The sequence below is a fragment of the Adiantum capillus-veneris genome, chromosome 15 (assembly GCF_014529385.1).
Source record: "Adiantum capillus-veneris isolate H3 chromosome 15, ASM1452938v2, whole genome shotgun sequence".
Taxonomy (NCBI): Eukaryota; Viridiplantae; Streptophyta; class Polypodiopsida; order Polypodiales; family Pteridaceae; genus Adiantum; species Adiantum capillus-veneris.
The window spans coordinates 70765615-70909793 of NC_140945.1; the positions used below are offsets into that span (position 1 = coordinate 70765615).

General features: G+C 43.1%; 1 protein-coding gene and 1 pseudogene across 1 annotated transcript; one reads left to right on the plus strand and one right to left on the minus strand.

Annotated features, from left to right (window-relative positions):
* Window positions 1-47285: 47285 nt before the first annotated feature.
* On the minus strand, window positions 47286-110655 carry LOC147440863 (uncharacterized). Its single transcript, XM_086482667.1, has 3 exons — window positions 110448-110655; window positions 109744-110008; window positions 47286-47934 (listed from the first exon to the last, which is right to left on the minus strand). Exons 1-3 carry the CDS (start codon window positions 110560-110562, stop codon window positions 47724-47726), a joined length of 591 nt encoding a protein of 196 aa, XP_086338793.1. The 5' UTR covers window positions 110563-110655; the 3' UTR covers window positions 47286-47723.
* Window positions 85682-88616, plus strand: LOC147440864 (uncharacterized; annotated as a pseudogene).
* Window positions 110656-144179: the final 33524 nt, after the last annotated feature.

Sequence of the window (144179 nt, forward strand, 5' to 3'; positions counted from 1 at the left end):
TGGTGATTACCTTGATTGGAACAATCGGTTCACTCTCAGAAGAGCTACTAGGTATCACTTGGACTATGTTCACTACTATTTTACCCTTGTTTAAAGGATTTTTTGGACAATCTTTAGGGAAGTGTCCTCCTTTTTTACAACATTATATGTAGTAAGCTTCAACAGGCTTGACGTTCTTGTCAAGCTCTGGGCATTCGTTTTTCCAATGATCATCTGCACCAGAGTTGTGACAGTTTCCAATTCGTGGTTTAATCATGGTTCTTACCATTGGAGGTTTAACACCTTGATTAGCTACATAGTACATTGGTGCAAGCTCTGGTGTAGTATAAGTCCCAGGTTCCTCCATTGGTGGTGGATGTGAATTATACCAATCTCCTTCTACCATTACTGTAGATGGACTAGGCTCAGCATAGGATGTAACAGGCACTAGTGATTGTTCATCTATAGATCCCTCTTAATGCATGTACTTTACAGGCACTGCATTATGTCTTGGATATCGAGGTTGTTGACCCAACACGGGTTTAGGTCTTTCCATACCCATCGGTGGTCTTTGAGTTTGGGCCATATTAGACTTATATATGTACAAGGGTTGTCCTTGTGGCCTCATAGGCATGTACTGAACATTCCCATCATACTTTGGTCAGTAATAACACTCATTGGTCTCATGGTTGGTCCATTTACCCTCGATTCCATGCCATTTTTGCGGCCTAATTGGTTCTCCCTGTTGAGGTATCCCTTGCCTAGGTCCCCTCATAGGTGCTTTTTGCATGTTATTCATCATGTCATTCATCCTTTTTGCATGTTATTCATCATGTCATTCATCCTTTTGAGCATGTCTTCTATGGCTAAAAGTGGTGCTGCAGCAGCTGTTCCCACTTGTGCTGGTTTGGTGGATGTTGTTTTCTCGCTTTGGTTATCCTTAGGGACGTCTTTTTCATTGAAAATATCACAATTGTCTACTAAGTCAATAGCATCTGGCACACACTCTTCTAGGGTCGTATGCTTCTTGCTATACAGTTTAGCGTGAAGTTCTTTGTTTAGCAGTCCCTTTAGAAACAATGATACTAGTCTTTCTTCTGCGGGTATCTCTAGCTCTGGAAATCTTGCAATGTATTGTTTCATTGGAGTTGCACAATCCCTAAGAGACTCACCTTATTTCTTTTAAAACTATAGATTTGAGCTACCGTATTGTGTTTGATCCTTGTTTTGGAACAAGCAGCTACAAATCCTTGAGCTAATGTATTCAAGTCCATGATTGACCTTGGTGGAATGTTTTGGAACCATGTCAATGCTTTTCCTTCTAATGTCATTCCAAACCCCTCGAATTGAGTATAAAAATTGAATATGCGTTGTGCTGTTAGCACTTGGTCTCCTAGCAGTTGGTGGTCCTATTTCGAGTCCTTCAAACCAGCCTATTGGAAATAGTGACTCATGTAGCCCTGGACTCGCTTTAGTGTCACCCGGTTTTCTTCGTGATGAGGTGGTTTCTTGTTTCTTTACATTACTCTTAAAAGTCCTCTTGTGGAGTTCTTTTCGTGGAATAGTTTCTAGTCCTTGGCCCAATATCCAATCCCTTATCGAGTACCCTTGATATTTGGTTTGTTTCACCTCCTCAAGAGTCATCATAACAAAGTTGTTGTTATAACAATCCCTAAACAGGTAGGTTGGTAGATCTGTTGAACCCTTATCTTTGATTTTGAAGATATAGATGATCTTCATGGGTGTCAATTGTCCTAATTTGACATGAGAAGTCCATAGAAGATCTTTGACGCTTCTATCCTCCCAACAATAGACTCCGATCCTAGGATTATCCGTACTAAGCCATTTCAAAGGCTTCAAGTCAACTTGATTGTATCTCTCAAATTCTAAATTCGGTGATCCTTCTTTTTCTACCATATCTGGAATTATGGTATTTACCTCTAACCCCCGTTTGTCTATCACGTTGGGGTTTTCAACTTGTAAATACCGAGTTCCGTTTCTGTCCATGTACATTTTTCCTTGTTTGTTTGCCTTGATTTCCTCTTTAAACTCAATATCATGGTCATCAATGCGAATAGCATACTCTTCATTAGGATCCAAGTAAACCTGAGCTCCATGGCGATTAGTCTTATAAAAAGAAAGTATATGCTTATAGCGCACTGTCGTTCCGGTTACTGAGTGAGTCGAATAGAAAGACATTTCATATGTTGATTCTGAAAAAGAGAGAGACCTTGATTAATCCTCTCTTCGGTGGATACTCTACCAGCGGTCTCTCCAAATAAGCCTTTCTGTCCTAGTATACAACTAGATCTAAAATGTTCATATAGACTTGTGAAGCCCTGGATAGAGTACTTACCGTCGGATTGACTTGTTGTCAATTTCTTCCACTTGATGTGATTGCAACTTCTGTCAAGCTGTCAATTCCTTGTCTGCAACCTGATTTTTGTATCAATTTTAATCAAGTTAGCTATTCTTTCACAAAGATTGTACACTTTTTGCTAACTATTGTGGCTAATCTATGTGTATCACTTCAAATCGAGCTAAGTGAGTCAGCAGTTGAGACTTTCAGATTTTACTTTTTCAAAAATCCAAACGACTAATCTACAACTTGGAAACTGAGTGAACATGTGCCAATTTGGATCCGATTGAACCCAAAATTGCTCAGTGGCGTTGTATTATGTTGGTTTAACACTATACAAGTTCAAAAGTCAAAAATGGTGTCTCTGTGTAACAGTAGTAAATAATCGCAATTATTTACTTTTCTCGATTTTATGCTGAAACTCGCTTGTCGGAATGTCCAACATGCGCAGGAGAAGTATGCTCATGAGAAACGTCGGCAAGTTACCTTCAAGGAAGGGGAGGAAGTATTTTTACGTGTGCCAGAACATTCAAAAAGTCTGAAAACTGGGCCAACACCTAAATTATCTCCCCGATATTGTGGGCCTTTCAAAATACTCAAGCAAGTAGGTGGTCGTTCCTACAAATTACTGCTACCTACACATTCTCGTATTTATCCGGTGTTTCATGTAAGCCGTTTACAAAAGCGGTTACATGGGGACAACAATGTCGTTGACCAACAAATTTTGGTTGATTTCGCTGAACCTCCTACCTTACCGCATGAGCCTAAACGTGTTCTTGATTATCATGAGTTATGTACACGTCATCATGTACGTCAACAAGCCTTAATCCAGTGGAAAGATAAACCTGAGGAAGGTTCCACTTGGGAAAACATTAGTGTTCTTAAGAATTTGTTTTTGAGCATGAAAACTCTTCTTGAAGGGGAGAGTAATGTCGGGACAACGGCAAGGCCGGACTAGACAAAGGCAAGACCGGGCTAGGCAGTGTGGAAAGGGAGTCCAACTAGGGCAAAGGGCTAGGAGCCATGCTATATAGTGGGTGGTTGGGAGGTGGACTCCTAGGTTCTAGTTCCCCTTGTCTAACACTGCTCTCCTCTTCTCTACCCTTTTCACAAAAGCTACCCTACTTTTCCATCACTCAATAGAATGATGATAACTCCCACCCCCAAGAATACCACACTCCCCAAGAAATGCAAGGAGCCCTTTCAAGATTCAGAGTCTGTTTAACATACCCCATCATACATGCCAGAACTGGAGCATGTTGAAGCTTCTTGGTCTAAATGTGTCCCCCCAACAACAAAGTCTTCTTGAAAAGGTGCTATGGTATTCTTTTCTTGTTTGAGCAATGCATGCATCTCACTATTGGAAGCAAACTAACTTCTCTTGATCTTATGGACAGCATCGTCGGAGTAGCCAAAACTATCCCAATTTTTCTACTCATCATTGGAGTTGCATCAAGAGTATGGGTTGAGCATGGAGGGTAAGCTACCCAAGGAGATCACCAATGAGGACTTTCCAACTAATCATTGGCTCATTGTCTTCAAGGTGCTTGAGAAGAAGAAGACCAAGGTCTTCCTCCACATGGTGCACGACCACCTCTATGATGCTTGTCTCCTCCTCTATCAAAAGGTATACCAAGATGCCCCCTCCAACGGTGAACTCATGACCAAGTTTGCAAGGGGCTTTGCCTATGAAAATTTTGAAGCAGCCTAAGCAAAACCTGAAAGCCACAGGATTGCATGGGCAGTGGTCGGTGGCATATTCTTGGAGAATGTCACGTCACAAAAGGGGGGTTTGAATAGGAAAGTGATGAAGTCATGAAGGATTATGGTGTGCACATTTTACTAGGACATAAGGATTTTGTTATGGAATCCTACGGCCCTGTTGCGTCCAATCTCCCTTACAAATTGAGACTGCATCCAAGTCCTTTGTACACATAGTGGGTGGATCAAATTGTAGATGAACTTGATCACCAAGCCCATAAAGTTGAAGAGAAGGTTTCTTTTGCTATATTTGTCTTAGCAAAAAAGCGTGATTTATGGTTGTGCAATGAAGACATCTACTTAGCTTGTGCTCTAGTTATTGCAAAGATGGAGAGGCTCATAGTAGAACTGCACATATTTTAATCATCTCTACCACATATAATGAAGGTCTTATTGTCCAAAAGGAAGCTGGGATTGAAGTGCTGACGAGGGTACTTTTAATTGGTGGTGCGTTGACTAATGCTTCAAATATGAAGGATGTAAGACTAGGGGAGACTAGTGCCTGGAATCCACCTCCCAACCTCCCACTATACAGGCCAAGCTCCTAGCCCCTTTGCCCTAGCTTAATTCCCTTTCCACATTGCCTAGTCCGGCCCTTGGCCCGCCATCCATGACTCCCTGGTCTTGCCATTGTCCTGACAAAGGAGGAGGTTTCTATAATGCAAGTACTAAACTCTTTACATTTCTAAATTGTTGTTAACTTTTAGGTGCTTAGACCACTTCAAAGTGCCTTGACATCACTTGAGAGATCAGAGTGCTTGTACTTTAAAATGCTAGGACCACTACGAAGCACATGAGGCTTGATAATGCTTATAAAATTTTGAGACACTTTATACCACTTAAAAGTGCTTGTAAGTACTTGGTAGTGCTCCAAAGTTTTTCAAAGTGCCTCAAAGTATGTGGAGTGCTTCATAACATCAAAGTGCTGTAAAGTACTACAATGTGCTTCAAAGTACTTCAAAGTGCTTCCAAGTGCTTGATATTTCTTGTTTTTGCTTCACCTTATGGGAACTTCTAAGCTCTCTATACCACTTTGAAGTGCTGTAGGTACTCTAAAGTGCTTCAAATTGCTTCCAAGTGCTGATTACTTGAAAATGCTTCTTCTTCAAAGTATCTTCAAGCACTTGAAACCATTTTGAAGTACTTGTAAGCATTCCCCAGTGCTTCAAAACACTCTAAAGTGCTCAAATTTCTTTGAAAGTGCTTCATTGTGCTTCCAAGTGCTCTGGATAGTGCTTGAAATTGATAATGCGTGATAAACATTCAAGCTTCATGGTTGCTTGGGTAATTTATAATTTTCTTTTTTTTTCATTTTGTGTAGACAACAATTCAGGAAATGGAGAGGGTGCTACGTGAGGTTAGAAGGTAGGCCTCCTTCATGAAGGAATCTTGCAAATTCCTAAAGAGAGAGGGCAGGGCCCTTCTCATGCCTACTCCACCTTCCTAGTCTATCTTAAGTGATGATATCGTTATACTTGGTGGAAATTATGAGGCTTGTGGAAAAGTGCTGTTGGAAAAACATGCAGCCGGGATTTTTTATATGCCATCATGTGTCCACAAGTACCATCCCTTTTCTGCTTTTCTTTAATTTGTGCGACTGAGCCCAATTGCATTGTACCAAACTGTCAATGGGAGATCCCTATGATAGCAAGATGTTGGGCCCTTGGGAATGTGTATGAGGATCCTATATGTAAGCTGGCAATTTCATAGAACATGAATCATGCTACTTTGCTATGTATACTAAATGTGTGCTATGTTTTAGGTGATCCAGCTGACACGGGATGTGATCCATGTGCTTCCACATCGTTCACGAACGATGTGGACAAGCTCTTTGACATGGGCGCCATGGTAAGGAAGTACAAGAAGTTTGAGGGTGGAAACACTGATGAGGTTGGTGACAAGGAGATGCTCAAGGAGACACCTTATTTTGCAAGCAACAAAGATAATGTTGGTTCTGTCTACTTGTTATCCTCCTATCTCTCGCTCATATTCAGAGTGCTCATTGTGATCACCATTTACTACACTCACTCCCAACTTGCCTTACTATTGCATACCCAGGTATTGATATTGGTAAGGATGACTATGTTGCTCAGCCTGCTGGATCCAAAAATGGAACCCTACAATATGTTGCAAGGGAGTTGTGGAAGAAAAGAAAAAATCAGGTGAAGGATGGGCTGGCCTGCAACCCCAAAAAAGTACTCACATACTTCCCACCAAAACGAGAGCATGCAAGAAGCTTTAGCTTCTTGTAGCTTTGTATTTTTTTAATGCTATCATATTGTCTCCAGACAATATAATATACAAGTGTTTTCTCTCAAATTTTGTTCATGCGTTCTGTAGTTAAATTCATGTCGTTGGCTCAAAATTCCCACCATCCACTGATGAGGTACAACACATTGATCGCAAAGCTCCTCCTAGCATCATCGGTCGCTTCAATGTCAATAGGGGTTTGGCAGTCATTGTTGACTTCAATAGTGTACGTGCGTATGTGCACAATAAGCACAAAACAAGGCTACCCCTAGATGTACCAATGCTCTACTTTGCCAAAATAACAGGGAATGAGAACATTACCTACTACTTATAGCAAGACACAAAGATTTTCTTACTTGCACTAAGTTCGGTAGCACAGGTGTTTTTGTGGACCTCTTGCACTCAATGAAAGTTGGAACATGCTATTAAACAAGTTTCTGACTCATGCCAAGTGTTGCTTGAGCAACTGGCTGTGCTAGAACATCTGTCATGTTAGCAGTTGGTTTTTTGAGAACCCTCCAAAGCCAATGTTCTTCAAAAAGCTAGAAATTTTTTGATATCTTTTCCTTAAGTTCAATAAGTCAAACACATTAGTGCTAGATGACTCCTTGTATAAGATTTACTTCAATGATCCTTCTTGCTATGTGATTCAACTTGGGTTAAATCAGCAAAATGCGAGGCAGTGGGAACATTTCCTGAAACAAGATGTAGCCGAATTTGTGTTACAATGGGCTGAGAGTGCTAACAAAGAAAAAACCATTAGTGAGTGTCCATTTGATGCCAGGAAGGAGGCTCTTGCACAATGGAACTGGGATATTGTGGATTAAGGTACTATCCCAACATAAAATTACCTCTCCATCCCTCCCAAAAGTGCCTCCCAACCATACTCCAAAAGCCCCATACAAGAGCCCAACAATAGGAGTCTTTCCATAGTCTTTATATGTTAGCATTGGTTCATACCAAATATAATGAATCAAGACTTATATAGGAATTCTTTTGTGTTGGTGTCTACTTTATTCTTGTCAGCTAGTCAAGTGTGAACGTATTTTCAAGTAGTACAAAGTGCATAGCTAACACTTTCAAGTGGTTATCAAACAAAACGTGCTCTTAAGTGCTAGAATGTGTATGTTATTAGTGATGATAACTGCTATCAAGTGGTGATAAGTGGTGGTAATGTGATGGAAACGTGTTGTCAAGTGTGGGACCGTTGTCTAACCTCACTCCTATCTTATTGCAGATGTAGTGAGAACCACAATTAAATTGTTAGTCGATGGGACAAAACTGACTCGACTAGTGCATAGAGGCTACAAGAGGTTGCCAATCTCTTGGAAAACAACAAACAACTCGCATCTAACTCAAGCTACACTCAAGTGACTGAAATCACCAAAAGCCAATCGCTCATCGGCAAACAAATCACATCCGTTACAATATCAAAGGACATACAAACGTAACAAGACTTCTAGGACATGTTTATAAGACCTAAGCACTCCTGCTTATGGTCTCAAATCTCACTTTAGGTCAAGTGAAAAAATCGCATTATTAACAGCAGTGGATTTTTGACCTAGTCGTTTTCGACCCAGAATGCATTTAACACTAGAATGGTAACCTAACAGGACATAAAAGCGTCCTTTCAGGGTTTTGGGAAAAAATTTCAAAATCATAGTAGATCCACTCGTTTTGAAAAATCCTTTCATGAACTTATAGTTCAATAACTACTACATACGGAAAAAATGAGAAACTTGTAATTTTTCTCATCCCTTGGTCACTACAAGCCTCCAAAGTTGATGGACCAGTGTATTTTGCCCAAAACAGCAATTTCTTACGGTTGATTGCATATAAATAAGAGTGGAGATTTTTGTAGGACATGAGATAAAATGCCCCGTTAACTTCAATGGGTTGGTGACCAAAACATATGGTTGCTTTTACCTCACTAATTTTTTCTGGGCAAAAACAATAGGTACAAAAAAGTTGCATTTTTGCCATTCTGCGGACCTATCATCAAAGTTTCTATAGTCACGCTCAATACAGATACTATATACATGTTTTCTTAGTTCCCTTTGGGCCTTTGGATTAAAAAGGAGCCATGGAGCATGTGAAAAGGATAATGGATCTCTTACAATTGGAACCTTGGGGGCAATGATAAAGTGCTAAATACAGCAAACATGAAAAAATTGGGTTTAGCAGTATGACCTCTAGAAACCCATAGAAACTAATTAATATCTAGCCAAGTTTGTAGTTTATGATTAGATATGGTCACTACCTACAAAATACACACAATTGGCCTAAGAAACTAGCAATATTGAGAAAGTTATACTTGCTACTCTAAAATGTATCGTATTCTTCAGCAATCAAAAAACTTAACTATCATCATATACTATTCTATATAGCATATTAGGTCCCCCAAAACTGAAGGAAGATTATCTTTATGTTATACATTACACTTACACAATCAAAATTGAATTTGGATATCAAGAAAGCCACCAAAAAAATCATAAAAGTGCTAATTTTGGCCAAAAAACAGGATTATGCAATTCTTGTAAATTGGTCATAACTTTCAATTTTAACACTTAGCTCTCCCTACAAGCATCAAAACATGTTGAAAACTATGAAGGCCTAACCTCTAGCCATCTAAACCTCACAAACATGAAGTTTAGCGTGGTATAGTTGCCAAAAATTGAAAAAAAAACAAAAACAGGACCCGTTTTTTCACACAGTTTAGGTTCAAAAATGTTGTGCAAGAGTAAGGTTAATGGTGAGATCGATACTAAAAAAAAATGCTAAGTTTTTTTCAGCTCATAAGGCAACTTTGTGGATATATAGCACCTAGAAATTCATTTTCATACTCTTCAAATAATTCAAGCAAAATGGTCACTTAACAGGACACAAAAGTTTCCAAGGACATAAAAGTGTCATGTTACCATTCTAGTGTTAAATGCTTAGCAATAATGCCCCAATACCCCGCCTATGCTTAGTTTTTTATTTTGAAGTGTAAATTCCTACTTATGATGAAATTAGGCCGCGGGTCAGCAAGGCCAAAAGCTACAAAATACTGTGAAATGCTTACGTCAATGCGTAGAGCTCTTACCTGTGGTGGTTGCAACGCAACAAACGCAACTGCAATGTGACAACAGGGGACGGAGTAGGAAGCGCGAGAAGGAGAGAAGTGAGCGTCGTTAGCTCACGCTGTGTATTATCCAAAACTTAAAAATAACTTACAAAAATTGGCTTTTATAACTTAGCCAAGGTTTTTGGTGGTCAAAACTAATAATCTGGGAGCTCTAACTAAAGACAGGTAAATACAGGTTGATACAATCTGGAAGCTTGTAGCCCTAGCTCATCAATTACAAATTTTATCCAAAAAATAGGAGTTACAATATTCTCGATTCATCAAATTAATAAATGTTTTTACAATGAGAGCTCCAAAAAATGGTATTCGAGTTAGTTTGCTGCTAACATTTCCCCCTCCTCGCCTGTGTCGTCCCTTGGGCTGAAATAATCTTCGGGTTGACGGATGGTAAGACGGTCTTTAAGTGCATGTAACGCTTTCTCATATATGATCTTTCTTTCTTTGTCTGGAACCTACAAAAATTGTATAAAGACTCTGTTCTTTAGCTCAATGGCTGAATAGCCTACAAATTTGGAAGTTAGGTTACTGATCACTGGCCCAAAAAAATTCGCTCACCAAGTGAAAAACCCTATGTAGAAGGCTTCCTCAAATGCCAACATATTATGAGATGGCAAGAACATGAAGCGGGCGTAGAAGCCATAAAGGACTTCTTCAGAAGGTTGGTTGCTAAGGTCGTAGCATAGATCCTTATTGCCCTCAAGAAAGGACATCCACGGTGATCCTGCTTGCTCTGGCTCGTGAAAGGTTTCAATGCATGTGCGCAATATTCGGCCAATTTTGTAGAGCATAGCACATGAGAGATTAGGGAGACTTTTGAAGAATGCCATGGTGCTCGTTAAGGTTTTCACCATGTATTCCTCTGTCGGTGTTCCCTTTGTTGGAGCTGGCAATCTCGGATAATTCAACCATGTAGTCCGCTTCTTTGTCATTGCCTCATGTGCTTGCCACGTCCTTACCTTTGGTACAGGACAAAAAGTTGGGTCTCTCTAAAGTGCTGCAGGTGCTCTCGTGAACAGAATCAAGTATCTGGGATTCTTATTCAGCCAGCTCGTTCTCCACTTGGGGTGGACTTCATCTGTGCCTTTTGCTTGTATGTCTTTATATAGTCATTCCTTGACCTGTAGCAGCTCTATCTTGATCAAGGGATATTGCAGTGATTGTTGATGTTATTGTGCATTGATTTGGTTGGGAGTGAGTTGAGTAACATTGACAGAATGAAGAACTCTCAACTCCCAATCCATCGCTGCTTTCCATTGCTCATTGGTCTACTGGGCAACCTTCTCCTTAAGTGAATTTTCTTTAGCTTTTGACAGCTGGACCATTGGCACTTCATCGGCTTTTGTTATTGGTACCTGAAAGTTGTCTTCTCCACCTAGCCCTTCTGCCGGCTGTGTTTCCATCTCAGCAAAAGAGACTAAGGGAATTTCAATGTGGGGTTGTTCTGATGTACCTGCTTCTTCCTGTGTCTCTTGTTGTCCATCTCGCAGTAGTTGATTAACTCTCTTGAGCTTTGCTATCTCCTTGAGCAGCTCTTCTTCTCTTTGTACCCGCATTAATGCAAGGTCTCTGCATTGTGACTGCTCTAGCTTTAGCTCTAGCTCGAGATCTTTATTCTTTTTCTCCAGTGCTTTATACACTTTGTCTGTACATTTGATCAAGGAAACTGCGGGATTTTCTCTTATCTGTCGCAATAAGGTTGCCTGATCGTTGATCCTCTGCTCTGAATATTGTAGTGAAGCATTCGCCACGTCGAGCTGTACTTGGATCTTTTGAACTGACAGAGTTGTAGTTAAGAGTTCATTGGTAACCTCTGTCCATTGTTCATCTTTTTTCTTGCAGGCATCTGATAACTTCGTGAGAAGTTTACCTAGTTCTTCCATTTCCTTTTGTTGCTTTTCTCTAGCCAGCTAGTGTTTTTCAGCTTCAGCTTTCAACTCTTGGATTTGTTTCTTGTGTACGTCTATCGCACGTGTTAATGCAAGGAACTTGTCAATACACTGTGTGCGAGCCACAAATGGCTCCAAGCACGTAACTAGCCTAAACTAGTAAGCTCAAAGATGGCGATGGTATGTCACTCATCGCTATACGCTTGCTGTCGTGGAGGATTCCTTGCCACGAAGAAGAAGGAGCCGCCGCTGCGCCGCACTCAACCATTTCATTGTTGCCATGCCGTTGTTGCAATGCTCGATCGCACTCTCTCTCTCTCTCTCTCTCTCTCTCTCTCTCTCTCTCTCTCTCTCTCTCTCTCTCTCTCTCTCTCTCTCTCTCTCACGCATACACACACACACACACACACACACACAAGGAGATGAAGAAGAAGAAGATGGAGATGGAGCAAGAGCACTCTTCAATTGCACAAATGAGAGAATGAGTGAATTTTAGGTTTAGTTGACTTTTATATGAGCTTGCCCCATTCACACTTGGGCGCCCATGCTTAGCCAACTAATCCCTTAAATGTTCCAGTTAGAGTGTGCCTCTCATCGGCAATCACTCTTACCCTTTTCCTATTGGACCAACAAGCCCGGTACCTGACTCTACCAAATAAATAATATGGCGTTCGTCTTAGGTGATAGGAATGTGTGTGAGGGTTAACATGCCCCCCTTGCTAATGTAGACTCCGTCCTCGGAAGGTATTGAGTTGAAGCTCGTTTGTTGAGGTGGAAGAGCATTTGAGATGAATGTCCTTAGCCTTCTTTAGTCACTGCAAAATCAAACAACATTGGCACAGTAATTGCATTCTCATATACAATTAAAAAGCATATGCAGTTGTAGGCAGACAATTTGATTGGTAACAGAATTTTAAACCATTTGTCAGCAATAAACATTAAATTGCAATACAATCATTGTAAAGGTAAAAAATTAAACAAGTCCGGGGTCGCTAATTTAACGATCGAAAGGCACTAAAGATCGACTATTAATACCATGGGAAAGCTTCTCAATTTTCTTTGGTCAATTAAGTTGTTTAATCGCGAGAGCCAAGTATTTCATGTTCGAGGGCTGACTAGAGGCTATACCTAAAAGACCTTGTAGCTACGATAAGATGAAATCATTGCCTGCCTTATTTCCTTTTCTTTGACCCCCCAAAGTCTTTTCACATTGTTTCAATTTTGATGTGTGTGCTTATTTTGTATGCCTTGGGTTTTTTGGTTTTCAAGGAAAAGCGCCCACACTGGGAACATCTAGGGCTCTAGTACCATAGGTGATACGTGTGAGTGAAGTACCAAATCAAGGTGAGATTTCTCTTCCAGCTTAAGGTTTTACATTGTGGCACTTTGATTTTTGTTTGTTCATTTTCAACATTTTAATTTTGTAACTTTGGGGGGTCATATAACATTGTTACCCTCCCCAGGCTCATCACACTAGTAAACTCCCTTTATAATACTTAAGCTAAAGGTCAATAGGGACTAAGCCCACTAGAAAGCCCTATTACATTTCACATAATGTTGCCTAAATCGGATTAAGAACCTAAGTAACCATTGATTATTAGGAAGGCATTCCCCATGGTATTAAGAAAAGATCTCTAACACCTAGCTTGGTCAAACTAGCTTAGTCGGACTGCTTGATTTTTAAACCTAGACAAGTGCTTATGACAAAAAGTTACATTGAATTTAATGTTTGGTACTAAGCAGATGCGATGAATATTGTGCTACCAATCACAATTAAAGCAGACAAACATGGATGCAAAAAAGATAAGGGGCCATGCTAATGGACAAGAAACACCTGTTTGTGTTGATGATCGCGCTTGATTTGAAAAGTGGATGAGAGAAAGATTCCATGAAGGTCCAAATCCTTACCACAGCAACACGTTCCTGTACACACGAGGAAACACAAAGAATACCTCTAGGAGGCACATCAATGGGAAGAAAGAACTTTGCTAATCACTAAACTCTAAAATAGAAACACTCTTATCGTACTAATCCTACCTACCCTCCATCACTTGAGTGTTGAGGATCAAAGGTGTTTTATGACATAGGTTTCTGTTTCAATGTATCGGATGTGAATGTGTAGGTCTGGGTCAATGTTTTGACTTTTATTGTCCATACTCGTTTGCTAATTGCTCTTGCTCTTTATTATTTTTGTTTTTTGTGAGTATAAGGCTTTATATATACATTCCCTAAGATTGGGAGATGGAGAGATCAGGGAGGAAGGTTGAGAGGGGAGTGAGTGAATGATGACTGTCAGCAAACACTCCCCCCTTCCTTGGGTAGATCATACCGTTTGAAATCATTGCTCGTCACCCTTTGAAACCAATTCTTCCAGTTGGTAATAGGTGTGATTTTTTCCAGTAGTTTTCTATTACCTTAGGTGCCTCGTCGAGTTGCAAGGGTGGTAAGGTACTCTCCCAAGATCAAACTTGAAGTGGTTCATCAGGTGATTCTTGAACATTGGGAGGTGTGGATTCATGGAGGTCCACTATTGTAGGTGGAGGCTGTGGAGAATCTTTTACCTCTATGGATGCATTACATGAGGAGCTAGAAGCTTCATTGGACTCCCCCCTTCTTGAGCTAGGTGGAACAAATCGTTCTTTCTTCGGTACCCAGACTAGCTCTGGAGCGGGTGTGTAGCATTCTGTGATTTTTTTCTTTCCGCAATCGTTGATTCGTTTTGGAGCTATGAGATTGGACTCACATGGGTTAGGTGACAAGTAAGAACAAAATCTACGTTTTGGCACCCAGATTTTATCATTTCCTTGATAGTAGCCTTGGGCTTCCAATAGACGTTTAGGAATCCACCGCCACGTTTCCTTACATTTCTTGGAGCGAGTGGGACGTTTCTTACAAGGCTTCTGTTTTTTAGCACTACCTATGGTCGCTAAAGAAGATTTAGGGACCCACTTGTATGTTTTCTTTGTTATATGAGGATGAGTCTTGTCAGAAGCTATGTGCATTGCTTGTAGCATATTTAAGAGTACGGGCATTTCATCCCCCTTAGGTGTTATCCAGGTAGTTCCCCTATTTCCCCAAGTGTCTATGGTTGCTGCTAGGTGGACCCAATCCACATTGTCGGACTCAATCATACCAGGTAGTACATCCATATAAGGAGAATCTTCCCCAACATCAGTGTCCGCTTTACACGTTAACAATACTGCAATGGGGCCGAGTGAACTGTGGTGTTGATCTATGAGCAATTATAAATATGTTTCCTAGGGGATGTGCTCGACCAATTACAAGATCCACTCGAATGACAGAATCTCGGAACTGCAAGTAGACATGGTTTTTAGACCAGTCATGCACCATTTTTGCTTCCCTCATGAAAGGACGTCCTAAGATCATCTCCGATGCCATAGTGTGTTTGGAGAAATCCATAACAATGAAGATAATCCTTATTTTATGTCCAAAGACCTTGATCTTGAGATCTTCTAGCATCCCAATAGGTTTAACAATAGACCCATTGGCCATCTTCACCACTATGGTTGTGGTCGCAAGGTGAGGTCTTCCCATAGTTTCCCAGAAATTTTTAGTCACAATGCTAACCCCAACGCCACCATCAAGGATTCCCTTCACAGTTAATCCCTTAGTAGTGATTGATATGGTCGCATTGGATTCATCACCCTCAAAGTATTGTCCCAACTTGTTAACAGATATTTCTACCAGAAGGTTCTCATCTAGATTGGGTTGTGGATCTAAGTGTTCCTCCTCTATTGGCATCTCTCCAGCTCCATCCATCTATGCAAATTGTGGTAGCCCAAACTTTAGTTCTCCATTGAGGAAGGCTCGAGGAGCTGAGAATAGCTCAGGGTCTTTATATAGTTTGGACATGATGGTGGTTTTAACTTCTGAAGACATGAAATCCATCAATTTGGCAATGTTTAACGGCATCTTTTGGGCTTCAATCCCTTGACGTGGGGAAGATGGGATCTCCATTTCTTTGATAGGATCAAGTAGTCCCTTTGTAAACATTCTTTCCATCAAGAAGTGAGTACGCCCACTTTCCCATGACTTTAAGTCACTTTCTTCTTGGATGACACTAGGTATGGCTAAGGATCTATGGACTTGGTGAGGTTGTTGTTGCGTAGGGAACACAGTGTCTATAATCTGGATCTGCCTAGGTGTTGGTTCTAGATCCCTTTGGGTATCTTCTACCAAACTCCTTAATTGCTTGACTCGCTCGATCTCCTCTGTAGGGTTTGGATAAGTTCATATCTTCTTCTTGGATCCTGGCCATTGTGGCTCATGAAGATCTTCCTTGTTGGTTTCTATCTTAGTGGTCGTTTTGGTCTCCATTGTTTCACCTGAATCAGAATCCTCTTCAACGTCATTCATATATATAGGGTCGTCACCAGTCCCTATGTTGGTCTTTAAACTGGGGTGTGACTTCCTTGCTTTTTGCGATCTCTTCCTTCGTGTTTTCTTCTTTTTCTGAGATTGGGAAATTGATGCCGTGTCTCTTTACTCAAGAATATAATTTTGTTTTTGGAGCATCGATCGTGTGAGTATGTTTACTGGTACCACAGGTGTACTTTGTGATGGCTCCTCGGTAACCTCAATCAAGTTTAATGGCGTGATCTTCGGTGCATTTGGATTATTTGGACATTGGGCAATCAAATGATCTATGCCACATCGATTACACATGAGTATCGGCATTGTAGATGTGCTCGCTTGATTGGTTGCATTAGTGTGGTGTTCTTTTGTAGCCTAATAGGACACTCGGATACACGATGTGGACCTCCACACTCATAGCATTGAAGAGGTGGTCTCTTAGCAGTGTAATTGATATTTTGGCCTCTTGCAGCAAGAGTAGCTACTTGATAAACAGGTTTGACTTGTCCCCAATAATCTTCCATGTAGTATTGTGGACTTTCTTCAAGCACAAATATCCCATAGGCAATACTAGGATCTATATCTTCCTCACAGCCTTCCAAACAAGCAATAGATGACTCACAACCCACTTGATTCATAGAAGTGATTCTTGGATGTGGTGGTTGTGGTCCTAGCACTGGAGGTGGTAAGGGTGTTGTTTGAACAACATTTTGGTCCCTAGGGACCATGTGTTGTGTTGTTTGGTCAAGAGGTGGGGCCGGCATCAATGCAAGCACTCGAGGTGTGTATGTCCATGCTAAGGTTGGTGTATTGGCCATCGCGCACTTAACTACTATGCAATCCTTAGCTTGATGATCATACCTCCCACAGGCATTGCAGTTGTTACCATATACATATGGTAGTGATGTGTGTGAACACACTAGGACCACCGGGGCATTTTTTCCCTCTTTAGGAGGTTTTTTCCCCCCGAGCATTGTATATATGCCCATCACTCTAGGGCTATCTATCTTTCCATTGCATACTAAGTAACACACTCTTTATTGTGTGCCTTGAGCTTCCAAAATCTTCTCCAAACTGTGTGTGTTTCTCTGCAACCCTAATTCCAACAATTGGTATCAGAGCAGGTTGCACCCTCCCGAGCTTAGTCACCAGTTACTCCAGCACACGCCTGCTCACTTTCTTCGATTTCAGTGAGCTTTGGCAAGTGTTCGCAAGTCGACAAAAATTTCGGGTGAGCTCGTAGACTTCAGTCTGCTCAGATTTTTGATTCGGGCTCATTTCGGAATCCGTTTCCACTACAGGCAGTACTGCATAGGCTATTTTGTCATTTTGTGCAGAATTTTTGTCAGTGCCATTTTTTGCATAACAGGTGTCTTATAGTCTTCTACGGTTTGTGCTATATAGCATGTGTTGTTGCCGCTCCATTTCTCCTATTTTTGGGTAGTTTTTACATCAGCTGCACCATTTACCATGGCTGACAACAACACAGATGTGTTCAAGATGTTTGCTCTGCTGAGGACAGGTTGGATGGGGACAACTACCCTATGTGGGCTTATATGATACAGCATGTTCTTGTGTCAAAGGGCATGTGGGACATTGTGCAGGGCATTGATGTACGTCCTGGTTCTAAGGATGTAGGCGATGTTGAGGATGTTGCAAGTCTTGTTGCAAGGATTGCTACTATTAGAGTGGTTTTGCCTACGGTAGAACAAGCTCGTTGGGATGTAAAGGATGCGCAGGCTCATGCATTGACTGCGTTGTCTGTGAAGCGCACCATTGTTCCTCACATTCGTTCAGCAAAATCTGCAAAACAGTCTTGGAATATTCAAGCAGGTCTTTATGCAAGTCGTAATGAGGCTAAAATTGCTTTGCTGCGTAAAGAGTTGGAGTCGAAGATAATGCATGAGGAAGATGATATGGACACTTTTCTTGCTCGTGTCAAGGATATCAATGAGCAACTTATTTCAACAGGTGAAGTCATTTCAGACAGTTCCCTTGTGCAGACTGTTCTTGATGCCTTACCAGATTCTTACTAGACTTTTGCTAGTACTTGGAGACTTATGACCCAAGGAAATCCTGAATTTGTCAAGTTTGATGCATTAATCACATTGCTATTGCAAGAGTCACTTTCCAAAAAAAACAAGACTAGGCGGCGTGCAATTGAACAAGCTTTTATTGCTTCTCAAAGAAAGGGTGGTAACAGCAATGCAGCCACTTCTTATGGTCCTGATGCGAGTGGCAAAAATTATGTTCCTAATGCTTTTGCTGGCAGCAATTCGTCTGTAAATTCTAGTGATAAGGCCAAAAAGAAGATGCGTTTCCATTATTGTAAAGCTAACGACTACTTGATCAAGTCGTGTCCTAAGTTGAAGGCCAAAGAGACTAATAAGAAAGAGGGTGGTTCCACTGCAAATGTTGGTTCCACTACAAATGCAGCCATTGTTGAGTCTTCTATGAAAGGAGACTGTGATGCTGATGTTGATGCAGAATGGGCTTTTAGCGCATAGTGCACTTACAATCCTGTTGTCCATGATGTATGCTTGTCAGTTGCTACAGATTCACATGTGTGGTATTTCGATAGTGGTGCTACAAAGCACATTATCTCACATCGTGAATTGTTTACCTCTCTCTAGTCCCTCATGGGAATTCAGTCACTTGTGCCAACAATGCCTCTTATCCGATTCAGGGAGTTGGAAACATTGTGCTTACTGCTGCAAATGGAAGTTCCTTCACACTTGTTGATGCACTTTATGTACCTGGGATCAAGAAGAATCTCTTGTCTGTATCCACACTTGCTAGACTTGGACTTGTAGTCAAATTTGTGGATGACAGATGTACAGTTCATAATCTCAGTTTTGGTGATGAAATTGTTGCATCTGGCCTTTTGTGCCGTGGATTGTATAAGCTCACTTTGTATGACAAGTGTGGACAAAATTTTGCAAATGTTGTTGCAGATTCAAGGGCTATTTTAGATGCAAAACTTTGGCATGCATGTTTTGGTCATCTGAATTTTGCCAGTTTGCTGCGTTTGCAAAAATCTGATATGGTTGCTTCTTTGCCGCCTCTTGAAGCACCTGTCAAACATGTTTGTGAAGGCTTTATTTTAGGTAAGATGCAGCGTTCTAAGTTTCCAAAGGATGGTTCAGTTCGGGCCACATGCAGGTTGCAGCTTGTGCATAGTGATGTTTGTGGGCCCATGCAAACTCCGTCCTTGGGCAATTACCTGTACTTCGCAACTTTCATTGATGATTACTCCAGGCATGCATGGGTATTTCCGCTTAAAGCAAAGTCCAAAATTTTTATGTGCTTCAAACAATATATGGCTATGGATGAACATGTCTCAAAATGTACTATGGGCACCCTCTGTTCTGATCGAGGGGGGGAGTATATGTCTCATGAATTTAATGCATTTCTGGCCTTATACACCTCAGCAAAATGGTGTTGCTGAGAGGAAAAACAGGTCACTGACGAAAATGGCACGATGTATGGTCAAAAGTCAAGCTTTGCCACATTCTTTTTGGCTTGAGGCCACCATGTGTGCCACTTGTGTACTTAACAGGTGTCCTATGAAAGCTTTGCAGTCTATTATTCCATATGAAGCATGTCATGATATAAAGCCTTCTATTGAGCACATGCGTGTTTTTAGCTATTTGGCATATGCTTTGGTGCCACAAACACAGCGCAGAAAATTGGATGATAAGGCTGTCAAATGTATTTTTGTTGGTTATAGTGCTGAAAGCAAAGGTTACAGGGTTTATATCATCCACAAACAAAGCGTATTCTTGTTTCACGTAATGTAGTGTTTGTGGAAGATTATGTTCAACCCTTGTTGTCATGTACTAGAGACAGTAATGTAAGCTCACAGAACATTTATGACACTTTGTTGCCCCTTTTCAGTGGTGGAAATACCAATGTAAGTTCCAATGAGGCAAATGTACAGCCTATGGGGGTTTTTGAAAATGTTACAGATCAGTCTATTACTGATGCAGATGTACATGATGAGGAAAGGGCTGAAAATGAGCAGGCTAGAGGTATGCCAAAATGGCCGGTGCACACTTTACATGACAGTAAATCGGATGCACCTTTGTCTAGTCGTACTCGTTCAGGCTCTCGCCATGCATCTTATGCATCAGATTGTTATGCTTTGGCTGTGTCTAGCTTACATGATGTTGAGGAGCCTTTGTCTTTTGATGAAGCACAGAATTTAGAAAATTGGATGGCTACCATGCAATCAGAATATGATGCACTTATAGAAAATGACACATGGACTTTATGTGATTTGTCTCCTGGAAAAAAGGCATTGGTACGAAGTGGGTTTACAAGTTGAAACGCAAGCCGGATGGTGAGATCGATCGCCATAAGGCTTGATTTGTTGCAAGGGGTTATGCACAACAAAAAGGCATAGATTATAAAGAGACTTTTGCTCCCACTTGTCGTATGACTACTGTGCGTTTTCTATGTGCATTGGCAGCTCATTTTGGTCGGGATGTACATCAATCAGACATTGTTACTGCTTTCTTGAATGGTGACATATTTGAGGAAGTTTATGTAACGCAGCCTCGCGGTTTTGTCATAAAAGGACAAGAGGACAAAGTGTGCAGATGTAAGAAGGCTTTGTATGGGTTGAAGAAATCTCCACGTGCTTGGTATGAGAAAGCTGACACTCATGTGGTAGTGATGTGTGTGAACACACTAGGACCGCCAGGGCATTTTTTCCCTCTTTAGGAGGTTTTTTCCTCCAAGAATTGTATATACGCCCATCACTCTAGGGCTATCTATCTTTCCATGACATACTAAGTAACACTCTCTATTGTGTGCCTTGAGCTTCCTTCGTCTTCTCCAAGCTGTGTGCGTTTCTCCGCAACCCTAATTCCAACAGCAGTTCCCATTGAATTTTACTCTAAAAGTAGGGCATTCACTGGTGCTATGCGGTCCATAGCATACTAAGCACCATTGTTGCTCCCTTCTTGGATACATATGATTGTTTTGCGGAGCACGATTGTCTCTAAGACTCTCTTGAATAGCCTTGGTGAAATCTGCTAAAGTCATCTCAGATATCTTTGGCTCCTTAGCAATAGGCTTTAGGGTCATTGATTGATGCCCTGATGCTTGCGAGCTAATAGATTTAGGCTCAACAGACACTCTTTCTCCTTGAATCATTAAATTATCCTCCAATTGGATCGCATTGGTGGTGACTACTTCCCAAGTGGTGATACCTCTAATGATTAGGCCATTGTAGATATCCTCATGTCGTAATCCCCTAATGAATCTATCAAGAAATTTATTATTATTGAAGTGCTCATTTGGATTACAACAAGAATTCAAATGCTTTAAGAGACTAATAAAGTCTCTCACTGACTCTCCTTCCTCTCGTTGGGCTTTTTGGAGCTGAGAGGCTACACCCCAAAGCACTCCCTCTCGTATTTATCCTTTCAAGAACTATCTCCTAAGAGTAGGTTAAATTGTTTTTTCTTCCACCCTTAGGGTTCTATACCAATCCCCAGCCTTCCCACTGAAGGTTAGGCTTAAAGCATTACTCTTATGCAGGTCATTGTGTTCTCCTAGAGAATCGCCTATTTGTTCAAACACTTCGATTTGCTTTCTCACATCCTCGTCTCCACTAAATTTTTTTGTGAGCTTGGCTATTTGTATTGCCTTACTTCTAGGTTCTCTATCAGGCGTGTTACGCATATTCTCATCAGCAATAGATCGACCAATAGCTTGAGCAAATGTTGCCAAGTCACCTAAGTGAGCAGGCACCGTGGGTGAAGGTGCTCCAGAGACTACATGTGGAGTAGGTATTGGCATTGGGCTTGGCGCATAGAAAGCCCTTGGGTTCCATGTTGGGTACAATGTTGTGACATGTGGGGGCCCAAAGTTCATATGTGTGGCCCTAGGCATAGCAGACATCGGATGTGACATGCTAATGCTAGCTGGTATAGTCCCATGGAAATAATAACTTGGGTGTTGTGGTTGTGAAGCATAGGTTTTTGAAACAATGGGAGGGGTAGGGACTACATGAGTACAAGGATCCATGGGTGTATACGATTGGTACACACTTGTAGGTACTGTTGCAGGCATTGAGCTACCATGTAGTGGTGCTTTACTAACAAATGAGATCCATGGCGTTGGTACAGCCAAATGCTGTCGATGGTAGAAATGGGCCCAAGCGGGGCTATGTGATCGAGCAGGTGCAGGCTCAAGTGATAATGCAGTTGTGAAGGGCGGCTGCAGCTAGGTGGAAGTGGAGATGAATGCTTGATGCGGTTTTTTAGGTCAACGGTATGCTGTAGATGGCCAAACAGGGAGATGGCCCTATATACCCGAAGTGATAGTGTTGTGTGCCGAAATGCGTTGCTCGATGCGCTTTCCGAGCAGGTCTAGACGGCTCGTCAAACGGAGCCCAGACGTGAGAGATATGGCAATTGGAAGTGGGATGCATTGTAGATTCTGCTGCGGTTTCGCAAGGTCGTGTTGGTGGAAGAAGTGGATGCCAGGATCAAAGGCCTGCGGCAAGATGTGAGTGCTAATTTTGAGGTTTTTTTGGCCGATTTCGAAGCTCGTTGGAAGCAATTGGTGGCTATCACCAATGTGGTCAATGGCGATTGCTTCAAGCTGGAAAAGTTTTTGGCTTGTTTGCATCCAGTGGTTTGAGAAAAAGTGGATGACGAAGAGCTTAAGTGCTATTCTGAAGCAGTTCAAGTGGCCAGGGTTAAGAGCCACAAAGTGAAAAGGAAAATGGAGCTTGGCTTGCTAAAGCCGGTAGAGTGTGCACCTGTTGTGGCAGCAAGATGTTCTTTGGACAGGTTGAGGATAGTGCCAGTGATGCGAGCTGTGGAGCCTGTTGAGGTAAGACCAATGGTCGATTTTTCTTGTGTGGAAGTGCCTGTTTGCAGAGGGCCAGTGCCAATGGTGGATGCGCTTGCCAACGAGGGCGAGCCATGTGTTGAGGAGAGACTGTGTGTGGAAAAGATGGCAGATACCAAGTGCCAAGTGCAGCTTGAGGAGATGGTAGAGCATGTTCTTGTGGAGGGTTTTCTTGAGAAAGTGGTAGATTGTGGCCGAGATGCCAAGAGTTTGGATTTTGATGAGGAGAGTGTGCAGGGCCAAGTTGGCAGTAGCCAAGCTTTTTTGAAGCCGCTAAAGGATAAGGATACAGGTGCCGAGTCAGCCTATGGCAGTCATATGATGGGAGTTTGAGCTCGATTTTGTGGGATACAGGTGAAGAGGGCGAGTCCACGTCCTATAATGAGGAGACGGACTCCAATGAGCCTGAGATGGTACAAGTAAGCTGCCTGGTTTGGTATATAAAGATGTGATGGTTGCCACTATGGCTGAAGAGCAGGTGGAAGTGCCCAAGCTTGGGGTTGGGGATATGCATGCAAAGGTTTTGTGTGGCACCATGCTTATGGTGATGTTGGTTAAAGTGGCCGTGCAGTGGGCTTTGATAGTGAGACAGGTTCGGAGCTTGGCCGGGAAAGAAAAAGCTGCCATGGATATGGAAGGAGAGCAGGTTGAGGAGGATGGTCTACAAGAGGCATTGGTTGAGCCATGTGGCTCTATTTGTGTGAATGAGCATGAGGATCCAGTGTTTGAAGCCGCATATATGGAATGCAGTGAGGAGCTGGTGCCAGTAGAGAGGCCGTTGGGTGATGGACAAGTGCCTTTGGCCATGGATAGCGAGGAAGAACAGGCTATGGATGAGGCTAGGCCATCGAGCGAGATGTCCCATTGGGTCTTGAAGGCTATGCTTGTCAGTGCAGGGGTGCAGTGGGCATGCCGCCAGTTGCAGGAGTCTGTGGAGGAGTCCTCCACTTTACATGGTTGGGTGGGAGGGTCAGGTTTATTAGGTTTGTCCGTCGATACAGGTTTTTCTGTTGGTGTGGCTGTTAAGCCGAGTGGTGAGCACGGTGGTGCTCTTTTGGATGCTTGGATGCCAGTAGCTGCGTGGAGCAGTGAGGAGATGTTGGGTGCATTTTATATGCACTATTGGGTTGGTGTTTGGGAGCAGTTCTACAGGGAGCTCCAGCAAGTGGATGGTGATGGCCAATGCCAGGTGTTTGACCCTGGAGGGTGATAGCAGATAATGCAAGGGGTTGGGCAACCCGCCTAATGAGCAGCAACCAGGAGCTATGTATATGGTGTACATACAGTTTGTGGTGTGGTTTGTGGTTTTGCTCAGTGTAGGCCAGGCTATGCCGTTGTGGTGTGTAGTGTGCATGCTTTTGGTTGAACATAAATGTTCAACGAGGGGGTGAGCAATGATGGTACAGGCAAATGCTGTCGATGGTAGAAATGGGCCCAAGGGGGGCTATGTGATCGAGCAGGTGCAGGCTCGGGTGATAATGCAGTTGTGAAGGGCGGCTGCAGCTAGCGGCTACAGCTAGGTGGAAGTGGAGATGTATGCTTGATGCGGTTTTTTAGGCCAACGGTATGCTGCAGATGGCCAAACAGGGAGATGGCCCTATATACCCGAAGTGATAGTGTTGTGTGCCGAAATGTGGTGCTCGATGCGCTTTTCGAGTAGGTCTAGATGGCTCGTCAAACGGAACCCAGACGTGAGAGATATGGCAATTGGAAGTGGGATGCATTGCAGATCCTTACCGGAGGGGGCAGGAGCAAGTGGATGGCGAGAGATGATGTGAGTTGATATGCTTGAAGTGCTCGAGTTGTGGAGCACGCCGGTCTTTTCGGATTGAGAATCGTGCTCACAGATAGCAAGTTATGGGCCGTCGAAGTTTTGACGGGGGCCACTTTCGAGGCGGCGGGTCCGCGTTGGGAAATGCACCAGCTGGTGTTTTTTTGGGCTCGCCAGGTGTCTAGTGGGTAGTGTGCACTATGTGGAGCTAGTCGGAGTCGACGGCACTTGAATCGGAGCCCGAGGCATGGAGATATGCTTGGTCGAAGTCAGCAGTTCGTAGCGTACGTAGAAAGCCAGATGCTTTTTTCTCATTTTTGAGTGCTTTGTTCGAGGTCAGTATACGGACGGAAGGCGCCACTGGCATGTGAAGTTGAAGATGGGAACGCCGGGTTCGACGGCCGGCACATAGGCCAAGTGGGCAGTGAGTAGCTAGCATTCCAAAGAGGACCAGAAAGTGGAAGTTTTTTGGTGGGAAGATGGGTTTTCTTGAGGCTCAAAGACCCAAGTCTATGAGAGTCCGCCACGTGGCAAAGGATCACCCCACATGCGCACAATGGTGCGATAACACTGCTCTATAAAGGCCACAAGTGGGCGTCCCAAAGAGTATCGAAAGGAGTGGGAGCTCCTAGAGCTCGTGGGCTATGGCGGAAGGCGCCATCGGCGCTGCGCAGGCGGCGCGTGGTAGTTTATGGCGGTTTTGGGCGGCCGCCGGCAGTGCTCGGTGGCGCGCCCGCATGTGCAAATCTTATGGCCAGTGATGACGTGGCATGATTGCATTGCTAGCCCGGTTTCACACGGGCAGTGGCCCTCGTTGCAAAAGTCTTTTGAGAAGGAGGTTTTTTACCCGCCTAGAAGCAACGACGGCGCCGTCGTTGCTCCCTAGGGGCTCATATGAGATAGAGAGGGTCTTCGGATAGTCAAAGTGGGGGACTTCGAAATGCCAAGTGTCGATGAGAAGAGAAAAATGCTAAAATCAAGAGGAGGCCCTCACAAAAATGTTTTTTTGCAAGAAGAAAGGGGTCTTTTTTTAGCTTTTTGTCTGCTCGCTCATTTGGAGCCATGGAGAGCTCACGAGGACCAGGAAGACCATGGAAACTTTGTACCTGGGCTTGAGCGGGGCTCGCCCTTTCATGTGTTTTGGTCCACGCCAGTTGCGGTGATGAGGATTGTACAGTTTTTTTGGTGTGCCTATGAAAGAGAAAGCCCCCATTGCAGTGGATTTTTTTTGCGTCGTCTCGCCCCTCTTTTCTTCTGCTCTCGTGTGTGTGTGTGCGGGCGTATCGGCAGGTGTGTGCCGCCCCGACGGAGTGTTGCAGAGAGAGACAGAGAGAGTGTGTGGTGTGTTTTGAGCGTGTGGGAGAGTGCAAAGCTGGTGCATTGAGGTGTGCGGGTTGTGTGAGTTCGTGTGCGTCTATGTGAGCGCGTGTGCGTGCGTGGTCTGGTGAAAAGAGCGAGTCGAAGGTGCTCGCAAAGTGGATTGGGGTGCAGTGTGTGCCCTGGGCTATAGGAGGTAACCGTGTTGGCGTGCTGGGCGTGCTCCCCATTCCCCCTCTCCAACGTGTTTCTTGGCATGCTCATCATTGGGGTAGGCATGGTATCTGTGGTGTCATCAAGGGAAAGATGAGCTAGACTTGGAAAAGTAAAGCTAATACTTGTAGGCTCAGATTGCATTGAGACCCCTGGCAAAACAAAATATGGAGGATCCATCGAACTTACCGAGGGAGTCTCCATTTGCGATAAGGTCGGTTGTTTAGCCCTCCCTGTATCCAAGAATCTCATGAGACCCGTTGAAGGCATGTGGATCCCCTTGCTCTATCTCTCTAGCTCAATAACCCTATGGATGACCTCACAAAATCTTTGTTGTTGATCCTCCACACTAGTAGCACACGTTGTGGATTGTAGGACATCTAACCAACCCACGTGATAGGTGTGAACTGTGTATAGGTCGGGTAGAGTTTCCGTTTGTATTTCATACTCCTAGTTCTCATTTAAGAACGCTCCATCTAGACTTGAGGTTTTAGGGGTATCCTTTGAACTAGATGCAATGTGGATCTCTATGGGAAATTGCACCACAAAGAATTCCCCGGCAATGGCGCCAAAAATATGCATGTATGTCGCACGTGTCAATGCAAGGAACTTGCCGATACACTGTGTGCAAGCCACAAATGGCTCCGAGCATGCAACTAACCTAAACTAATAAGCTCAAAGATGGCGATGGTGTGTCACTCACTGCTCTAAGCTTGCTGTCGTGGAGGATTCCTTGCCGCAAAGAAGAAGGAGCCACCGTTGTGCCGCGCTCAACCGCTTTGCTGCTTCCGTGTCATCGTTGCAATGCTCGATCGCACTCTCTCTCTCTCTCTCTCTCTCTCTCTCTCTCTCTCTCTCTCTCTCTCTCTCTCTCTCTCTCTCTCTCTCATGCATACACACACACACAAGGATATGAAGACTTGAAGAAGATGGAGATGGAGCAAGAGCACTCTTCAATTGCACAAATGAGAGAATGAGTGAATTTTAGGTTTAGTTGACTTTTATATGAGCTCGCTCCATTCACACTTGGGCACCCATGCTTAGCCAACTAATCCCTTGAATGTTCCAGTTAGAGTGCGCCTCTCATCGGCGATCACTCTTACACTTTTCCTATTGGACCGACAAGCCCGGTACCTGACTCTACCAAATAAATAATATGGCATCTGTCTTAGGTGATAGGAATGTGCATGAGGGTTAACATTTTTGCAGATCAATGATGACATTTAATATTTCCTCCAGCTCTCCTTGGAGAGCGTCTATCACCATCTCCAACTCTCTAGCCCAAGCACTGCGGCTAAGTGTTGCTAATCGTATTTTTCTATCATTTCCTGCATCGGCATGTTTAATGGGTTGCCTGGTTGTCAACTTTAACACTTGTGTGAATGTAGTAGCAACTGCATGATTGGGTGTTGTGTACCTTGGCGGTCTCTTTGCTAGAAAGTGGAAGTATTGGTGATATAACCTTGCTAGTTCTTCCACTTGCTTCTAGATGAGATCAGCAAAGGTTTCCGCAGCGGTTTCTTTGGTGAAGGTACCTACTGTCTTTCTGTCTCTAGCTCTCATCGTCATCCTTTTTGTCGGCAACTTGAGAGCCTCAGCCACAATCTCTTTTGTTATCACCACTTCTACCTTCAGCCCTTTCTGGGGTTGTTCCATCTTCTTTGATTGTAGAAGAAAACTCATAGGCTTTCTGGAAGTCTACATCACATGGCTCTTGGTCGTAGAATTCTCTAAGTCCAAGCCTTCTATTATCTTCTTTGTTTTAGGCTTTGCCGCGAAATCATAGACCTCTTTCGGTGGCAATTGTAGCTCTACCTGATGTCCTTCTTCACTTTTAAGTCTGCCTGTGAAAACCGTTGTGTTGTTCTCCTCAAGATGTTTTTTGGACAGATATGTTGCCTTGGCTGTCTTTACTGAACTGGGGTCCAGTTTGTATGGTGGCAGGTCTTGCAGCTTCTCTTTTTGAGTGACCCTCTTCTTGGCCTTCTCTACAGCTTGCATTGCGCCTGTTAAGTGAATAGAGTGACAAAGTTAGAAAATTTTGACAGATTCCACTGTGAAATGTCCTTCAGTCTTTGTTGCTGACAAATTGAGTCCAATTTTCTTCAAATCAAATTTTGAACATGCATAGATGCATAAAAACATGTAGAGATCAAAATGATAAAGTCCAGGCAAAAATTTGCAACAAAAGTAAGTGATCGTGATTATTTACAGCTGATGAATTTTTTTAACTTTTTGCAATTTTGGCATCATAGGCTTGAAATACATATCAATTAGATACTCTGAGTGAAGTGTAGGCTCATTTGAGTGAACAGGGTAAAAATGGTGTCAGATTCCTTTATAGTAGATATAAAGGAATTTTGAGATTTTGAGCTCCAAAGTTGTTCGAACTTGGTTAGTGGGCTTAGGACATCATGTGCTTTGGTCCCATGAAGGCAAATTTGCATTTTCCCCCCATCTTGGTAAAAAAGTAAATAATCGTGATTATTAACTTTTTCATCAAAATGAACAATTTTTGGTGCAATTTGGATTTAGGCATGATGTAGACCTTGTGTATGTGATATGAGGTGATTTGGATCAAAAAATGTGACTGATAACTTAGAAATTGGTTTGAAGGACTTCTTTGCGTTTTTTGACAATTTTCCAAGTTATCATTAATCATTTCGGCTCACACTTGAAATGTGGCATGTAAAAGGTGTGCACAAGTGATAGGTGAGGTGATGGTATCATTTTCAAGCCAAAAAATTACAAAAGTAAATAATCGTGATTATTTACAGCAGTCAACATTTTCTCGCAAAACTTGAAAATTTTGACCTAAACATATTCTATACACCTAAAACAAGTCCTAAATTGAATTTGGTAAAGTTTCGTCTTGCCGGCATCACTTTGTGCTTTGTCAACTCTAAAATCACCGATTTTTGTTACTACATGGCTTGTGGAGTTGGTTAGTCACTTTTGAGGCTATGAACTTGTCTGCTACATAGTCTTAAAGCAACTCATCCAATTTTGGGCCATTTGGAGTCAGTTTGATTTCATATGTCAACTTTGATGCTTTGTAGCCTTCGAGCTGTTTTTTGCTTTTTGAGGGCTTGACTTGATTGATTTTATGAAACCAACCATATACATTGTATATATACCCAGTATATAAGCTGTCTATGGAGTGAGAATCCCGTTTTATACTAAAACTTACAAGTTTTTGTCTAAAATCAATTTAAAAACCCATTTTGTTAATATAATCCTATCAAAATGTTAAATTTTGGCAATTAAAAAAACTGTTCATTTGAACTCATGCGGTAACTTACATGTCTAAGAGGTAAACCCCTCGAGATGGAATGCTACATTAGTCAAAGAAGATGAAAATCCAATGTATACTTCTATGTAAATAATTGTTTTCCTTCATGTTGGTAGTGCATAGATGAAGAGTTTCATGTGTATGTACCAACACTTGGATTTGATTTGTCATAGTCTATGATGATAAGTTCATTCCTCATCCTCGTGGATGAGGCAAGGGAGATTTGGGAAAGAATTCCTCCCTTGGACAATACTTGGAGAATTTGAGTGCCCCAAAATTCCTTTACTTTCATTCTAGATCCTCCAAGGACAAGGCTGAATTTCCTCTTTTTGTATCGAAGACACTCTCAAGATATCTAGGAGGTGCAGCTATCAGATGGAGCGTAGACAAGGTCATGCTCCAAGAGAAGCAAGTAGTGATTTCAATGTTTGGTGTTGGATCTGGCATCTATGGACTGCACAGTTGCTACTTTTTGACATATGATGTGTATGGTCTAGCTTCTCGAATCACAAACCCACGCCACTTGGAAAAATACAAAAAACATGATCTACTCAAACATAAGCAGCCAGTCTTTCAACTTATAGAAGAGGCCTTGTAGTGTGAGAAAAATGAGGAGACCAGATTGCTTGACCTGAACATGCTCGCAACAGATGCTAATGGGAACAAAACACATTGCACAAAAAGACCAAGGCACGAGGAGGAGGGACCTTTAGATAAGGACAAGAGGCCGTATTATTTTGTATCATTTCTTGATGAATTTAAACAATCAAAATGTATTTGTTTCATGTATCAAATTCAGATTGATTTTGTACCAAAATCTTGCAAAGTATTTTATTTTGTTGCAATTATCATTCACATTATGGAAAGTTGCAATTACACAGTCATTTAGATACATTAAGGTTTGTGTATAGAGTTATGGCACAACTTGCAACGACGTTGCTCAAACCCTTCCCTAGCGTTGTTTCTGTAGTTGCTAATCTACACGTTATCTTGTCGCAAAGGATAGCTCCCATATCTCTCTCCTTCATCGTTTTCCCCTCTAAGCTGTTGTCTTTGCCTACACCACCTCCATGATGAGTGTGGCTAAAATATCCAGTACAACATTGGAAGTGGGTTTTATCTATGCCCTATGTAGTCCAGATACCCAAGCTAACATATTCCCTTGCAAACCAAGGCATGTGATTATAGATAATGTGTGGCACACAAAACAAGCGCAAACATTAGAAGGATACATATTTGCAATTTGAAAGATTAGCATATCATCAAACCAATTACATTACCATATAGTGAGTGATATGTTGATTTTTCCATGCACTTATGAATACTAATTTGTAGCAAGTACTTGTTGCACCATTGTTTGCATGATCAACTACAGCATTGTACAAAATTTTTCCGCATGTTGTATCTTGATGCTTTTATTTCTTGTGCACTATGGCTTTTGAGTGAAGACAACGAAGGCATTGATAGGAAGATTCAGGCTTTCACACCACCAATAGACAACTTCTTTGGAATATCCCGGCCATTCTTAGACCTCTTTTCATCATGCTCTATCTTAACATGTCCTCCGTGCAAACCCATCCCTGAGAAGACTGTCTCCAAAGCTGAGATTCTAAGATTGCCCTTTGCTTTGGAGGGAGAGGTCAAGTGGTCCAAGAAAAATAGATGTACAGAAACATTATTTTTTCTATTATCCTACAAAGTATATGATGACAAACTTTAGGACACCATTTCACTCTTGGAATAACATCAAACAACTACACAATGTATGTTTGCAAAGCAATTAAATCATTAAAAAATATTGTTATACTTGTCATATACCATTTCCTCCCCTTTTGGCGATCTATATGTTGAATCGATGTGAAAAGGACTACCCAGAGTTTGAAGCACCTCCTTGTTAACTTCTTGTCTTGTTTTCTAAATAGAGAAAGGGTTTGGACGTAGGGTGTGCTTGATATGAAAAATATTAACTTGTGTTTGCACAAACCTGAGTACAAGGAGTTAAGATGCTAAACCCTTTCCCAATAAAATGAAAACTACAAATGATGTTGCATACTTGTAAACTATAGTACAATATCCCTTATTGAATATTCCAGCTTCATCCAAAATTGATTGAACATCCCATGCATGAAGTTGGTTCTCCTTTAAAATATTGTCAAGCTACTTAGAAATGATCTTACCATAGCTCTTGTCATCCAAGAGGCCAATGACATATTTGCGATTCAATACAAGGTCATAAGGTGCCAAGGAGGTTGGTGTGTTGCGCTCCACTTCCTTGTGAGGGTGAAGCAAAGATTTGGGCATGCATATAAAACGTAAGAGATATGTATGAGAGTTTAGGAATATAAACCTAGTAAGGATAGATGCATAGATGCATTTCTTGATGGCTTGCACTCTTTTCTTGATTCCTCCCAAGCCAACCTTCAAGTCCTCGATGTCCCATAGTCTTATTTCTCTTTGGCAAAGACCTAGTGCTGTTTTTTTTTCCTCTGAGTTGTTGAGTAAGATTCTCATGGTCTCCTTGTTGTCTTCAACGTGCTAAATACATTGCATGACTTTTCGGTGTAAGCACACATTTTCCTTAAATGCAATGTCTCTTGTTGCAGAACATCATTTCTTGCAGCACCCTTCTTGGTGTAGCCATACAAGCCATTGAGTCCATCTCCGACATAGTTCACCAAGGTAGTTATATAGTTGAAAGGCCGAGTGGCGTTTGAGATGGGATGCTTGGGATACATTATGTCATCCAGTCAAAGGTCCACATTTTTCATGCCCTATGATCTGAAGTTCTCCTTCAAATATTTTGAAATGGTGTTTCAATTGTTTTTCTTGCTAAGGGGCTCAAATTCTCATGAGAGTTGTATGATATACATCTCTCTGATTCCTCATAGAAGTTCTTCGTGAAGAAGCTATAAGAGTGGACTTAAACCTGACTAATTAAAACTATCTGCACAAGGATGTCATGGCAATGGAGGAAAGAAATTTCAATATTTGTGCTTGAGAGCACGCATGGGGGGAATGGGGGGGAGAATGAGCTGAGAAAGTAGAGTCTAGTTTTCAAAAATGCAAAAGATTGAGATATTCAGCATTGAATTCTTAGCGGCCATAAACAGTTAAGTGTTATGATGACTAGATTACTTTTTTAGTATTTCAATAAATGTACCTTTTAATAGAAAAGATATTCAATTTTCAGAAAACGTGTATAAAAAAAGAAAAAATGAATTTTCCATTATCTCTCTCTCTCTCTCTACACTGACATGGCATTTCTTACAAGGCCCAAATTTGAGTCCAAACTTTTCCTAATGCCCTTGAGTATATAGACATGCACACATCCCTTGTACTAGATCTCCATCCCCCCCCCCCCCCCCCCCCCCCCCCCATAGATCTCATCATGCACCAAGGTTTTCTCTTTATTTTGTACCAATTTGGATTTGTCTTTTTTGATAGATGGAAGAGATAAACACATGCATACTTGATTTGTCTCATGGGATGACTTCAGCCTCACATAGACTTCGGTCTCTCTCTCTCTCTCTCTCTCTCTCTCTCTCTCTCTCTCTCTCTCTCTCTCTCTCTATCTATCTCTATCTACATATATATATATATATATATATATATATGAATATCTTTATGCATCCATAGACACTCACACCCCTAGGCTTTTTGGTCATCACGTTGTATATGGTAGAAAATTCCTTAATTTTTTATTTATTTTCAAATAAATTTTCGCGATCATGTGACGAGTATCTTTTTATCTTTGTGAATTTCTAAGCATAAAACCTTCATAATTTTGTTTTTTACCTTTGTAAATGGTTAGAAAAGGCTTATTTTGCACTAGAAAAACTTGGCCTCCTTTTGGGCCCTTTGATAAATAATTTTGTAGGAATTGGCCAATGAGAGGAGTGTTTGGTTATTACTCAATACCTATGGAAGAGTAGGGATGCCATAGCTTGTCTCCTATCTTCACTAGTTTTGCATGGTCAAAACCACAAAATGGATGGGCATACCATTGTTTTTTTTTAAAGAGAGAGAATAGCAGTTAGCACATTAAAGTCCTAAAATTTTGAAAGGTCCAAGTGAGACTTTTGATTAAAAATTCACAAAAATTAAGTTTTAGAGTTTATAGCTAGCTCGAAACATTGAACTTCCTCTTTCAAGTATTAAATCTATGATAATCAAAAGGTTTTCTAGATGATGAGAAGGGGGTTTTAGTGAACAATATCATGGTATGATCCATTTACTCATGATGCTTTCATTGAAGAATTTGTGGATCATATGTGGTACATTGACAATGATGCAGCAAAGCACATTACACCTCATCATAATTTTTTCAATTCTCTCAAACTATTACTAGTTGGAACATTGTCATAAGTGCCAACAATGCCTCTTATCTAGTTAAGGTAGTTAGAGAGATTGTGTTTATTGCTATGAGTGGTAGTTCTTTCACACATTTTGATACTTTGTATATATTTGGAATCAAGAAGAATTTTTTGTATGTATCTACAGTTGGATAGCTTGGTCTTGTAGTCAACAATGCCTCTTATCTAGTTAAGGGAGTTAGAGAGATTGTGCTTATAATATAAGTGGTAGTTCTTTCACACATTTTGATACTTTGTATATATTTGGAATCAAGAAGAACCTTTTGTATGTATCTACACTTGGATAGCTTGGTCTTGTAGTCAAGTTTGTGGACGACACATGTATCGTACATGATATCAATTCCAATGATACTACTTTGGTATTTGGCACTTTGTCTCATGGAATGTATAAGCTCAATGCTTTTAAGAAATGTATGGAAGATATGACATGTGTAGTTTCTGCTTCTAATACTATTTCAGCTGCACAATTTTGGTATGCACATTTTGGCCACCAACAGTTTTGCTAGTTTGCTACATTTGCAAAGTTTTGATATGGTTGCTTTATTATATTTTTTGATGCACGTTGATGGGGATAAAATTGAGAATGAACAATTTAGAGGTATGTCAAGATGGAAAGTGCAAACCTTGTGTGATAGTAAATTGGGTGCACCTTTGTCTAGTTGTATTCATTCACGTTCTCTAATAAGTCTAGTTTTTTTGCAAAAGGATATGATCAATAGAAAGTAATTTATTTTTATGATAATTTTTTTGAGACTTTCCATATGAGTACAACCATAGGATTTGTGCATTGATAGCATTTGTGTATTGACAACTCATAATGGCGGACTATGTTTTTTAATAGTGATTTGCATGAAGAAGTGTATGTAGTAGCCTCATGGCTTTGTTCAAAAAGGGTAAGAAAAAAAGATGTGCAGGCCTATGGAGGATTCATATATTTGAAGTAGCCTCCACGTGCTCGGTATGAAAAAAAAAAGTGTTTACTTGACTCCACATGATTTTTTAGAATAGTCCAATCGAGAGCACTTTGTATGTCAAGCATGTAGATTATGTATTTTGTTTATCATTGTGCTTTGCATTGATGACATGTTTCTCACTAGGCCAAAAACAAGACATATTGCTCATTTTAAGGCTGATTTGTATATCTCTTTTCAAATAGCAAATTACGAGCTTTTGGATCATTTTTAGGGCATATAATTTGAGCAGGTTGATTGAGGTATTTCTTTTAGTTAGACAAAATACATTGATAAAAGTCCTTGCTACATCTGTTCTAAACTGTTACCATATACATGTGGTAGTGATGTGTGTGAACACACTGACCGCCGGGGCATTTTTTCCCTCTTTAGGAGGTTTTTTCCCCCGAGCATTGTATATACGCCACTCTAGGGCTATCGATCTTTCCATTGCATACTAAGTAACATACTCTCTATTCTGTGCCTTGAGCTTCCTTCATCTTGTCCAAGCTGTGTGTGTTTCTCTACAACCCTAATTCCAACAATTGGTATCAGAGCAGGTTGCGTCCTCCCGGGCTTAGTTGTCGGCTACTCCAGCACACGCCTGCTCACTTTCTCGATTTCAATGAGCTTTGGCAAGTGTTTGCACGTCGACAAAAATTTCAAGTAAGCTCGTAGAGCTTAGTCTGCTCAGATTTTTGAGTTGGGCTCATTTCGGCCTCCATTTCCACTATAGGCAGTACTGCACATGCAATTTTGTCATTTTGTGCAAAAAAAATTTCAGTGCCATTTTTTGCATAACAGGTGCCTTACAGTCTTCTACGGTTTGTGCTATACATCACGTGTAGTTCTCGCTCTGTTTCTCCTATTTTCGAGTAGTTTTCACATCATGTGCAGCATTTACCATGGCTGACAACAACACAGATGTGTTCAAAATGTTCGTTGTTGAGGACAGGTTGGATGGGGACAATTACCTTATGTGGGCTTATATGATGCAACACGTTCTTGTGTCAAAGGGCATCTGGAATATTGTGCAGAGCATTGATGTACGTCCTGGTTCTGAGGATGTAGGCGATGTTGAGGATGTTGCAAGTCTTGTTGCAAGGATTGCTACTATTAGAGTTGTTTTGCCTACGACAGAACAAGCTCGTTGGAATGTAAAGGATGCGCAGGCTCATGCATTGATTACATTGTCTGTGAAGCGCACCGTTGTTCCTCACATCCGTTCAGCAAAATCTGCAAAACAAGCTTGGGATATTCTAACAGGCCTTTATGCAAGCCACAATGAGGCTAAAATTTCTTTGCTGCGTAAAGAGTTGGAGTCGAAGATAATGCATGAGGAAGATGATATGGACACTTTTCTTGCTCGTGTCAAGGATATCAAGGAGCAACTTATTTCTGCAGGTGAAGTCATTTTAGACAATTCCCTTGTGCAAATTGTTCTTGATGCCTTACCATATTCCTACCAGACTTTTGCTAGTACTTGGAGACTGATGACCCAAGGAAATCCTGAAGTTGTCAAGTTTGATGCATTATGCACATTGCCGTTGCAAGAGTCACTTTCCAAAAAAAAATAGAACTAGGCAGCGTGCAGTTCCCGTGCAGTTGAACGGGCTTTTATTGCTTCTCAAAGAAAGGGTGGTAACAGCAATGCGGCCACTTCTTATGGTTCTGCTGCAAGTGGCAAAACTTATGTTCCTAATGCTTCTACTGGCAGCAATTCGTCTAGAAATTCTGGTGATAAGGGCAAAAAGAAGATGCGTTGCCATTATTGTAAAGCTAATGATCACTTTATCAAGTCGTGTCCTAAGTTGAAGGCCAAAGAGACTAAGAAGAAAGAGGGTGGTTCCACTGCAAATGCTGGTTCCACTACAAATACAGCCATTGTTGAGTCTTCTGTGAAAGGAGACTGTGTTGTTGATGTTGATGCAGAATTGGCTTTTAGCGCAGAGTGCACTTACAATCCTGTTGTCCATGATGCATGCTTGTCAGTTGCTGCAGATTCACATGTGTGGTATTTCGACAGTGGTGCTACAAAGCACATTACCTCACATCGTGAATTGTTTACCTCTCTCGAGTATGTCCCTCATGGGACTTTAGTCACTTGTGCCAACAATGAGTCTTATCCGGTTCCTGGAGTTGGAAAGATTGTCCTTACTGCTGCAAATGGCAGTTCCTTTACACTTGTTGATGCACTTTATGTACCTGGGATCAAGAAGAATCTCTTGTTTGTATCCAGACTTGCTAGACTTGGACTTGTAGTCAAATTTGTGGATGACAGATGTCCAGTTCATGATCTCAATTTTGGTGATGAAATTGTTGCATCTGGCCTTTTGTGTTGTGGGCTGTATAAGCTCACTTTGTATGACAAGTGTGGACAAAATTTTGCAAATGTTGTTGCAGATTCAAGGGCTATTTGAGATGCAAAACTTTGGCATGCACGTTTTGGTCATCTGAATTTTGCCAGTTTGCTGCGTTTGCAGAAATCTGGTATGGTTGCTTCTTTGCCGCCTCTTGAAGCACCTGTCAAACATGTTTGTGAAGGCTGTATTTTGGGTAAGATGCAACATTCTAAGTTTCCAAAGGATGGTTTAGTTCGGGCCACATGCAGGTTGCAGCTTGTGCATGGTGATGTTTGTGGGCCCATGCAAACTCCGTCCTTGGGCAATTACCTTTACTTCGTGACTTTCATTGATGATTACTCCAGGCATGCATGGGTATTTCCGCTTAAAGCGAAGTCCAAAGTGACTTAATGTACTATGGGCACCCACTGTTCCGATCGAGGGGGGGAGTATATGTCTTATGAATTCAATGCATTTTTTGGCTAGTCGTGGGATAAAACACCAATGTACAGTGCCTTATACACCTCAGCAAAATGGTGTTGTTGAGAGGAAAAACAGGTCACTTACGGAAATGGCACAATGTATGGTCAAAAGTCAAGCTTTGCCGCATTCTTTTTGGCTTGAGGCCATCATGTGTGCCACTTATGTACTAAACAGGTGTCCTACGAAAGCCTTGCAGTCTACTACTCCATATGAAGCATGGCATGATAGAAAGCCTTCTATTGAGCACATGCGTGTTTTTGGCTGTTTGGCATATGCTTTGGTGCCACAAACACAGCGCAGAAAATTGGATGATAAGGCTGTCAAATGTATTTTTGTTGGTTATAGTGCTGAAAGCAAAGGTTACAGGTTGTATTATCCGCAAACAAAACGTATTCTGGTTTCACGAGATGTATGTTTGTGGAAGATTCTGTTCAGCCCTTGCTGTCATGTACTAGAGACAGTAATGTAAGCTCACATGACATTTATGACACTTTGTTTCCTCTTTTCAGTGGTGGAAATACGAATGTAAGTTCCAATGAGGCAAATGTACAACCTATGGGGGTTTCTGAAAATGTTACAGATCAGCCTATTACTAATGCAGATGTACATGATGTACTTGATGAGGAAAGGGCTGAAAATGAGCAGGCTAGAGGTATGCCAAAATGGCTGGTGCACACTTTGCGTGACAGTAAATTGGATGCACCTTTGTCTAGTCGTACTCGTTCAGGCTCTCGCCATGCATCTTATGTATCAGATTGTTATGCTTTGGTTGTGTCTAGCTTACATGATGTTGAGGAGCCTCTGTCTTTTGATGAAGCACAGAATTCAAAAAATTGGATGGCTGCCATGCAATCAGAATATGATGCACTTATAGAAAATGACACATGGACTTTATGTGATTTTCCTCCTGGTAAAAAGGCCATTGGTACAAAATGGGTTTACAAGTTGAAACGCAAGCCGGATGGTGAGATCGATCGCCATAAGGCTCGACTTGTTGCAAAGGGTTATGCACAGCAAAAAGGCATAGATTATGAAGAGACTTTGGTTCCCACTTGTCGTATGACTACTGTGTGTTTTCTATGTGCATTGGCAGCTCATTTTGGTTGGGATGTACATCAATCAGATATTGTTACTGCTTTCTTGAATGGTGACATATTTATGAGGAAGTTTATGTAACGCAGCCTCGCGGTTTTGTCATAAAAGGACAAGAGGACAAAGTGTGCAAATGTAAGAAGGCTTCATATGGGTTGAAGCAATCTCCTCGTGCTTGGTATGAGAAAGCTGACACTCATTTGGTCAAACGAGTCTTTCATAACAGTCCAACAGAAAGAACATTGTATGTAAAGCGTGAGGGTGATGTACTTCTCATTGTGGTTCTTTATGTCGATGATTTGCTGATCACTGGACCAAATGAGAGACATATTGCTGAATTTAAGGCTGATTTGAATGCTACTTTCAAGATGAAAGATTTGGGATTGTTGCATCATTACTTGGGTATACAGTTTAAGCAGTGTGATGGTGGTATTGCCTTGTGTCAGAAAAGTTACATAGAGACATTGCTATGTAAGTTTCGACTTGAGGATTGCAAACCTATTGCCACTCCCATGGAAACAGGTTTGAAGTTGAGTCTACATGATGCTGGTGATCCTGTTGATGTCACTCTTTACCAAACTGTTGTTGGCTGCCTCATTTATGTATGCAACACGAGGCTAGATATTCAGTTTGCAGTCTCACAGGTCAGCAGATTTATGCATAGCCCAGGGTCTAAGCATTGGCAGGCTATCAAGAGGATTTTCCGCTACCTTAGTGGCACTTTACATCTTGGCTTGTTTTATCCCAAGGGGGAATCTTTGCCGCCAGACTTACATGCTTTTTCGGACTCAGATTGGGCTGGTTGTTTTTACACGCGAGTGTCCACAAGTGGTTTTTGTTTCATGCTTGGCAGTTCATGTATATCATGGTTGAGCAAGAAGCAATCTACTGTGGCCACTTCGAATTGTGAGGCTGAGTACAGGGCAGTCTTCACAACTACGGTTGAGTGTGTATGGCTCAGACACCTTATGGTTGATTTGGGTGTTGGACAGGACATTGCCAATACTATCTACACTGACAGTCAGAGCGCATTGGCAGTTGCGAGGAACCCAGTTTTTCATGCTCGCACAAAGCACATTGAGGTGCATTACCACTATGTCAGGGAGAGGCTCTCAGCAGGAGAGATCAGCTTGGCTTATGTGCTAACACAGGGGAACCTTCCAGATCTTTTCACAAAGGCATTGTCTCATGAGAAGCTTGAAGCTTTCCGCAAAGCTTTTGGCTTACTCCCCTTTGTGGACTGATCCTGTCCTCAGGGAATGGCACTTCCCTTTACTCATGTGCCAGCTCTCGTTCACCGCATCACTCTAGGGGGGATTTGTTACCATATACATGTGGTAGTGATGTGTGTGAAGACACTAGGACCGCCGGGGCATTTTTTCCCTCTTTAGGAGGTTTTTTCCCCCGAGCATTGTATATATGCCCATCACTCTAGGGCTATCGATCTTTCCATTGCATACTAAGTAACATACTCTCTATTGTGTGCCTTGAGCTTCCTTCGTCTTCTCCAAGATGTGTGCGTTTCTTTGCAACCCTAATTCCAACATAAACAATATCCATTAGAGTTACATTTTCAACAATGATGGTGTCGATGGTGTCAAGGTCACAAACAATGGTTAGGAGGTTCATAATTTCTTGCATAGATTTGGCCTTGAAGAGTTCAGGCCTATTGCTACTCTTATGGATACAAGTTTTAATCTCAAGACTACTTTGATGTCACTAGCTATCAGGAAGCTATCAATTGCCTTATTTATATATGCATTACATGGTGAGATAAAAATATGCACTCTTGCAGGTGATCAAATTTATGCATAGCAAGGACTATGCATTCAAAGGCAATTAAGTAGGTCTTTTTCTACTAGAGTGGCATTGTACATCTTGGGTTGTTTTATTCTAAAAAAGGATCGTTGTCACCAGATTTATGTGCCTTTCAAACTCAAATTGGAGTGATTACAATGTCTGTCCATTAGTGATTCTTGTTTCATGCTTGGGAGCTCACACATATCTTGGTTGAGCAAGAAGTATCTTAGAATGGCCACTTCTAGTTGTGAGGTTGAGTACAAAGAAACTTGGGTGTTGAAACACCACAATCGTCACTGACAATCAAAGTGCTTTGGCCATTGAGAAGAACCTAACGTTCCATGATTACACAAAGAAAATCAAGGTTCCTTATCATTGTGACAGGGAGAGATTATCTGTAAGAGAGGTCACTTGGCGTATATGCCTATGCAAGACAACCCTGTTCACCATAAGAAGTTTGAAGTTTTTCAAAAATCTTTGGGCTTACTCTCCTTTGTGGACTAATCATATAGGGTATGACACTTCCCTATACATGAGTGTGTTGTGTGTGAACACACTTTGGAACACCATGGCACTCTAAGGCATGTGTATTCTTAGAGCCGTGATCCAATGATAAGTAAACATAGGTGTTAAAAAGAAGACATTAGAGAAGTCAACAGGTATTAGAGCACATTCTCATATTTTCACACTTCCAAGTAAGCTTAGGTACAACAAGAATATTATACGTAGTGGTGCTAGAGCAACTATGTTTAATATCTTTTCTAAGAAATTGTCATCAAAAAATTATTTATCTACATTTGAGTGGATCTACCCTCTCAAATGTAGATAATTCAATATTTATGTGTCTTTAGAAGAAGTGATAGAACACAATGCTCACACATGATGATGAATACATAAAAGAGGTTGTCCTGGACCAGAATCAAAATTTAGTTCCCCATTTCCTCCCCCTATATCCATTCTAGTCAAGCCTCTATGCATTTGGTCTCTCATCAGAGCATGGCTACCAACGTCGCTTGTAGGCAGACCACTCGGTGGTGTATATGTGTGCAAGTGCATAGATCTCCCACTTGAGGTTGGAGTGCAACCTAGGATAGGTATTGCTTTCCATGTGAGGTGGCAAAGGTTATCATAGGGCGTCATATGATATTATTCTTCCCACTCATCAAACACTAGAATCTGAGAGTTTTCTCTAGATTGTCATTAAGAAAAAAGCTTGGAAGCTTTTTGCTTAACCATTTTGAGTAACATTCCTTTACAATACCCATAAATCAATTACCATCTTAAGTACCATTCCATTGTCTTAATTTTTCCCTTCTCTCTAGGTATGTAAAGTTGTTGGTTCCGAAGGCATCAAAGTTTCTATTGGTATTGTTCGATCATGAGAGTCTATTGAAGCCACATAAAACATTGAGAATTGAGGTCTTGTCTCCCCCTAGACCTCAGAAGTCACAATCACTACACTTGGAGTTGGGGTTGCATACCATTGAGGTGTAGGATTTGTAAAAGGATTCCAAGCAATAGCAAACCTTTGAGTCATCCAACGAGTTTCTTAAAGGTGGCTCTTTGTGAATAAAGCTTAGTATGTGCTTTGAAATTGGACAGCTGGTGACTTTTCTTATTGAATTTTTACATAGTTTTTGGCATAAAAGCCCACAAAATGGTCACCACAATCATGGGGTTGAATCACAAGAGTCACCTTGAGCACGTACTTTAACTACACACAAACATTCAAGGGCTTTCATACATTCTAGGCTCATAGATATTGGTAGACAAATTTAACAAGTACACAAGCATTTCCTCATAAGACTTTTATGGCTCTTTTATATTAAGATCTTCTCTAGTGAGAGTAGCCATGATGCAAGGGTCTACTTTCCCAGACATTCTCAAATTTATTGACTCCAAAGAGATATCATTACAAGCCAAGGAGTTGAGCCTATACGAGTATAATTAGTAGATGCTTTAGTAGGAGCTATGGATATTGACACAATGGTTGCTACAAACCACAAAAAAATGGACCTCTTGAGCACCAACCACTTTTTGTGATGACAAGAGTCAATCATGTAAGGAATGCTAGGGAACTTCTTGGTCAATGTCTCTTTTAAAGGATTTTTGGATAGTTTTTCATAATTCGTTTGTTGTTTTTGTTGGGTGTTTTTGTTGCAACTCTTAAAAATGTTATTAATGTTGAATTGGGTTGTTGTTTGCAGGTCAGGAGGTCACCTTTAGGAATTCTTTTATATCAAAGGGTATTGAAAGAACCCCTATGCTTGCATGCTTTAAGGTAATTATATGACCCATTTTTGGACAAAACTTGCATGCTATAAGGTAATTATATGACCCCTTATTTGAGCTCACATAGTATGCTTAAAATATTTTGAGGTGCACCTCTTGATTGCAAGTCTTGGGAGGATGGATACGTCTACACTACTACCGATTCCAACTTTCAAATAGTTCGGGTCTCCATTTGATGGATTGACAATTTGAATGGATCAACAATTGTATAGAAAATGCAAACTATTGATCTACAAAATTCTTGTGGATTTTGACTTGTCACAGTCCTTTTTGAGGTTGTCAATTGTAAGTTGTCCCCTAATTATGCCATTTAGGACCCAAACCGGTGGATTGACTGGTGACAGTTAGTTTTTTTCCTTTTTTTAAGAGAACTAGAGCATTCTAGACAATTGTGTCAAGCTTAATTGATTCTAAGAGAGCCACCTATGCATGGATCAACTATTTGCATTACCTTTTGATCTATGAATCAGAGATTTTTTTTTTGCATAAAAATGCTAGAATTGGGCAGAAAAAAGATAGGTCTTGGCAAATCAAGTGCTGATGTAGGAAAAATCCCACTTGCACATTGCAATAACCACACCAAATCACTGACTTAGGTCTAATTTTTGCACTTTTTCCACAAACTTGCGAGAATTAAAGCATGCACATACGCACTCAAAAATTGAATTTTTTGACATGATTTCTATTCCTAATCCTGATCCTATGCTAAAGATAAGCATGAATAAGCTTCCACTCAGCCCATGGGTATAGGTGAGACCATCCAAATTAGGGTTACACAATTTTTTTGCAAAAGGATAAACAAGCACTTGGAATTACCGTCACCATTATGTACAACAATTTTGGTTATCACTTGGATGATGCCATGATCTGGCGATGCTATGTTCTTCAACTTGCTCAAAGGAAGAGCTCCTACAAACATTGCACTTCGTTCATAGTCTCCAAAAGCTCTTACAATATAACCAAAAGGTAGTTGAAAGCACGTGGCAAAAACCCCACCCAAAGCCCAAAAATATTGAATATGTTGATCAAGGGCACCTTGTATGCACATCTGATGTAGCAAAATCTACACTTGTTTTGGTGTCATAAAAAGTGGATGGATGGCAAGATCTTTAGCGACATGCACTGACAAGTGGTAGAGGCATGCACAAGGGCATGTTTGTGTCCCTCCTGAATGTCATGGCTCATGATAATGTCCTTAATGATGCCATGAAGGTGTTGAAATAACGAATGGACACACCCACAACCCGACTTTGTATGCCGTCGCTTGTTTGCACCTCTTTTCTTGTCTATGTTGCCAACTCAATGGCATATATATTACTATATCCATTGACCAATCCATGCCTCTTTGTTGGCCAAACAAGCAATGAGCCTTGTATAATGGTTGATCATAATGGCAGCAGGTGTTTCTCTATGAGGGATTAGGATCTATTGATCAATATTCTTGAAGCAATCTTGCAGTGGTCAAAGAGCTTCTCTTTAAGCATGCAACCACAAGCAATAAACCTAGTCATTATGTAGTCAAGAGAGATGTTATGATTTCACTTGTTAGTGCACCATTTAGCCTTGATTGCATTGATCATGACAACCACCCCAAAGTAGTTTTCATAATTGGAAGGACAATGGGTTGCACACACTTAATGCTCCCAATCGTCAATCTATGGAATCTTCTAGGTCAATGGTTTCAAACACAAGCATTGTCTCGAGCCTATATACTAGCATAGGCAAAGGTCTTCTGGTATTTTGTTCCAATTCTGTAAGTCTATTAAATCTCTCACATCAAACACAAAAATTGACCTCAAGAAACATGAAAGACAAGAAAACATTACCAAATCCTCTCATATTTGGCCATAAGATAAAGATTGTGTTAATGTTACAATCATCTTTGATTGCGAGCCAATGATTAGGTAAGTAGGGTGGCGTAAGATGGAGAACTATTCTTTTGTCTTTTAAGTTATCACCCACCATAATTACTACAACCTACCAACTACCTTGTATCATAGTACTCATAAAATCCCTAGGAAGTGCCCAGAAAGCAACCACACGCCCTCCGTCCCCGTGACACGTTCCCTGAACACCGGGCCGTCACCCGTGACCCGCGCCGGCCCCGATCCGAGCCGGACACCTCCAAACACAAAAAGCAAAGATGCGAGCCAGACAGGGCTCTCCACATGAAGAAAAGGCAGATGCGAGCCAGAGGGCTCTTTATGACAAAAACAGAGAACCACCAAAAACGCGACGAACCAAGCCAACGGTGTTCGTCGCGCCCCGGCCACGTTTTGTGGCCCATGCTGAGCTGAAGATCCAAACGACGTCCAAACAGGGACCAACTCGCAAGTGCTGCATTGCGACGGAACGCTATTTCAGATTCGGCTTTCAAGAAGCCTCCGCGCGGGCCAACGCAGCAGGTGGCTCCGCGCACACTGGGTTACCTATTCGGGGAATGCTCAAGTACGGGGAATTCTACTTGGGTGTTCAAAGCATACATTTTTCAGCCTTCTGCCAAAACCCCAAAAATACACACACTCACTTTATTCTCAAAAGTACAAAAACAAAGCATGCCGAATTACTTGCATTTTGGGAACAGTTTTGATCACTTGCACTTATATGCACCCCTTTGTCCCCACGGCCTCATGCATAGCCAAGCACTCTTTTCCCACGTTCGACGCGGTCGTCGAACTCTCTTCAAACGGAGGTGTATATAAGGGGTATGAGCCTCCCGAGACCGGCCACGGGAGGGGACCCCCCACCTAGACACTGTAGCCTCACTCCACGCACTCGCGCACCGTGGGGACTCCACGCAAAGTTCCCCGGGGCACGCTATGACCCTCCGTCAGTGCGACAGAGCCTGAGGCTACGTGGGGCTAGGGACCCGGAACGCAAGACCCGCGAAGACCCGCGAAACGCAAACGGCCGTCGACCCATGGAACGCAACCACGCCCGAGCCGGTCCCGTCCGAGCCGGGCCCTCCTGAGCCGGTGTCGTCCGCGCCAGGACCCCTTGAAGCAACACCTCGACCCGAGCCGGGCCCTCCTGAGCCGATGCCGTCCGCGCCAGGACCCCTTGAAGAAACACCCCGACCCGAGCCGGTCCCATCCGAGCCGGGCCCCAAAGGTCCCCTCCCCGACGCGCCCAGATTCTGGGGCGTCACACTTGGAAGTGCCCACCACAATGCCACATGATTCTTGATTTAAGTTCACCCACACCACAGAAATGAATGCAATGTTTGCAAACCATTGCAAAGGTGAAAGGGCAAAAAAACTTTTATTACATATAATAAGCCATTGCTAGAACTTGTTTAAGAGGGGTTAAAGATTAAACATTTCCTCTAATTTGAGTTCACTACTACTCTATATATATATTCTTTCAATGCATGTGACAAACCCGAAAAAGAAAAACAATTTCAGTAGCCTTTAATCTTCTCTTAATATCCTCACCTCATTGTTGCCAAGTTATGCAATCGACCAAACAAAGTTCGACATTAACTTAAATATGTTACTTTTACTTTGAGAACTTATAAGGTCCAAAAACAGTGAAGTTAAGGCATGGAAACCTCCATCTTCCCAATTAGCGTTGGTATGCTTGAGGATTCAATACCCATCCTTACATGAAAAGCTTCTGAAGTAACAATTGTTTAGCATTTGATCAGATAGTTAATTGCCTAGTTTTTCCAATCCTTTTTTAGTTCAAGAATAGGACCAAGTTAAATGAATATTAAGGCAAGACGCTACTTTTGGCGTAGAGCTGGAGTCAAGGAATGAATCAAAAGAGAAATTTGTTGTGTGAGATGGTTATCAGATAAGTTGTGGAGCTATTACCAGCAAAGGGATGTACTAATGATTCCACCAAAATAAAAAAGATTCAAGATATTGTGACGTACACGTCACGTGAGGCTAGAGAGAGAGCTATACTGCAAACTAGGTCTGCCTCCTCAATAGTCGGCAACCTATCTTTATAGGAACGATACCAGTTACATGCCAAGAACTTGCCTACATGTCCGCCCACACCAGGTGGTCGGACACCCACACCACAATATAAACACAAATTTGTGTCTAATGGTCAGGTCCAACATCATTGTGTGTGCACACGCATGGGCATGTGCAGCGCATCCACACGTCGTATTTACTCACAATCGAAAAATGCACTCAACTACAACCAACCACCCTAGTGCACCCCGCAATCAGCTTGTCTATGTACAAAGAGTGTTGGTAAATAATAAGAATCTGCAAGGCTGACTAGGAAGTCATGGTGGCACTTGGCATGTGCGTGAAGTCATCTGTGACTATCCGTACATATTGAAGCAATATTACCTGCTTCTGAAAACGGCTACCTGCCATCAAGTCTAAACCTTTAGCAGGAAAATGAAACACAAAATAGAACTAAAACCTCTTCACATCAGCCTTGCTCTAATAGTGCAATAGCTTGTCTTATGTGTAGACAAAAAACTCCATGGATATCACGATTCTGCAAGGCCGACTAGGAAGCTTCAGTAAATGCATTTCCATAATCTGATCATCAGCTCCATTATGCAAAGTTTTAAACACTACACAGCCCCACTAAGCTACCAACCTAAGATAAAACCCGGGATGAAACAAACTAATTTTTCCTGCTCAAAAACAAAAACCGTCGTTGCATGAATTTACAGACTCGATACACCACTATGATAGAGAAGCAACGATGAAGGGAAGAATTCCCCTGTTTTCGTCTACTCTTCTGTGGACATAATATAGAATCTGTCAAAAAAACAGTAGCCATGAATATCAAATCCAAGGTAAAACAGTGATTCATTTCACATAGTAAAAGAGGTTGCCAGCTTGCTCAAAATGACCGTTCTAATAATGAGCTGTTGAAAAGCCATAGCTTGTACCAGTCCATTTGGATTGATAAGCAAATAGAGGTATGACTTCCAAACCATAGCTTGTACATGAGTCCCTTCCATAATTGGGATGACCACCAGAACTCCTACCTGCTTTTGTAGAAAGAGAGTCACTTAGCTTGCATTCCATGGGTTCCTTTGGTTACAAGGAGGTGCTGGAGAGGCATATAACCTTAGACGTACAACGCTTTTTGTAAGCTTACACGTACAAATTCTGTTTGCTCTTTCACGTCACGGAAGGCCCGATTCTTCTACTCAAAATCCTCCTAAACACCTTACATAAAATCATCTTTTAAAATATAACACAATAGAATCTCGATCTTCAAGAAGCCCAATTGACTGAATGGCGAGGACCCCCACCAGAAACGCCATATGCACCGAGAGGATCTGAATCCACCCAGTAATCCATCAAGGGTCTGTGTTCAAGTTCCTTATCATGCTCAAGCACAAACTCCGGCACATGTAAGTGCCCCTTCTTAATGTAATCCCAAGCAAACTCCACACGGCTTACGTAAATTAACTTGTGGTATAGCCTGATTCAATGAGCGCGCTTGTTAGCTATTATCCACCTCGGACTTCAGAAAACTAATTCGCTAAGAGGAAAGCCAATACAATGTGCTATAATGCAAAGAAAATAAAGAGTCATCGGAAGTTGGAACATACTTGTACCCAGGCCAATTGTTGCCAAACTAGCAAAAGAGGTCTCAGACAGTAGAACAATACAAAGTGGCATGCTCACACCAGTCAAACGATGGATTAGTAAGAATCTTTGCAGCATGTATGTATGTTTTCAGTCCAGGCCATAAAGGGATTGGCACGTTGAAGAGAGAGAGAGAGAGAGAGAGAGAGAGAGAGAGAGAGGAGATTAACATCTCTTCAGAGACCAATGCGGTTTACAAGACCAAACTAGTTCATACAATGGAACATTGAAATGTTTTCCTTCAAAAAACCTAGAAGAAGCCTAAAGCTACAGGCTAAAAAATGCATGTATAAAAGTACATCCATGGTCACAAATATACAAGTGTCACGGGTTCTCTTTCAACAAAGTATCTCTCTCCACGAAAGATGTATCTCTATATGATGAAAATGCCTTGTCATCTTCCTTCTTTGACGCTGAATCATAGCTCTGATTGTCTGCAGTGATGGTCTCTCAGTCTCCTCCCAAGTGGGCATGGCATCTCCATTCAGTGTGACTGTAGGTGGTGGGAAGAGGCCTTAGCCACGCGCTTGTTCACAGTCAGATTACATAGTCGGATCTGGCATTTACCAGCTATAATTACCACAGTAACTGTAACAGTGTACAGTCAATCAAAATCCAGTCCGGGTATTTATAAATAGGACCCGCTACTTCATTTTGAGGGGCTATCACCCCGTAGTTTACAGCGAGTCCTTGGAATCATTGAGTTGTTGTCATTTGGCTATGTTGCATTAACACCTGGTGCCCAGTTCCAATTCTTGTGTCGAGCTTCTGTCTTTGAAATTTCATTTCAGTCTGTATCTGATTTTCGTACTTGTCTAAAGTCTGAATCTGATTCTCCATCTGATCTGATATCTAACTCTAAATCTTCAACCTGGAATAGCTGTCAGCAGTGACCAACTCATTCCATTTTGGCAATCACGATGGTGAGCTCAAGCTCTTGACAGGAACCTATCTCCCAGTTGGAATTTGGAGTTATCTGAACATTCGCAATGGCGCACGAACGTGCAGGAAGAGGCAGGAGACCTACTACAGTTTTCGCAGAGGAACAGGACCATATCAACATAGTGGTTGAAGAATCGGAGCACGGCTTTGATGGGGAGCCCAATTTCAAGAATGAGGAGACGGACGCCAACCTTGACCGGAGAGATACTGATGGGCTTGGGGGCTCCCAGCATTCTGCTCAGTCAAGGAGAAGGCATTCAGAGAGGGCTGAAAGACACTCTCGATCCCAGGGGTCTCGCAAGGCAGACAAAAGGGCAAAGCAAAGGTTCAGACGGATGGTAGTGATGGTAGGAGACGAAGCAGGAAATCGGTACATCGGAAGTCAGATAAGAAGAATGATGTGGACACCGTCAATACAACAACAAATGGGATGCTGACACGAATCACTGAAGTAAACACAGGCACAGAGAGAAGAAGTATAATCGTAAAGAAAGTCCAGACACATAGAGCGAGAATCAAATTATCACAAGTCCAGACATGGGGAATGCTCCAATGATGAATTGCCTTTCTGATATTCAAGGGTGGGAAGAAGGACGAACCAGATGTTCATATACAAGCATTTGAGCAGTATGCAAAATTGAAAAACATTGATGAGGATGAATGGGAGAATACTTCCCATAGACACTGAAGGATGCAGCAAGTAGTACTACCACTATCCAGCTTGCAATTTGTGGACATAAAGCAAATTGATAAAGGCATTCCGTCTGGAATACACTGACAACAGGGGAGGAAGATATGCTATGTGAACTGAACGAAATCAAACAAGGCAAGCTTTCGGTCAATGTTACAGGCTTGACACTCCAAGCGAGAAATCAATAGCAACACACGAACGGAAACTTCAAAATCACTGAACTTTAAGAGAGAGAGAGAGAGAGAGAGAGAGAGAGAGAGAGAGAGAGAGAGAGAAGAAGAAGAAGAAGATTGTTTTAACGGATTAGGAAACTATCCCAAGAGACCTTAAAAATCTATCCGACGAGAAGAGTTGAACTCAAGACCTGTTATTCAAGAGGGAAATGGCATAACCAATCTACCACACTTGGTGATAAAAAGGTTATAGCATTTTCCTCTTTTATTAGCGCTCACACACAGCACTTTAACATTGTAGGAAACTAGAGAGAGAGAGAGAGAGAGAGAGAGAGAGAGAGAGAGAGAGAGAGAGAGTCGACAAGACACGGCGGAGTTGCACGCCCAGAAGCACTAGCCCCAAAGATTGGTGCCCCTTTCGGTATTTCTTTATTATTGCTCACAGCAAAGTACAACTCCCAAGGGTCCTCTACTCTCAGACTCTGCATCCAAATACTTTGCAGAGTGAGAGGCCCAAGGGCTCTTTTAGACTTACAAGGGATGCCCAAAAGCAGAGCCCCAAAAGCATCAGGTTCAAAAGCACTTCACCCAAAAGCAACTGCTCTCAAAAGCATCTCATAACGGAAAGAGCAAGAGGACGAGAGAGCTTGAATGAGAGTGCGCTCAAGCTCTCTGCCAAAACGATGGTGTTCCAATTCTCTGCGCACCTTCTTCCTCGTTGCAAAGATTTCTTATCTCCTTAGCTCCACAAAAACTCATCGACTTATCCACCACTCCAAATAATTAAAAAAATTGAAGACCAAGCCCGCTTCATGCAACCGGTCTCCTAAAAATCAAGACCTTGCTCTGATACCAATGTTACACGGACATAATGCCGCTACAGGCAGGAGAGGGTCCGGTCTGTTGTTCACCACCCAGCCATGAGAAGAATAAGGCTTGCCTCTCATTCCCGGACCTTTTATAGTGTGGCTTGCCTGTCCACATAGGTCCGGCCGCCTGGGCACTACGACCGCGCGGTCTATCCCTGAGCCTCCCCTTCCCGACTCTTCGTCGGAAGGCGGTCGACCAGGATGCAACCGTTACAAGCTACGTGACAAGAAGCTTGTGGTCAGAGGACTTCTTCCAAGAGAGGAGCCCTCAAAGGAGCTGTTGCTTCACCGGATTCGGACCAAGGTCCCACAGACAGGCGGCCCATGGAGCCCTTCCGCCCGTTGGATTTTCACAAAGCTGCGCAGAGTAGGCCTGAGCAAGATATGGGAGGATCGCTTTGCTGCGAGCTTGCTTCGATCTTGGAAGCAACTACGGGGTGGCCTTGAGCAACATCAACCCACATGCATAGAGGAGCGTTTGAGGTAGCCACTTGTTTGGAACCCTTTGATTAGCACACAGCAAGGCCACATGGTTGGTAGTCCCAGGCCTCATGTCTCTTTGGGTCCCATGGCAGAGGGTCCAGCCTGCTCATTTGGGACTGGCTACAGTTTAAAGTACTTTCTGAGGAGACTCAGAGGATTCAAATGCGAGACATGAGGGGTGTACAGAGATGTGTTAGGATATTATAGAGGCCATACCTGCAGAGTGGTACACCCCTATGGAGATGCCGACAGCTTCGTGTTGGATGGGGGCTTTCACGTGTATGGAGATCCTCATCTCAATTAGGGCTTCTCAGACACAGGATCCTACACGTTCTTCGAGGTTTAGAGGAATGGTCGTCTCCACAGTCACTGTTGAGACACATGAGGTGACCGAGTGCTACTTCCGGTGAATCAGAGTTGTGGGCATTAGCGGGAGAACTTGTGTCATAGACCCCGACCTGTCAGATCTTGAGTCAAGACATTGGCGGCTCTGTGCTTGGGACAGCCCGCCCCTAGGCGAGTACAGCGGGAATAAGGGAGTGCTTTTGGCAAGATCCCTTTACTCCAGCAGATCACCTGGGAGTTTCCTATTGACCGGCAAGGCGTACAAGTGGTGGATAAGGCGTACAAGTGGTGGATGATTTGACCACTCGTCCTGCCACTTGGGTAGAGTTTGAAACAATGTTTTCGAAAAGAGTTCTTGCCAAGCAATGAGGAAGAGCAAAACTAGGAGTTATGGGACAAGTTCTCGATGCAGAACAAGTCCCTAACTCAATATATTTCGGACCACAGAGAGATAGTGCTCAAGCTTAAAGGAATCTGATGCATTCCAGACTTTGCGGGGCGTCAAGAGGGGCCTCACAAATGATTACCTTGAGTACGTTGAGCCTCTTCAACTAAAGGGCTTATCTGGGGGGATCAAGTACGCATAGATATACGATGACATCAAGCGTCGAGGTACGCGAGATGGAGCAGGTAGGGCTGGGAAAAAAGAGAAAAAAGGGTCAAGGTTTATAGGAAAGGGGTTCCGTAGTAAGAGGCAGGGGAAGAGGACTGAACCATAGTTACCAGGGAACGCCCCCTAGCCCCCGTTCCGGCGTTCCGGGGGGTAGTTCCCTTCCCGAACGTTCCGGAACGTCCCAGAATGTCTGACGTTCCGGGTGGCCAATGCAAACCGGAAAGGCCGTTCCGAAACGTTCCGAAACGCCCCCGGACCATTCCGGAATGCCCCTGGAACGGCCAACGGCTACAAACAAATTTGGCAAAAATTGAAAAAATTGAAGTAAATGTTTGGGCTTCTTTTGAAAGTGTGCAAGGCCTCAAGGACTCATAAAATGCACCCCCCTCCCCCTTTCTCTTCACAAGCTAATCCTCAAGGCTCAAGCTCTCTCCCTCTCACTCTCAAGATCTCTCCCTCTCAAGACTCACTCTCTCAAGGCTCAAGGCTTCAAGCCTTCAAGCTCTCTTCCTCTCCCTCCCACTCTCTCAAATCTCTCCCTCTCCATCTCACTCTCTCTCTCTCTCTCTCTCTCTCTCTCTCTCTCTCTCTCTCTCTCTCTCTCTCATCATCTAGTCATAGCAAGGTTGAATGGTCTTCAAAACGAGTTTTTTGTGAGTATTAGAGTGAAAGCACTCTAATACTCCTTGTATTTAAACACAAGGAGCTAAAAATTGCACTATTTGGGTGTTTTTATACCTCTCGTTCCGCGACGTTCCCGTTCCGGACCCCTAGCCGTTCCCCCGTTCCGCGGGGATCCCGTTGCCGTTCCCGTTCCGCGTTCCGGGTAACTATGGACTGAACACGGCGGTCAAGGTGGTCGTTGGACTAAAAAACCGTAGCCATTTTGAAAAAAAACAAGAGTCTGAATTGCAGAAAAAAGAGAGCTATGTTAAAACACGAAAGGAAAATCGTTGCTTTAGCTGCAATGAAGTAGGACACTCCAAAGCCGAATGCCCAAAGCTCAAAGCTAGCACAAGTGGCAATGAGCCTAAAAGAGATGATAAATCCTCTAGGCAGTTGCACACGGTACAGACGCTTCTTCTCAGTTCCGGAGAGTTCAGAAAGGTGACAATGTGCCACTGTGACGAGCGCCATGCTTATTGGTGACACGGTTGTGGCAGCCTAGCGTAGGTCCGCATGACATGGTGCGCATGTATGATACCATAGGTGGCCGTAAAGTCACCGTTTCATAGATGATGGAGCTAGCCATAACTTCTTAAACTACTCGTTGATTAATAAGTTAAGGTTGCCAGAGACAGTGAGTGATCATGAGTACATTGTTGGCTTGGCCAATGGTTATGATAAAGAAGGTATGGAATACCATAGTCTTGGGGGTTCCATTAGCCATGCAGGACTACAAGGCTACGCTTAACTTTCCCGTTATGCATTTGGCTAGCGCAGACGTGTGCCTAGACAGGGAGTGGCTGTATAGCCTGGACCCTAGTCTAGTGAGGAGCTATTTGCACAACACGCTACAATTTGAGCATGGTGGTAGGATCATCACCCTACAGGGTGACCGTAGACTGTAGTGTTCTCTCTACCCCTCTCATCTCTTCCATGGAGCTTCACAGATTAGCCCGCAAAGGCCAGATAGCAAAGGTATATGCTTGTTATCTGTAATGAAAATGGAAAATGATTTATGTATTGCAGGTGACAAGTGGAAAAGTCTAAGGGTGATGTAATGAAAATGGCCTATGAACTTTGAGAGTAGCGGAATTAGGAAATTAGGTGAAGCACTTTTGAGAGATTACTTTGTGAGCATAGCGGGTGAACTTAATTGATAGTAGCAACATAAACATGGTACTTAGTTAACTTGGCATGAACAATACTTTTGCAAGAGAGAGAGAGAGTTTAGAGAACATGACAATAGTTGAGGACCGGATTCATATGGAGCCGGTCCCCCCTCCAATAGGCATTTGTATAATAGTTTCTTCCATCAAGAGAGACTTGGTACAATACAATCTTTGTGTTCCTTGTGACCTACGTAATGCAATGAAGATGGAAAGCTTCATGCATCACAAGCATAACATAAACTTGTAGAAAGCATTAACTATCCCAAGCCTTAGTCCCAAGGCCTCAAACACCTTCGAAGGTGGAGAGAGCTAGCGGGGAATGAGGGTAGGGAAGAGAAAGAAGAAATATTCCATAGGAGAAAGAACTAGTTCCTCACGTATCATCACTCTTCTTGCTAGCATACATAATAGCATAGTAATGAAGATGGAGAAGATGGCAAGCTTACACATTGAAGAGTGGCTCTTGGTTGGATTTGCATTCCATAGCCAAGAGTGTTGGTGTAGGCTCTTACTTCTCACAAGCTTGGAGAAGGAGGTGAAGTTCCTCAACTTTCACCAAGTGAGAATGCCGTTGCAAATGAGTGTGTGTGTGGAGTATATCCCCCTAGCACCCCCCCCCCCCCCTCCTTGCTTTGGGCAAGTGGTGACTTTTCTACACGTTGCAAGCTCATTGGACCCCTCTCCCCCTAGCCAATCACATGTAACATGCAGTCAAGTACATGGGTAGTCTTTTGACAAGTGTCCTCCTTACCCCTTAGAGAGAGAGAGCTTGAAAATATCTAGATATTTGTTGGATGGAAGTAGAAGCTCATTGGACCCCTCTTCAGCCCAACCAATAGCATTCAAGCACACCATGTGGTTAAGCTTAGTGAGTTTGACATGTGTCTCATGTGCCCCTTTAGAAAAGGGATGCCCTTTGGGTGAGTGGAAGGTTAGGTCAAAGATTCCCCTAACTTTGGGACTTTTATGCATAGGAAGCTTCTCAAGCAACTTCCTCATTAAGTGTGTAGGGTCTCTTTTTGACTCAAGCATCTTACCCCCATGCATAGGAAGCTTCTCAAGCAACTTCCTCATTAAGTGTGTAGGTCTCTTTTTGACTCAAGCATCTTACCCCCCATGCATAGGAAGCTTCTCAAGCAACTTCCTCATTAAGTGTGACAAGTACCTCAAGTACCTTAGTCATCAAGCATGACAAACACCTTAGGTGGAGTTCCCACCTCAAGCTCAGCCCTAGCTTGCCTAAGATCAAAGGCAAGTTTAGGTCGGATTCCCACCTCAAGCACAGTCCTAGTTTGCTTAAGGTCAAAGACAAGTTTAGATTGGGTTCCAACCTCAAGCTCAGCCCTAGCTTGCTTAAGGTCAAAGGACTTTTAACACTAACCATTGGAGGTCTTTAATGAAGCTAACCCTAAGGTCTTTTAAGCTCTATTAGTTAACCTTGCTCTTTGACAAACCATCTCTCATTTGGGCCCCTTTACCATTGGCCCCATATTGAGATAGATCCGTAAGCACATGTCTATATTGAACCCTTGTTCCCGTTCATTATCCCACATTAAAGATCAGTTTAATATGAGAAAATCATTTGGGTTGGTTAGATATTAGATATTTAATGAAAGGTGATGCAAAAGGATGGCATTATTTAAATGCTCTTTATGAGCTAAGGCCATTTAAGTCCGGCCGGCCAATGTGTAATCATTTTTTAGTATTGAAAGAATCGATAAATAAATACGTGCAAGAGGGAAATGCTCACTCTTGCACGGGGGGAGATTGCACCCAGTGCTTGTGTCTTTCTCCTCTCCTCTCCTCTTTTCTCTCTCTCGCCGTGCCGGTGTAGCACTCCACTCTAGGAGGTGCACCTGCATGTGCTCTCTCGCTCTCTGTTCGTTTATAGCTTTGATTACGTGCTTGTGGACATGTCAGGTATGCAGATCTGTCAATTTATGGATTGTATTATGTTATTCTTGATATTTGTAGGGCTCTCTGCGCCTCCGCTTGTAGCAGTGGTATCAAAGCGCAGGTCATTGCTCTTGGTCAGTTGTGGATCATAGCAACAAAGGCCTCTATGTATGACAGAATATGAAGTTAGGTTGTGCTTTTCACGGTTCTTGCAATTTTTCTTTTGTTTAGGCTCTATCGGCGAGATCCAACGGTAAGCTAGAGTGATAAGAGGTATATCTTACATCCAAAAGGAATGGGAATTGGAAACTAATTCTGGAGTCGAAGGCAAGAGCTCAAACAATGTACTAGTATTTCCCAACCATGGGGCGAGTGAAACCCAATATTAGGAGAGAGATCTTGTTATTGAGAAATCTTAACGCATGTATTAAACAGTTCGTACATGTTTCTTTTCTAGAGTATGTACTTATCCCTTAAATCAATAGGCTAAATAATCTCTTGTTAAAGATGGGAATATAAATGACCCAACTGCTATGGTCGAAGCTACCGGAGAGTTTGCTTAGCTTCAACCACAATATGCATTAGAGCTTTGGATGTATTTTAAGAGGAAGAAGAAGCTAAAATAATAATAATAATAAATTATTTAGTGAGATTAATATGTAGACTTAGCAGTGGGAGAGTGAAAGGAGGAGATAGGGATGATGTAGCATATTAATTAAAAGAAAACAGAATTCTAGCATCATACAAACATCTCCTTGACAACCTCGAGGATTTTTCGGATTAATCTTGAACTCAAGACTTGATACTCGAGCGGTACTCAAACAACCAACTTACCATACTTGGGTAATTCATTATCCTTGGAACAATCTTAGGAGACCTCAAGGAATCTGTAAGGTGCAACGGAATGAACGTTAAACTTTGCTCAAGATGAGTGCTGCGAACTATGCTAAAGGTTCCTTTTACTTACGAAAGGGAGAGCCTTCCGTTCCTTTAGTGAGAGAGTGCAATGGACACAAACAAAGTGATGAACACTATGAATAAAGGTACTGAGACTGAGAGATAGAGAGAGAAGAATACAACACAAGAAAAGCCATCAAACCCTCCTCCGAAGGCCCCACTCTCTATGGCGAGAGCGGTCTACTTATGATTGCACAAATCTCTACAATGCTTGGACTTGCCGACAATGTCGACGACGATGAGACGGGCTGAAATCTAAAAACTGTAAGGACTGAAATCTGCAAATCTTTATCTGCTGAATTCTGACTCTATGTCGGTGACGATGTCGATCGCGACGATGCAACGACGATGCGCAGAAAACGCAAATGCTGAAATCTGCATTTTTCGGGCTAAATCTGTAAACTTCATCGGCTCTGACCCTGCGGCGAGACCCTCACTGCTAAAACTAAAAACGCTGATGCTTCTTGGTGTTCCGTCGCGGTGAATCTGCAAAACGCTATGCTGATGCAAAAACGCTAGGGCTGAAATCTGTCTTATTGCTACTGCCGGTTGTCCTGCAAATGCAAAACACTAGGCTTCTTGATTTGTCTTGTTGCTGCCGGGGCAAATCTGCTTTGCAACAAACGCCAAGCTACCTGTAGATGAAAACGCTAGGTCCTTGCAGATGCAAAAACGCTAGCCCTGCTGATGTGGGGGGTCTTGCCAAGAAGGTGCATGTTGAACACATTGGTTCCTGCTGCCTCTTCTAACAGAAAGTGCTAGCTTTGGTTTGCTTATATACGAACTTAGCAAAATTGCCCTACCTACTTTTCAACAAAAGTCACTTAAAAATAATAAGTGAAAAATGTCAAAAATAGGGAAAATAGGTTTAATGCACTATAAAAATGCTCGTGATGGGTTCTGATGGAAATCTGATGATCATGCTGTGTGCAACCAGAGGATATGCATCTACTCTAAGTGACTAGTCATGCACGGTCTGGGAACAGACTCACAAAAGTGCCAGATCACTTCTTATTCTAGACTGACTTGACTGACTGAACCCTGGTCATGCTGTAGCTTGTCCACGGACACATAGGGTTGGATGTGTCACGTGACATCCCCTCCTTTTCAAAGTGAAGTACTGGTACCGAACTGTATGGCGTCGAGGGAGATCGCCAACAATTGCCGGAATCCTAGAAAGGACTCTTTGCCGGCCCACTTTGATGCGTGGGTCATGCGATACTTGAACTTCATAAAGGTCTGCAAAGCTTGCTTCTTTGGGCCGCGCCGAAAGCGACACAAAGTCTTTTGTGGCTCCTTCGATGCTTCAACTTCGTCTAGAGTCATGCTTCCTCCTCCTTCCAGAATCTCCATGGCTGAAAATTCCTGAAACCACTTCCAACACAAAAACATGAACATACTTATTCCATGTAAAGTGACTGAAAAAAATCTTGTCTTCCTCAAAGACTGTGCATGGAATGTAGATAAACAAAGAGATGGAGTGCCAAACCGTTCACCATACACACGCAAACAATGAGATCTAATCTTGTCGTGCTGATCTAAATCAATCAACTGTGGCAAAACACAAGGGAAATGCCCATGCTTGGTGCTCATACTTTCATGTGCTCTCTCTACAACTGTGTCATACCAAGGAAGAGACATGGAATGTGACTTCCTTGAATGCATACTTTTCAGCTTTTCATGAATAATCCGCATACATCCGTGCTCATTCATGAGTGAAACGTGCTCAACGTACACTATGTCATGCCTAGGAAAAGGGATCACATAAAGACGCTGACTAAAATACAGGAAACGATCATGAATGAAACACTCGATCATTGTGTGCTGACGAATCATTCGAACACATAGTACTTCCTGTAAGGGGTCTTTGGACCTAGGCTCAAGAGCCAAGATCGCTTCTTCATGATTGATCGAATCTTCCTGTGGGGGTTCTGTGGACCTCGACTCGAAAGCCAAAATCGGTTCTTCGTGATTGATCGTCTCTGCAATGAGGTTAGCTTCACTAGAGAAAGTATCAACTAAACCATGATTTTTGTGAACAATCACATCATCTTCATGCAAATCATCATGCTTGTGAGAAATCACATCTTGATCATCATGCAAATCATCATGCTTATTATCATGCAAATCTTGTGTGTCATGCTTGGGAGAAGAAGAGACTAAGAGAGTCTCCTTTTCTCGAATCTCTTCAATCTTTGCCTGCACACTAGAAATGAGAGAGGAAGAATGAACAACATTCTTTCGATCCAAGTCTGTTTTTCTTTCTACGTCCTTGTGATCAAATTCTTTGGCCTCCAAGCGTGATTGCTCGCGCTCACGCTCCATGGCTTCCATTCTTGCTTCGTGCCACGTTGTCATCATGTCCATCATCATCTTGCACCAAGCCTCCATAGGATCTGGTACAATCCTTGGCGTAGATGGGGAAGGGAGAGAGTCAGAAAAACCTCCTGGTGGGGAAAATTCTTCTTCACCTCTCTCATGCTCATCACCTCCAAGCGAAGTATCCATTCTGCTTCGAGTGATGACCATCCGCTGAAGTCGTGGGTTCCGAACTTCACGAGGAACTTGGGTTCTTGGGGGTCTTGGTGCTTGGGGTTCTTGAGGGTCTTGAGGTTCTTGAGGTTCTTCTTTCGCTTGCAATCTCTCTTAGAGAAGGATCTTCTCTTCACCCGAGTTCTGCTCTTTTCCGTGGGCGCACCCCTTGGCGGCCTTCCGCTCACACCAAGGTTGCTTTTTTCCACCTCGAGTCGATAGGCCGGCCGCTAAGTGCACGGTCCGCTCTCAAAGAGTGAAAAGAGACACAAGGAGAGGCTGGACAAGCCCTTCTTTCTTGGGATTCCTATCACTCTTCAAAAACACGATTACGCCCTAGAAGTCTTGAGTTACGTGCAACCGCAACAAGCAAAAAAATTCTTGTGGTTCTTTCCTTGAGTGATACGGAACACTGCCAAAGCTCTGATACCAATGTAAGGTGGAGCGGAATGAATGTTGAACTTTGCTCAAGATGAGTGCTCCGAACTGTGCTCAAGGTTCCTTTTACTTACAATAGGAAGAGCCTTCCATTCCTTTAGTAAGAGAGTGCAATGGACACAAACAAAGTCATGAACACTGTGAATGAAGGTACTGAGACTGAGAGAGAGAGAGAGAAGAATACGACACCAGAAAAGCTATCAAACCCTCCTCTGAAGGCCCCACTCTCTATGGCGAGAGCGGTCTACTTATGATTGCACAAATCTCTACAATGCTTGGACTTGCCGACGATGAGGACGACGACAAGACGGGCTGAAATCTGAAAACTCTAAGGGCTGAACTCTACAAATCTTTATCTGCTGAATTCTGACTCTATGTCGATGACGATGTCGATCGCAACGATGCGACGACAATGCGTTGAAAATGCAGATGCTGAAATCTGCGTTTTCCGGGCTGAATCTGTAAACTTTGCCGGATCTGATCGTGCAGTGAGGATCTGCTGCGGGAAGGTGAGATCTGCGAGGTTCGGGGGTTCTACTGCGATGTCTGACTGCTGAAAACTGAAAACGCTGATGCTTCTTGTGTTCCGTCGCGGTGAATCTGCAAAACGCTATGCTGATGCAAAAACGCTAGGGCTGAAATCTGTCTTATTGCTGCCGGTTGTCATGCAAATGCAAAACGCTAGGCTTCTTGATTTTTCTTGCTGTTGTCGAGGCGGATCTGCTATGCAACAAACGCCAGGCTTCCTGTAGATGAAAACGCTAGGTCCTTGCAGATGCAAAAACGCTAGCCCTGCTGATGTGGGGGGTCTTGCCAAGAAGGTGCCTGTTGAACACACTGGTTCCTGCTGCCTCTTCTAACAAAAAGTGCTAGCTTTGGTTTGCTTATATACAAACTTAGCAAAATTGCCCTACCTACTTTCCAACAAAAGTCACTTAAAAATAATAAGTGAAAAATGTCAAAAAAAGGAAAAATAGGTTTAGTGCACTGTAAAAATGCTCCTGATGGGTTCTGATAGAAATCTGATGATCATGCTGTGTGCAACCAAAGGATATGCATCTACTCTAAGTGACTGGTCATGCACGGTCTGCGAACAGACTCACAAAAGTGCCAGATCACTTCCTATTCTAGATTGACTTGACTGACTAAACCCTGGTCATGTTGTAGCTTGTCCACGGACACATAGGGTTGGATGTGTCACGTGAAAGAATCATCGGAAGAGTGTAGGCTAGACCCAATTCTAGAGATAATCGAAAAAAAAAAATCACGTGCGATACCACCGTGCGAAACTCCAAAGGTGAAGGATGTCTTTGAAAAAGGGGGGGGGAGGGAGGTAACATTTGCAGACGAGTCAACGGCGCTATTTGTTGGTGATCGGCTCTGGCGGTGGGAGGCGGAGCATGCTTAATAACAATAGTGGTCGCCGTTGCCTCAGGCTCTTGAGCTCTCTTATCACATGGGCCACGTGACAAATGTCGCGACTCAATTTCCCTAGCATGCAGCGGCGACTCAAAAGAAGACATCAACACACAACGACATGGTAGGACAACACACGATGGCAACTCGATTTGCTACAGCTACACACTCCCAACCACCACTACCACTGTTCGTGGCGACCAGACTGGACCCTTCCTACTCATTGTTGACGAACGCCTGCCATGAACTCCATAATCTTTCTCCTAGCCGACTTTTTGGGGTACTTTCCAGCTAAGCAGTGTTAGGGGCTCACGACCCTAACAAGTATTAATACGAGAAACAGGCAGTCTGAAGGAAAACGAAGCAGAAGACTGCACATATAATCACAGAACTACAGAGTAGATGAAAAAGAAACACCATAATGAAGGTAAGAAAGTAATGCATTCACTGTATATTCATCATCACCATTGAACTACAGAGCAAGAACAGCAATACGACTACAGGAAACTGCCAAAACTACATGTCGGTTACATTCGAAAAACTGTTACACGCCATATGACCATTCAAATGTTTAAAAACTACCTAGGCATAAAGTCCTTGTGGAAACAAACCCCTAAGGCTTAAAGCTAAGACCTTAGTTACAATCAAAAAGTAAGTGCCCTGACATGTCAGACACTCGTGGACAAGCTACAGCATAACAGGGTTCGGTCAATTCAGTCAATCTAGATTAGAAGTGATCTGGCACTTTTGTGAGTCTATTCATAGACTGTGCATGCCCAGACACTTAGATTAGATGCGTATCCTCTAGTTGCACACAGCATGATCATAAGCATTCCCATCAGAATCCTTCAGGGAAATTTTTCAGTGCATTTAGCCTATTTTACCTATTTTTGACATTTTTCACTTATTATTTTTAAGTGACTTTGTTGGAAAGTAGGTAGGGCAAATTGAGTAAGTTTGTATATAAGCAAACCTAGACTAGCACTAAATGGCAGAAGAGGCAACAAGAGCCAAGCTCAACAGGCAACTTCTCAAGCAAGACCTTGGCGGTTCTCCCCTCAAAGCAAGACTCGGCATTAGCGTTTTCTTCATCAGCATCCAACGTAGCGTTTCTGCATCAAGGAATCATCACCAAGCAAGTCCCAGCCCTTGGCGTTTTTGCAACAAGTAGTCACCGCATCAGATCCTTATGCACAACGTTTTCAGCATTAGTATCATCGCCGGCAAATCTGTAATATCAGCGTTTTCAGCCTTTGCCGTCGCCAACAGTACCCCATGCCTAGCGTTTTTTATCATAGCAAGAGCAGCCTCTGTTTTCAGCTTTTGGACAATTTCAGCAAGTGATTTTCAGCCGCTTTTCATAGCCGATTCGACCCCGACACAGCAGCAGATTTTCAGCCTTAAAAGACAGCAAGATCAGCGTTTTTCCTAGCGTTTTCAAGCAAGGCAGAATTCAGCCATCACCGTTTTTGGACAGCAGATAAAAGATTGCAGATTTCAGCCCTTAGGTCGGTCTCGTCGTCCCCGTCGTCATCGCCGACATAGCCTAGACTTGCATCATTCACATGCATTCCAATTGTACCAGTTTGTGCAATCATAAGTAGACCACTCTCGCCGACGAGAGTGGGGCCTTCGGAGGAGGGTTTTACAAACGTCTCTGGTCTCGTATCTCTCTTCTCTCTCTATCTCTTAGTCTCATACACTTGCACGCACAGTGTCCATTCACTTTGTTTGTGATCATAGCACACTCTCATTAAGAACGGAAGGCTCTACCTTCCGTAAGAACAAAAGGAACCTTGAGCACAGTTCGGAGCACTCATCTTGAGCAACGCGCAAACATTCATTCCGCTGCACCTAACATTGGTATCAAAGCTTTGGCAGTGTTCTATATCACTCAAGGAAAGAACCACAGGATTTTTTTTGCTTGTTGAGGTCGCACAAACCCAAGTTCACTTGGGCGTGTCGATTCCTAATCGTGTTTTTGAAGAGTGACAGGAATCCCAAGAAAGAAGGGCTTGTCCAGCATCCCCTTGTGCCTCTTTTCACTCATTGAGAGCGGACCGTGCACTTAGCGGCCGGCCAATCGACGTGAGGTGGAAAAAAGCAACCTTGGTGTGAGCGCAAGGCCGCCAAGGGGTGCGTCCGCGAAAAAGAGCAGAACTCGGGTGAAGAGAAGATCCTTCTCTAGCACAGATTGCAAGCGAAAGAAGAACCTCAAGAACTCAAGAACCTCAAGAACTCGAGACCCCCAAGAAGCCAAGTTCCTCGTGAACTTAAGAAGCCAAGACCACAAGAACCCACGACTTCAGTGGATGGTCATCACTCAAAGCGGAATGGATACTTCGCTTGGAGGTGATGAGCATGACAGAGGCGAAGAAGAATTTTTCCCACCGGGAGGTTTTTCCGACCCTCCCCCTTCCCCATCTACGTCAAGGATTGCACTAACTCCTATGGAGGAGTTGAATCAGATGTTTATGAAAAGGAAGTTAGAACGCGAAGCAAGACATGCAGAAAGAATGGCAGAAATGGAACGCAGACACGCAGAAAGAAGAGCAGAAAGAAGAGCCGAAAGAAAGGCAGCCAAAGCAAGACAAGAACAGAGCAACTGACACAACAAAGAGTTCTAGCGACTCTTTTCTCAAGTTCAGACACAGATGCAAGAGATTTGGGGAAAAGAGACTCTCTCAGTCTCTTCTTCTCCAAAGCATGACATACATGATTTGCATGATAATTTGAATGACAATGATTTGCATGATGATTTGCATGATGAGCATGATGATTTGCATGATCAAGATGTGATTTCTCACGAGCATGATGATTTGCATGATCAAGATGTGATTTCTCACAAGCATGATGATTTGCATGAAGAAGATATGGTTGTTCACAAGAAGGATGAGTTAGTGAATGCTTTTTCTAGCGAAGCTAATATCGTTGCAGATTCGATCAATCACGAAGGATCGATCTTGGCTCTCGAGCCTCGGTCCAAAGAACCCCTTTAGAAAGAACCGATCTTGGCTCACGAGCCTAGGTCCAAAGAACCCGTACAGGAAGTACTATGTGTTCGCATGATTGATACGTACGCATTGTTCGAGTGTTTCATTCGTGATCGTTTCCTGTATTTTAGTCAGCGTCTTTATGTGATCCCTTTACCTATGCATGACATATTGTACGTTGAGCACGTTTCACTCATGAATGAGCACGAATGAAGGCGGATTGTTCATGAAAAGCTGAAAAGTATGCATTCAAGGAAGTCACAATCCATGTCTCTTCCTTGGCACGACACAGTTGTAGAAAGAGCACATGAAAGTATGAGCACCAAGCATGGGCATTTCCGTTGTGAATTGCCACAGTTGATTGCTTTAGATCATCAAGACAAGATTCGATCTCATTGTTTACGTGTGTGTGGTGAACGGTTTGGCACTCCGTCTCTTTGTTCATCTACATTGCATGCACAGTCTTTGAGGAAGACAGAGATTTTTTCCACTCACTTTACATGGAATAGGTATGTTCATGGTTTTGTGTTGGAAATGGTTTCAGGAATTTTCAGCCATGGAGATTCTTGAAGAAGAAAGAAGCATGACTCTAGACGAAGTTGAAGCATCGAAGGAGCCACAGAAGAATTTGTGTCGCTTTCGGCGCGGCCCAAAGAAGCAAGCGTTGCAGACCTTTATGAAGTTCAAGTATCGCACGACGCACACATCAGAGTGGGCCGGCAAAGAGTACCTTCCAAGATTCCGGATGCTATTCGCTATCTCCCTCGACGCCATACAGTTCGGTACCAGTACCTCACTTTGAAAAGGAGGGGATCTCACGTGACACATCCAACCCTATGTGTCCGTGGACAAGCTACAGCATAACAGGGTTCAGTCAGTCCAGTCAGTCTAGATTAGAAGTGATCTGGCACTTTTGTGAGTCTATTCGTAGACCGTGCATGCCCAGACACTTAGATTAGATGCATATCCTCTGGTTGCACATAGCATGATCATAAGCATTCCCATCAAAATCCATCACAATCCTTCAAGGGAATTTTTCAGTGCATTTAGCCTATTTTACTTATTTTTGACATTTTTCACTTATTGTTTTTAAGTGACTTTGTTAAAAAGTAGGTAGGGCAAATTGAGTAAGTTTGTATATAAGCAAACCTAAACTAGCACTAAATGGAAGAAGAGGCAACAGGAGCCAAGCTCAACAGGCAACTTCTCAAGCAAGACCTTGGCGGTTCTCCCCTCCAAGCAAGACTCAACATTAGCGTTTTCTTCATCAGCATCCAACCTAGAGTTTCTGCAACAAGGCATCATCACCAAGCAAGTCCCAGGCCTAGGCGTTTCTGCAACAAGTAGTCACCGTAGCAGATCCTTATGCACAGCATTTTCAGCATTAGTATCATCGCCGGCAAATCTGCAACATCAGCGTTTTCAGCCTTTGCCATCGCCAACAGTCCCCCATGCCTAGCGTTTTTTATCATAGCAAGAGCAGCCTCTGTTTTCAGCTTTTGGACAATTTCAGCAAGTGATTTTCAGCCGCTTTTCATAGCCGATTCGACCCCGACATAGCAGCAGATTTTCAGCCTTAAAAGACAGCAAGATCACGTTTTTCCTAGCGTTTTCAAGCAGGGCAGAATTCAGCCATCAGCATTTTTGGACAGCAGATAAAAGATTGCAAATTTCAGCCCATAGGTCGGTCTCGTCGTCCCCGTCGTCATCGCCGACATAGCCTAGACTTGCATCATTCACATGCATTCCAATTGTACCAGTTTGTGCAATCATAAGTAGACCACTCTCGCCAACGAGAGTGGGGCCTTCGGAGGAGGGTTTTACAAACATCTTTGGTCTCGTATCTCTCTTCTCTCTCTAACTCTCAGTCTCATACACTTGCACGCACAGTGTCCATTCACTTTGTTTGTGATCATAGCACACTCATTAAGAACGGAAGGCTCTACCTTCCATAAGAACAAAAGGAACCTTGAGCACAGTTCGGAGCACTCATCTTGAGCAAAGCGCAAACATTCATTCCGCTGCACCTAACATGGCACTCCGGTGGGCAATGTTTCTCAAACATTGTGAGAACCCATCCCTTGATCAAAAACTTCATCTTCAAGATGATCTTTATCTTTAAGCTCCTTAGAACTTTCCCCTTTTAATGCCGTTTTCTTACCATCTTTACCAAAAGCTGCATCCACTTCAGCTTCAAGTTCTCTCATTGCAACCTCAGCATCTTCCCCAGTAAGTATGTCATCCACAATAGACAATACTGGATCTTCTAACAAGCAGCGTCCACCTTCTGGAAGGGAGTGCATGGCGTCGCACGGCCACCCACTGTCACGTGCACATCTAACCCTATGTGCATGTGGACAAGCTACTTCATGACAAGGGTTCAATTAGCTTAGGAAGTGTTCTGGCACCTTTGTGAGTCTGTTCGCAGACTGTGCATGTCCAGACACTTAGAGTAGTTGCATTTCCTCTGGTTGCACATAGCATGATCATCAAATTACGGTCAGATTCTATCAGGAGCATTTTACAGTGCACAAAACCTATTTTCCCTATTTTAGCCATTTTTCACTTATTATTAATAAGTGACTTTGTTGGGAAACTGGGTAGGGAAAATTGACTAAGGCAATATATAAGAAAACCTAGCGCTGGCAGAAGAGGCAACAGGTTCCAAGCATCTGGCAGTGCACCTTCTCAGCAAGACTCCCAGCAGGACAACCTAGCGTTTCCAGCCATCAAGAACAGCCCAGCATTTTCAGCATTTGCAGATCCGCCCCAACGTTTTGCAAGTTGCAGATCAGCCTGGTGACAGCAAATTCTCTAGCGTTTTTCGACATCAGCCCTAGCGTTTTTGGAACCGCAAATCAGCCTAATGTTTTGCAGTTCCTTGGCAACAGTTCAGGCCACAGCATCAACGTTTTGCATTTTCAGCGATTAGACTCCGTACTGCAGCCTCCAAACCTCGCAAATCTCACCTTCTTCCAGCATATCCTCGCCGCACGGTCAAATCAGCCAGTGTTTGCAAATTTAGCCCGCTATTTACGAATTTCAGCATCTGCGATTTCAACGCATCATCGTCGCGTTGTCGTCACCGACATAGAGTCACTATTCAGCAGATACAAGATTTACAAATTTCAACCCCTAGCGTTTTCAGTTTTCAGCCCGTCTCGTCGTTCTCGTCACCATCATCGGCAAGTCCATTGCATTTAGACCATTGTACGAGATTTGTGCAATCAATAGCATAGACCTCTCTTGCCATAGAGAATGGGACCCTTGGAGGAGGGTTTAACAACATTCTGGTGTCGTATTCTCTTCTCTCTCTCTCAGTCTCAGCACCTTCATTCACAGTGTCTTTCCACTTTGTTTATTTCCATAGGTAAAAGGAACCCTTGACCACAGCTCGGAGCACTCATCTTGAGCAAAGTTCAACATTCACTTCCGCTGCACCTTACATTGGCATCAAAGCTTTGGCAGTGTTCTGTATCACTCAAGGAAAGAACCACAAGAATTTTTTTTTGCTTGTTGCGATCGCACGTAACCCAAGTCCTCTTGGGCATGTCGATTCCTAATCGTGTTTTGAAGAGTGACAGAAAACCCAAGAAAGAAGGGCTTGTCCAGCCTCCCCTTGTTTCTATTTTCATTCATTGAGGACGGATCGTGCACTTAGCGGTCAGCCAATCAATGTGAGGTGGTAAAAAGCAACCTTGGTGTGAGCGCAAGGCCGCCAAGGAGTGCGCCCGTAGAAAAGAGAAGAGCTCAGGTAAGAGAAGATCCTTATCTAACACAGATGGCAAGCTAAAGAAAGACCTCAAGAACCTCAAGGACTCGAGAACCCAAGAACCTCAAGACCCCAAGATCCTTCTCTAACACAGATGGCAAGCTAAAGAAAGACCTCAAGAACCTCAAGGACTCAAGAACCCAAGAACCAAAGAACCTCAAGACCCCAAGTTCCCCGTGAACTTAAGAACCCAAGATCTCAATGTATGGTCATCACCCGAAGCAGAATGGATACTTTGCATGAAGGTGATGAGCATGAAGGTGGTGAAGAAGAATTTTCCCCACCATGAGGTTTTTTCGACCCTTCCCCTTCCCCATCTACGCCACGGTTTGCACCAAATCCGATGGAGGCTTTGGTTAAGTCGATGATGGACATGTTGCTACAACAAGAGGCGCAATACGCTACCTTTGATAGCGAGCGTGAGCGAGCGCGCTTGGTGGTCGAAGAAAGACGGTTAGCCTTGGAGCGTGAGCACGAGCAAGCACGTTTGGCGGCTGAAGAGAAAAGGGTAGCCTTGGAGCGTGAGCGTGAGCAAGCGTGCTTGGCGAGCGAAGAAAGAAAGGCAGCTATTGAGCTTGAGCATGAGCAAACACGCGAAGCCCAACAGGTAGCGGTCGAAGACAAACGAGCGGCCTTGGAGTTAGAGCGTGAGACGCAAAGAGACCAATGCATGCAAGAGTTGGCCCTACATGTACTCACCTCAAAACCCGAGCCAGCCAAAGATGTTGGTGGTTCATCAAGTGGCACAAGCCGAGATTCGGACTCCAACAACCCCGTCACTGAGAAGTTGACATTCAGTAAGTATGACGGTAAGATGGATGCCAGTGTTATTCGTTCTTGGTTACATCAATTTAATGCTTATTTTGCGACAACTAAGAAGACAGGGAATAGCAAGGTTTTAACGGCAGCCATGTACCTTGCCGGTGATGCCATTGATTGGTACCACGCATGGGCAAGAGGCACAATTGGCCGCGCACCTAGAGAAAGCCAACGGAGACACGCCCCTTTCCTTCAATTGGGCGGACTTCCAAGACAAGCTCAAGGCGCGGTTTATGCCTCCTCAGTACCTAGCGCGGTTGAAAGAAGATTGGAGCAATCTCAAGCAGAATGGTATGCCAGTCATGTCTTTTTCTAACCGTACTTTGCAGCTCAGCACCCAATTACGCAAATCGGATGATGAGCGCAAAGAGGCTTTCCTTTTTGGGTTGGACAAATATATCAAGTTTGATGTAGAAGTCTTCGACCCCGTGGATCTCAACAAGGGGGTAGCAATTGCTCTCTCCCAAGAGATGAAGCACAACAAGGGAAAGACTAAGGAGAACAAGTCGTCTCAAAGTGCCTCTCAGACTTCTCAAAACCCTCAGAATGGTAAGAACGATAGCCAATCTTCCTCTAATCCTTCGGAAAAGAACTCACAAAATGAATCTAAGGGTAAAGCTAACACAATTGCTAAACCTAAGCTCACCCCATATGAAAAAGCAGCACAAAGAATTTTAGGACAATACATCAAGTCAGAAGAACAAGGCATTTATTCTAAGGAGGTCGATGTTATCATTGTCACATCAAGGATCATCTAAAGAAAAGATTGAATCTAACGAACCTAAAGAACCCACAGAACCCACATCCTCTGTTAATGCCATAAATAAGAACACTCGTGTGTCCCAAGTTTCTCATGATCCTATCATTGATGAGTCTCTCATGAAGTGTTATGGTCATGTCAATGGTCAACACATGGTGGTCTTGTTTGATTCTGGTAGTATGCATAATGTGATTAGTGCCTCTATTGTCGAAAGAGCCCGCTTGGAGGTTCGCAGGACATCTCCTTTCGAGGTGTTGGGCTTTGCTCCCGGTATGGACTCTCTCATTACAAGAGAATGCCTTGGTGTGTTATTCACGGTTCAACAAGTGTCCTTCTGCAGAAAATTTGTAGTATCTCCTCTTTCAGGATGTGATATGCTTTTAGGCATTCGATGGTTTCGTAAGCATAACCCTCTCATTGATTGGGCAACTAATACTTTCACTTTCAATGCCAAAAGTGACTCTCCCATTGTCATTCGTGGGGAGGAAGTTGTTCATTCTTCATCTCTCATTTCTAATGTGCATGCGAAGATTGAAAAGAATCAAGAGGAGACTCTCAGTCTTTTCTTCTCTAAAACACGACACATATGATTTGCATGATAAAGATGTGATTATTCACAAGCATGATGATTTGCAAGATAAAGATGTGATTGTTCACAAGGATGATGGTTTAGTTGATGCTTTTTCTAGTGAAGCTAACCTCATTGCAAATTCGATCAATCACGAAGAACCGATCTTGGATCTCGAGTCAAGATCTAAGGAACCCCATAGGAAGTATTGTGTATGCGCATGATTAATCAATATGCATTGTTCAAGTGTTTCATTCGTGGCGGTTTCCTATATTTTAGTCACCGTCTTTATGTTCCCTTTCTATAGGCACGCCATATTGTACGATGAACTTGATTCACTCATGAATGAGCACCGATGTATGCGGATTACTCATGAAAAGATGAAATGTTTGCATTCAAGGAATTCACATTCCATGTCTATTCCTTGGCATGACACAGTATCCGAAAGAGCACAAGAAGGATTGAGCATCAAGCATCGGCATTTCCATTGTGATTTGCCATAGTTGATAGAATTAGATCAGAAAGACAAGTTTCGATTCCAATTTTTGTGCGTGTTTGATGAACGGTTTGGCACTCCGTCTCTTTGTTCATCTACATTGCATGCACAGTCTTGAAAGAAGACTAGAATTTTTCCAGTCACTTTACATGGAATGGGTATGTTCATGTTCTTGTGTTGGAAGTGGTTTCAAGAATTTTCCTCCTCGGAGATTCTTAAAGAAGGAAGATCCATGACTATAGCCGAAGTTGGAGCTTTGACGCAGCCACAGATGACTTTGTCGCTTTCGGCGCGGCCCAAAGAAGCAAGCATTGCAGACCTTTAGGAAGTTCAAGTATCACACGACCCACACATCAAAGTCGGCCGGCAAAGAGTCCTTCCCAGGATTCATCCAGACGTTGTTGGCGATCTCCCTCGACGCCATACAGTTCGGTACCAGTACCTCACTTTAAAAAGGAGGGGATGTCATGTGCACATCTAACCCTATGTGCATGTGGACAAGCTACTTCATGACAAGGGTTCATTTAGCTTAGGAAGTGTTCTGGCACCTTTGTGAGTATGTTCGCAGACCGTGCATGTCCAAACACTTAAGAGTAGTTGCATTTCCTCTGGTTGCACACAACATGATCATCAAATTATAGTCAAATTCCATCAAGAGCATTTTACAGTGCACAGAACCTATTTTCCCTTATTATTAATAAGTGACGGTTGGGAAACTGGGTAGGGCAAATTGACTAAGGCAATATATAAGAAAACCTAGCGCTAGCACTTTCTGGCAGAAGAGGCAACAGGTTCCAAGCATCTAGCAGTGCACCTTCTCAGCAAGACTCCCAGCAGGACACCCTAGCGTTTCCAGCCATCAAGAACAGCCCAGTGTTTTCAGCATTTGCAGATCCGCCCCAACGTTTTGTAAGTTGCAAATCAGCCTGGCGACAGCAGATTCTCTAGCGTTTTTCGACATCAGCCCTAGCGTTTTTGGAACAACAAATCAGCCTAGTGTTTTGGAGTTCCTTGGCAACTGTTCAGCCCACAGCATCAGCATTTTGCATTTTCAGCGATTAGACTCCGTACCGCAGCCCCCAAACCTTGCAGATCTCACCTTCCTACAACAGATCCTCGCCGCACGGTCAAATGAGCCAACGTTTGCAAATTCAGCCTGCTATTTGCAGATTTCAGCATCTGTGTTTTCAGCACATCATCGTCGCGTCGTCGTCACCGACATAGAGTCAGAATTCAACAGATACAAGATTTGCACATTTCAGCCCCTAGCATTTTCAGTTTTCAGCCCGTCTCGTCGTCGTCATCATCATCGTCGACATCGTCGCAATCAATAGCATAGACCTCTCTCGCCATAGAGAGTGGGGCCCTTGGAGGAGGGTTTAACAACATTCTGGTGTCGTATTCTCTTCTCTCTCTCTCAGTTTCAGCACCTTCATTCACAGTGTCTTTCCACTTTGTTTATGATCATTTGCACTCTCTCACTAAAGAAACGGAAGGCTCTCCCTTCCTTAAGTAAGGGGAACACTTGAGCACAGTTCGGAGCACTCATCTTGAGCAAAGTTCAACATTCACTTCCGCTGCACCTTACACCCACACACATACACCCTCGTAACCTACAGATGCCCGTCAATGCGCACACAGTGTCTCTCTCTCTCTCACTTCTGTAGCCACTCTTTTCGAACACATCCTCCCTATCTAACCACTACTCTACATGCAAAGGCCATGGCCCATCCCCCGCAAATCTTTTATATTTATATATATATAAATACATAAAACGACCAACGTTTGTTGTCTGCAACTGCATGGCGTCAATAGTTTCAATCTCTCTCTCTCTACTCCAGCTTGAACAACCGCTACCCAATCGTCTCTCTATAACTCTCCCTCTCTCCCCCTTTTTGGATGATCATGCAACAAACAAACAGTAGCTCTTTCACTCTCTTTCTTCCTGCCACCCATTTCTTTATCCCTCTATAGTGGTCAAGCCTCTTTCTCTATCTCTTTGGTAAACCACCTCTCTCTCTCTCTCTCTCTCTCTCTCTCTCTCTCTCTCTCTCTCTCTCTCTCTCTCTCTCTCTCTCTCTCTCTCTCTCTCTCTCTCTCTCTTGTTGCACCCACCCAACCTCGTCTTCTCTCTCTAAACTTCTACCTCCATTCTCTCTCCTTCGTCTGCAAGTAATGATGGCCGCACACATGGACTGTGCCGCTCTCGGCTCCCAGTTCTCACCCACCTTCTAACTTTGCATGGCAACTAGCATAACTCTCAAGCTACGTAGCCACGATCTAGCCCTTGCCAAGATTCCCCTATGCATGGCACACACTGTAAGGTGCAGCGGAATGAATGTTTGAACTTTGCTCAAGATGAGTGCTCCATAATGTGCTCAAGGTTCCTTTTTGTTCTTATGGAAGGGAGAGCCTTCCGTGAGAGTGCAATGATCACAACAAAGTGAATGGACACTGTGCGTGCAAGTGTATAAGACTGAGAGATAGATAGAGAAGAGAATACGACACCAGAGACGTAAAACCCTCCTCCGAAGGCCCCACTCTCGTCGGCGAGAGTGGTCTACAATTGATTGCACAAACTCGTACAAAGTGGATGCATGTGACTGATGCAAGTCTAGGCTAGATCGATGATGACGACGGGGATGGCGAGATCGATCTAAGGGCTGAAAAGTGAGGCTTTCTATCTGCTGTCTAAACACGCTGATAGGTTGAATTCTTAATGGCTGAATTTCTGCTAGTCCTTGGGGCTCAAATCTGCTGGTCTTTAGGGCTGAAATCTGTTGGTCTTAGGGCTGCTCTTGCGATGAGGGTCCTACTGAAAACGCTAGCAAAAGGGAGGGACAATTGTCGCGATGGATCCCTGCTGAAAACGCTAGCTTGAGGGTGATGATGGCGATAAGCAACTACGGGCATGCTTCCTGGAGAGGGTGCAAAGTGTGGAGTACCAGCTTGTACTGTGTTGATGCAATATAAAGAAATACCGAAAGGGGTGCCAAGGTTTGGGGCCAATACTCTTTGGGGTGGAATTTCGCCACTCCGTGTCGCATGTCGTCTCTCTCTCTCTCTCAGTTCAGTTGTTATTGAAGTGCTAAAAGTCTGTTCAATCTGTTCTTTTCTATTGGCACGTGGTGCCCGTCTTGTGACAGTGGTATCAGAGCATCATGCGTGTGCTTTTCTAAAAGCATACCAAGTCCTACCAAAGAGGAGTCAGAGCAAGATCGCACTTCCAAAGTTCATTGGAAATTTTGGCTTCGTACTCCGACTCTGGACTTAATAGACACTCCCACCCTTACCACATCGCGCATCGGGCACGCTCTCGTCTTCACCGCTCATGTCTTACAGGGCATAAGCCATTAAGATCACTTGCAAGAGAAGGATCCAAAATTTGTTTCGAGCTGCTGTTTTTCTCAGAGACAGTACCATGCAGATGTTGATAGCTACCAAGTAGCATACTCCAAGTACTTGGCAAGCTTTCAAGAAAAAAAAAAAAATTGCCCGAAGTTATATCGTTTCTAACATCTTCCTTCGGAGTGCAACTTCTGGCAGAGGGGTATCCTGAAATGCTTGCCATGGAAACCTTAGCAGATTATAACTTGAAATTTCTCGACATCTCCCAGTAGATGTCTCTTCACAAGCAAATGACCTGGAGGTCTAGTGCGATTGCTATCATGGGACTACCATCGCCGCCAAAGAAACATTGTTTGTCCAAGAGCTGATGGACCATGCTGTGCTCGGCTACGACCCTATGGAATGAACCTAACCCTAATTTTTTAGTGCAGGTTTCAGGATGGAAAGTCAGTCGACTTTTCGAGCTCGGCTGATGTCGAGATTGCTTTTCAAGTTTGAATTTTGTTTGAGTTCTGTTTGAGAACTTGTTTGGGGATCCTGTTTGAAATTTGTTTGAAATGGATGGTATTTGTTTTAAACCTATTTTGGTGCCAATTTGAAATGTTTGACTCTGGTTTTAATACTGGTTTCAATAATTGATGATTTTACTCCCGGGTGGAGAAGTGAAAAATATTGTTTTGGTATTGTTTGAACCTCGGAACAACGCAGGCCGAAGCCTGGAGAGCATTCTGTTGTATGCTAGAAAACCTTCAAACGATGCAAGCCGATGCCTGGGGAACGTTTGGTTGTATGCTTGAACCTCCAAGCCATGCAGACTGCAGTCTCCGAAGCGTTTGGTTGTACAGTCCTCTGAGCTCATGGCCCGGACCTTTTTAGGTTATTTGCGGGGGGAGTGACAAGGTAGTCGTTGAGTAGCTTCATACCGCAGACCGTTTGTGTAAGGTGCAGCGGAATCAATGTTGAACTTTGCTAAAGATGAGTGCTCTGAACTGTACTCAAGGGTTCCTTTTACTTATGGAAGGGAGAGACTTCCATTCCTTTAGTGAGAGAGTGCAATGGACACAAACAAAGTGATGAACACTGTCAGCGTCACCATGAAACGCGTTTCGGCAGGTAAGGATAGGTGAAACGTTTCGGGCCTTGAAACGTTTCGCTCACCAAGTGAAACACAAGCCGTTTCATTAACAACAAGTTACCATAGTTTTAGTTTCAAAGTCGCTAAATGCACATTTCGGTCTCACGTTTCATTGTGCTTTCATTTTGGACTGAAACGTTTCGTGGTGAAACACCGCGTTTCAGGGTGAAACGTTTCGGCCTTGAAACGTTTCGCGGTTACGCTGAGTTACACTGTGAATGAAGGTGCTGAGACTGAGAGATAGAGAGAGAAGAATACGACACCAGAATGTTGTCAAACCCTCCTCCAAGGGCCCCACTCTCTATGGCGAGAGCGGTCTACTTATGATTGCACAAATCTCTACAATGCTTTGGACTTGCCGACGATGTCGACGACGATGAGGACGACGACGAGACGGGCTGAAATCTAAAAATGCTAAGGGCTGAAATCTGCAAATCCTTATCTGCTGAATTCTGGCTCTATGTCCGTGACGATGTCGATGACGACGATGCGACGACAACACATTGAAAGCGCAGATTTCCGGGCTGAAACTGCAAACTTTGCGGGATCTGATCGTGCGGCGAGGATCTGCAGCGGGAAGGTGAGATATGCGAGGTTCGGGGACTCTACTGCGGTATCTGACTGCTGAAAACTGAAAACATTGGTGTTTCTTGATGTTCCGTCGCGGTGAATCTGCAAAACGCTGAGGTGTGATGCTGATGCAAAAACGCTAGGACTGAAAATGGTCTTGCTGTGGAGGATCTGCTAACGTTGGGGCTACTGCTTGGTCTGCCGTCGCCAAGGATCTGCAAGAGCAAAAACGTTGACGGATCTGGTCCCAAAACGCCAGCTTTCTGTTGTGAAGCAAAAATGCTAGGGCATCTGGGGGATCTCCTGAGAAGTTGCCTGTTGAGCGAGTGCTCCTGCTCCTGCTGCCTCTTCTGCCAGAAAGTGCTAGCGCTAGGTTTCTACTTATATAAACTTAGTAAATTTGCCCTACCTACTTTCCAACAAAAGTCACTTAAAAATAAAAAGTGAAAAATGTCAAAAATAGGGAAAATAGGTCTAAGCATTGTAAAAATGCTCCTGATGGAATCTGATGGGTTCCGACTGTAATCTGATGATCATGCTATGTGCAACCAGAGGATATGCATCTACTCTAAGTGTCTGGACATGCACGGTCTGCGAACACACTCACAAAAGTGCCAGATCACTTCCTATTCTAGACTGACTTGACTGAACTGAACCATGGTCATGCTGTAGCTTGTCCACGGACACATAGGGTTGGATGTGTCACGTGACAGTTTGTCTCGGGCGAGTGCTAAGCGGCGCTGTTTGTTGTGTCTTGTAACAATGCATATGTAAGCATTTGTGTTGCATTGTGGTGTGCCAATTACTGAATATTCCTAATTGGATGAGATTGCTTGGGTATGTAATTTTAGTGCATCAAGGCACCCGTGGAAGATGGGACGAAAGGAGAAGCTAACTCCTTAACAAAAAAAGCAAACTGATTGTCCCTCGGAAATTTTTTAGCTAACTTGAGTTGTTTTGCAGATATGCTGTAATCGCGGACGATTACTATCTTTCAAGAAGGGGAGATGTAACAAACTGCTGACGTGTCAAAGCCCTGAAGAATGGAGTCAACTTGCAAATGCCAACCGAGGGGCCTAAACCCTAAGAAGAACAAGTAGCAGAAGAAGAAGTCCTACCAACTTATGGCGACCCCGTCCGATGGGACCCCAAGTGACGTAAAGGATTAAAATAAAGCAAGACTCTCACACACACACACAAGACAGATTTCCGAAAATTGCATTGGCATGATGACGTGGCAAGCTGTACGGATTTCCGCATTTTGCGCTGACTGCTGTACGGAATTCCGTGATTTACGATGGTAGCTTTTTGGCTTTGCTTTTGGACCAGATGCTTTTGAGTTTGAAGGCTTTTTACTGTAAACTGCTTTTGGGACCTAGGGCCTTTAAATATGAGGTTAGGGCTCATTCTCTGGCATGCTTCTTGGAGAAGGTGCAGAGTTTGGAGTATCGGCTTGTGTGTTGTTATTGAAGTGCTAAAAGTCTATTCAGTCTGTTCTTATCTATTGGCACGTGGTGCCCGTCTTGTGACAGAAACTGCAAACTTGGATGGATCTGACCGTCCAGCGAGGATCTGCTGCGGGAAGGTGAGATCTGCGAGGTTCGGGACTTGTTCTACGGAAACTGACTGCAATAAACTGAAAGCGCTGGTGGGTTCCGTCGCGGTGAATCTGCAAAACGCTAGGGTTGCTGCCTGATCCAAAAACGCTAGGGCTGAATCTGTCTTCTGTTGCAAAAACACTAGGGTTCCTGCTGTCTTGCTGTCGCCAGGTGGATCTGCAAAAACGTTGGAGGCTCTGCAAGGCTGAAAACGCTGGTTGTTCTTGGGGCTGAAAACGTAGGAGTTCCGCCGGGGGAGGGGGGAGAGGGGGTCTTTGCTGAGAAGGTGCCTGATGAACACAAGGTTCTTGCTGCCTCTTCTGCCAGAAAGTGCTAGAGCTAGGTTTCTTTATATACATGCTTGGCTAATTTGCCCTACCCAATTCCCAACAAAAGTCACTTAAAAATACTAAGTGAAAAATGTCAAAAATAGGAAAAATAGGTCTATGCATTGTAAAAATGCTCCTGATGGGTTCTTATGGAAATCTGATGATCATGTTGTGTGCAACCAGAGGATATGCATCTACTCTAAGTGTCTGGACATGCACGGTCTGCGAACAGACTCACAAAAGTGGTAGATCACTTCCTAATCTAACTGAACTGAACCCATGCCATGAAGTAGCTTGTCCACGTACACATGGGGTTAGATGTGCACATGAGGACCCCTCCTTTTCAAAGTGAGGTACTGCTACCGAACTGTATGGCGTCGAGGGAGATCGCCAACAGCGTCTGGAATCCTGGAAAGGACTCTTTGCTAGCCCACTATGATGTGTGGGTTGTGCGATACTTGAACTTCATAAAGGTCTGCAACACTTGCTTCTTTGGGCCGCGCCGAAAGCGGCACAAAGTCATATGTAGCTCCTTCAATGCTTCAACTTCGTCTATAGTCATGCGTCTACCTTCTTCAAGAATCTCCGAGGATAAAAATTCCTGAAACCACTTCCAACAAAAAAACATGAACATACCCATTCCATGTAAAGTGACTGGAAAAATTCTATTCTTTTGAAAAAACTGTGCATGCAATGCAGATGAACAAAATGACGGAGTACCAAGCCGTTCATCAAACATACGCAAACAATGGGGTCGAATCTTGTCTTTCTGATCTAAATTTTTCAACTATGGCAAAATTACAATGGAAATGCTTATGCTTGATGCTCAATCTTGCTTGTGCTCTTTCAGATACTATGTCATGCCAAGGAAGAGACATGGAATGTGAATTCCTTGGGTGCAAACATTTCATCTTTTCATGAATCATCCCCATACATCCGTGCTCATTCATGAGTGAATCGTGTTCATCGTGCAATATGTCATGCTTCTGAAAAGGGATCACATAAGACGCTGACTAAAATACAGAAAAGCATCACGAATAAAACACTCGAACAATGCGTGCTAACTAATCATATGTACACATAATACTTCATGTGGGGGTTCTTTGGACCTCGACTCGAAAGCCAAGATCGGTTCTTCGTGATTGATCGAATTTGCAATGAGGTTAGCTTCACTAGACAAAGTATCAACTAAACCGTCATCCTTGTGAACAATCATCTTTATCCTGCAAATCATCATGCTTGTGAGAAATCACATCTGGATCATGCTTATTATTATCATGCAAATCGTCATGCTTGTCATTATCATTCAAATCATGTGTGTCTTGCTTTGGAGAAGACGAGACTGAGAGAGTCTCCTCCTGATTCTTTTCAATCTAATGAACAACTTGCTCTTCACGAATGACCATGGGAGAGTCACTTTTGGCATTGAAACTGAACGTATTTTCCGCCCAATCAATGAGAGGGTTATGCTCACGAAACCATCGAATGCCCAAAAGCATATCCCATCCTGAAAGAGGAGAGACTACAAATTTTATGTAGAAGCACGCTTGTTGAACAGTGAAACATCAAGGCACTCTTGCATGCTGAGAGAGTCTGTACCAGGAGCGAAGCCTGACACCTCGAAAGAAGATGTCTTGCTAACCTCCAAGCGGGCTCTTTTGACAAGAGAGTCTCTAATCACATCATGCATACTACCTGGGTCAAACAATATAACAAAACGCTAACCCTTCACATGACCATAACACTTAATGAGAGACTCATCAATGGGAAGATCATGAGAGACTTGGGTCACACTCGTGTTCTCATTTATTGCATTGACAGAGGAAGTGGGTTCTGTGGGTTCTTTAGTGTCTTTAGATTCAAGCTTAGGACATGTTCTTTTTATGTGACCCTTGATGTGACAATGAAAACAACGACCTTCCTTAGAATAAGTGCTTTTCTCTTCCGACGTGATGTATCCTCCTAAAATTCCTTGTTCTACCTTTTCATCTAGAGTGAGCTTAGGTTTAGCAATTGTGTTAGCCTTACCCTTAGGTTCATTTGGAGAGTTCTTTTCTGAGAGACTATTGAAAGATTGGTTAGAAGAGTTACCGTTCTTACCATTCTTACCGTTCTTACCGTTCTGAGGTTTTGAGAAGTCTGAGAGGTACATGTAGTCTTGTTGAAGTCTTGTTTTCCTTAGGCTTTCCCTTTTTGTGCTTCATCTCTTGGGAGAGAGCAATTGCTACCGCCTTGTTGAGATCCGTGGGGTTGAAGACTTCTACATCAAACTTGATGTATTCGTCGAACCCAAAAAGGAAAGCCTCTTTGCGCTCATCATCCGATTTGCGTAATTGGATGCCAAGCTGCAAAACACGGTTAGAAAAAGACATGACTGGCATACCATTCTACTTGAGATTGCACCAATCCTCTTTCAACCGCACTAGGTACTGTGGTGGCATAAACCGCGCCTTGAGCTTGTCTTGGAAGTCGGCCCGATTGAAGGGAAGGGGCGGTCTTCGTCAGCTTCCTCTAGGTGCGCGGCCAACTGTGTCTCTTGCTATGCGTGGTACCAATTAATGGCATCACCAGCAAGGTACATGGCTGCCGTCAAAACCTTGCTATTGCCTATCTTCTTAGTTGTCGCAAAATAAGCATTAAATTGATGCAACCAAGAATGAATAACACTAGCATCCATCTTACCATCATACTTACTGAAAGTCAACTTCTCTGTGACGAGGTTATTGGAGTCCGAATCTCGGCTTGCGCCACTTGATGAACTACCAACCTCTTTGGCCCTTCGAGGTGAGAACCTGTCGGACCAACTCTTGCATGCGTAGTTCTCTCTATGCCTTATGCTCGGCCTCCAAGGCCGCTCGTCTTTCTTCAGTTGCCTCCTTTCTTTATGCTTTTCTTTCTTTTCGCTCTTCGTCCGCCAAGTGCGCTTCCCGTTCCAAGATTTCCTGTCTGTTTTGGCGTTCACGCTCCACGGCAAGGCAATTCGCTTCTTGTTGTGCCATCGCAACACGATTCGCTTCTTATTGTTGTGCCATCATGTCCATCATCGACTTGACCAAGGCCTCCATAGGATTTGGTACAATCCATGGCTTAGGGAAAGGGGGAGGGTCAGAAAAACCTCCTGGTGGGGAAAATTCTTCTTCGCCACTGTCATGCTCATCAACTTCATGCGAAGTATCCATTCCGCTTCGGGTAATGACCATACACTGAAGTCTTGGGTTCTTAAGTTCACGAGGAACTTGGGCTCTTGTGGTTCTTGGTTCTTGGATTCTTGAGAGTCTTGAGGTTCTTGAGTTCTTGAGGTTCTTGAGGTTCTTCTTTCGCTTGCAATCTGTGTTAGAGAAGGATCTTCTCTTCACCCGAGCTCTTCTCTTTCCCGTGGGCGCACCCCTTGGATGCCTTGCGCTCACACCAAGGTTTCTTTTTCCCACCTCACGTCGATTGGCCGGCCGCTAAAAGCACGGTCCGCTCTCAATGAGTGAAAAGAGGCATAAGGGAAGACTAGACAAGCCCTTCTTTCTTGGGTTTCCAGTCTGTAAGGTGCAGCGGAATGAATGTTGTATTTTCTCAAGATTAATGATCTTTATTGCTCAAGGTTCCTTTTAGCTCTTAGGGAAGGAAAGAGCCTTCCGTCTTATGGAGAGTGCTATGATCACGAACAAAGTGAGTGGATATAGTGCGTGCAAGTGAATGAGACTGAGAGAAGGAGAGAAAAGAGATACGCCACCCGAGAGGTTGTAACACTCCTCCGAAGGCCCCACTCTTGTCGGCGAGAGTGGTCTAACTTTGATTGCACAAAGGTGTACAATGATGATGCATGGGCTGATGCAAACGGGGTCTACGCCGATGACGACGACGGTGATGATGACGACGACTTAGGGCTGAAATCTGTGGTCTTCTACCTGCTGAATTTTGGGGCTGTTTTGGTGGCTGAAAATGACTGTTTTACTGCTGTCTTTATGGCTGAAAATGACTGGTTTTGTCGGGGGTCCTATGGTGATGAAAAACGCTGAGATACCTGCTCTATCTGGCTGCATTTTTAGGGTGGTTTGCACCTGCTGTTATGCTTGCTGAAAACGCTGCCATGGCTGTGGGTTCCATGCTGAAAACGCTACACAAAACGCTCGAATTGCAGATTGGCTAGCGATCCAAAAAACGCTAAGGATTGGGAGTGTCGGAAGCGGGGAAAAACGCCAAGGGAGGACACTTGATGGCGATGGCCTGCTGTGGAAGGAAAACGCCAAGGAGAGGAAGTGGATGGCGATCCCAGAAAACGCCAGGGCTGAAGTGAAGGGGCCTCACCAAGCGAGCTTGACGAGGTTCTTGCTGAGAGAGGGAGGGAGCACCTGTTGCTTGGGGAAGCCTGTTGTGCCCTTTGCTCATCTGCCCTATTGTGCTAACTTGGGTTTGCTTATATATTAACTTACCCAATTTGCCCTACTAAGTACCCAACAAAAGTCACTCAATAAATAAGTAAAAAATGTTAAAAATGGGAAAAAATAGGATAAAGTCACTTGAAAAATCCCCAAACTGACTCTGATGGAATCTGATGGAAATGCTTATGCTTATGCAATGTGCAACCAGAGGATATGCATCTACATTGAGTGACTGGGCATGCACGACAGGGTGGTCTCGTACGGTCACGTACGTTTTGTCCACGTACGAAGACGTACGGTACTCATCGAGAAACCCATCGGTCAATCTCCTCTAGCTCCAAGTAGAGCTCGCGGAAAATTTGCTCCTCCGTCATATCATGCTCTTTGTTGACACTTTTGAGAGTATCAATTGAGACCTTGCAATCATCAACATTGACCTATTTGACAAGTTATACAAAAGTTCAAAAGAGTCAAGACTCAAGATAAAGTTAGGCTAGTTAGCACATGTGAATTGGAATGCAAAGCCATAGCCCATATGAGAGAGAGAAGCAAGTGTGTAGAAAGAGGGTTTACTTGTCTAGCCATAGGCATCTCATGCATGGAGCGCAACATTCGGAGATTGGAGCGACAATAGATGAGCCGCTCCAATTGCTTTGTTGACAGTTTGTTGAGAATTTTGGTGTGGATAAGCGAGTATGCGGACCAATTTCGCTCGCATGCACCGGATAAGCAATCCTATATTATATTCAAAAGATAGTGAGTATCATGTATCAATGATGTATGTAATATAATTCATGAGAGAGAGAGAGAGAGAGAGAGAGAGAGAGCGCCAAGGCCCGAGGCTTACAAGGGTTTACTTGTCCAAGAATCCTTAATGCAACTCTTTGAAGGTGAGGTAATTGGTACCCGAAGCTCTCCCACCAAAAAAGAGGCTTCACCAAGGACTCCCTCTTCCAACATATGGTGGAAGTAAAAGCCGTGCCTCTTTGGTCTCCATAGTTGATTAGCTCTTGAAGGAATGCGCCGTGATGATCTTCCGAGAGGGCCTTGGGAAGGAAGTTGCGGCTCTCTTCTTGTAGCATTTGGTTTGTGAAAAGATCCGGCTTCTTGTAGGCCGGATGCAAGAGAGCCACAAAGTGGTGAATGGGCCTCTTCATAAAATCCCATCTCTTTTGGAAAAGAAAGAGGATATCATCTTTCTTGGGGGAATCTTCAAAGACATCACTACAAAAAGAGAGAGAGAGTGGTGAGGCATAGACTATAGTGCAAATTAGTAAAAAACATATTGTCGACTTGAGAATGGAGAGCAAAGGAGATACATCATACCGTGTCCCATCGGGTGGACCATCAAGAATGGTTGATGCCTCTATTTCCTTGTATGCCTCATCCATGAAGTGGTGAAGAAGGCCTATGGTAGATCCCTCCATGTCAGTCATTCGGAGCACTCTGTAGATGGGCAAGATGGCTATCACAAGACCCTTCACCTCTTCCCAAAATACTTCTTTGAGGGAAAGCCGTTGGATGGCCTTTGCCTCTTGTGAGGTTGCCGAGTCCATCACACCATTGCTTGAACTCATCGGACACCATGGTTTTTTGCACTTTGTTTTGGACATCGTAGAGGCGCTCAAGAAGAAGCCACATAGAGGCAAATCGTGCTGCCGAGGGTTTCTTCAACTCCTTGTCGGAGTACGTGCGAAAAATTGCAAGTACTCTCACCTTAGCATTGATGAAGTTGACGATAGTGAGGGCTTGGGTGAGAATGGCCTTCACGCATTCTAGTTCTCCTATGTCTTCCATGAGAAGATCAAGGCAATGGGAGGCACAAGGGGTCCATACAATGTTTTTGTATTCTGTCACGATTGTGACTTCTTGATTCATTACAGATGCAGATGCGAAGTGTGACTAACCTAGGAGGACTCCTGTTCTCGAATGGTCACACCCCTTCGCCCAAAAGACATACCTCTTCGCCAAAAGCCACACTCCTTCGACGACTGGTCACACCCCTTCACCATACGGATGCGACTCTTCACCCAATGGTTGCAGCTCTTCGCCGAAAGGATGTGTCTTTTCGCCTAAAGTCATGTCTCTTCACAAAGAGACATGCCTCTTCACTGATGACTATTCAATTCCTATAAAAGGAACCCTTGTATCACACTTTCAATCAATCAAACACAGAGTCTTCTAAGTCTTGTTCTAAGTTCAGTTTCAGTTTCTTAAGTCTTAATCATGAGTTTAAGTACTTAATTAAGGATTAGCGACTAGAATCCTTACAGTGGTATCAGGGCAAATTTTTCCCGGGACCCGAAGGTTGTGAGCCTCTCACCCTCACCGCTACTCTCCCCCTTCCCGGAGTTGTATGGAAGCAGAAGAAAGATGGCCATGAGGTAATTTTTTTTCTCAAACACATACATAAAACTAAGCAGAAGATGGCAGAAAGCATGGGTGTTGCGGCATACCAGTTGCACTTCTGGAGTAAGTCTCTCCAACAGTAGGTGACGCTTCGCGTGGATCTCCCTTGCGCATCAGCCGCGAGCCCATGCATCCAGGCCACCCCTTCACCCGGCAACTCGCTCACGGCAGCCCAAACATGGCAGCGCTGGCTGTTTTTCCAAGAGGCAGCAGCGTGTGTTTTAAAAAGCCAGCAGCGCAGCGTTTCACATAAAAAAAGCCAGCGCTGGATTTTCTTTTAACCAAGGCCACCCTTTTACTTTAAAAGATTTTGGCCGGCCGCCCAACTTAATTTTAAGAAGGCACCCTTGGGCACCCCTTTGTGGAAAAATTAAACAAAAAAAAAAAACCAAGAGGCCAGCGGCAGCCAGCGCAATGGCAAAACAGCGCCATCATGAGAGACATTCAGCGCACCCTCTTCTGCTAACTTCCAGCGCCACCAATTCTGGCCATCAACAGACGCGCACGCGGGCTTGTTCAGAGTCATGGACGACGATGCCTTCGACGTTCCCGTCAATTTTCTCTCGTACATAGACGAGGTACCCGAAGAAATATTGCCAGAAAATCCTCCTCCAGCTCCCGAAGTGATAATTATACCAGATACCCCCGAAGCAGAACCTGTACCCGAACCGGAACCCGCATTCGAACTGGAAGTCATTCTTATTTCGGATTCCCCGTCTCCAGTTCCAATTCCAGAGGAAAGACAGGTTCCCGACTTCATTCCGACACCCGAGCCTGCTCTTGTACCTGCATTACAGCCAGCAGTGTTGCCCCAAAATTACCTGGTTTATGTCACTCATCGGCATGCCTCGCGCTCACAGGGCTGGGTGGTGTGGCATCTCATCGTTACATGCGAGCCTCTTCATTTGCCACACTACGAGCACATACTGAGCCGGTACCCCCACTTGGCCTATTCTCTGACGGAGTGTCGCGTGGATTCAATAAACGACATCATTTCCCAGTAGCCTTTAGTTCGGGTTCACAGCGAGTTACAGCTTCCGGACTACACGCCTTTGACACCAGACGACACACCTCCTATCGACGAGGTGGAAGATATCGAGGATTCGGATCTTGGACCAGATTTCTTAGGGGAGTGGAACGCAACATCAGCAGCAGCTTCACCTTTTTACGGCAACCACACCTCTCCAGCTTCTCCGAGATATTCCCTCTGAGCCGTCAGAATGTCAGAGACAGGCAGTGCTGCACCAGACGATCCGATAGCCATCCTCAGAGAAGAAATGTCCGTCCTCCAGGAGGCCCTCTCCACCGGTCTTGCATCGATGACCGCACGTTTGGATGTCCTACAGGCCTTTTCTTCTTCGAGGACGCAGCCAGCTACCCATTCAGTTTCTTCGGTAGCAGAGTCAGTTCCTGAGCAAGTCGACGCTCCGGAACCAGAGGTAGACAATCCTGAATTGAAATATCTTTTTAAGATAATAAACAGAGCACAAAAAAAGAAGATAGATGCAAAGTTGCCCGAGCCATACAACGGTCGCCGCGATAAGCGCGTGCTGGACCATTGGCTTTTCAAAATGGAGGTCTACTTTTCAAATATTGATCTCATTGAAAGCAAGAAAGTTGCTTTGGCTAGCTCTCTACTAAAGGATACTGCATTCCTTTGGTGGCGTCGCCGCATCAAAGATGGAAAAATCACCGCTACTTGGGACAAATTCCGGCGCGTTCTTTGCAAGGCTTTTGAGCCTGCAAATGCCGATTTCCACGCCCGGTCTTCTCTCCGCCGCCTGAGCCAAACTAGCTCCTTGGCCGCGTACATCTCAGAGTTTGAGAAATTAACTCTTGAGATAGAGACACTCAATCCTTCCGACAACTCCACAGTTTTGTTGACGGACTTGAGCCTTCCCTGCGAGATGATGTCCATAAATTTAACCCTGCCACACTGGATGCTGCAATCGCTTATGTTGAGCGTCTTGGTGACAATTGGCGCCCACTCAGAAGTTTCCTTCCTGGTGATCGAGTTTCCAATTTTGCAAGCTCTTCACAACGTAATTACCAAGGACAAGGTGGTCAGAATCAGCATACTTTCTCAAAAGCTCAATCTTCGAGACAATACTCTACTGGACAAACTTCTTTCCGACCCCAATCTTCTGGACAAGCAGCCACTTCCAGAGCCTCCTCTTCGGCAAATAATCAGAATCGACGAAACCATCGTCCCAATCATAGAAGGAATGGTCGTCGTGATTTTCGACCGAATACGTCCTCTGGACAGCAATTCTCTTCATCAACTCCTTCAACCTCCAACTCCAACCGTACAGGATTATGTACAATTTGTCATGGAGATCACAGATGGTATGAATGCCCCAAGAAGCCAAATCCTTCAAATCCTCGCCAGAATTCTCACATGGAGACCACAATTGCAGAACCTATCCACAACCAACCTCCTGTCCCAGACAAAGGCAAACAGGCAGCACGTTGTGTTCGAGTTTCCAAGGTTGTAAGTGCCTTAATGATGAATGCTCGGAATCACGTTACTACTACAGTGGATCTTTCGAATCAGGTTCTCAGCCTCCTTGGCTTTGTTGGCAAGCAGCCAATCAACGTTCTTGTGGACAGTGGGTGTTCTACTAATTTCGTCAGCACATCTTTGATTACTAAATTGCGCCTTCAAACTCAACCTAGTGAGGCAGCTTACCAAGTAGAACTTGCTAATGGTTCCTTCCTCAAGTGCAACAAAAGGATTGAAAAGCTGGATTTTCAGATACAGGATTACCAAGATCAGCTTGGTTCTTCAGTTATGCCCTTGTCACATTACGACTTGATCCTTGGCCAATCTTGGTTATTTCAGTATGATCCAATAATCAGCTTCAGAGATCACTCAATTCGGCTCTTTCACAAGCAACAAGAAATAGAGCTTCGTGGTCTTTTCAGTGCCAAACCCATTATATTGGTTCCTGCTTTACAAGTCAAACGGTTGGTTCGAAAACGTGATTGTGCTACTGCCTTAATCATATTAAGAGATGTTAAACCCGGTGCAGAAGAAGCAGAAGTTAAATCCTCCTCAAATATTGCCTATTTGCAGCAACCCTTCTTTCAACCACATTTGGACTTGTTTCCCGACGAGCTACCAACAACTTTGCCTCCTCGGCGTCCCGTGGATCATCCCATTGATTTGATCCCCGGCCAATCTCCACCAATTCGAGCCCCTAATCGAGTTTCATACTCAGAGTCTCAAGAGATACAGCAGCGGCAGCTAGAAGATTTGTTGGATAAGAGTCATATTCGCCCAAGCAAAAGTCCCTTTGGAGCTCCTGTTCTGTTGGTCAAAAAGAAGGATGGATCTATGCGTCTTTGCATCGACTATCGTGCTTTGAATAAGTTGACAATCAAAAACAAGTTTCCCCTGCCTCGCATTGACGAGTTATTTGATCAGTTACTGGGAGCAAAGATCTACTCCAAAATTGATCTAAATCAGGGTATCACCAAATTCGCATTCGTATTGGTGATGAGTACAAGACAGCTTTTCGCACAAAGTATGGTCACTATGAATTTCTGGTATTACCATTCGGGTTAACCAATGCCCCGGCCTCTTTCATGACGCTGATGAACGAAATATTCGGACCATACTTGGACAAGTTCGTGATTGTGTATTTGGATGACATTTTAGTTTTCAGTCGAACGATGGTTGATCACAAGGAACATTTGAAGCTTGTCTTCCAAGTTTTGCGAACCAATGTGCTATACATCAATAAGAAGAAAAGTGATTTCTTCAAGAATCAGTGGAATACCTTGGTCACATTATTTTTGCCAGTGGCGTTGCAGTCGATCCCAAGAAAATACAGGTCATAGTGGATTGGCCTTTACCGCTCACTATCTCAGATGTGCGCTCCTTTTTGGGACTTGCAAACTTTTATCATACCAAGGTCCAAAAATTCTCCGACATTGCAGCTCCTTTGACTGAGCTTACCAAACAGGATAAACTTCAATGGACTGAAGAAGCAGAACAGTCGTTCAAAGCCCTTAAACATGCCTTGACGACAACTCCAGTTTTGGCTATTGCAGATCCTACTCAACCTTTTCAGGTCATGACCGATGCGTCAGATCGTGCTTCTGGAGGTGTTCTTATGCAGAATGAGCGTGTCATTGCTTTTGACAGCCGCAAATTTTCAGCCATACAAATGAGATACCCAGTTTATGACAAGGAATTTTTAGCCAGTGTTCATGCTTACCGCACTTGGAAACATTATCTTCTAGGCGCAGATTCCGTGGTGCAGACAGATCATCAATCATTGACATACATTTTTACTCAACCGGTGATGAATCCTCGTCAAGGACGATGGGTTGAGTTCTTGGCAAATTTTCATATGATTATTCAATACGTGCCAGGCCTTGCAAATGCAGTTGCAGATGCCTTAAGCCGTCTTCCTCAAGCCATCAACTTTGCCATTTCCGGTGTGCATATGGAGATACCTGCTTGTTTCAAGCATGAGTATTTGACAAATCGAGATTTTGGGGATGCATTTCAAGCCCTTAAATCCTCTACTCCGACTACTGCAAAGATGAATATGTTTGCAGCTTACACCATTGTCAATGACTTGCTGTATTACATTGATCGCATTTGTGTTCCACACAATACACCATTGCGGAAAATTTTGATCCAAGAACATCATGAAGTCCCTTTTGCTGCTCATACAGGCATCAACAAGACATACAGATTGTTATCTGCAATATATTTTTGGCCACAAATGCAATCAAGTTTGTCAAAGCTTGTCATTCCTGTCAAACAATGAAGGCCTCTCGACAACTTCCTCAAGGGTTACTTCATCCTTTGCCCAGGCCCCGTACCTCAAGAAAGATGGGAAAGTGTCAGCATGGATTTTATCACTACATTGCCTCGTTCTCAAAAAGGCAATGCACAGATTCTCGTAGTGGTGGATCGGTTTTCAAAGATGGCACATTTTATTCCTTGCAAGAAAGCAGCCTCGGCACCAGACGTTGCGCAATTGTTTGCGCAACACATTTTCAGATTACATGGACTACCAAAGTCTATTGTTTCAGACAAAGATCCAAAATTCACAGGGCATTTTTGGACATCCCTTTTCAAATCCCTTGGTACAAATTTGTTATTCAGCTCAGCATACCATCCTCAAACTGATGGGCAGACAAAAAGAGTGAATCAAATTTTGAAAGAAATGCTTCGACATTACATACAAATTCCATTGGGATCATGGGAAGAGTATTTGCCACTTGTAGAGTTCGCATACAATAACTCTATCCATTCAGTAACCGGCATGACTCCATTCCAAGCGGCTTATGGGCATACTCCTCTTATACCGACAAACTTTATTCTTCAACACAAAGTAGCTCTAGCAGATCAGTTGGTTCAAGAAATGCAAGATGTACTTATTCAAGTACATGACAAGTTGGTTCATGTCCAACAAAAGTACCAGAAACAAGCCAATAAGCATAGACGACATGCAGATTTCCAAGAGGGAGATTTGGTTTTATTATATGTAGCACCTCATCGCTACAAAACTGTGAAATTGGTCTTTCCAAAGTTGCGCCCTCGCTTCTATGGACCTTTCAAAATAATCAAGAAGTACTCAGTTGTCAGTTACAAGTTGGAACTTCCACTCTCATGGGGAAAACTTCATCCAACTTTCCACATTTCTTGGCTCAAACAATACATACAAGGAGATTCGCCAATTCCAGACTTATCTTCTTATGTGCCAGAAATTGAAGATGAACACATAATTCTTGCTCCAGAAAAGATTCTTGATGTAAGACAAACAGAAACAAGACAAAAGATCACAACAGAATTTCTTGTCAAGTGGATGGATCTTGATGAGTCAGACTCAACTTGGCAGACGGATGAAGATATGCAGCACTACCCAAACCTCCTTCAAGAATTCTTTGAAAAGCGGAAGACTTTCATCTAAACACGGGGTTTTAATGTAAATGGGAGGGAATGTCACGATTGTGACTTGTTACACTCTTCTTGATTCATTACAGATGCAGATGCGAAGTGTGACTAACCCAGGAGGACTCCTGTTCTCGAATGGTCACACCCCTTCGCCCAAAAGACATACCTCTTCGCCAAAAGCCACACTCCTTCGACGACTGGTCACACCCCTTCACCATACGGATGCGACTCTTCACCCAATGGTTGCAGCTCTTCGCCAAAAGGATGTGTCTTTTCGCCTAAAGTCATGTCTCTTCACAAAGAGACATGCCTCTTCACTGATGACTATTCAATTCCTATAAAAGGAACCCTTGTATCACACATTCAATCAATCAAACACAGAGTCTTCTAAGTCTTGCTCTAAGTTCAGTTTCAATTTCTTAAGTCTTAATCATGAGTTTAAGTACTTAATTAAGGATTAGCGACTAGACTCCTTACATATTTGGCCTCAAGTAGTCGGCTCGTGCTAGTGCAATTGGATGCATTATCGGTGATCACTTGCACCACATTTTCGGGCCCGACCTACATTAAAGAGAGAAAATTTAGAACACTTATCAAGAGGGCAAAAAGTAGTAAGTACATACTACACATTGCACAATGCACATTGCACAAGAAGAGGGGACAACTTAAACTCTCACCTCTTCTATTGCCGCCTTGATGTGCTTGTAGATGAATTTTCCCGTGACCTTCTTGCCTCTTGCTCCCGCATCAACCGCTCTCAAGAAGTAGGTGCCAAGAGGGCATAACACGAGCATGTTAATGATGCCCCTCTTCTTACCATCGCTCCACCCATCGGAGAGAATGGAGCACCCATATTTTGCCCATCCGGCTCACACGGGCTCAAGGGATTTGTCGATTCTTGCCCGCTCTTCGTCGCGCTTCTTGGTGCGCATGTCCGCATAGGATGGACCCGTCCACCCCTCACATGGACCGACGGCCGCAATAGCTTTCACCATCCTCTTCCACAGCTCTAGTCGAAGGATGTTGAAAGCAAGATTACACTCAATGATGGTGCGTGCAATCTCAATGTCCGCAAGCCTTTGTCTCTCTTTGAGGAAAGACAATGGACCGGAGCTCAAACCCACCGATTGCAAGAGAGAGGCTTGCCTTGCTTGCTTTGGAGGACGGCCACTAGCACTTGCCGATGCCTTCTTCTTATTGGTAGCCATTGAGCTTGCCGTCGCGTCAACGCTTGCAATGGAGGTAGAGGGAGAAGGGCCGCTTGTATCCTCCTCCGAGTCGGTAACATCAATGTCGGGCGCCACTATCTCCTCTTGGGCTCTCTTCATCCCCGCCTTGCGCCTTTTCAAAGGGAGATACTTCTTCTTGCACTCTTCCAAAATGTCGTCGGGTATATTGGGACATGGACCGGCTTCACCTCCCATCTTCGTCAAGTGGATGATGAGTCGAGTAGAGGAGGAGGTCATGATCTTGGGACAATACTTGCATGTCCACCTACAAACGTGTCGTTTGTCCCTTGCTTTGGAGGACGGCCACTAGCACTTGCCGATGCCTTCTTCTTATTGGTAGCCATTGAGCTTGCCGTCGCGTCAACGCTTGCAATGGAGGTAGAGGGAGAAGGGCCGCTTGTATCCTCCTCCGAGTCGGTAACATCAATGTCGGGCGCCACTATCTCCTCTTGGGCTCTCTTCATCCCCGCCTTGCGCCTTTTCAAAGGGAGATACTTCTTCTTGCACTCTTCCAAAATGTCGTCGGGTATATTGGGACATGGACCGGCTTCACCTCCCATCTTCGTCAAGTGGATGATGAGTCGAGTAGAGGAGGAGGTCATGATCTTGGGACAATACTTGCATGTCCACCTACAAACGTGTCGTTTGTCCCTCACTCTCTCATAGGAACGGCAATGCTTTTCAAAAGCTTCATGAAGAGGGGGAGGCATGATAGAACACTTGAAAGTTGAGAGATTTAGAGCTTGAAAGTTGAATGCCAATGGAGAGCTATGAGGGAGGAATGGAGAGCTCGAGAGCTATGGAGGAATGCTTCATGGAGGAATGGAGAGCTTGAGGGAGGAATGGAGAGGCTAGAGCTTGGGAGGAATGGAGAGCTTGAGAGCTATGGTAATGGAGGAATGCTTCATGGAGAGCTATGAGGGAGAAATGGAGAGCTTGAGAGCTATGGAGGAATGCTTCACGGAGGAATGGAGAGCTTGAGAGCTTCAGAATGACTCATGAGCTTGAGCCTTGAGTTGGAACATAATGGAGAAGAAGAGAAAGAGGGCATCCTTATATAGATTTAGAGTGTACACACTTGCCCTTGAGGCTTGAACACAAGAGAGAGTTAGATAAGAGAGAGAGAGAGAGAGAGAGAGAGAGGAGCCTAGGCCCTAATGGAATCCAAGGTAAAGGACCAAAGCAATGAGAGAGAGGGAGAGGGAGAGAGAGGAGCTAATGGAATCCAAAGCAATGCTCAAGGCATGTGGGAGGTGAGAGGGGGGATCCTAGGAGGGATCCTATGCCAAAAAGTCACGTAAATTCCTTGCAGTCAAAAGCGCAGTCAACGTTTTTTAAGCCGGTCAAACAGACTTTAAAAAAATTAAAAATTAAAAAAAATGGCCGGACGGAACGGACGGGACGAGACGTACGACGGACGAGAACAACCCTGATGCACGGTCTACGAATAGACTTACCCTGTTATGGTGTAGCTTGTCCACGGACACATAGGGTTGAGATGTGTCACGTGATATCCCCTCCTTTTCAAAGTGAGGTACTGGTACCGAACTGTATGGCATCGAGGGAGATCGCCAATAGCATCCGGAATCCTGGAAGGGACTCTTCGCCAGCCCACTCTGATGTGTGGATCGTGCAGTATTTGAACTTCATAAAGGTCTGCAACGCTTGCTTCTTTGGGCCGCGCCGAAAGCGACACAAAGTCTTCTGTGGCTCCTTCCTTACTTCAACTTCGTCTAGAGTCCTGCTTCTTCCGTCTTCAAGAATCCTGCTTCGTCTAGAGTCCTGCTTCTTCCGTCTTCAAGAATCTCCATGGCTGAAAATTCCTGAAACCATCTCCAACACAAAACCATGAACATATCCATTCCATATAAAGTGAAGGAAAAAAATATTGTCTTCTCTAAAGACTGTGGATGCAATGTAGATGAACATAGAGACGGAGTGACAAACCGTTCATCAAACACATGCAAACCATGAGATCAAATCTTTTTTGTTTGATCGAAATCCATCAACTGTGGCAAATCATAATGGAAATGCCCATGCTTGGTGCTCATACTTTCATGTGCTCTTTCTACAACTGTGTCATGCCAAGGAAGAGACATGGAATGTGACTTCCTGACATACATACTTTTCAGCTTTTCATGAGAAATCAGCATACACTCGTGCCCATCCATGAGAGAAACGTGCTCAACATACAATATGTCATGCCTAGGAAAAGGGATCACATAACGATGTTGACTAAAATACAGGAAACCATCACGAATGAAACATTCGAACAATGCGTGCGTATCAATCATGCGAACACATAATACTTCCTGTGAGGGTTCTGTGGACCTAGGCTCGAGAGCCAAAATCGATCCTTCGTGATTGACTGAATCTGCAATGGGATTAGCTTCGCTAGTAAAAGCATCCACTAACACATCATCTTTGTGAACAATCACATATCTTCATGCAGCTCATCATGCTTGTGAGAAATCACATCTTGATCATGCAAATCATCATGCTTGTCATTGTCATCCAAATCATCATGCAAATCATTATCCTTCAAATCATCATGCTTCTCATAATCATGCAAATCCTGTGTGTCATGCTGTGGAGAAAAAGAGACTGAGAGAGTCTCCTTCTCCTGAATCCTTTCAATCTTGTCCTGAATATTAGCAATGAGAGATGGAGAATGAGCAAATTCCTCTCCCTTAATGACCGTAGGAGAATCACTTTTGGCATTGAGAGTTAAAGTGTTAGCCTCAAAATCAATGAGAGCGTTAGTCTCATGAAACCATCGAATGCCCAAAATCATATCACATCCTGAGAGAGGAGAAACAACAAATCTTCTAATAAAGGCAATCTATTGAATTGCAAACAACACATCAAGGCACTCCTCCGTGATGAGAGTGTCCATACCGGGACGAAAGCCAGAGACCTCGATAGGAGATCTCGAACTAACTTCGAGGCGGGCTCTCTCAAAAAGAGAGGAACTGATCACATCATGCATACTACCTGGGTCAAATAATATGACAAAACGGTGCCCCGACGTACGACCATAACATTTAATGAGAGATTGATCAATGGTAGGGTCCTGAGAAACTTGGGGCACACTCGTGTTATTATTAATTGCATTGACAGAGGAAGTGGGTGTTGTGGGTTCTTTAGATTCATTCGATTCAAGCTTAGGACATGTTCTTTTTATGTGACCCTTAATGTGATAATGAAAACAACGACCTTCCTTAGAATAAGTGCTTTGTTCTTCCGACGTGATGTATCCTCCTACAATTCCTTGTGCTACCTTTTCATCTGGAGTAAGCTTAGGTTTAGCAATTGTGTTAGCCTTACCCTTAGATTCATTCTGAGGGTTCAGAGAAGTCCGTGAGGTACTTGTGGAAGTCTTGTTCTCCTTAGGCTTTCCCTTGTTGTGCTTCATCTCCTGTGCGAGAGCAATCGCTACCGCCTTGTTGAGATCGATTGGATCGAGTACCTCGACATCGTACTTGATATACTCGTCCAATCCAAAGAGAAAAGCCTCTTTGCGCTCAAAATCCGATTTTCGTAATTGAGTACCTAGCTGCAAAACACGATTAGATAAAGACATGACTGGCACACAATTTTGCTACAAAGAGCGCCAATCGTCTTTCAATTGTGCGAGGTACTGAGGTGGCATAAACCGCGTGTAACCGGCCTGTTCAATCCAAAAAGGGCGGTAGAAACTTAAACCTTATTTGCTTTCACCCATTTAATTTGTCGTCCACTTTACCTGTACTTTCAAGACACAACAAAGGGGAGAGGGATACAGGCTGCTAGATTGCACCTGTATGAGTAGACCGACAACAGATTGGCCCCTAACTTAGGCACCCCTTTCGGTATTTCTTTATTGTTCAAAAGAGGGAATAAACGTTGTGGTTCCCTACAAGCTGCCCCGCACAAACTTGGCTGAATTTTAACTGTTCCGGCCCGATTTCGACAACATAACTGTACTAGGACCCTTCACAGTCAGTATTCCCACGCATTGATTGACTTTCCCGACGCATACGGGCACTTTGCAAAACCTGGCAAGAATCTGCAGCACGCTGAATTCTCTGTTTTCAGCCCCGAAAATGCGCCAGATCACCTCTACAGCGGTCCCCTCGCGTCCCTGAACCTCTTGGGGGTATTAGGGACCGTTTAGGGCCAAAACCCTAAACCTGCAAAAATACACAGCAGGCTGTAATTTACTGTTTTGGGCTCCGTTTCGCGTGCCGGTCGCATCCGTAGCAAGTCCTCGAGCTCCTGCACCTGTAGGGCTACTTGCTCTTTGAATCGGACGAGATTTCTGGCGTGAAACCTCTCCGAATTCACCTGTACCTGCAGGGGGATTAGCCGCTAGCTAATTCAGTACCTGTGCAAGAGGCTCTTGCCTCGGCAATCGAGCATGAACCCACACAACTGTACATTGGTCAAATGAAAAGCCAACTAGAGGGGCATAACATACTGCCATAGGGGAGAGAGAGGGCAGTGCGTAGGGTGCAGGGCATCACTCCTGGCACCGCATTGTACATAGGAGGGAAAGCAAGCACTCCATAACTCTTAACCTGTGACAAAATCTAAAAATGAGCCTCTCCCAGCTTAAAATTCAGCGCCACTTCTCCATGCATGAGGAAAGTGCACCAGAATGTGCCACTTGGCGCATTTACAAGCATTTTCCTGTTTCGGAGTTGCCGCCTAAAAATCTCCCAACCGGTTGCCCAGTTGACTTCACGACAGAGTAAGAAAATGTTCTCCTTGTCATTCCGGAGGTAATGACGCAAACACATTTTCAAGTCCCAAAATAGCAGTTCCCTAAATTTTAGGAGATGTTGCCATTGTATCTTTCTAGGTCATCTCACCCCCTATGTACATTGCAGCCACACCCAGAACTGAAATGTAGCCTCTGTAGCAAAGGATTCCACTTTGGCTAGTCAATGACCCCACTTTGGCTAACCATAGTCCTTGTCCAACCTTAGTGCTCTCTTGCCCTCAGGCCTGGACTCCCTCTGGACAGTTCCACACTAGCTATGCAATGCAGGGCACTTAGATTTCCAGAGGGGTGTTTCCAAAAAGTGAAAGTAAATAAATAATAAGAAAGAAATCAACAAAAAGGATAGATAGTAGTCACACGCTGGTGACATACCCCCCTCTTGAAATCTCAAACGTCCTCGGTTGCATCTATGTCGTACATGCTCGCAGTCAACACTGATGTATTCAACACCTGTCGACACATGTACGACACATACATGCTCATTGTCAACCCTTGTGTATTCAACACCTCATCGACACATGTATTGCCTGCGTGTGAACCCTACCCCAATGACATAGTGGTAGCTTCGCACTCTGCCATTGCTTTGAGTCACTAACTTTCCAATGACAAAATGGTAGCTACACATTTTGCCACTGTCTTATAGTACACGTTGGGCCCAGTAACACTTTCGAGCATACCCAAACCGACAGTTCAAGAATGCAGTTACACATGTACCCTTCAATAGAAGCAATTACTGTATCCTTGACAAACTGACAAGAAATACTCACTTCTATAGCACTAACCAAACTTTTGGACATTCCATAAGAGCAATTGCCAAACTGACAATCTGTACAGCTCTAACATTCATGTAACAGGTATTTCATTTGAGCTCACTTTAAATACCATGTACATCATTTGTTTCAGAAGCCATTGTCACACTGACAATCCATGTAGCTTTGAAACTCAAGGGGTCAAGGCAGGTTGCAAATCGAAGGCTTCAAGGTAAAGTGATAACACAGTTGGTGACTCTACAAGTTCACCTTCTTCCATCCACTTAGCATCCATTGGTGGATAGTTTCTGAACTTTACTAAGTAACGCCTAGCAACCTTGCCTTTCACTTTCCTTTCTTTGTGTGCCAAAATCTGTTCCGGGACCAAGATCTCGTCAAGTTCCTCGACTTCCGACTGATCTTCAGCTGGCATATCTTTTGGCACATCACCCACATAGGGTCTGAGAAGACTCACATGAAACGCATTGTGAATCTTCCAACTGTCAGGCAATTTCAGCCTATATGCAACATCACTGATTATGTCGCACACTTGAAAAGGCCCATAGTAACACATACTGAGCTTTGGAAACAGTCTTTCCTTGCCCTTCATCTTCTTTAACCTTGCCTTTTCAAAGCATAAAAGCACCCAATCACCAAGTGAATATACCACTTCACGACGGTGACGATCAGCTACTTTCTTTTGCTTTGCCTGAGTCTTTTCTAAGGCCACTTTGACCTTCTTATACATTTCATCCATGTCCTGAACATACTTATCTGCTTCAAATATCTTGTCCTTTGTATGCAGTATGGGAGGAACTTTCTTGCCACCTTCAACTATCTCAAAAGGTGCCTTGCCAGTTGATGAATGCACTGTATTATTGTATGCATACTCCACCAATGGCAAATATTGCTCCCACTTTCCTTTATGCTCTGACACATAACACTTCAGCAGATCTAGGACAGTAGAATTTGCCTCTTCTGACTGCCCATTTGTTTGAGGATGAAATGACGAAGAGAATTTGAGCATTGGTGCCCATATTCTCAAACAAGCCTCTCCAGAACAAACTTGTCATGCGTGGATCACGGTCGCTAACAATCGACTGTGGCATGCCATGATACTTGAAAATATTGCTCATAAACAAGCGTGCCGTCTGACCTGGTTTTATCTTCTTCCTGACAGGAATAAAATGAGCCTGCTTGCTAAATCTGTAAATAATGGTCCAAATACCATCGTTTCCTGTCTGCGTTCTCGGAAGATCAGAGATAAAATCCATAGCAATACTTTCCCATGGTTTATCTGGAATAGGTAATGGTTGCAATAACCCTGGTGCCTTTTGCCTGTCAAACTTGACCCTTGACCTTCTGGCAAATTAGGCATTCTCGCACAAAGGCATCTACATCTCTTCTCAATGTAAGCCAGTAGAAGAATGTCTCAACCGCTTTAACTGTAGCATCAATACCACGATGCCCTGCATACGGTGGGACATGACTCTCTTCCATAACTTTGCGTCGCAATGGCTTTGTGACACACAATCTGCCATGCATCATCATGAACCCATCTTTGAGAAGATAGTGTTAATGATGTTGTCCATGCATTAGCTGCTCGAAGACCCTTGCAAAATCTTCATCATTTTCATATTGTTCCCTCATATCATCAAGTGCATGATGATAAGGAATCGACACAGCTGAAATTTGTGGCTTCCTTGACAAGGCATCAGCCACAACGTTCTTCTTGCCTTCCACATGCACAATCTGAAAATGGAACATGGACAAGATATTTGCCCATCGCATATGCTTCTCAGATAACTTTGTCTGTGTCAAGAAGTATCGCAAGGTCTGATGGTCCGTTTGGACAACGAAATCTGCACCTAGCAGGTAGTGTTTCCAACTTAAGAGCCCATGAATCACAGCCAATAACTCTTTCTCATAGACCTGCATGGTCATCTCTGGCCCTTGCAAAATTCTGCTCTCATAGGCTACTACCCTGCCATCTTGCATTAGCACTGCACCAATGCTACTACCACAGGCATCACACTGGACCACAAATGACTTCCTAAGATCTGGCAACACAATGACTGGATCTGAAGCCATCTTTTCCTTTAAGAGATTAAAAGCTGAAATCTCTTTCTGTGTCCATCTAAAGGTGACTGCTTTCTTTTGAAGAGCATGTAAAGGTGAAGCAATCTCAGCGAAATTTCGGATAAACCTTCTGTAATAGGAGCATAGTCCCAAGAAACTTCGTACATCGTGCACCGTCTTTAAATCTGGCCATGACTTGATCGCTTCAACTTTTGCAGGATCCATTCTGACACCATCCTTTGAGACAATGTGTCCCAGAAAGTGAATCTCTTCCAGAAAAAATTCACTTTTCTTTGCATTGATGAGCAACCTATGACTGCGTGGCTCTTCGAACATAATGGCCAAGTGATGCCTATGCTCCTCTTCATTCTTTGAGTAGACTATCATGTCATCAAAGAATGTACCAACAAACTGCTGGTGTGGACGAGAAATTATGTCCATCATCCTATTGAACGTAGCAGGAGCATTTGTGAGACCAAAGGGCATCACTAAAAATTCATAAAGGCCAAACGTTGTTCTAAAAGCAGTCTTGTGCACATCCTCTGATCTAATGCGGATCTGATGGTACCCACTCTTTAGATCTATCCTGCTAAACATAGCTGCTCCTTCTCATTTGTCCATAATATCATCAATTCTAGGTATAGGGAACCTATTCTTGATGGTATTCTTGTTCAGTGCACGGTAATCAATGCACATACGCCATGAGCCATCCTTTTTCTGCACCAACTGTTGCTAATTGGACTATTTTCTTATTTCTAATGATTAATCTCTTTTTTAGGATATTTTATTATGTGCACTAAGAATTGTTAAAAGATTGTAGCTATAGGAACTGCCATCAAGAACGGACAAACTCTGATGTGTCATTTGATGGGTGACGGTAAACATCGCGAAGGAGTTTCCGTAAGTTCGGTGGAAAGGGCCGGGTTACGAGTGCCCCTGATGCGTCACATGATGGGTGATGGGTGCATCAGTAAGGGGGCATCCCGTAGGCTAAGGAGGAAATCCGAACTGAGTAAGAAAATACGCGTAAGAACGCAAGCACAAGAATAAAGATGGGTTCAATGAAGCTTTTTACGAAAAGCAGGAACGATCGCGGGAGGACAGATGTTTTCCCGCGAGGAGTCTGTGTCTGCATTGCATCTGTGTCGTGTCCTGCACCCGGGGATGCCTGGAATGTGTCTGTGTAGCATTGTTTTCACTAACTGAGTGAGTTTTTAAAGTTTGAACAGGTTCACACTTTATTTTATTAAAGTGGCCGGTCACTTTTAAGTGACCAAGCTTTTATTAATAAAATAAAGCAAGCAAGGCTCTTTAAAAAAAAAGCCAGCGCTAAAACCTACGCAAGGGGGGTGATTTGCGATCTCTCTCTCTCTCCTCTCTCTAGAAAGCGCCAGCTTCAACGATTTTCTCTCTCCTCTCTCTAGGAGCGCCCAATTCTGCTTTTGGCTGCTATTCCCGCCAGGTGTCAGACCCTATAAAAGGGTAGCCAACGTTTCAGTTTCAGAGAAGCGGGGAGCAGCAGGAAGTACTAGCGCTGGGATTCTGGAGTAGAGCCTGGCGACAGAATTTGCAAGTGTTCGCATGACGACTGAGTACGGAGGTCGATTCTCCAAGTAAGGAGCGAAAGGTATACAGTGTTGATACGCATTGAGAATTGTTGCTTTGTGTGGTTTGTTTTGCAGGAACCTCCCGTCTTACAGGAAAGTACGGCTTTACGCCTAAGTCCCTTACGGGAAAGTACGGCCTCGCGCCTAAGTCCCTTACAGGAAGGAACGGCCTTGTGCCCAAGCCCTTTACGGGAAAGCACGACCTTCGGGTCTAAGATTACAGAACGGAGGGGTTTCCTCGGGTTCTCGTGCTTGTATAAGAATTCTCCCTGAATAAAAGAATACTCTTAACCGGGGGGGAACAACCCATCTTCTGGTCCCCAATACTGTGTCGATCTTCTCCCTTCTCTCATGTTTGCAAAGTATTATAATTTTCAGATTTTCTAAGTGCTCGTGTACGCTCCCGTTTTGTGACACCAACAACACTGGAGAACAGAATGGGGATGAACTGGGCTGAATCAGCCCCTTTTCTAACAGCTCTTGTACTTGGCCCATTATCTCTTTCTGTTGAGCCGCACTAACCTTGTACGGAGGCTTATTTGGTGGGCTACTGCCTGGCACCAAATCTATAGCATGGTCCTCGGGTCTCTTTGACGGTAATTGAGACGGTAATGAATCGGAAAAACAGTCACTATACTGTTGTAAAAACATTGACCTTTCTTTATCTAGCACATATAAATTTGATTCATCACATTCTGACACTTCACGTGCAAAAACCAAGTACGCAGAAAGATGCTTTTTCATTACAGAAGTAATAGCAGAAGTTGATACAGTGGGAATAGACTCCCCTTTAAGCTTTACATCCAGAATGTGAGTCTTTCCCCTGCTCTGTATAGTGATCTTTTTGTTGTAGGCATCCATGATTCCCTGTACACGAAACAACCAAGGAATACCTAGCAACACATCACATCCGTCCAGTGGCATGATGTAAAATTCTTCAGCATCTACATAGGACTGAATATGTAGACGCAACTTTCCAATGATGGGTGTCACAGCCTCTGTATGGCCAGGACATGCCAAACCTGCCTCTGCTGTATACCCCATCTCTTCAGGTCTGATTCCCAACTTTGAAGCCAATTCTGGAGAAATGAAGTTGGCTTTGGCACCTGAATCAAAGAAGATAAGCACTGTTTGATCCCTGACCTTTCCCCATGCTCTGCAAAGCTCACTTGCATCTGAATTTGGCTTGTCGCCCACCATATCTGGCACTAGACCAGCCATGGGCTTCTTTCCTTTCTTGTCCTCCTTGTCTTCAGAATCAGCTGGCCTTTTCTTGGTAGGACAATTGTAACCAATGTGGCCAGTCTGCTCACAGATGAAGCATTTGTTCTCCGACTTGCGAGGAAAACGTCTTTTCCATTTCTTCGTTGGTCCCTTTTTTGATTCAGCCGTAGCTTTGTCTTTCCCTGCGTTGGCTGGCTCCTGAGTCACTTTACGAACCTCCTTGGAAACATACTTCTTCGCTGAATTTTTCTTGGCTGATCCTTCCTTGACGCCAGTATTGAATTCACAATCTTCTCCCTTGAGCAAACCATTGCCAGTGTTTGCTACCTCGATGAGCTCCGTCAAAGTAGTGACTTTGGTCTTCGTGCAATATTTTCTCAATCCTTTGGGTAGGCCACAACAGTATTTTTCAATCTGTTCTGTCAATGGCACAAACCTATAGCAAGTTACTGGAAGTAGAGCTTTCCAAAACTTCCAATTGTAGTCATCCAGATTCTTGCAAGTGGCAACATTAAGCTGGTGCCATTCTGTCATGACATCTGCTTCAAAGTCATCAGATAACCATGCTGCTACAAAAATCTGCTTGAAGTAAATCCATGTGGACGGAGCTTGCCCTTGAAGCAATAAAGTTGTCCACCATTGTCCCGCATTCCCTGTCAAGAAAGTGGCTGCCTTGCGGACCTTTGAAGCCTCTGTAAAGTTTCCCCCTGCATAGGCCTCGTCAAACTGCTGGAGGAATGAGAGAGCCTTCTTCTTGTCATCAAACCCTGTAAAGGTCGTGAAAGTCACACCTTTGCCACCTTCTTTGTACGGAGTTGGCCTCTTCAGCGGCGTTAAATTGTCATATGGAAGTGACTGAAACATGGGAACACTGTTAGGGTTCATTTGTGTTCCCTGACCGCAATTAAGTTGACCTGGAAATGCCATATTTGGCTGCTGATTTGTAATTCCAGCCATACCAAAATTTGGTTGTGGCATCCCAAATTGGCCCTGAGTGCTTTGAAACCCTGGTAGCATGCCCGTGACACCATACATGGGGTTGGGCATCATCGTTTGAGCACCCCCAAACACTGTTCCTGGCATGTAAAACTGATTTCCAGGTGCATGACCAGCCATGCTCTGGAATACCGATCCACCTCCAAAATAGCTAGGGTGTACTGAAGGTGGTGGGAAGACTTGTTGCATAGCCTGTAGGTTGCTTCCCTGCCCATTAGAACCAGCTACAGGCTGCTGAAAAGTGGCTGGCTGAGCTGATACAGCTTGAAAGACTGGCATCTCAGCCACCTGTTCTTGCACCTTAGGCACAGGTTGTGGAGACTGCATGTTCTCTGTCAAGTGTACAGGTGTTTCCATTGACTATGCAGTATGAATCACCTATGCTCGAGCCTTAACAAGCTTTTGAATATGATCCAGTGACCCAACTTGCTGAGACGGAACAGGAGGTTGTAGAAAGGCTAAAAACCTCGGGTTCTGCATTACTTGTGTGAACATAGCCACAGCAGTAGCCAACTGGGTCCTGAATATATCATCATCCGTCTGTGGTGGTCTTGAAGACTCACCCACTTCATGTGTCTGTTGACCCTGTGAAGAAGAAACCTCTTCAGTCACATCATCTGGTCTGTCAGCCATAATTGCAATTCCCTGTGTCTGGTCTATGATCCCCTCTGTCTTCAAGCCCAAACTGACCAAGGCTCACTTCTATGGGAAAAAGTGATTTAATCCCGTCGATGGAACCATGTAACCGGCCTGTTCAATCCAAAAAGGGCGGTAGAAACTTAAACCTTATTTGCTTTCACCCATTTAATTTGTCATCCACTTTACCTGTACTTTCAAGACACAACAAAGGGGAGAGGGATACAGGCTGCTAGATTGCACCTGTATGAGTAGACCGACACCAGATTGGCCCCTAACTTAGGCGCCCCTTTCGGTATTTCTTTATTGTTCAAAAGAGGGAATAAACGCTGTGGTTCCCTACAAGCTGCCCCGCACAAACTTGGCTGAATTTCAATTGTTCCGGCCCGATTTCGACAACATAGCTGTACTAGGACCCTTCACAGTCAGTATTCCCACGCATTGACTGACTTTCCCGACGCATACGGGCACTTTGCAAAACCTGGCGAGAATCTGCAGCACGCTGAATTCTCTGTTTTCAGCCCCGAAAATGCGCCAGATCACCTCTACAACGGTCCCCTCGCGTCCCCGAACCTCCTAGGGGTATTAGGGACCATTTAGGGCCAAAACCCTAAACCTGCAAAAATACACAGCAGGCTGTAATTTACTGTTTTGGGCTCCGTTTCGCGTGCCGGTCGCATCCGTAGCAAGTCCTCGAGCTCCCGCACCTGTAGGGCTACTTGCCCTTTGAATCGGACGAGATTTCTGGCGTGAAACCTCTCCGAATTCACCTGTACCTGCGGGGGGATTAGCCGCTAGCTAATCCAGTACCTGTGCAAGACGCTCTTGCCTCGGCAATCGAGCATGAACCCACACAACTGTACATTGGTCAAATGAAAAGCCCACTAGAGGGGCATAACATACTGCCATAGGGGAGAGAGAGGGTAGTGCGTAGCGTGCAGGGCATCACTCCTGGCACCGCACTGTACATAGGAGAAAAGCAAGCACTCCATAGCTCTTAACCTGTGACAAAATCTGAAAATGAGCCTCTCCCAGCTTAAAATTCAGCGCCACTTCTCCATGCATGAGGAAAGTGCAACAGAATGTGCCACTTGGCGCATTTACAAGCATTTTCCCGTTTCGGGGTTGCCGCCTAAAAATCTCCCAACCGGTTGCCCAGTTGACTTCACGACAAAGTAAGAAAATGTTCTCCTTGTCATTCCGGAGGTAATGACGCAAACACATTTTCATGTCCCAAAATAGCAGTTCCCTAAATTTTAGGAGATGCTGCCATTGTATCTTTCTAGGTCATCTGACCCCCTTTGTACACTGCAGCCACACCCAGAACTGAAATGTAGCCTCTGTAGCAAAGGATTCCACTTTGGCTAGTCAATGATCCCACTTTGGCTAACCATAGTCCTTGTCCAACCTTAGTGCTCTCTTGCCCTCAGGCCTGGACTCCCTCTGGACAGTTCCACACTAGCTATGCAATGCAGGGCAGTTAGATTTCCTTAGGGGTGTTTCCAAAAAGTGAAAGTAAATAAATAATAAGAAAGAAATCAACAAAAAGGATAGATAGTAGTCACACGCTGGTGACACCGCGCCTTGAGCTTGTCTTGGAAATCAGCCCAATCGAAGGAAAGGGGCGTGAAATCGTCGGCTGCCTCTAGGTGCGTGGCTAGTTGTGCCTCTTGCCATGCATGGTACCAATTGATGGCATCACCGCTACATAGCTGCCGTCAAAACTTTGCTATTTCCCGTCTTCTTAGTTGTCGCAAAATAAGCATTAAATTGATGCAACCAAGAATGAATAACTGTAGCATCCATCTTACCGTCATACTTACTGAAAGTCAACTTCTCTGTGACTGGATGGTTGGAATCCGCGTCGTGACTTGCGCCACTTAATGAACTCCCACGATCTTTGGGTGGTTCGGTCTTCGAGGCTAGCACATGGGAAATAAATTCTTGAGTGCGTAGCTCCCTTTGAGCTTCACGTTCGGCGTCCCTTTCTGCTTTTCGTTCATTTCGTTCATCGCGCTCGCGTTCGAAAGCAAGGCGATTGGCTTCTTGTTGTGCCAACGTAACTCGATTCGCTTCTAAAGTAAGGCAAGTCGCTTCTTGTTGTTGTAGTGCGTTTCTTTCATTTCGTTCCATCGTAATGCGAGTCGTTTTTTGTTGTGCCAGCATCATGTCCATCATTGACTTGACCATCATCTGCATAGGAGTTAGAACAACTCGTGGTGTAGATGGCGAAGGGGGAGGGTTGGAAAAATCTCCTAGTGGGGAGAATCCTTCGTCGCCTGTCTCATGCTCATCACATGTATGCGAAGTATCCATTCCGCTTCGGGTGACGACCATGCACTAGGATCTTTGGTTCTTAAGTTCACGAGGAACTTGGGTTCTTGAGGGTCTTGGTTCTTGGGTTCTTGAGGTTCTTGAGGTGTTCTTTCGCTTGCAAATCACGTTGGAGAAGGATCTTCTCTTCACCCGAGTTCTACTCCTTTCCACGGGCGCACCCCTTGGCGGCCTTGCGCTCACACCAAGGTTGCTATTTCCCACCTCACGTCGATTGGCCGGCTGCTAAGTGCACAGTCCGCTCTCAATGAGTGAAAAGAGACACAAGGGGAGGCTGGACAAGCCCTTCTTTCTTGGGATTCCTGTCACTCTTCAACAAAACACGATTAGGAATCGACACGCCCAAGTAAACTTGGATTCGTGCGACCGCAACAAGCTCTTGTGGTTCTTTCCTTGAGTAATGCAGAACACTTCCAAAGCTCTGATACCAATGTAAGGTGCAGCGGAATGAATGTTGTATTTTCTCAAGATTAGTGATCTTTATTGCTCAAGGTTCCTTTTAGTTCTTAGGGAAGGAGAGAGCCTTCCGTCTTATGGAGAGTGCTATGATCACGAACAAAGTGAGTGGATATAGTGCTTGCAAGTGAATGAGACTGAGAGAAGGAGAGAAAAGAGATACGACACCCGGGGTCTACGCCGATGACGACGGTGATGATAACGACGACTCAGGGCTGAAATCTGTGGTCTTCTACCTGCTTTTCAGGGCTGTTTTGGTGGCTGAAAATGACTGTTTTACTGCTGTCTTTATGGCTGAAAATGATTGGTTTTGTCAGGGGTCCTATGGTGATGAAAAACGCTGAGATACCTGCTCTATCTAGCTGCGTTTTTAGGGCTGTTTGCACCTGCTGTTATGCTTGCTAAAAATGCTGCCATGGCTGTGGGTTCCATGCTGAAAACGCTACACAAAACGCTGGAATTGCAGATTGGCTAGCGATCCCAAAAACGTTAATGACTAGGAGTGTCAAAAGCGGGGGAAAACGCCAAGGGAGGACACTTGATGGCGATGGCCTGCTGTGGAAGGAAAACGCCAGGGAGAGGAAGTGGATGGCGATCCCAAAAAACGCTAGGGCTGAAGTGAAGGGGCCTCACCAAGCGAGCTTGACGAGGTTCTTGCTGAGAGAGGGAGGGAGCACCTGTTGCTTGGGGAAGCCTGCTGTGCCCTTTGCTCATCTGCCCTATTGTGCTAACTTGGGTTTGCTTATATATTAACTTACCCAATTTGCCCTACTGAGTACCCAACAAAAGTCACTTAATAAATAAGTGAAAAATGTTAAAAATGGGAAAAAATAGGATAAAGTCACTTGAAAAATCTCCAAACTGACTCTGATGGAATCTGATGGAAATGCTTGCTTATGCAGTGTGCAACCAGAGGATATGCATCTACACTGAGTGATTGGGCATGCACGGTCTACGAATAGACTCACAAAAGTGCCAGATCACTTCTAATCTAAACTGATTTGACTGACGGGAACCCTGTTATGGTGTAGCTTATCCACGGACACATAGGGTTGGGATGTGTCACGTGACACTGTCACTCTTCAAAAACACAATTAGGAATCGACACGCCCAAGTGGACTTGGGTTACGTGCGACCGCAACAAGCAAAAAATTTGTGGTTCCTATGGTTCTTTCCTTGAGTGATACAGAACCCTACCAAAGCTTCAATACCGATGTAAGGTGCAGCGGAAGTGAGTGTTGAACTTTGCTCAAGATGAGTGCTCCGAACTGTGCTCAAGGGTTCCTTTTACTTACGGAAGGGACAGCCTTCCGTTCCTTTAGTGAGAGAGTACAATGGACACAAACAAGTGGAGAACACTGTGAATGAAGGTACATGAGACTAAGAGATAGAGAGAGAAGAATACGACACCAGAATGTTATCAAACCCTCCTCCGAAGGCCCCACTCTCTATGGCGAGAGCGGTCTACTATTGATTGCACACATCTCTACAATGCTTTGGACTTGCCGATGATGTCCACGACAATGAGGACGACGACGAGACGGGCTGAAATCTGAAATGCTAAGGACTGAAATTTGCAAATCTTTATCTGCTGAATTCTGACTCTATGTCGATGACGACGAATCAACGACAACGCGCTGAAAACGCAGATGCTGAAATCTGCGTTTTCCAGGCTGAAACTGCAAACTTCGATGGATCTGACCGTGCAGTGAGGATCTGCTGTGGGAAGGTGAGATCTGCAAGGTTCGGAACTTGTTCTGCGGAAACTGACTGCTGAAAACTGAAAACGCTGGTGCTTCTTGGGGTTCCGTCGCGGTGAATCTGCAAAACGCTAGGGCTGCTGCCTGATCCAAAAACGCTAGGGCTGAATCTGTCTTCCGTTGCAAAAACGCTAGGGTTCCTGCTGTCTTGCTGTCGCCAAGTGGATCTGCAATGCAAAAACGCTGGAGGCTCTGCAAGACTAAAAACGCTGGTTGTTCTTGGGGCTGAAAACGCTAGGAGTTCCGCCGGGGGGGTCTTGCTGAGAAGGTGCCTGATGAACACAAGGTTCCTGCCGCCTCTTCTGCCGGAAAGTGCTAGCGCTAGGTTTCTTTATATACATGCTTGGCTAATTTGCCCTACCCAATTCCCAACAAAAGTCACTTAAAATAATAAGTGAAAAATGTCAAAAATAGGAAAAATAGGTCTATGCACTGTAAAAATGCTCTTGATGGGTTCTGATAGAAATCTGACGATCATGCGGTGTGCAACCAGAGGATATGCATCTACTCTAAGTGTTTGGACATGCACGGACTGCGAACAGATTCACAAAAGTGACAGATCACTTCCTAATCTAACTGAACTGAACCCATGTCATGAAGTAGCTTGTCCACGTACACATAGAATTAGATGTGCACGTGACAACAGTATACTTCAAATGACTTTTGCAAGTCCGGCAAAGTCAACACTGGTCCAATAATCAATTTTTCTTTAAGCGTCTAAAAGGCAGTCATCTCTGTCAGTCCCCACGAGAAAGGGGGACTCCTTTCTGTGTCAATATGTGCAAAGGAGAAACTACCTCTGCAAACTTTCGAATGAACTGTCGGTAGTAAGAACACAAGCCCAAGAAGCTTCTAACTTCATGAACATTCTTCAGATTTGGCCAGTCACGTGTAGTCTCAATCTTAGCGGGTGCTACCGGATGGTGGCTATGGTTAGGTGGTTCATTCGAGGCGTGTTTGTAGGTGGTCCGTGTAGCCGGGAGATCCACTCCACGAGTTCATTTCAAGCAATCTGGGAGAACATTGGCACACGGTTGCAATTCTCATCCTCGTTCCACCTGCAGATAGACGGAAAATCTGAGATAGCCAATTCACTGGTTTTGGATTTATTGAAGTCTTATATTTCAGATCAGAAGCAACTCCCATTATCAACAATGCTTTGGTCCCAAAACATGTTTAGTTCTTAGAAGAGAGGAGAGAAGATCCTAAACTTAGAAGCACACAAAATATTTGAAGTTTTTGAAGAGTTCCATTGCAGTCACATTACCCAGTGTGGCAATAATTTATCATGTGTATCAACCTTTGCATGCTTAGTTAGTGGCTCCCATTTCTACTTTGATTGCCACACTAAAAAAGTGTGGTAGAAGTCTTACGTCTAGGAAATACAGATGGTGCAAATAAGTGTTGAAACTAAATGCAAATGAAAATAAAACCAGAAGATGCAAATGAAAATAAACCAGAAGCGCCCAATCAATGAAAACCACTTCCATATCACGCAAAAGGTTAAACAGAGAAAAAGCCAAGACATACCTATCACTCAAGAAAAAGCGCCCGAGTGTTCCCAGAAGTGTCCTCGCTAAGAGACCAGGATGCACAAAATACACAACTTCTAACCGTTGCCTAACATCTGTTGGTAAAGTTTCATAGAACCACCTAAGATTAAACACCCCAGGATTGTTGTCTTTCCTTGATACTTTTGAATGAAAGTAGACAACACAAAACTGCTCAGTGGGAATTTCTTTGAAGATCTTGTGTTGAATGAATTCTTTCAAGCGTACGTTATCCACAATTGGAGCTGAAAAACAACCGCCATATTACCCACATCATGACTATCCTTGACCAAAAAAAATCAGGTTACTTTGAGGGAAACTTCCAGCATAGATGTGGATGACACAAAACATTCCATGCATTTTCCATAAATGCCATACATATATACACATAGACAACACAAGGCAAAGCAAAACAGGTCACAAAAGTGTGTCAACTGTTCTGCAAGCTGACTTTTGACAGGACATATCCAACTCTGCATTCCTCTCAACTCTCGTCAAGATGCATCAAAACAAAAATTGTGTGATTTTGACAAAATGCTTCATGTAAAAGCATATGTACAGCTTCGTATTCTCTTAAAATGCAAGATATTTGAAGAGCCCAACCACCCTCGGCTGTAGGTGGGTGGGGGTGTGTGTGTGTGTGAGAGAGAGAGAGATTTGACAAAAGAGAAGGGGCAATAATACCTGGAAGATGCTTGCCCACAATTCTGAGAATCCGCCTGCCCGCTTTGTCGAAGCCCTGTGGGTTGAAAAATTGGAGCTCTTCCAAATCCTCGAAGCTCCCTTCTGTACTCTCCATACGAGTCCCGCCACTCGACGCGTATGGTCAGTGTTGGCAACTAATCATTTTCTGAACTGGCAAAACCTCGTCACTATATGGCACGTCTCTGGCCAGGGGGTATCTAGGGCCCAAAGTTGGGGGCGCGAGGCGGCTTTAATATCGGCCGTCGGATCGTGCAGTGAACTAGGGGTGAACTCGGGTAAAAATGGCGCTCTGAGTTCACTTTTAGTTCACCCGCCTCACGGGGTGTGGGTCAAACCTGGGACGTCTCGATTGTCACACGAATGCCTTACCACCACACTAACGCGCGTCGCTGTCCATGTTGAGATGGCACATGATCATACCTTAGTTTAGGCGCCCCTAGTTCACCCCCAGTTCACCCACCTCTAGCTTAGCCTCCCTAGTTCATCGTTAGTTCACCCTTAGTTCACCCCCAGTTCAATGCGTGATCCGAGAGTTGAGATTAAGGAAGTCTCACGTTCCCAAATTTGGGCCCTAGATCCCCTCTGACCCAGAGCCGTGCCATATAGTGACAAGGCTGGCAAAAGCTATAAAGTTGTCGCTAACTAATGCCCTTATAGCCGATGCATTGGGAGCATCAGTAGTATTTAATAAAATACTTTGATGAATACAACATTGAGAAAGAGAGAGAGAGGGGGGGGGGGGGGGGGGAGACGTCAAAGAGAATTAAAAGAAAACGTTAAAGAAAATATGAAAGAGAAGAGAAACACCTATTTATATGGACACAAAAGGTCTTTTGACTTTCCATCTTCATTTTTCTTTTGACTTTCCACCTTCATTCATTTTTTGACTTTCCACATTCATGTGTCTTTTCATTTCCTAAATTCGCCCTTCACTTATACACTTAATATGTTTCGAGAGAATTTTTATTTTTCTGAGATTGGGGAGACCTATAATGTTATGATATTAGTAATATGAAAGGGACAATGCCCTAGAAAATAGTAGTGATACTAGGATAGAGGGGCCAGTAGTGAGACAGGGTCCAACAAAGAGACTAATCACCCCCGATAATGGTACATGGGAGCTTGGGTTGTTGGCTTACATGAGTTGATGTGGGCTCTTCCTATTTGTGCGTTACATGGTTCAAACCTGGTCTCATCATGTCTCAACATGGGCGTTACCCCATCTCAAATGTCTTGGTAACCTCCTTTTACATCGGAGATCGTGTCAGCTTGCTACAAACGTTGTGTGTCGTACTAATCCCACAGCCATATATATCATCTTAAAGCCTTGTTCGCTACGCATATTTTGCGCCCAAAACCATCCATGGATGTTGAAGAGTCATTCTGTGCAGTTAAATGTACCCTTAGTGGCCCCTCTACCCTAATACTTTCCATTTTCTTTGTATTAAGGAGTTACTACCATGATCAACCACCAATGAGAATTCTGAACTAAAAGCTCTTCAAGATTCTAGGTTGTTTCCTTTTCTATTTGAAGAAAAATGAAAGAGCCGATGTTCTCCTTTGCTTTTATTTAGACAAAGAGTTTGTTCTCGCAAAAATCCAGTGGGGCTAGGAAAGAAACAAACTAACACTTAATTTCACGAGTATCTCAAAAACATAGGGTGACTCGGCTCTCACTAACCTCATGGTCTGTATTGTCTAATCACGTGGTGCAATTTTTAATATTTTTTTCTCAGACCATGAGGTTAGTATTATTAGGGCGAATTCAGATTGTGTAGAGGTAGTTGGAGTCTGTCGGACCCGTATGCGCCTTTTCCATTGCTCTCCATTCACACAATCAACGGTGCCCTATTGGCATCAATGGGCAAAATAATAGACTGTAGGTCAATTGAATGCTGCTTCGAATTCCATGCTGAAAAGAGCGCTGAAGCTTTGCATTTTTGGGGTAAGGAGGTTGCCCATAGAGGTGGTAGGTCCTAAAACTATTTCTTCCTATTTGGGCGAATGGAAGGATGCCACCTGGACTCCTTCCCCTTTGCTTTTCCCTTGGACGAGCCGTCTAAACCCCCCCTTAGTAGGTGTAGCTTTTAAAAGAATGCCACTAATGTGGCACTTTTTTAATCTCCCCCATTGTCTCACCCTAGGCAGAGAGAGAGAGAGAGAGAGAGAGAGAGAGAGAGAGAGAGAGAGAGAGAGGAGAAGAAGAAGAGAGTATTAACGGCGTAGGAAACTATCCCAATAGATCTTTAAGTAGGACATAGACAAGCCTTCTTGATTGTGAACTGTGGTGTAGACACAGAAATGATAGAGGCATTCCTATCATCAAGTACAACAATAACAATAACAATGATAATAACAAGCCTCAAGAATAGAATCAATAACCTCCACCCCAGCAGCAACAAAGACCTCCAAAGCAAACAAAGACCTCCAAAGGAGGCTAATTTAGTGGTGCTAGAAAAATGGGCTAAAGAAGAATGGATTGAGGAAGAATGGATTCAAGATAGGTTATAGCTCCATCAGGAGGAACAAAAGCCTGATCAAAAAGTACAAGATTGTTAGTATACTCGACGAGGAGAGTTGAACTCAAGATATGTTATTCAAGAGGTCTTAAGTTCAACTCTCCGCGTCAAAGAGAGAGAGAGAGAGAGAGAGAGAGAGAGAGAGAGAGAGAGAGAGAGAGAGAGAGAGAGAGAGAGAGAGAGACTCGTTGATGACCTCCCACTACCTGGAGCTCACCATCCCACTAATGTAGGCAGTGATTGCTTGTGTGTGTGTGTGTGTGTGTGTGTGTGTAGCTGTTAAATCAAATAAATAACACACCAATTGAAGAAGATGTTCAAAAAGACAACTGGCTAAAGATGTCAAGGCAAAGATATGTACAGAAACAATTGAGTCTTTGAATCAAAACTGTACAATATAGTAAGAATGAAGTATCATTCCAAAGGAATTTGTACAAAGGTATCAATAACTATCCCAATTGCAGCATCAAATGTTTCCAAAGTCGGACTGCAGCAAGTTAAACCTCTTTAAGCCAAGATAGAATTCTCACCTGCATCCTTATAGTCAAGACAACAGACATGTTAGACTTGGCTACGTATGGCAGGCTTCAAAGAATCTATCAGTTGTTATCCATGTCGAACTTTTAAAAAAAAATTACTAGCTACTGTCCTGCACATTTAAAGTCTCGAGGATTTTGCATCCTTATTTTTTGCTAGAGTTATTCATATATTTTGCTAGAGTCCCATTTCGGTGGCAGAACCAGTAGTGTTACCAAGCTTTCAATCATCAGATTAACTAAGGTTATCAAAGTAGGATCCAGTCAGAAACCAGTAAAAAACAGAGCAGTATATCCAAGTAGGATCCAGTATGCAATACTCAAACCAGCAACCATAAAGTAAGCTCAAGTAACTGTCAAAACTTTAAAATATCGAGCAACACTTGTATCGGGAATCTAATTGTATCTGCTATACTTCAGCCTAGTAGCAGAGGATCAGTTAGTACCAGAAAAAGAAGCCAAAACCCCTCCATATACTGATGTGAACCAATCTGAACCAGAACATGGCATAAAAAAACCAGTGTACCCTATGCAATGTTCCTTTAGATTAAGCCTGAGTAACTTGCAAGTATCACCAGCTACTGATGTGACCCAATCTGAACCAGAAAATGGCACAAAAAAACCAGTGTACCCTATTGCAATGTTCCTTTAGATTGAGCCTGAATATGTAACTTGCAAGTATGACAAGCTAGTCCAGGCCCATTACAAGCTCCCCCCCCTTTTTTTTAACACATAACTAACAGGTAGAGAGGTTAAACTGCATTCCATATGTGGTCAAAACTGTACCAGAAAATGGCAGCCAAAATATGGCAGCATTTTAGTAACCAAAACAAACTATGCATAGCCAGCACCACCACTAGGCAATCAGCCCATATGCTTACCTTCTAGTTCTTTAAAAAAAGTGTTAGATGTCATATTCCTGCTCAGTAGTAGCAGAGGATCAGTCAAGAAGCCAAACAACAATCTATACTGATGTGAATTATACCAGGATTATTCCAGAATTATACGAGAAATTTGAGACCAAAAAAACCAGCTGGTGGCAAGTAACTAGGCATTAAAGTCAGTTAGTGGGCAAGACTTTTACAGATTTCTACACTCAGTGAGTAGGACCGGAAGCCAGCAAGAAAATAATCATATTCTTTTACTATGCCAAGGTAAAAAACCTATCCTCACCAATATCATTATCAGAGTTTATCCATAACCAGCACCATCACTAGGTTTCAGTAAGTATCAGATAAAGAATCCCAAACCAGTACTATCACCAAAATTTTAATGCATACCCAGCACCATTACTAGTATTTAATGTCAACTTTTATGCAGTCATTACCAGTCAAGCATCCAAAGAAAAAGCTCCTTTGCCAATGTGAGAAGATAAAAGAATCCAAAAAGACTAGTTTTCAATAAGGTTTTTATTAAATTTATGTTTTATAGTCGAATATCAGAGCATGGATTTGAAGTTATGAGATTTAACGAAACCTGTGAGCAGTCGCCATGCCAAGTAGATTTCCAAGCATCTAAGGAAGACCAAGCCTAAGTGAGGGGAGAAAAACACCCTCACCTTTTTTAGTGGAGGAAGCAGGGATGCACTCCGACAAAATGCTCATTAGAGGTGGTGTCGCGTCCGCCTAGCCTTGATGAATGTGCGAGGTAATCCGGGTAGGATTCTATTCATGAGTGGGAGGTAGGGAAGCCAAGGCAGGCAACTTTCCATCAGAGCGGGGCAGTGATACAGTATGAAAGTCGCAACACCTTGATAAAACTTAAGTGGAGACAGCGAACTCGACAGCTGCCCAGGTTTTTGAGGGGCCAGGCAATAGGTTATAGCTTTAAAACTAAAACTGGTAAGGGACTGTATCCATGGGGTAGCCAACACAAGATGTTGGGAAGGCTTTAATTTTATGGTAAATTCTAATATCAACCAATGTGATAACAAATCAAGCATTTGTACAGCATAGGGTAATCCCTTACTTGAACAACTCAATTTAATTGTTTGAGTTCAGTCAATGATTCGGAGTATAGTCTACCACCCCCTCCAGATGAGGTGCTAGAGCCACCACAGCCCCAAGGCAGTCATTTAGCATGTAAACCATAAGGTACAATCCCCTAAAGCCACAATAGAACATTAACCGAGCCCCATAGATGCTATCTAGGTCAGAAGTCATGACCAAGTGTGCGTGTGTGTGTGTGTGTGTATAGCTATGGTCAGCTGTGCTGTGACATAGTGTGTCATAACTCAAAAAAGGTTTGAGTATTTGAAGGTCATATATTGTGGCCAGAAATGGCAATTTAGAACATTAACCGAGCCCCATAGATACTATCCAGGTCAGAAGTCATGACCAAGTGTGTGTGTGTGTGTGTGTGTGTGTGTATAGCTATGGTCAGTTGCTGTGACACAGTGTGTGTGTGTGTGTGTGTGTGTGTGTGTGTGTGAGAGAGAGAGAGAGCGAGAGAGAGAGAGAGAGAGAGAGAGAGAGAGAGCAAGAGGCCAAATGCGACAAGACTACAGAGAGAGTGAGAGAGAGGGAGAAATGATGTTGCCATTGCTCTTTCCCATCAAAAGCCTACGACAGAGAGACTAAGAGAGAGGGGGAGAGACACTCCCCGCGGGCGCCTCTTGTAAGTTGTTCTTATTATCAATGTTGTAGTTTTGTTGAGGTGGAGTCGTGCTTGCCTATTCAAAACGTTCATTGTTGTGAATATATATGCTTCATATGGCACATATTGCAAGAACTAAAACACATACAAAGGGTGTAGGATATAAACTTAACTTAATGAGGAGGAGAGTATCTATAATATGACAATATGAATCAAAGTTAATTACATTGTAAAAGTGTCCTTTTAACAGTATTGGAATTGCAAATAGAGTTTAAGAGATCAAGTTTAATTAGTTATTGGCACAGTCTAGCAATATTGTGAATTCTCTCACCCATGTGAAGGTCTTATGTAAGACCATAGGTCTTCAAGGTGCAAGGGTAGGTAATTGCATTTCGCAAAAAGGCCTTCCCTTTGTGTTTGGTTGAAATAGCCTAGAGCTTTCTTAGCACAGCCATGTTGGGCATGTCCTTCAATCAACACATTCCAAGAGACAATTTAAACAGAAAGTTTATCAAGAACTTTATGTTCTTTATCTCGACATTTGACAGACATATCAACCAAATCATTGACAAGCATAGCATGTTTCTCCAATAGCCCCTATTCTCATCGTGAACTATGTCACCCATGTGAAGGTCTTGCAATAAGGCTAAAGGCCTTCAAGGTGCAAGTATAGGTGATTACATTTGGAGAAAGTCCATCCCTTTGCATCTGGTTCAATAAACTGAGATCTTCCTTGCCATATCCATGTTGGGCATATCCTTCAATCAACGTGTTGCAAAGAGACAATAGCTTAAACAAAAATCCCATCAAGAACTTTATGTGCTTTTGTAAGTGCTCCACATTTTTCATACATATAGACCAAAGCATTGCCAAAAGCACAACATGTTTCTCCAATAGCCTTGTCTAGCAATATCATCATGAACTCTATCATTGTGTACTTTCGTAAGGGCACCACAATTGTCAAGCACTACATGTTTATCCAATAGAACCTACCTAGTGATGTCATCATGAATTCTCTCACCCATGTGAAGATCTTGCATAAGGCCACAGGTCTTCAATCTGGAACCATGGGCGAAAGCATTTGGCAAAGAGCCTTCCCTTTGCATTTGGTGAAAACAGCCCAGAGCTATTTTGGACCCCTAACCTCCTTGTGAATTCTATCACCCATGTGTGAAGGTCTTGAAGAAGGCCACATGCCTTCTAGGTGCAAGCATAGGTGATAACATTTGGAGAAAGGGCATCCCTTTGCATCAACCAAGAGCTTGTTGGGGTAAAGGCCAATATGACCGGCTGGACAACCGCACACCCATACTAAAAACTAACCTTATGCATATTATCAACATTGAATAAGGGTCAGTGTGTTGCTCCACTACAACACCCACATCATGTGTTCTCTTCTTCCTCATTGCACACACATACACGCCTTTTCTCATGCACTCCTTTAATTGGTATCAGAATGTGAGGGGGAGCAACATCGTTGTCACCATCTTCGTGCATGCATGGGCTTCTGGTGGGCAAGTCTGAGACCAGAGGGGATTGTTCCATGCAACTCTCCACCCAACCTCGCTATATGTAGACTCATAGCCTGCTAAAATATAGCACACGTTGACTGCATGTCCGTCATGGCCCTTGGCCTGCCCAGTCTTACCCTAGGCATGACATTACTCCCCCCTTGAGGAAGCATTTTCATCCTCAAAACAAAAGTGGTGATATCTTCATAAGAACACTAATGTTTTTTTGCAGTGGCATCCTTCATGGATCCAGCTGTCCATTTGATTGGAAAACATGGTTCTTAAGAGGTTCAATGAAATCAACATGAGCATCTTGATTTTCCACATTGTCATCCCGTTGCAACCACCTTGTGTAACCGACCCATATCCAACATAGCATATAGACTCCATTTAGAACTCGCTTGTATAAGAACCCAGGAGACTGGCTTGAGAGATCCACCTCCCTACCACCCTATATATAGGTTTTGTGGCTCTTAAGTACGGATCTCTAGTCCACATATAAGCCGTCCATGCCGTTGGCCTAGGTATGTGACCCCCTGGGTTGCCCTTGGCCTTACATTACTCCCCCCTTGGAGAAGCATTTTTATGCTCGAAAACAGAAGTGGTGATAGCGTCATAAAGAACACTAATGTTTTTGGTAGAGGCATCCTTCATGGATCCAATTGTTCTTTTGACCATAGCATGGTTGAGTAGGAGTTTCAATGGAATCAAGAAGAGCATCTTGATTTTCTGTTGGAATTAGGGTTGCAGAGAAACACACACAGCTTGGAGAAGACAAAGGAAGCTCAAGGCACACAATAGAGAGTGTGTTACTTAGTGTGCAATGAAAAGATTGATAGCTCTAGAGTGATGGGCGTATATACAATGCACGGGGGAAAAAACCTCCTAAAGAGGGAAAAAATGCCCCGGCGGTCCTAGTGTGTTCACACACATCACTACCACATGTATATGGTAACAAATCCCCCTGGAGTGATGCGGTGAACGAGAGCTGGCACATAAGTAAAGGGAAGTGCCATTCCCTGAGGACAGGATCAGTCCACAAAGGGGAGTAAGCCAAAAGCTTTGCGGAAAGCTTCAAGCTTCTCATGAGACAATGCCTTTGTGAAAAGATCTAGAAGGTTCCCCTGTGTTGGCACATAAGCCAAGCTGATCTCTCCTGCTGAGAGCCTCTCCCTGACATAGTGGTAATGCACCTCAATGTGCTTTGTGCGAGCATGAAAAACTGGGTTCCTCGCAACTGCCAATGCGCTCTGACTGTCAGTGTAGATAGTATTGGCAATGTCCTGTCCAACACCCAAATCAGCCATAAGGCGTCTGAGCCATACACACTCAACCGTAGCTGTGAAGACTGCCCTGTACTCAGCCTCACAACTCGAAGTGGCTACAGTAGGTTGCTTCTTGCTCAACCATGATATACATGAACTGCCAAGCATGAAACAAAAACCACTTGTGGACACTCGCGTGTAAAAACAACCAGCCCAATCTGAGTCCGAAAAAGCATGTAAGTCTGGCGGCAAAGATTCCCCCTTGGGATAAAACAAGCCAAGATGTAAAGTGCCACTAAGGTAGCGGAAAATCCTCTTGATAGCCTGCCAATGCTTAGACCCTGGGCTATGCATAAATCTGTTGACCTGTGAGACTGCAAACTGAATATCTAGCCTCGTGTTGCATACATAAATGAGGCAGGCAACAACAGTTTGGTAAAGAGTGACATCAACAGGATCACCAGCATCATGTAGACTCAACTTCAAACCTGTTTCCATGGGAGTGGCAATAGGTTTGCAATCCTCAAGTCCAAACTTACATAGCAATGTCTCTATGTAACTTTTCTGACACAAGGCAATACCACCATCACACTGCTTAAACTGTATACCCAAGTAATGATGCAACAATCCCAAATCTTTCATCTTGAAAGTAGCATTCAAATCAGCCTTAAATTCAGCAATATGTAGGCTCAACTTCAAACCTGTTTCCATGGGAGTGGCAATAGGTTTGCAATCCTCAAGTCCAAACTTACATAGCAATCCTCAAGTCCAAACTTTTCTGACACAAGGCAATACCACCATCACATTGCTTAAACTGTATACCCAAGTAATGATGCAACAATCCCAAATCTTTCATCTTGAAAGTAGCATTCAAATCAGCCTTAAATTTAGCAATATGTCTCTCATTTGGTCCAGTGATCAGCAAATCATCAACATAAAAAACCACAATGAGAAATACATCATCCTCACGCTTTACATACAATGTGCTTTCTCTTGGATTGTTACGAAAGCCTTGTTTAACCAAATGAGTGTCATCTTTCTCATACCAAGCACGAGGAGATTGCTTCAACCCATACAAAGCCTTCTTACATTTGCACACTTTGTCCTCTTGTCCTTTTATGACAAAACCGCGAGGCTGCATTACATAAACTTCCTCAAATATGTCACCATTCAAGAAAGCAGTAACAATGCCTGATTGATGTACATCCCAACCAAAATGAGCTGCCAATGCACATAGAAAACGCACAGTAGTCATACGACAAGTGGGAGCAAAAGTCTCTTCATAATCTATGCCTTTTTGCTGTGCATAACCTTTTGCAACAAGTCGAGCCTTATGGCGATCGATCTCACCATCCGGCTTGCGTTTCAACTTGTAAACCCACTTCTTACCAATGGCCTTTTTGCCAGGAGGCAAATCACATAAAGTCTATGTGTCATTTTCTATAAGTGCATCATATTCTGATTGCATGGCAGCCATCCAATTTTCTGAATTTTGTGCTTCATCAAAAGTCAGAGGCTCCTCAACATCATGTAAGCTAGACACAGCCAATGCATAACAATCTGATGCATAAGATGCATGGAGAGAGCCTGAACGAGTACGACTAGACAAAGCTGCATCCAATTTACTATCACACAAAGTGTGCACCAGCCATTTTGGCATACCTCTAGCCTGCTCATTTTCAGCCCTTTCCTCATCAAGTACATCATGTACATCTGCATCAGTAATAGGCTGATCTAAAACATTTTCAGAAACCCCCATAAGCTGTACATTTGCCTCATTGGAACTTACATTCGTATTTCCACCACTGAAAAGAGGCAACAAAGTGTCATAAATGTCCTGTGAGCTTACATTACTGTCTCTAGTACATGACAGCAAGGGTTGAACAGAATCTTCCACAAACACTACATCTCGAGAAACCAGAATACGTTTTGTTTGTGGATGATACAACCTGTAACCTTTGCTTTCAGCACTATAGCCAACAAAAATACATTTGACAGCTTTATCATCCAATTTTCTGCGCTGCACTTGTGGCACCAAAGCATATGCCAAACAGCCAGAAACAGGCATGTGCTCAATAGAAGGCTTTCTATCATGCCATGCTTCATATGGAGTAATAGACTGCAAAGCTTTCGTAGGACACCTGTTAAGTATATAGGTGGCACACATGATGGCCTCAAGCCAAAAAGAATGCGAAAAAGCTTGACTTTTGACCATACATCGTGCCATTTCCGTCAATGACCTATTTTTCCTCTCAGCAACACCATTTTGCTGAGGCGTATAAGGCACTGTACATTGGTGTTTTATCCCACGACTAGCCAGAAATGCATTAAATTCATGAGACATATACTCCCCCCCTCGATCGGAACGGAGGGTGCCCATAGTACATTTGGAGACATTTTCAGCCATAGCCAGAAATTGTTTGAAGCACATAAAAACTTCGGACTTCGCTTTAAGCGGAAATACCCATGCATGCCTGGAGTAGTCATCAATGAAAGTCACGAAGTACAGGTAATTTCCCAAGGACGGAGTTTGCATGGGCCCACAAACATCACTATGCACAAGCTGCAACCTACATGTGGCCCGAACTGAACATCCTTTGGAAATTTAGAACGCTGCATCTTACCCAAAATACAGCCTTCACAAACATGTTTGACATGTGCTTCAAGAGGTGGCAAAGAAGCAGCCATATCAGATTTCTGCAAACGCAGCAAACTGGCAAAATTCATATGACCAAAACGTGCATGCCAAAGTTTTGCATCTGAAATAGCCCTTGAATCTGCAATAGCATTTGCAAAATTTATTCCACACTTGTCATACAAAGTGAGCTTATACAGCCCACGACACAAAAGGCCAGATGCAACAATTTCATCACCAAAACTGAGATCATGAATTGTACATCTGTCATCCACAAATTTGACTACAAGTCCAAGTCTAGCAAGTGCGGATACAGACAAGAGATTCTTCTTGATCCCAGGTACATAAAGTGCATCAACAAGTGTGAAGGAACTGCCATTAGCAGCAGTGAGCACAATCTTTCCAACTCCCTGAACTGAATAAGAGGCGTTGTTGGCACAAGTGACTGAATTCCCATGAGGAACAGACTCAAGAGAGGTAAACAATTCACTATGTGAGGTAATGTGCTTTGTAGCACCACTGTCGAAATACCACACATGTGAATCTGCAGCAAACTGACAAGCATGCATCATGGACAGTAGGATTGTAAGTGCACTCTGCGCTAAAATCCCATTCTACATCAACATCAGCAACACAGTCTCCTTTCACAGAAGACTCAACAATGGCTGCATTTGTAGTGGAACCAACATTTGCAGTGGAATCACCCTCTTTCTTCTTAGCCTCTTTGGCCTTCAACTTAGGACATGACTTGATCAAGTGATCATTGGCTTTACAATAATGGCAACGCATCTTCTTTTTGCTCTTATCACCAGAATTGCCAGACGAAGTACTGCCGGAGCAGAAGCATTAGGAACATAATTTTTGCCACTCGCAGCAGAACCATAAGAAGTGGCTGCATTATTGTTACCACCCTTTCTTTGAGAAGCAATAAAAGCCTGTTCAACTGCATGCTGCCTAGTCCTATTTTTTCTAGAAAGTGACTCTTGCAACAGCAATGTGCATAATGCATCAAACTTGACAACTTCAGGATTTCCTTGGGTCATCAGTCTCCAAGTACTAGCAAAAGTCTAGTAAGAATCTGGTAAGGCATCAAGAACAGTCTGCACAAGGGAACTGTCTGAAATGACTTCACCTGCAGAAATAAGCTACTCATTGATATCCTTGACACTAGCAAGGAAAGTGTCCATATCATCTTCCTCATGCATAATCTTCGACTCCAGCTCTTTATGCAGCAAAGCAATTTTAGCCTCATTGCGACTTGCATAAAGACCTGCTAGAATATCCCAAGCCTGTTTTGCATATTTTGCTGAACGGATGTGAGGAACAATGGTGCAATTCATAGACAACGCAATCAATGCATGAGCCTGCGCATCCTTAACATCCCAACGAGCTTGTTCTTCCGTAGGCAAAACAACTCTAACAGCTGCAATCCTTGCAGCAAGACCTGCAACATCCTCAACATCGCCTACATCCTTAGAACCAGGACGTACATCAATGCCCTGCACAATGTTCCAGACACCCTTTTACACAAGAACATGTTGCATCATATAAGCCCACATAGGGTAGTTGTCCCCATCCAACCTGTCCTCAGCAGCAAACATCTTGAACACATCTGTGTTGTTGTTGTCAACCATGGTAAATGTTGCACCTGATGTGAAAACTGCCCGAAAATAGGAGAGACGGAGCGGGAACAACCTGTGCTATATAGCACAAACCGTAGAAGACTATAAGGCACTTGTTATGCAGAAAACGGCACTGACATAAATTCTGCACAAAATGACGAAATAGCATGTGCAGTACTGCCTGTACTGGAAACGGACGCCGAAATGAGCCCAAATCAAAATTCTGAGCAGACCAAGCTCTTCGAGCTAGCCCAAAATATTTGTCGACCTGCGAACGCTCGCCAAAGCTCACTGAAATCGGAGAAAGTGAGCAGGCGTGTGCTGGAGCTACTGGCGACTAAACCCGGGAGGACGTGACCTGCTCTGATACCAATTGTTGGAATTAGGGTTGCAGAGAAACACACACAGCTTGGAGAAGATGAAGGAAGCTCAAGGCACACAATAGAGAGTGTGTTACTTAGTGTGCAATGGAAAGATTGATAGCCCTAGAGTGATGGGCGTATATACAATGCACGGGGGAAAAAACCTCCTAAAGAGGGAAAAAATGCCCCGGCGGTCCTAGTGTGTTCACACACATCACTACCACATGTATATGGGAACATTTTCCACATTGTTGTCCCTTTGCCACCGTGTTGTGTAACCGGTCATAACCAACATAGCATGTAGACTCCATTTAGAACTCACATGAGCATGCTAAACGAGTTATCACAACTAAGATGTACCCAAAAGAGTACCTCTTTTCACTTTCCATGAAAGTAATTGGCTGACGTAAATCATCAGCAAAGTAGAAGTCCTTGACTTAATATCATTCTTCATCGGTAAACAACCCCACCATAACCGGTGTTCAAGGTTGAGAACCTCTGATTTAAAGAGAAAGAGGCTAAACTTAGTCACAACTTGCTTTCTCTCATGGTAAGCAAACTCCAACTAGAGAGATGACCTTCCCAATTGGATTACTTAGTGCTAACATACACACTTAGCATATCCTTTAGCAGAAGATGAACACTTGTAATCCGCTCAAATAATTGGCAGTATTGATATGTGTTTCCCCACCGTTTACAGACAGACTACCAAAATGACTGGTAAACAAGGATCACAATTCTTTGCAACATTGTTGATTAATCAACAATGTTAGGAACAACCATCTTGGTTAAATTCACTGATTTGATCTAAAAGCACCTAAACCATGACCTCTATTGGTGATTGATAGATCTATAATTAATCTCGCAGATATTTTGCACATAGAGTGCGAAATGCTTTAGAAGCTACTAATGTCAGGAATGTGCATGCCTCTCCATATCATCCTTTGCTGAACACTAGGGCCCATAACACCTAGTGTGCATCCATTCAGTAAAAATAGATCCGAACATGCATATTCATAACTATACTTGCCTATACTTATGGCTAATGTTAAGCTCACAACGCACGGGGAAAGAAGTGAATAATTTCCACGTGAAAACCATGCTAACATATTTGAACCATAATAGAATGTGAAAATCCATCACATCTAGGTACCAAATGAACTAGTTCAATAATAGAACATAACTTCGCTATGTGTATAAGCAACCATTTGTTAAAGCTGTTTAACAATACTTGTAACCTTAACAAGTCGGACTAAGTATCCGACAATTTTTTGCCACTGAAATTGTTCCTGATATAATGTGCTCAAAATGGTCTAGTAACCGGATGTGACCAACACCTACGGACTTAATCACGAGACGTAATTCAATAACGGGTGCCAACGTCAGTCCCAGAGACTCAAATTCTCCACATGTGGAATATGTCTCAAGTAAGATGTCTGAAAAGAACATCCTACAAGTAAGATGTACTTGTGTGTGGAGGTAACTATAAACACAATGTGACATGAGCGAGAGGGGCCCTTGTTATCCTTACTCCACACTGGCTAAGCTAAACACTAAACTCCTTGAGTTCCTAGACCATGTTGTATCCCATCTGACAACATGTGCCATTCCAAACCCTACATGTAGGTCCATAACTACATAATGCAGAAATGTATTTTGGACACTACGACCCATCATACTTTGCTCCTACATGACCGCGTCATGTCTTTGACGAGCAAAATGGATGAAAGAATAGAAGCATATTTATCCTGCTTGGAGGAAATAATCAAAACATACTAAAAAATAAAACCAAATATGATGCGTACCTGGAGGTTGAACATAGTGTTCAGTTATTCATAGTCAAATGCACATGCCAAAAGTAGCCAAATGCACATGCCTAAATTTCTCGTCTACAAATGTCTAGGAAACCTAATTGAAGGATTAGTGAAAATCAAGCAGTATTGCACTCGTAACCCTGGGTGTTGCCTTTGCAATCCCAACCCCTTTGTTAAAACTGAGAATGTCAAACCCCTCGGCTAGACTCTGTATGAAAACTGCTCGAACCTAGCAGCCAACGATAACCAACACAGTCTACGATGTCTAACAGTGATTGAAGTCAACTTTGGAAGTTGAACTTGTCCACTAACCCTTGGCAGATTGTGACCTGTCCTTGAAAGTACAATTGTGATGAGATCAAGGGATGATACTCAACACCGATGGAGTGGTTGTGTATTACCTGGATCATATCCTTGAAACTATCACTCCTAGAGACACAATAAATGTTGCAACTAAGCATAGATCGTCTCATAGTTGGATATTATTCACAACGAAATAATATCCAAAGGATCATATCTCTCCTCAAACATAAGAGAATGATTCCTAACACCCCAAAGAAAGTAGTCATATTAGATTTTCTTGCGTTTGTAAGAAGAGATTACGTACTAGGAGGCTCTCTTAATATATTCATGTCGTCCCGTGAAATGTTTTCTTGATAGCAAGGCCATGCCTATGTGCTATCTTAATTGAAAGCATTATTTATATTGTCAGCACCTTGTGCATAGAAATTGCCTGCCGTTGTAGTCATATACAATGATCACAAGCAAAGATACTAGCCTCAACTCTTTCTGAACAGAGTAGTTGTTGCTATAACGGAAGTGTAAACCATGCTTGAATGGAATGAGTCCACAATATTGGCGTGCCATGCATGCATATCTAAAAAATAATGCAATAAGCCCTTGGCTTCAATGATGGTCTCCACAATGTGAGAAGATGGCATACGTGCCTTGCACGATGTGTATCGGCATGGATACATCACAATTGATCGTTGAAAACCATAATTGTGAGCTAATATCTTGTGTATGCCATTATCCTTGATCCTAAATCAATGTATAGTACTGTACTAGGGAATAGAAGCCTTGCTTCGTATTAAATTTGTCAAAGCACTTTGCTTGGCATAGTAGAGAAATATTTTTCAAATAAAATGTTAAAGACATAAATACAAATAAAACTTGAAATTGTCTAGCATTGTCACCCCTCTAGAGACAGTTGCCTTTGCTTGAATCGGGCTCATAGCCATGTTTGCTGAGGAATTTAGAGCTATCGGATATCCTGGCTTGGTTTTTCCAAGAAAATATCAGGTAAACATGTCGCCAAGTTCCCCCAAGTTCGTATGCTACTAGCATATTCCAAACTTTGGAAGCTTCTAGGCAATATGCCCTAAAGTGAAGCTTTGCATAAGTTCATCGAGAGATGGTATATAATGAACCCTGAATGCACTTAGCTAACAGGTGCTCTTGTTGACACAGAGATGTCAACATAAAAGAAAATCAACCTTATCAAGCTTGTATAGAAAATCGGCTTTGCCGAATCATGTATTTTATTGAGAATCCTTAGATTGCCCAATCTTAAATTAGGTAGCTCAAGAAGCTTAGCTATCAAATTTTAGCTTAAATGTCAAATTGTGCTTGACCCAAACAACATTTGCTTGTCAAGTTGGTAGTGTAGAAAATTCTACAAAAGTAATAAATTCAAAATTGGAAACTAAAATTTAACATACTTACAAACTCTCTGGAAGCTCCACCCTTGGCTGCAGAAGTCATAGTATCATATGGCAGAATTGTGCTTTGATTGTACTTCGTGTACTTACTTTGCCTGCACTCAAGCAAGTTGTAATTTCTTTGGAGTGATCATCCATCCAATACATATACATAGATATGGAGCAGTGCTCCTCGAAGCCTTGCCTTTCCCCTCCGCGTGATAGCACAAGGAGGACATATCAAAGATATAGTAGCCAACAAAATCTATGGTGACCAAAATTTAGGGAGCCGTGCTCCTTAAATCAAAATGTGTACCTTTGATTTTCCACCTTGTTGAGAAGGATATCGTAATGGAAGCATAAAAATAACTAAATAATTGCACAAAAATACTGCTTGCATCCACCCTGGAAAACCCGTTGGATTTGTCGTATCGACCATGGGTGGATCACGACTATTCTGACTCCATCGAGTTTGGAAAAATTTTCCAGGAGGCAAGCCCTAGCAGATCCAGAATGCCAATCTAGAAAGACAGATGCATGTTTTCATTAGGAATCGTGATAAATATTCACCTTATAAGCCACAAGCCTTGCCTGTATCTGCTTTACTATAATTAGAATTGACAAGTCGTCAATTATGTTTGACTCGCTTTAACTGCTAGGCATCCTTGCTTTTGCATGTCACAGCTGAGAGTAAGCACTGACTTAGTAGCCCATTTTGGGTACTAGTGTTGTTGTTAGATGTTCATGTCCGTACAATTGAGACAATCAAATCTTGTACATGTCGTGCTCGTGAGTAATCCCATATGGATCCTTGCTCCTTAGTCCAAATTATGATAATCACATCTTTAGTTGGACAGGAACGCGATGACCATGGTCCTACTTGAACTCATATATAGTCTCTCAAGGCACCATAGCCGAGATTATTATAATGAAAAGCTCATGCAATATGAAATTATATATGAAGCTATGAAAACTTCAAAAACAAGAAACCTCAAACCTTATGATCCATTCCATTGTTGTGCTCTATGTGATGCCATGCATAGTTCAAAGTTGTGCTTCTGTGTTACCGAAATGACTGTGGATGACACTCTTGTTGGGCCTTGCCCAAGGTTAATTACTTGTTCAAATGCTCATGTCAAGCTCGAACTTGATTTTATTTTTGTGGAGTTTGAGGTAAGCTTTGGATCCAAAAACGGATAGCCCCTCCTACTCTTGGCTCGAGGTCATTGTACTTTTTGAGAATTTTCTAAAATTTGGTTCACCCTCGATCGGTGGCCTTGGTTGCTTGTTCTTCTTGTTCCCAGATTTTCTTGGCCAAGGGAATTAGAAGAAGATTTTTTTTTTGGGGAAGGGGGGGGGGGGGCTATCGTGGGCACCCTCCCTTGAATTAATTGATATCCAATGCACCAGGGATGGGCGGCCTAGTAAAAAACGGGTACCCCGTTGCAACCCAAAACAATTGCAGCCTATTGCGCAACAAAGTTAGAGAGAGAGAGAGAGAGAGAGAGAGAGAGAGAGAGAGAGAGAGAGAGAGAGAGAGAGAGAGAGAGAGAGAGAGAGAGAGAGAGAGAGAGAGATTCGTTGCTTTCCCATGTACGGGTCTTCATCCCCACACCCTCACGCTCCTAATGAGCTGGCATGTGTGCGATTTGATGGAGGTTGAGCCTCGACTTCCTCCTCACCTAAGGGGTCCTCCACACGGCCTTCGTCTTCTCCCTCAATTGCATGATCATGCAAAAAGTGACAAAGTGACTTGAGGACCACACCCTTTCCCTTTCAAAAGCCTAAGCTCTAATACCAATGTAAGAACCCGAGAGATTGGCTTGAGAGATCCACCTCCCTACCACCCTATATATAAACTCTGAGGCTCTTAGCCCTAGCTTAGTATGGATCCCCAGTCTACATCTAAGCCGTCTAGGCCCTTGGCCTAGTTCTATGACCCCTGGGTTTCCCTTGGCCTTACAACTTGAGTATGCTAAACGAGTTACCACAACTAAGATGTATCTAAAAGAGTGCCTCTTTTCACTTTCCATGAAAGTAATTGACTGACGTAACTCATCAGCAAAGGATAGTTCCTTGACTTAATATCATTCTTCATCAATAAACAACCCCATCATAACTGTTGATCGAGGTTGAGAGCCTCCTTTAAACATGAAGGGACTAAACTTAGTCTCGTAGCTTTGCCTCAAGGTAAGCAAAATCCAACTATAGAGAGATAACGTTTCCAATTAAATTGCTTGGTGCTAATGTACGCACTTAACATATCCTTTAGCATAAGATTAACGCTTGCAATCTTCTTATTCTCTCTTGATGAATTTCAATACTGAGATGTGTTTCCCCACTGTTTATAGACAGTTTTATAAAATGATTGGTAGATAAGGATCACAATTATGAGACTAGAGGGGACTAGACCATGCAACTCTCCACCCAAACTTGCTATATATATATATATATATATATATATATATATATATATATATATATATATATATACTCATAGCCTGCTAAAATATAGCACCCTTGACCGCATGTCCATCCTGCCTTCCCGGTCTTACCCTAGGCATGACAACAAGCCAAGGTTAAAGACCTTAGGCGCATCAAAAAATTCATTTTGCGATTTCGAAGTCTTGCCATCACTAGATAACAAGTGCAGCTATTGGAGCTTTCACAAGATTGCATTAAAACTCTTAATGTTGTGCAAGCAAGAACACAGAAAGACAATCTACCGTTGTGCAACAAAACGGCCAAGAAATTGCAAGAAGAAAAGCAGCATAGCATCAAGAAAAATTTCAATGCAAGGAACACATAAAAGGTAATGCTGAATTTCTCCCCCTCTCAAGGTAATGCTTATTTCAATACAGTAGCACAAGGAAAACTCCTAAGCAAGCTACAAGGTAGCCATAGCATTCTTAGTAGAGCACGTAGCTGGCACAAACTCCTCAATGCTAGCAACAAATGATTCGCAATGCACCATAGAGGGCAAACAACCTTGTGCACACACTTCCTCCCATGCGCATACACCATAGCAAAGAAGGATTCATAGTGCACAATAGAGGGCAAACAACCTTGTGCACACACTTTCTCCCATGTGCGTACACCTTTGGCATAAAAAAATGGAGACACACTCAGACGCACACACACTCCAAACATAGCTCGGAGGCGCTCAGATATAGTTGAGAAGGAGCTAGAGGTGCTCGGAGGATCGAACCCCACCCCATGCAAATTTGGAGAGGAGTTTTTGATATCGACAAGCAACACAATTTGAGAGTCAGATTGAACATCGACTCAAGTATTCAGCTTCGACACAGGATTTTCAAATTAGGCTGAGATTTTTGAGTTGGGAGTTGCAAACTCGGCAAGACATATCGTTCAAGCCATTGGGATATTCGTGAATGATGAGAAGTGATACATGTTTGCTAGAGCACCTCATTTACAAGGCCCCGCCATAGGACATATATAGAGAGGCTAAGTGCATTTGATGCCACGTTGGCAATATTTTGGGTCTTTTGTGATTAGTGGTAGATGCACCTATTAAAAATTGGCACTCTTTATGCATTCTCTCATTCATTTGACAACATTTTTCTCATTTTAAGTTTGAGATTTTGCTCCAGTTACAAGGGAGACTCTACCAAAATTCCCCAAGGATCCTCACCAGAGTTTTACTTTTCTTTTCATAGACTCGGCACTTGGCAGTTATGGGTTTCAATTTTGAGAAGAATATTTATAATATCCAAAGTTTGATGGCATGAAATAGTCCATATGAAAAGACAAAATTCTCACCGTTTTGATCCAAAATGGTTAATTGGATCCATTGTTTTAGCCCCAAGAGGGGGATGGTTACCAGAATGCCCATTGGAAAGCACTTGATGCCAAAGCTAAATCCACTATTCATCATCACCTTGCAAACTCAATGTATTTCACTATTATTAGTGAAGCTACTTCTAAATACTTATGGGATAAATTTTGCAATGCATATGAGAGCAAGTAATAAGGTTTACTTGATGAAGAAGCTATTTGAGCTTCGTATGAAAGAAGGTGGCATAATTTTTGGACACTTTAATGAATTCAATGTAATCTTCGGTCAATTGACATCATAGGGGCTAGATTTCAATGAAGAGGTGCAGTCAGTCTTCTTGTTATGCTCTCCACCTTGCTCATGGTATACTCTTTGCACAACCATAAGTAATTATTGGTTAAATGCAAGTTGGTCTAAAACAATGGTTGGAGTTTGCTCTTTGAAGAGATTTGTAGGAAATCTATTAAGCCTACTGAGAGTGGTGATGAGTATGTTACTAGCTCATAGAAGCAGCAAGGTTACACTTAAGATCGTACTAATTCTAAGGATTTCAAGAATTCTTGCAGCAAGTCTCATGGTTTCATGTGCAATGTAGAGTGCTATTATTGCCATAAAAAGGGGCATATGAAGAAGGATTGTAGAGTATCACAACGAGACAAGAAGTCTCACGACCGTAAGAAGTCTAAGAGTGGCACAAAGGGCAAGGCTAAATTTGAGGAGATCATGCATGGTCGAGTGTAGAAAGTGGGAACTAGTTCATAGAGAGGCCTTGCATGGGGGTTTTACCTGGATGATTTACCTACCATCAGCTACCTAATGTTGTGGGACTGTGAAACTAGTTAGACTCCAATGTGAACACTTATAAACAGGACCCACTAATTGTAAGAAATGTGGAAGATAATAGGATCTTGTAGCAAAGAGAGTAGAGAGAGATACAATGCAAAGTTGATTAGTGACACATCAAAAATTTAGAGTAGCATACTATTACAAAGTGATGGCATCATACACCCAGGCACTCTCAAGATAGAGCTTAAATGGCGATTTAGACAACTAGAGCAAGTAGGAATACAAGAGGCTGGCTATTCTTCAATAAGGATGTGTGTGTCCATAATGGCTCCTAGAGAAGGCCTCCTTATATAGATAAAAGGGAGCCTCTATATGCCCATGTGTGGCCGCCCTTGTGTAGCAAGTCCAAACAAGTACAACTTGGCCATGCATCCATGTACAGGTGCCCTTGTGTCACAAAGTCCAAGTAGAACTCGACCACAAGTCGTTGAATGTTGGCCACCAGCCAAAGACCACGGACCATCGGCCACCGGCCATTGACTTATCGGCCACCGATTGGCCATTTTCTGACCACTTTTTGGCCACCATCTGGGCCAAGATATTCCGACAAGTAGGAACATTTCGGCGAATCTTTCCTAACATCTAACACCCCCCCTCAATGAGTACTTGAAGATGATTTATGTTGGCTGTGCACCAACTCCAAGTTGATGAAGGTGTCAAAGTAGATGGTCTTTCCCAAGAGCTTTGGTGAAGATATCTATAGAATTATCTTTAGTAGGACAATACTCTAGCTCCACAATCTCATCCTCAATAAGCTCTCAAACATAATGATACTAAACCTCTTATGCTTTATGCGTGCATGGAAGACAAGGTTCTTGGCAATCGCCATGCAACTTTGCTTGTCACATTGAAGTGTTGTTGTTGAATCAATAGGAACACCTAAGTCCATGAGAACTCTCTTGAGCCAAATTGCTTCACAAGCTGCAAAACAAGCAGCTTTATACTCTGTTTCCATTGAAGAAAGAGTGATAATTGGCTGCTTCTTGTTGATCCAAGAAAACACTCCAAAGCTAAGTGAGAAACAAAATCCAGCACTTACCGTTGAATCAATAGGTTGCATCTAGTGTAGTGGTTGTGTTGTAAGTTTCACACACTTCATCAAGGACTAGATTGATAAAACTATCAATCAACATTACAATAGTGTCCAAGACTTGTGCTCACAATACCTTACATAAGCTAGGTTCTTCATGTATACGCTCTTTCGGCACTTAAGGTGTGTTTTCTATTGCTCTACATTCCCCCTCGTGCACATAACAGGGTCTAGTTCTTGTGTTGAGAGTACCTCACACCCCTAGAATGTTCACATCTCTCTCTCTCTCTCTCTCTCTCTCTCTCTCTCTCTCTCTCTCTCTCTCTCTCTCTCTCTCTCTACAAGCACACCCTACTTCCAAACCATTTCTCTATTCAGAAAACAAGACAAGAAGTTAACAAGGAGGTGCTTCAAAACTCTAGGTAGTCCTCTTCACATTGATTGGACATACAGATCGCCGAAAGGGGAGGAAATGGTATATGACAAGTATAACAATATTTTTTATGATTTGATCGCTTTGCAAACATACATGGTACAATTGTTCGATGTTACTCTCAAAGAGTGCAACGGTGTCCTAAAGTTTGTTCTCAAGCTAGATGAGTGCAAGCTTGTAAAAGAGACGAAGGTTCAACAAGTCACAATCACACTCAGGAATAGAGCTTTGGATGCATTGGAGCAGATAATCCCAAAAAATTTAGTGTGCAATCTGAGAACAACATTTTCCTTGTCGCAACCTTCAAGGTGAGCTACCGTTATATTGAAGCTCAAGTAACATTATGATTTACTTGTATGCTTCAAAATGTGCATTCCAAAAAGTTTAAAATTATCTTACCAGGTGCTAGCTAAGAACTTCAATATATTAAATTGGGTTTTCCATCAAACTAGCATCCCAAAAATTATAAGCAAACAAAGAAAAAAAAAAGAAGCTGGATGTGGAGGGCATAGGATCCTACACAATGGAGTGGCACATGGCAGGAGACCTAAAGACCTTGAAATATATGTACACGTTTCCAACGGAGAAATAAGCAAAAGCCCTTGCTTATATTGCATGGGAGGGGTTCACATCTTGGACAAACCATATTGGAGAAGAGCGTCAGATAGGAAACTTTGCGACCCCAACTTTCTCCCATTTTGAATATCCCACTTTCTAGAGTGCACATATGCACAATGGATGCACTTTGTAGGATAATAGAAAAACTAATGTTTCTCTATATTTTTTGCTTGGAACACTCAACCTCTCCCTACAAAACAAAGGGTAATCTCAACTTTGGAGATAATCTTCTCAGAGATGGGTTTGCATGGAAGACATGTTAAAGATAGAGCATAATGAAAAGAGGTCTAAGAATGGATGGGATGTTCCAGAGAAGTTGTCTATTGGTGGTGTGAAAGTCCAACTCTTCTTATCAATGCCTACGACAAGTAGACAATGCAAAAGCCATAGTGCACAAGCAAGACAAGCATTGAGATACAATAGGTGGAAAAATAGTGCACAAGCAAGACAAGCATTGAGATATAAAAGGTGGAAAAATTTGCACAATGTTGTCGTTGATCATGCAGCTAATGGTGTAGCAAGGACTTGCAAGGCAAAGGTATGGAAAACCTTGGATATAATATTCAATTTTTGTGAATTGAACTCATGGATTGAAGCCAACTATGCGGATTCCAAGAAGCTGTGTAGACATTCCACAAGACATTGATAAGTGCGTGGACAAATCAGCATATCACTTACTACATGGTAATGTAATTGGTTTGATGATATGCTCATCTTTTGAATTGCAAATATGTACCCTTATAATTTGTGTGCTTGTTATGTGCATAGCTCATTATCTGTAATCACATGGCTTGGTTTGCAAGGGAATATGGTAGCTTGGATATCTGGTCTACACAGGGCATGGAGTAAACCCACTACCAAGCACATACAGGATATTTTAACCACAGTCGGCATGGAGGTGGTGTAAATAAAGCCAATAGCTTAGAGAAGCTACATCAATGGACGTATCATAAACTTATGCATAGGTCACATTGCAAGGAATAAGTCAAAGACAATCAAATTAGCCATGCATTGAGATTAGCTTAAAAAAGACGAAGGAGGGAGATATGGGAGTTATTCTTTGCAGTAAGACGACATGCAGATTGGTGGCTACAAAAACAATTGCAAGGGAAGGGTTTGGACAACACCATTGCAAGTTGTGCCATTACTCCATACACAAACTTTATACTAGCTAGGAAACTTTATGTAATTTCAACTTTCCAATTTGTAGTGATGGTTGCAACAAAATAAAATACTTTGCAAGATTATGGTATAAAATTGGTCCCCGACCTTGATTCATAAAATAAATACATTTTGACTGTCTCTAATCATCGAGAAAAGTTACAAAATACTTTGGTATCGTGCCCTTGTTCGAAGGGCCCTTGAAAGGAGGAGAGTAATGTCGTGTGCTAGTCTCCACCCAACCATGCTATCTTATAGCCTCCCCCTAGCGTACACACTATACTTTGGCATCTTGCCCGTGTTTGAAGGGCCTTTGAAAGGAGGAGAGTAATGTCGTGTGCTAGTCTTGCTACAAAAAACGTCGCGAGCCCTGCAAAATACCAAGAACGACACACTACAAGCGATAAAACCATGAATTTACATACCTGACGAATCACATAGCACATAATCGAGGTTGCACGCGAACAAAGAGAGACAAAGAGCGGAAGAGAGCGAGAGAGCACATGCAGACGCACCTCGTAGAGCGGAGTGCTACGTCGGCACAGCTAGAGAGAAGAGGGAATAGGAGAGAAGAACAACGCAAACATTGGGTGCAATCTCCCCCCGTGAAAGAGTGAGCATTTTCCTCTTGCACGTATTTATTTATAGATTTCTTGAATGCCCAAAAATGAGTACAAACTGGCCGGTCGGTCATAAATGGCCAAAGCTCATAAAGAGCACTTGAATAATCAAATATACATAAAATATAATATCCTTTTGCAATAACCTAGCTCGGTCAAGACTTTTCCACCTGTCAGCTGCAATACATAGTAAAATATCAATTCCATAACATACCTCTCCGTTGGAAAGCAATTGTCCTTAGTTGCAAAGATAAGAAATCTGCAAATGATACTTGTCAAAAACAGTGATTAAAAAGCTGTGTTAAAAAAAGCATATAGTAAAAATAATGAATCTAAACAACATTGCTTATGCCTGCCGTCATCCACATACTATCTATTCTAGTGTCCCATACCACTAGAATAAGCAGTATATGTCATATCCTGATGAATCAGGATATCATTGGTCACACTCACAATTCAATAACCAATTCTCATCAATCTCAAGTCCAATTCCATAAATACTATCGCGATAGGAAATCATCATATATCCTTTTCAAATCCAAATCCAAATATCTGTTAACGTATATCCATTTCAACTCTAACTCCAAATATCCTTCATTTTGTATACCCGGGTAACAAAACCATACCAGTTGCAGTGGTGGCCAACCACTGCAGCATGAGTTTGTGACCGATGTTGCCTCAACCAGAAAATCTACACCGATGAGACGTGCTGCCTAAATCGACAGATGTGCACTAATGCTGCCTAGATCGACAGATCTGCATTTATCATTGTGACTATAATTTTCCAGTGTGTTGCCTAAATTGGTGGATCTACACAGATAACTGGTGTTGCCTAAATCAGTGACTCTACACCAGGATGAGCATTTACACACTGCCTAAACTGACGAATCTGTGTGCTTGTGACCAATGGACCAAGCAAGGCATAAACAAAAAAACATTTGCCATTTATTTGACACCCAATTATAGTATGTTCCAGTAGCAAAGCACTTACAAATTGTGGCTCGATATCCCAGAGCACCCCAGCTCATATGAGGAGCTGCATAGCTAATGCATAATCATGTCAATAAAAATTCATACAATGCAAGTAGTAAGTACAGTGTTAATAACATCAATTGATGAACGAACATTAATTTATGAAGGAGTTGTACGTAGATTCTAGAGGTTAAATGACAATAGGTTGCTAGCGATTAATAGAGAGCATGACCCTTATTTACCTTGTTGATTATTTAAAATGCCAACAATGATGAATATAAACATGGAAATAAAATGAAAATACCTGTGGAACAACAATGCGAAGGTCATTTAAAGTATGCTTTCAAAGGTAGTTACATGAAAGAGGTTCAACAAAAATGTAAGTTGAGTATGTTAGGTGAAAAACTACTTAGAAATTGATTCTAATTAATGTGATTAGAGCAATACATATTCTTATACATGACTTAGAGTAGGGTTTGAGCAATTGAGAAATAACTTTTGTCTATGGCAGCACATCCTCATGGAATCTCTTATGCATGGGATTAAGATATGAAATGAGTTCGCAAAGACACAGTGTACATGAGAAGTTTAAAAATAAAAACTTTACTTGTCTAAAGTCAAGTAAAACTACATACTACCTACCTCGCTGAGGGCTTCTGCTCAGTTAGATTCAAGGAGGACTCTGACATTTCAAAGATCTTGGATAAAGGTAGCATGTTATTTAGCATGACAACTATCTATGTGGTACCATGGAAGCCATTATTTGACTTGACAGAGTCCCTCCAGGGGATTCATCCAGTCTAGGTCAAGTTCACGGGTTTGGCAAGTTGGCTCTGGGATAATATTTGGATGCTTGCGAGTCAAGTGGGCACCCCCTTGTTTGTTCCTAACAAGAGGGGACTAGGTAGGGCCTCTAGCCAAGTTTTCATAGGCTGGAATGTTTTTAATGCACCACCAAAGAGCATGGTGATTAATGTTGAAGCAGGGCTAATAACTATTCTGCTCAATTTTGGGACTTACTTTGGGGCCTGCTTTGAGTGTAACAAATTTGGGCACTTTGCCAAGGATTGCCCCCATGAGGCTAAAGTAAATACCGATCCTACAATGTAAGATTCTAGTATAGGATGCTCCAATCATATCTTTGTTAAGGAAACAATATGGAAGTGAGTGAGAAACAATTAAAGAGTAGCGAAGGGACAAGGGCAAGTGAGGAAAAAGAGGCTATGATCTACGACAAAGAAGACACCAAATTGCAGGAGAAGACGGTGGAGAAGCAGGGCTTCATATTGCAAATCCCTGAAGACCCATGCAATGAAAATGCTTTTGTTTTTCTTGCTTCTACACCTAAGCTTCTGACAATAACAACTACTTTGGTTTTGCAAGTCCCAAGACTGAAAAGGGCCAAAAGGGTGATGACATTGTCTAGAGAATCCATGTCATTAGAGGTTACTGGAGCCTTGAAAGTGAAAGGCTCCTCTCTCCTCCCCCCTCTCTCAGCTAAAAGGTGGGACTTGTGACATCCCACTTGACAATCCCTTTGACGTGCTACAAGAAAAGAAATCCCCTCACTTTGAAGATCATCCAGATTCTCCTAGGTTTAGGGACGCAGAGATTGGATAGGGATCGATATGTTGAGGAATTTGTCCCCCTCTCCCAATGAACCCCACACTACAAATGATGTCCTGGAATGTGAAAGGCATAAGGACGAAAGAGAAACAAGAAAAGCTTTCACAGTGCATGAAGAGGAGAAAAGATATTAACTGTTGGTGTCTAAAGGAACACCACCTCAATGCCTCAGGGACGAGAAAATAAATGCTTGGGGAGCTTTTTTTTTTTTACAGCACCACTCCCTAATGGATTTAGTGGAGTGATGGCAAGAGTCCACCCGGAAGGGCTCTGGCAGTGTCTATTAAGGGACATAACAACTTGATCACTTTTGTCAACATCTACGCTCCTAACAATTGCAAGGAAGGATGATGTTATGGAATAACCTCTCACAACTACAAATAGAGTGGAAATTTTGCATGACGGAATACTTTAATATGGGTTGTTCCAGACAAGATAGGCAGGGCCCTTCAAGCATTCTTGCTGGGGGTGAGCATAAGAAATGGATTTCCTTGGAAAATAAATGGGCTCTAGTAGATGCCTGGAAGGCTGGTCCATGGAAGGACGATGCAAGGTACACTTACCAAAGTTTCCAATCTTCCCAATTTGCCTCCAAAATTGACAGGCTCTGTTTCCCTCACATTGGAGATCGGGTGCCTTCTTCATTGCTTATGCAAGTCCTTGTGAATGAAAGTCTCTCATATCATTTCCCCCTTCTTGGAACCTTGATTTTTTGTTCTAAATAATCATATCATTCGCAAGGTGCCAAGAAACTACTTATTACCTACGTAATTTTGTTTAAAAATGTTCACTTCAAGGCTCTGGTGTCTCGGGCTGTGGAAGAACTAAACTAGGACATCATCAAGGAAAGAATTGACTCATGGAAAAGATTTAGTCAAAAATCCAAACTTCACTCAAGAGAGTGGGTCTAATGCTCACAAAGGCTAACAACCATCAATCTCAGTCTACAGATCTAGGTTTGAAGAGCTAGGCTAAAAGAAAATGCAAGGTGAGACCTCGGACCAAGAACACACTGCAAGGATGAAGATCAAATAGAACTTGCATGAAAGGGAAATGGAGGAGACAAATCTCCTTCGGCTTCAAGCGAAGGAGAGGTGCATCAAGACTGAGAAAGCTGACAAAAACACCCTACTCAGAATGATCAAGTTAAGAAAACGGAAGGCTACCATCTCTTCCTTGATTGATAACCAAGGAGTCCAGATCAAAAACCTTGATCAGATGGGAAAAGTTATGCTAGGATTTCTCAACCAGATTATTGGAAAGGAAGATTCCCCCTCTTCCTTAATCAGAGAAGCCAAGACAAAGATTTTTATAGCCACCCCAACATTAGTGGAATTTGTCCGAGAGAACTACTTGGAAAGGCCCTTTACCCTGGATGAATGTTGTGGATGACACTCAAAAAGATGGGCAAAGAAAAGTTGCCAGGATGGGATGGGATCATGGTCGAGTTTTTGGAGGTTTTGGGTCCGTCTGTCTTGCATATGGTTAATAGAGACTTTACTAAAGGTACATTGAATCAAGGGTGAAAAAAGGAATTATTAAACTCATCCCCAATCAATTAGCTTTCTCCCAACCTGAACACTGGACGCCAATCACAATGATGACAATGGTGTACAAGATATTGAATAAACTCATTGTTGAAAGATTGTCCTCGATGTTAGTTGATGTTATCTCTCCCCAACAACATGGTTTTATTAAAGGTAGGTTAATTTATGACAAAATCCTGGTGGCCATGATAGGTATGGAGTATGCCAAGCTCAATAAGTAGAAATGTATCCTACTACAACTGGCCCTTGATAAGACATATGATAGGATTACTTGGTCATTTATGCAAGAAATGTTGCAGGCTTCGGGGTTCGGTCCACAAATATGTCAAGCTGTAAGTACTCTTGGGGAAGGGAGTTCCTCTGAGCTGCTATTCAATCCAAGAATACTTGGTTGTTTTGATATCAAGAGATCCATTTGTCAAAAGTGCCCCTTAGCACTGCTTTGGTTTTCTGCCTACACCCACCCTCTTACTGCAATGTTGGAACAAGTGGCAACAAAAGGAGAGATTCAAAGGATGCAAATCTAGAATGGCAAACAACTGCTTATCAAGATGTTCGCAGATCACTGCTCTTCCTCCAAGTGGATGGGCACAATGTTAGTGGAGATTTCCAGGTGTTTGCCACAGCTTTAGGGGCTCAATGCAACATAGAAAAATCAAGATTTATCTCTTTGTCAGAAGAGGATAATTTTGATTCTACAAGCTGGAGTGGAGAGGTTGTGAAGAGAGGTAACATCTTTTGACACTTATATTAGTGCCTGTTGGGGAAGGAATTACTCACAAGACTACATTTGATTGGGTCCAAGAAAAAATTAGAAAAGAAAATGAAGCGTTGGGAATTTGTCCTGTTTCCCTTCCACTACCTTCTTCATTCCATATATAACCTTCACGTCACTTTTCTTGCAATTGTAAAACTAGAATTCCTTCTTGAAACCAATCAAAGAGTTTTTGTGGAGAAATAAATTGTTTGTTGGCAGACCGTGGCAATGGGGTAAATAAGCTATGATCGCTAAGCCAAAATCTCAGGGAAGGCTTGGCATCCTTGACCCCATCACTCATGACCGGGCTTTATGTGCAAAATGTCTCTGCACCCTTATCATTGCAGATGAGAGTTGGGTTGTCATGGGCAAGGGAAATGGTTATGGAAGCCCACATGAGATCTAAAAGTGGTTTATGGTCCAACCTCAACATACAAAACAGACTTCTTCCAAATTAGGTGGATTTATTGGGAAGTTTATTGAAAAATGTAGTAAAGGCATAGATGCACTCAAGTGGAAGGAAGGGTTAGATCCTGGAAAGGTAAGTCTAGGCACTGGTCTCCGTGGGGCCCTATAGTGGAAGGCTTGCGCCTAAATAACCATTAGATTGAAATAGCCATGGATATTAACAACAATGGCATTGACACCTTGGATTCTCTTTGGAATGATCAAAGAGGGGATTGTCAATCCTCGGAGCATCTGAAGCTTTGCAACAATCTCTCACTCCAAGGAGGATCCGCATTGGAAGACTACTGGGAAAAATCTCAAACCTAACCCCTTCCTCCCTACTCCACACTGCTTGATTGGAAAACTTGGAAGTGGCATGGAGAAAGGCTTTAACTCTACTCTACTCTACGGAGGTGTGGATTGAACACCTCAACAAAATCTGGTCCAATCAGTGGGCTGCAAGCAAATGGTGTCAAGTAGTTGGAAACATCTGGAAGGCCAAATGTGAAGAGAGAAACAAAGTCTTCCTTTGGAGAATACTTTTTGGTCTCATCCCAACCAAGCCAAAGCTAGAGGTTTAGCCGAAGGTACCTTGACATGGGTCATGGGTTCAATTGCGGCTGAGTGATGCCCAAAGGCACACTTTGTAGCTTACAAGCAAGAATGCTCGTCCTTTACAAAAAAAGAAATAATACTAGTTTATACATAAGATAGGTGTACAATGTTTATTTAGCCCGCTCAAAAAAACTTTAACGAACAAGAGGAGTGCATTCATAGGAGTTTGATCCCATGATGTGAAGTATTGACTCAATAATTTTTTTTAATATTTTAATTTGTGAAAGAGTCCTTTCAATTAAGGACCTCATAAAAATATACTTCATTAAGTCATTTTATTGTTTCCTATGCTTATTAGACCTACCTTTTCTTTAAAAAGCATTAAAACATTATTTTGTTTTATGTTTTCAACGAGTCTCTTAATTTTATTGTTTTTATTTTACTTTCTTTTCATTTTATCTCGTTTTAAAAAGCCAATGTGCACCTTTCACCTTGTTGTTTAATTGGAGCCCTTTGTAACATGTAAAACATTTGTGGTTAACCATGTGTGTGTAATGGACAATGCAAATTTTTTATTTTTTATTGGTAGTACTCACTCAATAGAGCGAGTAAAAAATATATTAAAAACTTAAATATCTTACAACTCCTCCATGCTCAAAATGAGCCATGGAGCCAAAAAGCATAACATGAGAACCATAACCATCTTGCACAACCATGTGATCCACAAAGCAGATACATATGGAGGTTGCCACGGATTGCCACCCCCTCAAGTATCCTCCACAAGATGAAACAACTCAAGACCATCCCAATCAATTTCATTGGTTAAACAAGGAGCCACCCTTCCAGTAGATACTTAAACGAGGACTCATTAAGTTACATAATGATAGACAAATCCATGGAGCCATACAGAGAATAAGGTCGTTTCAAGTGCGAGCCCCAAAGTCCCCATCACCTAGCAAATTCTCTTGAGGAGCTGCAATTGCCATAAAAGACAATACACCTTATTAAACCAGCTCCTACACCACTCACGGATATCCAAGAAGCAAATCCACCTATTTCTTCAATAGGGTATTGTGGCGAGCCTTGCAACATTGATGAGGGCCTCTAGACGCAACCAGCTGCAAGCTAATTGAAGATCCCCTTTGCCACTGACGATCGGTGCCATAAGGCAATTGGGATCTTCCACAAGTCCACCTGTCGGACCACAAATGGAACATCACAATCGAGCATCAAAAGGCCCCACAATAGGGCGGGTGTCCAAAAACACAACAAAAATGACGTGATCGTAAACACTCGTTTAGATTGACAATTTTATATAGAAACACAACAAAAATGACATGTGATTGTAGACACTCACTTCAACTGACAATTTTATGTAGAAACACAACAAAAATGACGTGTGACTCCCTTAACTCTTAACACCCCTTAACTTCAATTGGCCTTCTTGACTTCTCACCTTGTTTCACTAAAAAAATTTTAGAGTGTGAAACAGGGAGTCATAACTACTACTTCAAACAGGTCATAAATAGGGGTTTTCCAAGCCTCTTTGATCACAGGTGGCATGTCCTAAAAATTACAATAACTCATAATAGCAAGCACACCAACTTTGGATGAAGTCAAAAATATATCCAAAACAATATAATTCACTGAAAAACAGCTTCATGCACAAATACAACCAATAAATTGGAAGAAGATCTACAATTGCCCTCCATTTCAAAAGTTTGCAATATGAGTCTATATGGGAAAGTTATGTCCAATTTAGTGCCAAACTACAAAACTCCCAAACTACAATGCCAAGGTTTTTAGATCCAAAGATTCTAGAACTCCCAAACTACAATGCCAAGGTTTTTAGATCCAAAGATTCTCAACTTTGAGCCCCAAACTCATGAGAGCACGGAGAATAAGCTCATACATGGTCAACTATCCCAAGTACATGTAAGTTCAAACATTGCATTTTTTTGGACCACCTCATGTATTTATAGAGAGGATGACACCACTGGTTCCTCTAGTTCTTTGAGCTCAGATTTACCACTTTGGTGGAACATGGGCTTCAAAAATACAATCCATCACCCAAAATCACCATAGATAGATCAAGATTTCCTCACTAGAAATCAAGCAATTCAACACGTTTTGTGGGATGTTTTGAGACTTAGCAATGTGGTTAGACTCCTTAAGAGTGGAGCTCAACCTACTCGAAATTGCTCACAACCTACACAGATGTCAATCTACCATGGGGTGTTTTTAGACACAAAAATAGCCAATGTTTAGCTTCTACACCTCTACATTAATAATTTTGACCACACCTAAGAAGCACCGCTCTAATTTTGGAGATCTCCGTTATTTTTTTGAGGTCCTTTGACACTATGTAAGTTCTGGCCGAATTATTTTGGGCCTTTGGTCTTGTTCAAGAGCCCCTTCACCTCAATTCAACATCCAGTTTTCCTCCTCTACAAGCTATGAAGTTCTTGAGTTTTGAAATTTTATATAATGACTCAAATGAGGACTATTATTACAATTCAACTTTGCCGAATTCACATATTACTCTCTAGCTTGTCTTCTTCAACAAGCACAACTAGAAGGAAGAAAAGAAATTATACATGCATTCTATTCAACAAAGGATGTACTCAACAAAGTAAGAGGACTTTTGCAATGCAAGATTTACAACATGTCTCAAGCTGAAGATCAAGATAACTGCAACAAGTTTAAAGTGGTGGAGATAAGACATTTTTGTCTAATTGTTAAGC

What these genes read in the sequence shown, in the direction of transcription:
- LOC147440863 (XM_086482667.1), bottom strand. Translation starts at nt 110,562, where the DNA reads ATGGAGAGTACAGAAGGGAGCTTCGAGGATTTGGAAGAGCTCCAATTT. An exon ending in TGTGGGCAAGCATCTTCCAG is followed by an intron (nt 110,009 to 110,447) that starts GTATTATTGCCC and finishes GTTGTTTTTCAG; the next exon opens with CTCCAATTGTGGATAACGTA. An exon ending in CGCTTTTTCTTGAGTGATAG is followed by an intron (nt 47,935 to 109,743) that starts GTATGTCTTGGC and finishes TCATTGAATCAG; the next exon opens with GCTATACCACAAGTTAATTT.